At 36.4% G+C, this 144,179-nt stretch overlaps 2 long non-coding RNA genes across 5 annotated transcripts; both read left to right on the top strand.

Annotated features, from left to right (window-relative positions):
* The first annotated feature begins 4,271 nt into the window (after nt 1-4,271).
* On the top strand, nt 4,272-52,614 carry LOC122216971. Of its 2 annotated transcripts, none has more exons than XR_006201218.1 (3): nt 4,272-4,323; nt 23,455-23,556; nt 52,464-52,614. It is a non-coding gene; the product is annotated as an uncharacterized LOC122216971 (long non-coding RNA). The 2 variants fall into 2 exon arrangements; XR_006201219.1 differs by lacking the exon at nt 4,272-4,323 and adding an exon at nt 19,643-19,729.
* An 8,885-nt stretch (nt 52,615-61,499) lies between these two features.
* On the top strand, nt 61,500-137,333 carry LOC122216970. Of its 3 annotated transcripts, XR_006201215.1 has the most exons (7): nt 61,500-61,575; nt 66,585-66,752; nt 104,625-104,695; nt 112,762-112,882; nt 118,395-118,462; nt 118,936-119,038; nt 137,259-137,333. It is a non-coding gene; the product is annotated as an uncharacterized LOC122216970 (long non-coding RNA). The 3 variants fall into 3 exon arrangements; XR_006201216.1 differs by lacking the exons at nt 118,936-119,038; nt 137,259-137,333 and having other exon boundaries at nt 118,395-118,837; XR_006201217.1 differs by lacking the exons at nt 104,625-104,695; nt 112,762-112,882; nt 118,395-118,462; nt 118,936-119,038; nt 137,259-137,333 and adding an exon at nt 69,317-69,428.
* The last annotated feature ends 6,846 nt before the right edge of the window (nt 137,334-144,179 follow it).

Raw genomic sequence — 144,179 nt, 5'->3', positions numbered from 1 at the left:
AATTCAAAGAGCATAGCTTTGATCCTGACAACACTCTCAGTAAATTTGAACAATTACATTCTTTCTTCTTTAATTTACTCAACTTAGCTATAGGAACTAGGATTAGATAGTTTTGTATTTATTTCTTCCCCAAGCAGGAAAATAAATTCAGCATTTTTCAAAATTTCTTAGAACATAGGAAATAAAGTAGTAATAATAAAAATGAATTCATAAGGTGTTTCATTTTCAGATAATTAAGACATAAGATTATTGTTTGTAAATTGCATTGTATAGATAATTTGTGAGATGTAAAAGGTGAATTATTATAGTTAGAAGTGTTATTGCTAGACTAGTTAAAATCAACAACATAAGAAACAACAGGTGTTGGCAAAGATGTGGAAAAAAAAGGAACCCTCTTGCACTGTTGGTGGGAATGCAAACTGGTGCAGCCACTGTGGAAAACAGTATGGAGGTTCCTCAAAAAGTTAAAAATAGAACTACTCTAGGACCCAGAAATCCCACCACTGGATATTTACCCAAAGAATTCAAGAACACTAATTCAAAGGGATGCATGTACCCTGATATTTACAGCAAAATTATTTATAATAGCCAAGATATGGAAGCTGCCCATGTCTATTGATGAGTGGGTAAAGAAGATGTATATATATACAATGGAATGTTATTCAGCCATAAAAAAGAATAAAATCTTGCCATTTGCAATGACATGGATGGAGCTAGAGAGTGTAATGCTAAGTGAAATAAGTCAGTCAGTCAGAGAAAGATAAATATAGGATTTCACTCATGTGGAATTTAAGAAACAAAACAAGCAAGCAAAGGGGAAAAGGAGACAGAGAGACAAATCAAGAAACAGACTCTTAATCATAGAGAACAAACTGATGGCTACCAGAGGGGAGGTGGGTGCGAGACGGGTGAAATAGGTGATGAGGATTAAGGAGTGTACTTGTTGTGGGGTGTCTGAGTAGCTCAGTCAGTTAAGTGTCCTACTCTTGGTTTTAGTTCAGGTCATGATCTCACAGGTTCATGGGATTGAGCCCCACATTGGGTTCCATGCTGACAGTGCAGAACCTGCTTGGGATTCTCTCTCTCCCTCTCTCTCTCTGCCCCTCCTATGATTGCTTTCTCTCTCTCTCTCTTTAAAAATAAATAAACATTAAAACAAAAAGGTGTGTACTTGTGATGAGCACCGGGTAATGTATGGAATTGTTGAATCGCTATATTGCACACCTGAAACCAATATAACACTGTATGTTCACTATTTTGGAATTAAAATAAAAACTTAAAAAGGATGTTATTATTAGTCTATGTTTTCCAGAAGGTTTGACTTTTATTTAATGTGTTTGATTAAAATATCTGAATCTGAGATACATAGTTTTGAGTAATATCTTGAGTAATTTATTTCTACTTTATAGGAAAAGTATTTAACATATATGAAGATCTGCTTCAAGTTGACATTATGGAAATGGTTAGGGTTTTAGAAACACAAGGACAAGGGTAAAATAATTTTACAGTTTATAACGTACAGCTCTCTAATCTGATGCAACCATCCGGAGATCACACAACTTCAGAATTGGAAGAGACTTGGAGATTTCCATAAGACTTTATATTTTGACTAAGAGAAACCAAGTGATTTGCCCAATGGTATCCCATCCCACAACTGGTTCATGGCAGAGCTGGCACTAGAAACCAGGAGTGCGACTGCCAGAGCAGAACTTTTTACTTTCCAAAAGCAGAGTTTTGAGCTAAATTAGGCCATCTTGGAATCTTACATTCTACTTAAACTTGGCTGAGGAGAGCATTCTTATTACTGAGAAATAATTTCTACCAGGAAGCAATCTATATTCAAGAACTACCATGTTTCAAATACCACTAGTAGAAGCATTTAGTGGAGCTGATCGATTTGGATAACTCTAGAAGACAAAATAGAATCTACAGATAAGTTGGAGAAAAGAAAAAGGAACGAAAGAGGAAGGAAACAATATTCTGGATAAGACAGAGTCTGGGATATTCTGGAGGTAGAGAGAAAAAAGGCACTAAGCCGCTAAAGCATTCTGCTTCCTCTTGAAAGGAATGTGATTTGGGGTAAAAAATCATTGGAAAGAGGGCAAGTGAATTAGAGCCTATCAATCCAGGAGCACCTGGTTGATGACAAGTCCAGCAGTAATAGAGAGGAAAGATGGCAGTTTCATTGGAATCAAGTTAAACTTGGTTCCAGAATTTAGTGGACACTAACTACAAGGACATACCACAAAGAGGGAATTTCTTACATTCAGAATTCATCTGGAGGAGGGGAGATATGATATGGAGTATGAGGAAACATAGAAGTCTATTTAACCAGAACAGAGGAGCAAACATACATTAAAATCTCATGGGTCACCCCCAGGAGGGATGTAACTCCAGAGGTTCTGAGGGATGTAAACTGAGTTTGGTATGTTAGGTCTCAGTATTACATATGTTTATTATGCCATGTTATTTGTTAATACTCTATTATCTGTCCTTCCTGCTCTGTTACTCTTTCCCTCATTAGGTTCTACTAAATTATTTTGAGAGGAGAACTGTGCACTATTGTTCTATATCCTGCACTGCCCCTCCCATCTACTACCCAGTATTCCTAATCTCCCTACCCTGCCCTATTTTTATCCCCTTGTATTTACTATGTATTATATTTATAAGTTATTGTCATCTCCTGTTCAAAGAATGTAGGCTCCATGAGGGAAGAGATTGCTTTCTTTGTTTTTGTTTTCCAAATGTCTAGAAACATGCTGGGAGGTTAGGAAGTATTGAGTAACTAAGTGTTGCCTAAATTGTTAGGTCTCTGGTTAAATATCTTGGTTAGTTCCACGTATCTTATGGTTATGTTGTTCTTCCCTTGCAAGTAGATCCACAAAGCCAGATATTTAAGTCAGCATAGTCTCTATTTCTTTTTCTATGATCTGAGAGCAAACTGTTGGCCTGAAAGGAGAGAAAGAACATAAACTGACCTGGGACTGATCTGGGACCTGGAAAGACTGTGGCACCATGAAGAGGGCTTTCTGCTCTGGTCTTTGCTAATTCAAAGAGGCCCAGAATTTGCCTCAGTATCCTGAGCTTACAGGTGGGAGACCCTGGCTCTTGTTCTATTCTGTCACTAATTTACTATGTGACATCTAATGAATCACTGTCTCAGTTTCATTGTTTATAACATGAGTATAATAATGGTTTTAAAAGTTTAAGATGCTATGTATTTGTAAACATATTATTACTGCTTTTATTTTAAAAAAACATTTTCTTAAGACAGCATCTATTTATGTATAGGATAAGATTTTAAGGCATAATATATAATTTCTTTAGGTGACGTATTTGCTTAATATGCACTTTCATGAAATATTTCCTGGTTTAGAATATCAGTCGTTTTTGTAGAGTATGATTTTGGGAGATATCTTTTTCATTCAGATATGGACATCAGTTTTTACTCCATTGGAAATCAGAAAATGAAGTTCGGCTATTTGTGATCACTGCTTTTGGCTGAAAGAATACTGGATTTGAAGTGAGATGCTGCATAGAGGTTGCACGGAGGGCCTGTGGGAAAGGCTTAGGCAGGTAATGGGCACTGACGAGGAATGAGTTTGTCATGAACCAGCCCATCAGGTGCAAGGGCCATAAAATGAGGCCATGAGGGACACAGTGTTCCTGATGACAGTAGTAAATCTGTTTCAAGTAAAGTGAACTGTTTGCTTAAACTTTCCCATGTTCTGTCAGACCTTTGGCACTGAGAACCAACTCAATACAGAAATTAGCTCACCCAGAGACTGCAGGGCAGAAAGACTCAAGTACAGATTGTTGCATCAAAATTGTATTTAGTAAAGCAAAGCTCTCATGAAATATTTAGTATATTGTTTTTTTAAACTTTCTGGTTTGAATAGAATTTTCCTTTCTTATATTACTGTTCTTTTAGCATAAAATGTGAAACAAAGTTCTTGCCTGATAAAATATATATATATATATATATATATATATATATATATATATACATATTTCAGCTCTCTGACAAATCTATACTCTCTTAATTTTAATTTTTTATTAAAATTATACAAGGAAAATTATTTAGCATCCCAAAGGAAGCATTGATTGTACTTATCCTCATGGACATTTCTTGTTTTATTTTTATTTTTATGTGGACTTTTTTCTACTTCCTTTTCTCCAGTGAACATTGTTTCAAATAAAGCTGTCTTATATAGAACGACATGGTTGCTAGGGAGCCAGAGTCACAACGGCTGATGTTACTAGGGAGGATACAGAGGTGAGTCCCTGATTATAGAAGAGAACCATTTTTCATTCTCCTTGAAAGTAAGTCTTTATATACAGATGACAGGTTCACTAACTCGGTTAGGAATAAGACGTCAGAAAGAAATATGAAATTTTAATATGTTTCCTCAGAGTGATATAAATCTAAAGATATTTCTTCCAGATGAATGGATGGGGTTTATACCCACCTCTATCTTACTCTATGGTAAAAATGCTTTTGGAAAATACCACATAGTGCAAATTGGTTTATAAAACTGGGCAAACTCTCTAAGATCTTGAGCTCAAAACCTGTCATTAGATGAATCTCTGCCCAATATTCCTTTCATTTTCACATTTGATTAAGTATAGGTCAATAAACATCCACTGAGATCTACTATATGCTAGGCATTTTACTAGGGGATTTTCATGTGTTTTCTCATTTAATCTTATAATCCTCATGCAAAGTATTATTATTTTAACAAACACTAGTAAATATTCTAGTTAGTGGAGAAGGCAGAATTTGAATCCCATTCAGTGTCACTAACTCATTTCTCTTAAAACATCTCCTAATGATGAATAGAATAAATACATAAATACATCAGTTTCATATAAACTATACCAACAGTACTTTTTCTGTTAGTTTTACTAATGCTTCTGAAAAATCCATAAATGGTAAAGTTTAGTAAAATACTTTCAGGAGATTATCCTGGCATTTGAAAACAAAATGTGCTAAACATTTCTTAGTTTTACCATTAGATAATTTAATTTTGTTGTTTGGATTCCCTGTACGATGTTGTTAATGCCCACGGTTAAACTCAATTAAAACTTACTGAGTAGATACCTTGTATACAACATGGTGCTAGAATAGGTAGGACTGTCATTATGAAGCTTTCTATATAACATGGTGGAGATATTACCAGATGGCAAAAGGAAAGCATTTTGAGTGTGCTTTTTTTTAAAAATGTAATCTCTGTGTTCAACGTGGGGCTCAAACTCATGACCCTGAGATCAAAAGTCACCTACTCTATCAACACAGCCAGCTAGGAGCACCCTGAGTAGAAATCTTTAGTGCCTCTTCAACATTTGAAATTTGCAAACAATCATATCAGCAACATGTTCCTCTTCAACTTTAGATACCTACAATCTTCAGTACTCTAGAACACATTAGTGGAGTCCTAAGGTCAAAGCCAAAGACTATCTTTACACAACTTCTGAGATTATGGAGTTTTCATTGTCACCAGCATCCACTCACAGAATCTGAATAAGAGCATATGGAATAAACTAATACACTTTAAGAAAAGGTTGTGAATCTTGAGGTTTACATGAGATGAAGACATGAGCCACACTGAAGAATGGATTGGCACCCTATTAGCCTGAGAAACCACATCCCATAACCCAGAATATCTTTTAGAAAACAAAAGTGGATTAAAAAAGAGAGAGACATGTTCTTGGAGAGCAAGCTGTATGACTTGAGTGAGATTTATTGAGGCAGTTATTGTGTCTGGGTTTTCAAGAGTGCTGGAAAATTTTATGATCACCACTAGGCACTTGTAGCCTGGTCAGTGGAGATATAAGAGAAAGATTATTTAACGCTTCTGAATGTGGATTTATTGTCCGTGGGAATTAGGATTGAGAGTCTTTCCATGTATTGCTTTTTCCTATGCTAGATTATTTTTTTAAGATTTTTTTTTAAAGAAATTTTGGTCTTTTCCTCTGAAATACCTATTTGTTGATTACTGTGAGGGGCAGGACATGTGATTAGGTGTATTGGCTCAAGTGTAGCAAATGCCACCCTACCTTAATAGAGGTTGCTTAGAAAGGTAGAGTTGGGGATTACTACCTTAATGGTCACCCATGGATTTAGCACTGTCAATCCCTTATCTCACAGAGGGCATGGGCAAACCTTTAAATGACTCCAATTTTAGAGATGGTGACACTGTGCATTAGACATAAGCCTTTGCAGCAGACCTGAGCCTTGAACACAGACCGAAATAAGAGATTTATGGGAAAGACAAGCCTTGTTTTTCGAACCACTGGCTGTTCATAAAACATGACAATCAGATAAAACTGTATGAGTTTTAAGCATAGGAAGAAAGTGGAGATATTTCTCCACATACTTTGTGATTTTATCTGTAAGCCAACTTTCTAGGAAAAACCTTATAAACAGTTGCAGTAAGATGCAAGGTGTTAAGGGAAATGGCAATATTAAAATCAGCTGTAGGACTGCATTGTTTACAAATGAGCCAGTTCATTTAGAAGGATCTATTTAGAAGGATTTAGAAGGGAGTCAAAATAGCCAAACTATTCATATAAATTACCTATGTTTTTATTTTATTTAAAAAAATTTTTTTAATGTTTATTTCTGAGACAGAGAGAGAGCATGAATCAGGGCGGGGCGGAGAGAAAGGGAGACACAGAATCAGAAGCAGGCTCCAGGCTCTGAGCTGTCAGCACAGAGCCTGATGCGGGGCTCGAACTCACAGACTGCGAGATCATGACCTGAGCTGAAGTCGGACGCTCAACCGACTGAGCCACCCAGGCGCCCCATAAATTACCTGTGTTTTTAAAAATTACCTATGTTGAAATATTCTAGGGGTTATGTGTATATATACAATTCACAAAGCATCCAGAAGTTAGTAGGAAGTTTTGGACATGGTTTAATGTGCCCCCTCCCCTCTGCCTTAGTACTGAAAAGGAAACATTCAGTTCTCCCCAAGATATCTACTGAGACCTTATTTTATGTCAGGCATTGCAAATGTGCCTATGGGTTAGACATAGGGAAATACAATCCTACTATTAAATAAAAAAGAATATTTATTAAACACAACATTGCCCTTGAGACAGGTTGTACGAAACAAAATAGGATTATTTGACCTTGCGTGCTATGTCAGTCATCATTGCCTATTTTAGAAGATCTTCGTTCATCATAGCAAAGACCCAAGAGACTTGCATATTTTTAGGTTATAATCACAAGAAATTAAAAAACTGTTTCATAAATATTTAAAGTCTTCTTTTTCTTCAGATACATACAAATAATTGCTGCTATGGTTTTTTTCTTTTGTTTTTCTCTTTGAATAGGCAATGGCTACAATTGATTCAGTGCTACTTTACCAGAATAAGTAAAGGTCTATTTGCCTTGCATGATATTAAATTAAATCTGTCTGAGAGATAAACAACTTAAATTTTAATGCTTCATATTCAAGAGTGCATCTGTGCTAATATTTAAATAATACAATACATCTATCTTTCAGACTCTGATTTAAAGTTTCGGTCTTCTTTGGTTTTAGGCTTTTGTTGAAAGCTCTAAATTTATTTAATCCTTCTCTTTTCCAGAAAGGTGAAGGTATTAGTCTAAACCTTGCCTGACTAAAAAAAGAGTGCAAATCTTACTTCAGATTCATCCACTGAGTTATTTATTTTACTAGTTTACATCAAGGCTTAGTCATAAAGGCAAATAATATGAAGCAATGTTACCTGTAATATTCTTTAGTATATTTGATAGAAGTATAGAATGACCACATCATCAAATATATGCCTATAAAGAAATTTATTTTATGTCTTTCCTCACCAATTTGAATTACTCCATTCCCCAAATCACTGAAGGTAAAGCAATCTTTCTAGGATTTCTATATGAATATAGGTATTTCTTTTTCACCTTTCATATATAAGATGAACCAGTGGAGTGTAAATACATTTTCATTTTCAATTTTTTCCCCTCCTTTATATTGGTATATATTGTCGCCAAATTACCTCCTTCTTTATGGAGGGTTTGTAATACAGACACACTCACTTTGCCTCATGAGACAAGATAGTGTAAGGAAAAAAAAATTCAGGGCCCTAATACTATTCCTTCCCTTAACTCGGGTGCAGTTCTAAACCTTGAAGAACTTCAGTCTCTTTATTTGCAAAATGGAGTCAATCTATCTACCTTTTTTGGATTTTATGAGGATTAAATTAACATTCAAAACAAATAGATCCTGACAAATTGTGGGCAATAAAAAAGTGTCAGCCCTTTTCTCCTTATTGTTAACTGTGAATACATTAGTGGGACAAAGCCAATCATTCTTTCCTCTTCTTTCCACTAAGATCCAGGAGAAATGGCAAGACTTTATTTTACTTTTCATAATGTGTAGGTTGTCATTAAGAAGTTGTGGAAGTTAGTACTAGGAGATAGTCATGGTATTGTTTCATGTTTTTTTCTTAGAAGTAACTGAAGTATACTCATTTGAAATTTTATTAACCACAGAAACTATTGTATAGCTTGACAAATAAATCGAGTTGGCTTGAAATTTTATGTTTCTTGGAAAAGGTGTGTAGTGATCAAATACATCATTTTCACTTTGCGAATATTTAGTTCATAATTATGCCTGAAGGAGTTCTTAATGAGTTTCAATATGATTCCCAGACGAAACAGTTAACATCTAACCTTGTAAAAATTCCATAAGTCTTAGGCATTTGTGATGGATAAGAGTCTCACTGACGGCCATCACCAGTTTCTTCCTTCTCTAAACCTGTCCATTGTTCCTCATATCAAGAGTGGAATCTAATTTCCATCTCCTTGAATCTGGGCTGGCCTAACTAGCTAGTGTGACCAATAACACGGAGCAGGAGTGATGCTCTGTAGCTGCTAAGCCTAGGTTATAAGAAGTTTCACATCTTCTTTGTTGGTCTTTTGGGATGTTTCCTCTCAGAATCAATCTTCCTTGTGAGAACTCCCAGACACATGGAGAAGCCACGTGTAGGAGTTCCAATTGGCAGTGACAGCTGAGCCATAGTTGGTGGCCATTATCAGCAGCCAACCATGAGAATGAGCCGCCTTAGATGTCCAGCCCAGTCAAGGCTTCAAATGACTTTAGCCCCAGTAACTGTTGGAGTGCAACCACGTAAGAAGCCCCGAGTTAGAACCAGTCAACCTACAGAACCATGAGAGAAAAAATTAAAAACCTGTTGTTTTAACCCGCCAAGTTCTTGGTAGTTTGTCATGTAATTGAAATATGGGTAACAGGAATAGCATTATAAACAAACTACATGTTCATATAAAGATGTGGTGTCTGTTATGTTAAACCTCAACATATTAAACAATTTGTGTCCTTAATAGGACCAAATCCTGTTTTTTTATTTCAATGTGATCGAGTTCTAAAAAAACATAGTGAGTGTATGGTGTTAGATTTGAGGGGGAGAATCAAAATATAGAATTTTGGAACTCTGAGCCTCATATGCATCCATCCATTCATTTAAATATTGATTATGTACATATGCAAAGCAATATGCCAGGTGCTGTGGGGGATAAAGGGATGAGTCAGAAAGCTGTACCAATATTAGCATTTTGGAAGACCCTCCCTTTTCCCTCTGAAGACAATAAAACACAGTGTTCAAGTTTCCTGCTGGGTTTTCTTTTGGTGTTCTTTTCAGTTTTCTTTCTTCCATTCTTTTGCCTTTTTTTTCCCCTTCAGATTGTAGTTTCTTTTAGTGTTTGGGAAATGTAAAAAGAAAAAAAACCCTTAATTTGAAGGAAAAATAGTCACATACATAATTACATAGTTATAAAAAAAACACACAAACTAGTAATGTTAGTAAGCAATCTAAGTTTTGGTGAAGATTTTTATTTTTATTTTTTGACCCAGTTTATTTCTTTTTGACACTATAATATTGTTGTCTTTTGGTGAGATTTACGTTCATGATTTGATATAAATGACAAGAAAGATAATACTATTTTTCTGTAGCTCAGATGCTTCAAGTGTGATAAACCAACTATTAATTGCTTTCAAGTACTGTGACTTTAAGAATATGGACTTCAAAGGGACAGAAGCTGAACCATATTTGTGACTGATGTTTACTATATTTTTTAATGTAGGTAATTTTCAAAACACTCTAAGCCTAAGTTTTATTATTTAAAAAGTGAGCATAAAACTGGTACTGGGGCGCCTGGGTGGCTCAGTCGGTTAAGCATCTGACTCTAGATTTTGGCTCAGGTTATGATCTCACAGTTGTGGGATTGAGCCCTGCGACCGACTCCACGCTGTGGATCCTGCCTTGGTTTCTCTCTCTCTCTCTCTCTCTCTCTCCCCAAAATAAATAAATAAAAACTTTAAAAAAATGGGGGGGGGGTGCCTGGTTGCTCAGCTGGTGAAGCGTCTGACTTTTTATTTCAGTTAAGGTCATGATTTCGTGGTTTGTGGGATCGAGCCCCACATTGGGCTCTGTGCTGACAGTGTTGAGCCTACTTGGGATTCTCTCTCTCTTTCTTTCTTTCTCTGCCCCTCTCCCACTTGTTCATTCTCTCTCTTAAAATAAATAAACATTTTTTAAAAAAAACTTAAACAAATTATACTGATATCCAAAGGCTATTATGAGTATTGGACACAAATATGCATGTAGAGTACTTGCAAGAGCTCTAGCACATAGTAAGAGAACCAACATTTTTCTGAAATTATGGTCATGGGAGATTACATTTTTAAGGTATTAAAAAATGGTGATGCTGATAGTTTAAGGAAATGTGGGTTCCACAGTCAGTGGGGCATTTAAAAATTGTCTAGATCTGTTTACTTTTTACAAATGGTACCAAAATTTAAAAAGATCATTTAGGAGTGCGAGCTTTCTTTAAGTGTAATCCCATAAAAATGGGTCGTTTATCTAGTTGAAATGGGGGTAGGGATGAATCTCACTTTCTGCAATGGTTCATGTAGGATGAAAACCTAATGGAAAGTCCAGGTTAAGAATGGTCGCATTAGGCTAATCTTTCCATATTTGTGACTGTATTTCTTTTTAGTTCTGCTTGGCCATGTGTTGGAAGCCCTTGAAACTATATATTATCCTAAATGTCCTACATCATCTCTTGCCTCCCTGTGAGAGCAGAGTTCCTGCTCCTCATTCTGCCTGCAGAGTCCTAACCTGTGCTTTTGCTCTGGAGATCAGCTTCATTGCTCCAGCTTGGAGGGGAAAGGACACAAGTGGAATATGTTTTGAGGAAAAAAAAACCTTGGAATGTGTTAAATTTACTATTGCAAACATTTTATTCCAATTACAAAATGAAATCAAACATGTTTCACCTTAATTGCTCAAGCAGACTGAGCTACATTTTCATCTCATAGCTTTAAGTTTTATAATTTGGGATTTCTCCAAATACATTCTAGGGAAGTTGGTGAAGGCACTACCAGCTGGTGAGCACAGATGTTATTTCATTAACATACTTAGCCAAACCTTGATGACTCCTAATATATGTTTCCTTAATCCAGGATGTTTCTTTCCTTGAGTTCCTTTTCTCAAAGACTTCCAAAAATTTCCAGGGATGCCAGCACATATTCATGAGATTTTCCTGGTTGTAGGTCTTTCTTTGGTGAGTCCACTCCAAACTCCACAGACCTTAAAGCTGCTCCCCAATTCTTGTGCATCTCAAGTATTTGCCACTACTATCAGTGATGAGGTTGGCTGTGTTTCATATCTGGCACAGGGGGTCTCACAGCTTACTCTTGCACCTATAACGTGTAAATAAGAGCATCTCTTCTGCTCTCTGTTAGAGGGAAGGCTAAAAGTTTGCCTGAAAAAAATAAGTCCTAGAGTAGCTGGTGACAGCTTTTTTTAATTAAACAAGAATAAAAATTTAAGAATAAAATATGCTTATTTTAAAATTTGAAATAGTATAAATTCATGTAGGTAAAAGGGGGAAACCCCCACTTTTGTCCATTTTGTTCACATCTTCTATATATTTCTATTCTTTTGTTTCTCTATATGTGTATATACATATTTTAAATCGGAGCTCTTAGAAGGAAGAGAAAGAGAAGGAGGCAGAAGTAATATTTGGGAAGATAATGGATGAAAATGTACCAACTTTGCTTTGATTAGTGTTTCATGATATGTTTTTTACTCATGCTTTCATTTTCAGCTTTTCTATTTTTTCTATGTTGTATCCCTTATAATTAATATGCAACTTGTAATTTATAAGGTATAGCCTAAAATTTTTTTCCTTTAACTGGAACATATGGTACATTTAGATTTGATGTAATTACTAACATTTCAAATTGTCCTGTCTTTTCTCCTTTCTTGCTTTTTCAGGGTTATTTTTTTATTATTCTAGTATACCCTTCCACTACTTTGGAAGTTGTATATTATGTTTTTTTTCTTTTAGTGGTTTCCCTAGAAATTATAATGTGAATAATCAAAGTCTAATGCCATATAATACCTTTACCCTTCTCCTAGACAGTAGAAATCTTAAAGACTTTTAATGCCATTTACTCCCTTCTTGATTTATATTACTTTGCTAGATATTTTAATTCTATCTTTTCTATATTCCACAATATATTATTACCATTTTTTTTGTTTAATATAGTCAAAGTTCACTTAAATTTACTCAAATACTAATTTCTTTGCTCTATATTTTTTCTTATATCTCAGACTTTCCATTGGGGATCACTTTCTTCATACCTGAAGAATATCCCCTAGAATTTTATTAATGAAGATCTCTTAGTGGAAAACTTTCTCAGTTTTGCTTATAGGAAAAATGTCATTATTTATCCTCTTTAAAAATTATATCTTCTCTGGGTATAGAAGTCTTGATTGACAGTCATTTATTTCAGCCCATTGAAAGTGCTGTTCCACTGGCTTTTTATTTCATTGAGGCTATTGAAAAGTCAGATGTCAGTCTGTTGTTACATTGAAAAAAAATCTGATCTCTGGCTTCTTTTAACACCATCTCTTTGTCTCTGGTCGTGTGCTGCTTTACTGTAATGTGACATTTCTTCTGTGGGGGATGTATTAAGACTCTGCAATTTGTGAATTGATGTGTCTTTTATCATTTCTAGATACCTTCCCACTATCTTTCCAAATACTGTCCTTGCCTTGTTCTCTCTCTCCTGTCCATCTGGGGCTTTGATTGAAAATATGTGAGGCATGCTAACTCTATCCTCAATCTTCTTATCCCATTTCTTTATTTCTTCATACTGCATTGTAGACAGTTTCTTCTGATCAATATTCCAATTAGTTTTCTTTTTAGCTGTTTTTAATCTGTTCACGGTCACATCATTTGAGTTCCTAAATTTGAATAAATGTATTTTTTTTAATTTCTAGAGTATCTCTTTTATTCTTTCTCATATCTGCTGGGTCATTTTTTATAGTGTCCACAGATATATTAATTCTTCTCTTTAACAGGCATTTTATAATTTAGAGCTCATTAATTAAATACCTGAAATCTCAGTTTGTTTTGGCTCTTGTTGTTGCTGTTGTTCTAATAATGCCTTCGTTTGCTGTGTACATTGTAAGTTTTAATTCTTCGTTGCTTATTTTCTTTGGGAAATTATTTGTGGGAATTGTTGAGTCCTAGAATGAAGATGAATTCCTCTAAAAATCTGAAGAGTATTTTTGTTTTTTTCTGCCATGTACCTGAGGGAACTGTGTCTGTGACTATCTTAAAGTAAATTTATAGTCTGAGGTATTTTGGACCACACAAATGAAATGAATTTTAGCTACAAATATATTGAAAAGCTGGCTTACAACTTTTTATTGAAGATTTATCCTTTTTGTTTTCCTTTAGTACCAAGTCAGATTTCCTTGTAGCCTCCTGGAAGTGGGGAAAGAGGGATGGGCTTATTTCTGATTTACTCTCATTTAGTTTGGGGACACCTGGAGTCACAGATTATTGATTGGGAAGTGTCTTTTATCAACTTCCTAACTTGGGTTAACTTTGTGCTTTATTTTTAATCCCCATGATTCCATGAGGCTATGAAAATGAAATTCAAGTTTCTAGGTTTAGAAAATGCCCCCATGTTAACACTATATTAGTCCTATGCTAACTCTTTGGATTCATTTTTTTCCGTTTTTGATTGGAAATAAATTACTATTTTGTCATATCATAGCTGGTTTTAATATGACATTTTTATGATTAATCCAGTATTTTTAGTTGTTTTCAAAAGGATAATCAGTCCTTCCAAATTCCTAACTGCCATAATAACTGAAGCATAAATCCCCATTCTTGTCTATACTATTAGTATATTACTTAATCATATGGAGCTTTGTCACATCTCTTACTTTGTGATTAATAATTATTAGGCTGTGTAACATTTTATTATATGTGTCACCATTCTAATTGTATTATAAACACCTAAATCAACATTCATGTGACACCTGAGTGTCCCCAAGACACTCAATCTTGGGGACAAGATTAAATCCAGATATTTAAATATCTTGTGATCCCCAAGAGTGAGGATCACATTACTGGTGCCCAGAATATATTGGCTGATTGAAAGACTAGGGTTTAATTTTTCCATTTTAGGAATATTCTTTTTTTTTTAATCTATCAGTATAGCACCATGACACACTGACAGTAAGTTTATGCTCTTTACGTTGTTTTCTCCATAAACACTGATTAATTTGTACTGATCTATTTCTACTCTTTGGGCAAGGACATTTATCACCAGGGGCTTATATTCATGAGCTGGAGAAGATCAGGAAATGCAAGAGCAGACTACTTGTGAGTGTGTGTGAAATGGTGGAGGCAGAAATGGTGGAGGCAGGTTAGTTTTCTCTCAATATCTACTCTCCTTTTCTCTCATTACAAGAGGGTTTTTGGTTAGGTACATGTCTTCCTAGAATAATAAAATATACTGGCCAGCCTCCTTTGTAGTGATGTATGAAATATAGCAATATTCCGTGGGCTGTAAGTGGAAATACCCTGTGAGAGCTTCCAGGACCCTTTGATATGATACAACTGGCATGTACCTATTGAACCTTCACAACCACTTCCTCTAACCTGTTGCCTAGAATATTTGTGATGGCTATAATTCCATCTCAGGTCATGTGTGAAGACCATGCCCAAAAGATGGCACAGTGGAATGTTGGAAGGAGTCTGGATCCCTGAGGACATTGTGGAACAGGGCCGCCCTACTGTCTCACAGTAATATTTAGCTCTGAGCTCTTACCTGAGAGACAAATGAACTTTTAGCTTGTTTAAGCCACTGTTGTTTTATGTTTCTGCGATTCACATCTGAACATTATCCTAACTAATGAGTAAATAGTTAATTCCAGAAATTATGCTGTCAGAGGGTTTGCTTTTAAATATCTGGGATCCAGCACATAACATTTAGTCACACCTGATTAATGGTTTTTGTCACTCCGTAGGTGGGATTGGATGGTAAATAGCATAAGCTAATAATGTAACATCTGTTTTATATGCTTAAATTAAATGCAGAGTAAACTTTACAGTTTTCAGTGTATGTTTTGAGTTCCATTATTTTACAATTTGTTTTATTATCTTTTTAAAGTCTCCAGGTTAAATATCTTCCCTGTATCTTGTTGATATTGTATGGATTGGATAAAACCCCAGAAAAAAATGTTGTTAAGGTTGGGCTTCATGTCATAATGCACTGGGTGGCCTAGGAAACATGAGACATTTTTATAAACATTACATGGCTAGGTGTTTGTGCTTTATATCCATGTATATAAATCTCCCCACTGAAAACAAAATAAATTGATGAGAGCAATTTCTATGATGTTGATTTTTTTTTGTCACGCCACTGAAGTCTTAACACGATTCTTATTTTGGCAACTGATTAATTTTATGGAAATACGAAGGGAAATGTAAAGGTTTTACCAAACCTTTCAGGAACAGATAATTACTATGTAATATATCCATTCCAGGGCCTAGAATTGGTTAGTTTTTCAACTCATTTTATGGAATGGCAAAATCCTGCTGTTGATTCCAGAAAAGATAACCCAAAAATGATAACTAAAGGAAATTCCACTTATGGATATAGATGCAAAATCTTAAATAAAATAACAGCAAATTAAAACAGCAGTATACAAATCACCATACCTCATGACCAAATAAATATTTTTTAGGTTGGCAAGTGTGGGTCAACATTAGGACAGACGCAAGTGTGATTCATTTTACCACTAACTTAAAAGTGGAGGGAGGAGATCATTCAATTTTTCAACTGAAAAATTCCTATTTTTATCAGAGATCCTGATCACGTCTCTTAGAAAGATAGAAATAAAGAGAAAATCCCTTAACTAAATATAGTGTATTTATAAAAGACCTTAAGCACAGATCTTACATAATGGCAAAATATTAGAAATGTTCTCATTATAGGCAAGCACAAGACAAAAGTTTTCACTACAACTGGTAGTGCTGATATTCGATGAGAAATCCTGTTCAATTTAATAAATTAAAAAATTTTATATATATGTGTGTATATCATTTCTAAATTATATAAGGTTTATGCCTTATAATATTATTTATATTATACAATACATTATATAATTTATACATGATTATATAAATAATATACAAATCACTTTCTATATAGACTAACTGAAGTCAGTCTAGAACATCTGAGTAAATTACACAGACAGGTAACCGAGGCTCATTTGCCTGATCTATGTAGTACTAGTACCTTTCCTTCAATCCATGCCTATGGCACCACTGGGGACACGCTGACAGGGGGAAAAAGGATCTGGGCCTGGCTCACAAAAATGTTGGCATAATATGTTGGTGCTAGTCACAAAACAGTTGCTGCTGTATGAAAGTCCCACTCGATCTTGACCCTGAAGGAAAGTGATTAAGAGAAATCTTCCCCTTGGACACAATTAAGAGCAATACACTTGATTATCTGTTGCACATTGAAAAAGAAGTGGCATGAGTAAAGGATATATACTGACTCCTAAGGAGTGGGAAATAATATAATCAAATAGTCAGAAGGAACAAAACACAAAGACATGAGACAAAGATGTCTAGCAGAAACGTATGTACATAGACTACCAGAAAACAGCAATCTCATACAAAGCTCTTGGCAACCAAGTAGACAATGAATGTCAGTTAGCTTCTTACTGAGTCATCCCAGTGCTTGTACAATGGAGCAATGAAGCCATGATAGTAAGGATGGAATGTAAGCATAGATCAAAAACATATGATTCCTTTCACTAAGGCTTATCTTTTCATCCCACAATCTTAGTCTTTGCTAGATTAGAGATCCTAGCTTTTCCTCCATGGGATCCACCCAACAGGGGGGCTATAATTACCAACTTGCCACTTTGGGGTCTCTTTGCCAGTGAACAAAAACAAAAACAAATAAACACACAAAAAGCAGGCAGTAGACTGGAATAAAAAAGACGCATACGTGTATAGAAATTATCCTTTTAATAAAAAATATGTATATATGTGTGTGTAACAAAGAATATATAAAAATCATCTACAAGTCAGCAAGAAATGAATCACCCAATAGAGGGGAAAAGCATATGAAATATGAATAAATACATAAACTTTTGAAATGATAGTAACTCTGCTGTGAAAATCAGGGAAATTGAATGAAAGCAATTGTGATAAATACAGATATTCCCTCAAATTTAGAAAAAAAGTAAAAAGATTGATGATTGATAATATCCAGTTTTGGTAAATTTGTGAGGAAATGACAACTCTGAATATACTGTTTGTGGAAATACAAATTGGTTAAGTCTCTTTGGTGGGCCTTTGGAAATCTTTATCAAAAATTTTAAATGAGCTTAATGCTTGAACCAAATTTCAACTTCTATGTACATAGGTATCTAGTTATGTACCAAGATATTCACTGAAGCAGAGTTTATAATCAAGGATAACTGAGAGAAGCCTAAATATAAATCAATAATGAAATGGTTAAATATCAGCTTCATATAATAATATTCTGCTACAGTTTAAAAATAGGAAATACCTATAAGATATCTGGACATATTTTTAAGAAAGATTTTTTTAAAGTAATGTGTATGATATGATTTTATTTATGAAAATAAAAAAATATTTGTTATACACATATATACTTTGTGTAGAAATGCACACACTAAGCATCGACAAATTTTACATTGATCTTTCAGGAAGGTTCTATGGGAGAGACAGCAGGAGGAGGGCAGCAGGGAGCGTAAGGTGGTATTTACTTTGTAACCTACATACTTTTGTCTTATTTGCATGTATCAAAAAAAATTAAGCCTATGCAATTTTAAAGTGGTTACAAAGATCCAAGATTCTTTCTTTCTTGTTTGTGGCTATTCCTGCCCAAAATGTTCTTGCATCTATTCTTGTATCTTATATCATGAGTAAGTCATACAGCATTCAAGGCGTCCATTTTAAAGGAAAGCCTAATTGATCATTAGGAATTTAGTATACACGTGAAATCATTTTTCAGGACAAAAACAGTGTAAAATGGTAGCCATTGTTACAATAAATGTGTATTTATATTATGTGGACAGTGGTTTCACTCATTATAAATATACAGGTTCTCACAATGCCATTTGTTTAGGTGTAAATACAATTCTCTCAGACAGTAAGGCTAGAGAATAAGATGGTGAATTTCTATTTCATTTGAGATAATCTTAAAGAGCTTGAAAATTAGAGGAGAAAAAAATAGGTAAATGTGAGTACAGGAGTTTTTCTAGAATGTTTCATATTCTGCCAGTTCTAAAGAGCCTCCTGAAGGGACAGATGCTTTTCACTTATTGTCTATTATGTTTTCAGTGGATTAGGAATAAGAATCTTGCTCAAGGAATCCTGCAATGTACTTGTAGTCACTAGAGTTCCTATCATGTTTTTTATTCTTGGTGGAAGCAAATGTTGTCATATGACTAGGAATTATGGCTCTCATTTTTGAACACTATTAATGCCCCAGAAAGTCAAGGTTTTCACCTAAAAAAAAATGTAAACTTAAATTGGGGAATAATAATGTCCAGTAAAACTGTGTCTAAGTTACATTGAAAGAGAGGTTAAGGAATTTTAAAAAGGTAATATTATCCCCTGAAGGAAACTGTTTTAGGTTATTTGATATTACATGAAGGCAAAACATTTCTTCTTTTATGTTTGGAGAAAACAAACGAATGAAACGTGTACCAATTACATTTTTACTAGTTACTGCTGACAGATTCAACTTCATATTGATTCCATTTATGAAACCTGAACTGATACCCCCTTTTGTGACTCAATGAAGCTCTGCCAATCTGCAGTGGGTCTAACAATGTGCTGGGAGACAGATGCGTATATGGAATGTAGACAAGGACCAGAGGGAAAAAGTTACTGAAAACAGGAATACCTAAATTTTCAACCCATTGTTGGGAAATTACATCCAGGGAGGCAACACTGAATTTTACTGTAAAATTCTAAGAAAGAAGGAGGTCCACCAAAGAAGGGCCTCAATAAAATAAAATGGAGGCAATTGAAAGCTTGGCAAGCAGAAATGCATGTCTGGGTAATTCTATTAATATGGGATTTCAAGGGAGTAGTGTGTGAAAGAAGAGACTCAGATAAAGAAACTTAGAACTAGAGAGGCCAAACAGTTTAGCTCTTATTTCATTTCTAATACATCTAGGGCAACTTCTGGCTGTCAGTCTGTAGCTCTTTTACTACATTTGGTCCTTCTTTTCCTTTAAAGAGAAAGCCTTTTCTCAGAAGCAACACTGAAGCAAGTCAACAAGGGAATCTCTATGGACAGAAACATGGAGGGTGTTATAAATAAATATGGAGGTAAATAAATATGTTGATCAGCATAAGAGTGATAAAAGTAAATTTGGCGATAGAAGGTGGCTATCAAGCTTTTTTTTTTCTGGAACTGGGTGAACTACAATTTTAAAAGTCAAATCAGCCAATATAGGAATAAAAATGGGAGTATTAAATAAATTGAGATGCAAATATTTATGATACAGATTCTATGTTTGCAAAAATAATTTTTCTTATTGAGAATAATGGCTGTTTAAATAATTATCCATGCTTCTATATAGATAGTTTAATCATTGGGAAGCATCTAAAATACTCCTGGCCTGTGTTAAATGTACCGTTTGGGTTCAGATTATGTTTGGCACCTTTTTTTGACCATCTTTGTCGAAAGCACTTCTACTTTTAGTCCAGTGGACTTTAGTGGAACAATAAAATACCCCTTAGACAGAGCTTTTTAGATAAAATAGTATTCTGTGTATAAAATTAATACATAGTGAAAGATATAGGAAAAGCTAAGGATAGACAGGATAGATGAAAAATGGTATTTCTTATTCCTATCTCTTGGGGATAACCATTGTTATAGTTTTGACACATTGCTTTCTCAAATGAATATTTTGAGGTATGGAGATCTATCTGTCAATGCTTATGTATCTTTACCTGTCTTTCTATCTATTTGTCATCTATCCATCTATCTATTCCTCATACACATACATATGTGTACACATACACGCATCCATTTTGTTAAATAAATAAAATTAAAAGAATACAAAGAGAATTTTTAGCTAGACCATGTATTTATGTATACTTTTAATTATTATAATATATTTCTGTTTGAAAAAGAAGATTCATTTTCAGGTCCTAAAAGCCTAGTAATGTATACATAAAAACTTTAATTTCTCTTCCAAATCGAAGCGTCTTCCCTCTACTCAGCCTATTTCTGACACCCTCTGGCTCAAGGACTTGTAATGAGGAAGGTGAGAAACATATTATTATCAATCCTCATCCTGCTGTTGGACTCCCCAGTGTTCAAACAAGGGAAGGGGAATTAGAGGAAAAGAGACAAAGTTGTAGATGACTAGTACTATTTTAGTTCTCTATTGACTAATACTATTTGTTAGTCAGGTCCTCCATTTTGGAAAGTGTCCCAATATTTACACAGAATGGATGGATTTCTAGTTCTTTAGGGTCAGTTTGCACATGCAAGTGCGTGCGCGCGCGCACACACACGCACACAGAGTTCTGTGCTATGCTGTTTCCTCATACAGATATTTCTCTGACTCCTTAACATGTTTTTCAACTGCCTCGTAGTTTTCCTTTTGGGTCACATCCATCATACCACTTAGCTCTCACGAATCTTATGCATCCTTACCTTGCTATATGGCTGAAGTACAAGCTGCTCCTTATGACTATCTTTTGTCCTTATTTTGCTAACTCAGATGACTCCAGCCCATCACTTGCTTTCAGATCGAGAAGCAGTCTCTAGGGTCCTGAAATTCCAGGCGACACACATCAAGCTCTGTCAAGATTCTCACTTTATTTCAGTCTTTTTTGGAGCATTTGAGGGAGAGGTTGAAGGGAAGGGAAAATGTCACTGTATTCTCTGTGAGTTTGAACTATTCTTCTCTCTTAAGAGTGCTCTTGAATCCACTTTTGAACTTTAGACTTCATGTAAGTAGGTTATAGGTGGTGGTAGGAGTTGATAGTTGCTGGAACAGTTCTTTTCTCTTCATTGAATCCTCCATGGATGTGTCTAGCATCTCTCTTTAGAATGTGAAGTTATTTATAACTCATTGTTCTCGTTTTGGGGCTTCAGCCAAAATCCTAAGACAACAGGAAAGGTCCTATCCAAATTCTTGAAAAAAAAATATATATGTATATATATAAATATATATATATATATGCACACACACAGATACAGAGATGATTTCACATTGCTTATGTTGTGCTTTTTAACCTTCTTTTTACTGTCAATTATATCATGTTCATTTATCATGTAATTACATTTCTTTGGAAATGAAATACTAATAATTAATATTTCATCTTTATGAAAATGTCATAATTTATTTTCCCTTTTAATTGTTAAAATGTTAGTTTTTTTATTGGATCATACCAGTAATACATACTCATTAAACATTTTTGAAAAATACAGAAAAGTACAAGAAGACAATAACATCATTTGTAATTCCATGAATAAGGACTACCTGCCTTTTGGTATATTTCTTGCTAGATTTTCTCCCTCTGAATGGCTGTAGATAAGTATATGGATATAGAGATAGTTATATCTATGTATGTGTATATATGTATGCATATACAAACATATTTAATCTCTAACCCTTTTTATTATCATACATCTGTATTCAAAAATGAATGGGGTTCCTACTGTATATAGTTTTGTACCCTATTTTCACTTCCTATTATATTTTGATTTTCATATTTGAAGAAGTATTTTTGAAACCTATTTTTTTTATTACTAGCAAATATATGTTAATTATACAAAGGTTAGAACATATAGACTAGCAAAGAAGAAAGTCAAAATAATATTAACTTTTTGGTATTTATCCAGTCTGAAGGTCTACCAAACCGCCTCTAGATAGAAATGAATTCATAATAATACGAATATGTAAATCTCACTAGCTATAGAACACATCAGTCTTCTGCTGCAAAGTCTGTCTCCTATCCCTACCCTCTCCAGTTATTTATGGGCATTCCTCACATTAGAATGCTAATCATTCACTTCTGCTGCTCATTCATCTACTGGTGGCAGCTGTATTAGGATATAGGAGGCATTGGGAGGCCATATCCCTCTGGAGAACCTGGTTGGTGGATGCAGTGTAAGCCATGCTCTAGTACCCCAAACCACAACCTTTTGTCTCTGGGAGTTCAGTCCAGTTTGCTACTGAGCTCCTTTTTTTCGCTTAGGATTCTTTCCAGGGATCCCATAATTCCTACCTGAAATCTGTCCTTCCTACCATCCTCCCTCCACTTCCCATAGTCTCAGAATGATGTCTGTATATGTGTGCAACTAAACTATAGACACAATTACAAAAATACCCTTTGCCCTGGGGGGGGTGTTTCAGCCTTGTTGTAATTCATTAGAAGTTGTCAGGTGGGAAGTTGGCACAGGCAGTGCTTGCACGTGCACACACATACATACATGCACACATTTACATTTATGGGAAAGATTTTTATAATACACATATTTTATACCATAAAATACTTTTCTGGGTGTATTTATTATTAAATCTTTTAAATTTTTTTACTGTTTTTTGTTTATTTTTGAAGGAGAGAGAGACAGAGCATAAGTGGGGGAGGAGCAGAGAGAGAGGGAGACATAGAATTTGAAGCAGGCTCTAGATTCTAAGCTGTCAGCACAGAGCCCCATGCGGTGCTCAATCTCACGAACTGTGAGATCATGACCTGAGCCAAAGTCGGACACTTAACTGACTGAGCCACCCAGGTGCCCCTATTATGAATCTTTTATGTGTTTAAAGATTTGTATCTGTGTAAGCATGTGTACATGGTAGTTTTAAAGATGTGTCTATAGATCCTTTGGTACTCCTCCACTAAGGAGAAGCTTAATTACCCTCCCCTTGAATGTGGGCTGGACTTAGTGACTTGCTTCTAGTGGTAGAATATCACCTCTAATGTTAGATTTTAAAAGACTGTGCATCCATCTCAAGCTCCCTCCCTTCCTCCCTTCCTCTCTCTGTCTCCTTTCACCTCTCTTTTCCTCTTTCTCTCCCCACTCTCTATAGGGGAAGCAAGGTTGTGAACAGTCTTATGGAGATGATCACATGGGGAGGAAATCAAGCCTCTTGCAGTCCTCCTGAGCCTGGAAGAAGATCCTTTAGTCCCAGGTGAGTCTTCACAGATTGCAGTCCTGGCCAATAGCTTGGCTGCAACCTCATGAGAGATACTGAACTAGAACCACCCAGCTGAGCTACCCCCAGATCCCTGACTCAAAGAAACTTGAGAGAGAATAAAAACAATTATAATTTTATGCTGTTTAGTTTGGGGTAATTTGTTATACACTAATAGATAATGAACACAGGATAGATAGATAAATAGATGATAGATAGATAGATATAGATAATGTGAGTTATAAATTTATGAAAACCTATGACCCAGGACTCAAGCTTGCAACATTCCCTACTACTCAGTATACCATGAACACTTTTATATGCCATTAAACTTTAGCCAATAATATTTTTAAATGATTAACAGCATTCTATGGTATAAATGCAATTTGCTTGACTCCAATACCAAATTTTGGATATTAAACTAATTTTTAGTTATTCATAATTAATAATCCTCTGTTGAACTATAAAATGTATAGTCAGGATTCTTAATTGTAAGCCACAGAAAACTTTTCTTGATGATTTAAACAGAAAAGGGATTTTCTTAGGTAATAGACCTAAAATTACTTAAAAATAAAAAGTAAAAAGCTCTGAAAAATGAAACAAGGGGCAACTGGGTAGCTCAGTTGGTTGGTTAAGTGTCCTACTCTTGATTTCAGCTCAAGTCATGATCTCACAGTTCATGGGACTGAGCCCTGTGTCAGGCTCTGCACTGACAGTATGGAGCCTAATTGGGATTCTCTCTCTCCCTTTTTCTGTCCCTCCCCTGCTTGTCCCTCCTTGTGCACACACACACACTCCCTCTCTCTCAAAATAAATAAATAAACTTTAAAAAAAAAACAAAGGATATTAGGAAATGGAAAAACAACATACCATATAGCCCTTTGGAGTACAAAAAGCTGCAGAAAATATTCAAATAATATTATGAAAACTGTTTCAGGAGGAAAATGAAGCCACCTCAATATCTTTAATGCTGATCCTACACCTACGGCACTCACTGATCTCGGTGGCACTGCTGCCTCAAGTGCCCTGGGAAATCTTGTCTTGTGACTGCCAGGCAGGATTCTCTTAGTCTCTGCTTCTTTCTGATACTGCCTCCCAAGTTTGGGGTTGGTGGGTGTGACTGGTGGAGTCCTTTTCAAAGGCATCTGCCCTCCAAATGAGAAGGGAAAAATGAGAACTTGGCAATTTTAGTTTCTATCCTGGGAGGTAAGTTGGGTCTTCTACTGAGAACAAGATATAGATACTGAGAAGTGAAAAAGGGTGCCAGATGTCCACTGACATCCACATTAGCATGTGCAACATTAGCTTAAATTTTTCTTGCAGTAATAATAAAATAAAAAACCTTCTCCAACTTAATGTAACTAACCTTCCTGTGTCCAAACTGCATTCCCCTCCTTTCCAAAGGGGAACCACACAAAATGTCATTCACTGCTGCATCCTGAAAAATCCATTTTCCTTCTAGTTTATTTACAATCTGTTGTAATCCTAAGAGACAAACTGAAAGTTGTTTAGCATCAACATACCCTATACAAAATGGTGGAAGGAAAGATAAACAAGAAGGGAGAAGTGAAACATATAAGCCTGAGAAAGGAGGAAAACACAAAAAGTTGTTGTGATCCTTTCTTTGTAACTGGTCACGAGGTTCAAGTTGGTGATTATGACTTTTCTACTACTCATTTTGTGTATCTTTTTAAAAAATTTAGCCCACACCTCAAATGTCAAAGTGCTTAACGTGATGTAGTGTCCCATACTGACATTCTTGAGGAATCGAAGGCTTTGGTTATCTTCCCTACATAAATGTTGTGGCCTCCCAAAGAATTTTGTCAGTGAACATTCAGAACCAGGAGGCACCCCAGGATGTTCTTTGAGAGTCGTCAATATTTCTTACTTTCTTAATTGTGTAGCAGCAATTCTAACTCCTCTTGACAGAATCAATCTCAAAAGTCAACAGCATAATCCCCTTTATTTCCTGTTCACTTAGTGGCCTGAAGAGTCTGAATTGGCCAGGTGGTATTTTCAAGTTACCCATTAATTATTCCCTCGTTGTATCTTTTGATATAAGCAGTAGTGCTTTGGTTACTGAAACAACCAAATCAACAGCACCCAGAATTTCACGGGTGGAAAGTTATATTTTGAGAATGCCTGTATTTTGCATGGGGCCTTCTGAAATCTAGAATTCCCCATTCTACCCCCTTTCAGTCAACTGATCATTGGCAGCTTTGCATAATACCTTAGGCAAGAATAGAGGAAAGGATAAAATGGTAGCACTAAAACCATTTGTGCCTTCAGAACTTTATCAGGTCCCATCGTGTATATCCACTTCCATTTGATGATGGAGCATTTTGGAGTACACCTGACTTAATAGACAAGTGGGTTAAGATGTCAGATTCATAATGTGAAGTTTCAGGTCCCATGGTCACATGTTTAGTTGTCAATAGGTACCAGAGACAAACCAGGATCTATTATTCAAAATAGGAAAAGACACTTGAGGAAAGGGTAATGGCTTTGACCACGAGCCTGAAGAATTTCTTCTGTGATTCCCCTAGGGGCTGGCCACAAACTTAACCATTGGATTTCCTGGGTAAAATAGTGAAGCTACTTCCAGTACAGTTTGGTCAGCTGAAGAGCCTTCTTTGTCCTCTGAGACCTTACTTGAAATTCATACCTTTTGTATGTCACACCTATTATATTTCATAAATGCTCAGATGGCATATTCAAAAGTGGTTACATTTTCTCTCTTACAACTAAAATGGCTCAAGTGTAATGTCCTTTTGTAGTGGATACAAATTAATGCACCTTATCTTTCACTTTGTTTGAGACAGCCCATATTGCCCTGGAAACATCTTTTAGAGAAGTTAATATTAGGGTACTGTGTTTTTATATTTTTATCTCCCATTATCTGGAAAATGTATATTTTACCCAGGTATATTTTTACCTTTGGTTCCTAGTTTCCTACAAGCCAGAATAATGTTCTAGGAAGGTGAACCAATCCATTTATCTAAAGGGAATCCAGCTTATCTCTTACCAAAACTCATAAGATTGGTATTTTTCAGAGGTAGGAGTCTCAGGAGAATGACTAATGTCTACTATAATAATGAATGATTCCTGTTAGGTCTGAACTTGCAGTCAAGGAGGATTAACAATTCAACATACTTCTTTGAATGAGGCTGAGCAGTATGAGTACTTTTGACAACCAGGATCTTAAGAAAGACCATTAAGTGTATCATTCAAATACAAAAACCAGTGTACTTCCCCTAGCCACTTTTACCACACTTTGACCCTTGTGGACAAGACATGTTTCAAAACTTTTAGTTTGTGTTGTTTTCATGTGGAAAAATGTGAATGTTCTCTTCATGGATAGATTCAAACTTTCTGAACAACACTATGCTCCCATAGTCATTTGTCCTGGGGGAGATATAGACAAATGGATTTAGACTAGGGTGGGCCAGAGACACTTACTACACTGAACCTATCATGATTCTCTCTACTTCCTAATGACAGAGCAAAAAGAACAGGTCCAATGTGCAGAGGTAGGGGAATAGTACCCGATTTGTCACTTTGTCCATCCTTTATGAAAATTCCTCTGTTTACTTTTTCCTGTTTATTCAACAAATCCTCCATCTTTTTTTCTGGTTTGCCAAACCCAGTCCTTTGACGTTTCTTTGTCTCTCTTCATGTACATTTCCCTGAGGACTTTTTAAGGGTAATTACATAAACATAGCTTTTAGTGACTAAAAAAGTAACATGTAGGGAATGCTATATTTCAAGCATTTTTAACTCCAACCTAAGTGCAAAAATTTCTACAGGGCATAGGTATGTAAGGTTGAAAGGAATATCTGATGGGTGTTTGATCACTTTATGCTATGCATTTAAATACATAATCTTCACATGTCTATGATTATTCTAGTATTAATTCTTACAGTCAAATTTCTAGGTCAAAGGAGGTACATGTTCATAAAGGGCAAACTTGGCCCCAAGAAAAGATGAATTAATTTATAATTCTACCAATAGTGTACAAAAGCTTATTTCTTTACATCTTTCTTAAGATATTACAAATAAACACAATCTTTGACAATCTGCTATGTAAAAGGTATTATCTTCTTATTGATTTCTAATAACTTTTTATATATAAAGAATATTAAACATTTACTTGTCATTGGTATTTAAATATTTTCTCTAGGTTTTTTCCTCCAGTTAGAAGGAACATTTGCATTAAATATATATGTGATGAATATATCAATATTTTCCTTAATTTTTTTTTTTGCCTGGATGCATTGATAGCATGCCTAGAAAGTCTTTATCTGTGCTTAATTTGTGTAAATGTTCCCCTATAGTTTCTTATAAAACACTTTGTTTCATTATTCCAAAGTAAATCTTTATCCAATCTGTAATTCATTCTAGGGTATATCTTTGGGGGGAGTTGTTGCAGGGAGTATGGCCAGAGTCACAAAAGATGAGTCCACAAACAAAGTACAGTTAAGTGAAGGTCCTCATACTTGAGTCAGAATGAGGCCCCGACTCCAGAATGAAGCTTCTTTTTATTAGGATAATTACTAAAGACTACGTGCAGAAAATCAGCTAAGCAAGTGTGCTAATCAATCTAATGGTTTAGCTTTTCAAGGTTGAATTTCGAGTTAATTGGTTTCTATAACACTAGGAAGGGTCAGGTGTGAAGGAGGATTGGGTCCTGGACAATGTTAATGGCTCTAGGTGTTCCTTACAAGCAGAGCCACAGCCACTTTCAGCTATGTAAACATGTCCTAAGGCCTTGCACCTCTCCAGCCTTTCTCTTTTGAAGTCTTTTTCCTTTTTTTAAAATTTTATTTATAATCTTATTTATTTTTTTTTTTTGAAATTAACATCCAAATTAGTTAGTATATAGTGCAACAACGATTTCAGGAGTAGATTCTTTAGTGCCGCTTACCCATTTAGCCCATTCCCCCTCCCACAACCCTTCCAGCAACCCTCAGTTTGTTCTCCATATTTATGAGTCTCTTCTGTTTTGTCCCCCTCCCTGTTTTTATGTCATTTTTGTTTCCCTTCCCTTATGTTCATCTGTTTTGTCTCTTAAAGTCCTCATATGAGTGAAGTCATATGATTTTTGTTTTTCTCTGACTAATGTCATGTAGCATAATACCCTAGAGTTACATCTATGTAGTTGCAAATGGCAAGATTTCATTCTTCTTGATTGCCAAGTAATACTCCACCATGTATGTGTATATATATATATATATATATATACCACATCTTCTTTATCCATTCATCCATTGATGGACATTTGGGCTCTTTCCATACTTTGGCTATTGTTGATAGTGCTGCTATAAACATGGGGGTGCATGTGCCCCTTCAAAACAGCACAACTGTATCCCTTGGATAAATACCTAGTAGTGCAACTGCTGGGTTGTAGGGTAGTTCTATTTTTAATCTTTTGAGGAACCTCCATACTGTCTTCCAGAGTGGCTGCACCAGCTTGCATTCCCACCAGCAATGCAAGAGAGATCCTCTTTCTCTGCATCCTCGCCAACATCTGTTGTTGCCTGAGTTGTTAATGTTAGCCATTCTGACAGGTGTGAGGTGGTATCTCATTGTGGTTTTGATTTATATTTCCCTGATGATGAGTGATGTGGAGCATTTTTTCATGTGTCTGTTAGCCATCTGGATGTCTTCTTTGGAGAAGTGTCTATTCGTGTCTTTTGCCCATTTCTTCACTGGATTATTTGTTTTTTGGGTGTTGAGTTTGATAAGTTCTTTATACATTTTGGTTACTAACCCTTTATCTGATATGTCATTTGCAAATATCTTCTCCCATTCTGTCGATTGCCTTTTAGTTTTGCTGATTGTTTCCTTTGCTGTGCAGAAGCTTTTTATTTTGATGAGGTCCCAGTAGTCCATTTTTGCTTTTGTTTCCCTTGCCTCCAGAGATGTGTTGAGTAAGAAGTTGCTGCGGCCAAGATCAAAGAGGTTTTTGCCTGCTTTCTCCTTGAGGATTTTATTTTTAAATTTATTTTTTAATGTTTATTTATTTTTGAGACAGAGAGAGACAAAGCATGAATGGGGGAGGGTCAGAGAGAGAGGGAGACACAGACTCTGAAGCAGGCTCCAGGCTCTGAGCTGTCAGCACAGAGCCTGATGTGAGGCTTGAACCCACAGACCGTGAGATCATGACCTGAGCTGAAGTCGGAAGCTCAACTGACTAGCCACCCAGATGCCCCTCTCCTTGAGGATTTTGATGACTTCCTGTTTTACATTGAGGTCTTTCATCCATTTTGAGTTTATTTTTGTCTATGGTGTAAGAAAGTGGTCCAGGTTCATTCTTCTGCATGTTGCTGTCCAGTTTTCCCAGCACCACTTGCTGAAGAGACTGTCTTTATTCCATTGGGTATTCTTTCCTGCTTTGTCAAAGATTAGTTGGCCATACATTTGTGGGTCCATTTCTGGGTTCACTATTCTGTTCCATTGATCTGAGTGTCTGCTCTTGTACCAGTACCATCCTGTCTTGATGATTACAGCTTTGTAGTATAGCTTGAAGTCTGGGATTGTGATGCCTCCTGCTTTGGTTTTCTTTTTTAAGATCGCTTTGGCTATTCGGGGTCTTTTCTGGTTCCATACAAATTTTAGGATTATTTGTTCCAGCTCTGTGAAGAATGCTGGTGTTATTTTGATAGGGATTGCGCTGAATATGTAGATTGCTTTGAATAGTATTGACATTTTAATAATATTTGTTCTTCTTATCCAGGAGCACAGAATCTTTTTCCATGAAGTCTTTTCCTTTGATGCTTCTCTCCTGCATCTCCCACCGGGAATTATCTATTCCACCCCCCCCCCCCCAAATGATAAGTTCCCTGCTCTATTTTTAAATCGTTTGTCCCCTGATTTAAAGCACTATCATATCCCACACTGAATTCTTAGGTATGCTAGTACCTGACCTGTCTGGGCATACTTTTCTATTCCTTTTGGTTTGATTCTGTGCCTTGGTTTGATTATTGCAGAATTTTAAACATTTTATTATATTTAGGTCTTAATTTGTCTTTGGTTAGTAAGAACATATTATTTTCCAAGTGACTCAGTTTGTCGAAGCTTTAATCTAAAGTTTTATTCCTAGAATACTGCTATAAAGTTGTTTTGAATTGACATTATGTTCCTATTTTAAATACTTATGACATTTGTATTCACCTCATAGCTATATTAGCAACAGTTATTTGGTTTTAACAATGTTTAACTGGTTTCAAGAAACTGTCTTGCCCAGGTAAATAACATATTCTATATTCTAGAGGTCTTGTTTTGACTCTCTTCTTAGTGGATTCAAATTAATCTTGGAATAATACTTTGCTTTCCATGAGTCCATAAGTAATATTCTTTATTAGCTCATACACAGACACATACAGGAACATAAACACAAATACATAAATATCTAAAGCTCTCTTTCTGTTGTGTGGATACAACAGAAATTTTAGTTGGGGTTAGATCTTTAGGGAGATACAAATTTTTTCCTTAAAATTATCTGTAGATGTTAATTTTTAGTATCATTCTTAATTTTGATTTATTATTCAGACAGCTCTAGAATACTTTTTATTTTATCCTGGAGAACTGCATTTCAGAATTTGACCTATTGCATACCTTAGATTATCATTTTGTTATTCTCATGTAAAATGACTATTTTGATACATATGCAATTATTAGTTACTCCATTGTCTTTGACATTTTGTGTCCCTGAGTATAAATCTAAGACTTCCCTATTTTTTAAAAAAATTTTACATAGCATACTTTTTTTCTGTCTATATACTTGTTTTACATTTTAGTAATGCAAAATTTTCTTTAAGAGAGCTTAGGTAATTGGCACCTTTCTAGTAAAACTTCCTGAAGCAAGTAGAGCAACAGCAATCACACATATTCTGTTTGCACTGCTGTTTCAAAACGTTTTCTACACTTATATCCTTGATTGTTTCTTCTGTTTTAATGTTAATTTTTCTTGGAATTTTTGTTTTGAATTCACTGTATTGTGGGTCATCTTTTCAGGTCTGTACCCCTTATTACTGATTTGATTTCTGTACTCTGCTATACTCTATATTGATTTTAATATAGATTTTAATTCCATTGAAATGCTAATTTTGTCACATTATTCCCTTATTTCATACTCAAGACTTAGTCCTAGATTTCCTCTTTATTTTGCACTTCAATCATGCTTGGTTTTATTTCAATTTAATGTCATTATTTCATTTGTTTCTCTAATTAATTGAGTTCAAACTTTCAGGAGATTTCTGATAACATGAAGTGATGTTTTATAATTGTAAGTCTTCTGCACTTTGTTTTTTTTTAATATATGAAATTTATTGTCAAATTGGTTTCCATACAACACCCAGTGCTCATCCCAACAGGTGCCCTCCTCAATACCCATCACCCACCCTCCCTTCCCTCCAACCCCCCATCAACCCTCAGTTTGTTCTCAGTTTTCAAGAGTCTCTTATGCTTTGGCTGTCTCCCACTCTAACCTCTCTTTTTTTTTTTCCTTCCCCTCCCCCATGGGTTCCTGTTAAATTTCTCAGGATCCACATAAGAGTGAAAACATATGGTATCTGTCTTTCTCTGTATGGCTTATTTCACTTAGCATAACACTCTCCAGTTCCATCCACGTTGCTACAAAGGGCCATATTCATTCTTTCTCATTGCCACGTAGTACTCCATTGTGTATATAAACCACAATTTCTTTATCCATTCATCAGTTGATGGACATTTAGGCTCTTTCCATAATTTGGCTATTGTTGAGAGTGCTGCTATAAACATTGGGGTACAAGTGCCCCTATGCATCAGTACTCCTGTATCCCTTGGGTAAGTTCCTAGCAGTGCTATTGCTGGGTCATAGGGTAGGTCTATTTTTAATTTTCTGAGGAACCTCCACACTGTTTTCCAGAGTGGCTGTACCAGTTTGCATTCCCACCAACAGTGCAAGAGGGTTCCCGTTTCTCCACATCCTCTCCAGCATCTATAGTCTCCTGATTTGTTCATTTTGGCCACTCTGACTGGCGTGAGGTGATATCTGAGTGCGGTTTTGATTTGTATTTCCCTGATGAGGAGCGACGTTGAGCATCTTTTCATGTGCCTGTTGGCCATCCGGATGTCTTCTTTAGAGAAGTGTCTATTCATGTTTTCTGCCCATTTCTTCACTGGATTATTTGTTTTTCGGGTGTGGAGTTTGGTGAGCTCTTTATAGATTTTGGATACTAGCCCTTTGTCCGATATGTCATTTGCAAATATCTTTTCCCATTCCGTTGGTTGCTTTTTACTTCTGTTGGATGTTTCCTTTTCTGTGCGGAAGCTTTTTATCTTCATAAGGTCCCAGCAGTTCATTTTTGCTTTTAATTCCCTTGCCTTTGGGGATGTGTGAAGTAGGAAATTGCTACGGCTGAGGTCAGAGAGGTCTTTTCCTGCTTTCTCCTCTAGGGTTTTGATGGTTTCCTGTCTCACATTCAGGTCCTTTATCCATTTTGAGTTTATTTTTGTGAATGGTGTGAGAAAGTGGTCTAGTTTCAACCTTCTGCATGTTGCTGTCCAGTTCCCCCAGCACCATTTGTTAAAGAGACTGTCTTTTTTCTATTGGATGTTCTTTCCTGCTTTGTCAAAGATAAGTTGGCCATAGTTTGTGGGTCTAGTTCTGGGGTTTCTATTCTATTCCATTGGTCTATGTGTCTGTTTTTGTGCCAATACCATGCTGTCTTGATGATGACAGCTTTGTAGTAGAGGCTAAAGTCTGGGATTGTGATGCTTCCTGCTTTGGTCTTCTTCTTCAATATTACTTTGGCTATTTGGGGCCTTTTGTGGTTCCATGTGAATTTTAGGATTGCTTGTTCTAGTTTCGAGAAGAATGCTGGTGCAATTTTGATTGGGATTGCATCGAATGTGTAGATAGCTTTGGGTAGTATTGACATTTTGACAATATTTATTCTTCCAATCCATGAGCACAGAATGTTTTTCCATTTTTTTATATCTTCTTCAATTTCCTTCATAAGCTTTCTATAGTTTTCAGCATACAGATCTTTTACATCTTTGGTTAGATTTATTCCTAGGTATTTAATGCTTCTTGGTGCAATTGTGAATGGGATCAGTTCCTTTATTTGTCTTTCTGTTGCTTCATTATTAGTGTATAAGAATGCAACTGATTTCTGCACATTGATTTTGTATCCTGCAACTTTGGTAAGTTCATGTATCAGTTCCAGCAGACTTTTGGTGGAGTCTACCGGATTTTCCATGTATATTATCATGTCATCTGCAAAAAGTGAAAGCTTAACTTCATCTTTGCCAATTTTGATGCCTTTGATTTCCTTTTGTTGTCTGATTGCTGATGCTAGAACTTCCAACACTATGTTAAACAACAGCGGTGAGAGTGGACATCCCTGTCGTGTTCCTGATCTCAGGGAAAAAGCTCTCAGTTTTTCCCCGTTGAGGATGATATTAGCTGTGGGCTTTTCATAAATGGCTTTTATGATGTTTAAGTATGTTCCTTCTATCCCGACTTTCTTGAGGGTTTTTATTAAGAAAGGGTGCTGGATTTTGTCAAAGGCCTTTTCTGCATCGATTGACAGGATCATATGGTTTTTATCTTTTCTTTTATTAATGTGACGTATCACGTTGATTGATTTCTGAATATTGAACCAGCCCTGCATCCCAGGAATGAATCCCACTTGGTCATGGTGAATAGTTCTTTTTATATACTGTTGAATTCGATTTGCTAGTATCTTATTGAGAATTTTTGCATCCATATTCATCAGGGATATTGGCCTGTAGTTCTCTTTTTTTGCTGGGTCTCTGTCTGGTTTAGGAATCAAAGTAATACTGGCTTCATAGAATGAGTCTGGAAGTTTTCCTTCCCTTTCTATTTTTTGGAATAGCTTGAGAAGGATAGGTATTATCTCTGCTTTAAACGTCTGGTAGAACTCCCCTGGGAAGCCATCTGGTCCTGGACTCTTACTTCTTTGGGAGATTTTTGATGACTGATTCAATTTCTTTGCTGGTTATGCATCTGTTCAAGCTTTCTATTTCCTCCTGATTGAGTTTTGGAAGCGTGTGGGTGTTTAGGAATTTGTCCATTTCTTCCAGGTTGTCCAGTTTGTTGGCATATAATTGTTCATAGTATTCCCTGATAATTGCTTGTATCTCTGAGGGATTGGTTGTAATAATTCCATTTTCATTCATGATTTTATCTATTTGGGTCATCTCCCTTTTCTTTTTGAGAAGCCTGGCTAGAGGTTTATCAATTTTGTTTATTTTTTCAAAAAACCAACTCTTGGTTTCGTTGATCTGCTCTACAGTTGTTTTAGATTGTATATTGTTTATTTCTGCTCTGATCTTTATTATTTCTCTTCTTCTGCTGGGTTTAGGCTGTCTTTGCTGTTCTGCTTCTATTTCCTTTAGATGTGCTGTTAGATTTTGTATTTGAGATTTTTCTTGTTTCTTGAGATAGGCCTGGATTGCAATGTATTTTCCTCTCAGGACTGCCTTCACTGCGTCCCAAAGCATTTGGATTGTTGTATTTTCATTTTCGTTTGTTTCCATATATTTTTTAATTTCTTCTCTAATTGCCTGGTTGACCCACTCATTCGTTAGTAGGGTGTTCTTTAACCTCCATGCTTTTGGAGGTTTTCCAGACTTTTTTCTGTGGTTGATTTCAAGCTTCATAGCATTGTGGTCTGAAAGTATGCATGGTATGATCTCAATTCTTGTATACTTATGAAGGGCTGTTTTGTGACCCAGTATGTGATCTATCTTGGAGAATGTTCCATGTGCACTCGAGAAGAAAGTATATTCTGTTGCTTTGGGATGCAGAGTTCTAAATATATCTGTCAAGTCCATCTGATCCAATGTATCATTCAGGGCCCTTGTTTCTTTATTGACCATGTGTCTAGATGATCCATCCATTTCTGTAAGTGGAGTATTAAAGTCCCCTGCAATTACCACATTCTTATCAATAAGGTTGAGTATGTTTGTGAGTAATTGTTTTATATATTTGGGGGCTCCTGTATTCGGCACATAGACATTTATAATTGTTAGCTCTTCCTGATGGATAGACCCTGTGATTATTATATAATGCCCTTCTTCATCTCTTGTTACAGCCTTTAAAGTCTAGTTTGTCTGATGTAAGTATGGGTACTCCAGCTTTCTTCTGACTTCCAGCGGCATGATAAATAGTTCACCATCCCCTCACTCTCAATCTGAAGGTGTCCTCAGGTCTAAAATGAGTCTCTTGTAGACAGCAAATAGATGGGTCTTGTTTTTTTATCCATTCTGATATCCTGTGTCTTTTGGTTGGCGCATTTAGTCCATTTACATTCAGTGTTATTATAGAAAGATATGGGTTTAGAGTCATTGTGATGTCCATAGGTTTCATGCTTGTAGCGATGTCTCTGGTACTTTGTCTCACAGGATCCCCCTTAGGATCTCTTGTAGGGCTGGTTTAGTGGTGATGAATTCCTTCAGTTTTTGTTTGTTTGGGAAGACCTTTATCTCTCCTTCTATTCTAAATGACAGACTTGCTGGATAAAGGATTCTCGGCTGCATATTTTTTTTGTTCATCACATTGAAGATCTCGTGCCAATCCTTTCTGGCCTGCCAAGTTTCAGTAGAGAGATCGGTCATGAGTCTTATAGGTCTCCCTTTATATGTTAGAGCACGTTTATCTCCAGCTGTTTTCAGAATTTTCTCTTTATCCTTGTAATTTGCCAGTTTCACTATGATATGTCGTGCAGAAGATTGATTCAAGTTACGTCTGAAGGGAATTCTCTGTGCCTCTTGGATTTCATTGCCTTTTTCCTTCCCCAGATCAGGGAAATTCTCAGCTATTATTTCTTCAAGTACACCTTCAGTACCTTTCCCTCTCTCTTCCTCCTCTGGAATACCAATTATGCATAGATTATTTCTCTTTACTGCATCACTTAGTGCTCTAATTTTCCCCTCATACTCCTGGATTTTTTTTATCTCTCTTTTTCTCAGCTTCTTCTTTTTCCATAATTTTATCTTGTAGTTCACCTATTCTCTCCTCTGCCTCTTCAATCTGAGCCGTGGTTGTCTCCATTTTATTTTGCAGCTCATTAATATAATTTTTTAGCTCCTCCTGGCTGTTCCTTAGTCCCTTGGTCTCTGTAGCAATGGATTCTCTGCTGTCCTTTATACTGTTTTCAAGCCCAGCGATTAATTTTATGACTATTATTCTAAATTCGCTTTTGTTATATTGTTTAAATTGTTTTTGATCAGTTCGTTAGCTTTCGTTATTTCCTGGACGTTTTTTTGAGGGGAATTCTTCTGTTTCATCATTTTGGATAGTCCCTGGAGTGGTGCGGAACTGCAGGGCACTTCCTCTGTGCTGTCTTGAATACCTTGAGTTGGTGAGTGGGGCTGCAGTCAGACCTTATGTCTGCCCCCAGCCCACCGCTGAGGCCACAGTCAGACTGGTGTGTGCCTTCTCTTTCCCTCTCCTAGGGGTGGGATTCCCTGGGGGTGGTGTGGCCCGTCTGGGCTACTTGCACACTGCCGGGCTTGTGGTGCTGGGGATCTGGCGTATTAGCTGGGGTGGATTGGCAAGGTGCACAGGGGTGGGAGGGGTAGGCTCAGCTCGCTTTTCCTTTGGAGATCCGCTTTGGGAGGGGCTCCGTGGCACCGGGAGGGAGTCAGACCCACTGAAGTGATGGATCTGCAGAAGCACAGCGTTGGGTGTTTGTGCGGTGCAAGCAGGTTCCCTGGCAGGAACTGGCTCCCTTTGGGATTTTGGTTGGGGGATGGGCGAGGGAGATGGCGCTGGCGAGCGCCTTTGTTCCCCGCCAAGCTGAGCTCTGTTGTCCGGGGCTCAACAACTCTCCCTCCCGTTGTCTTCCAGTCTTCCCGTTCTCTGAGCAGAGCTGTTAACTTATAACCTTCCAGATGTTAAGGCCCACTCACTGTCGGAACACACTCCGTCTGGCCCCTCCGCTTTTGCCAGCCAGACGCGGGGGCTCTGCTTGGCCAGCGGGCCGCCCCTCCACCCCTGCTCCCTCCCGCCAGTCTGTGTAGCGTGCACCGCCTCTCTGCCCTTCCTACCCTCTTCCGTGGGCTCTTGTCTGCGCTTGGCTCCAGAGACTCCATTCTGCTAGTCTTCTGGCGGTTTTCTGCGTTATTTAGGCAAGTGTAGGTGGAATCTAAGTGATCAGCAGGACGTGGTGAGCCCAGCATCCTCCTATGCTGCCATCTTCCCCCAAGTCTTCTGTACTTTAAATCTATCTTTTCCTTCCAGCTTATGTAGAACCCCTGTAACTTTCTTATTAATTTAAATTTATAGATACCCATTCTGTAATAAAAGATTAATTCAAGCCAAATATTTGTCATTAAACCATATAGCTGGTTGTGTTTAGATGTCTCTTATTAGATCTTAAGCTAGTATTCAGATGATATGCACAACTATGAACTCAATTTTGGAGGATTGTGCTAATTCAGGTAGCATTAACTCTACTGGACATAGAATCTCCTACTCCTTTTTCTAAGCTTATGGAAGATTTTTTTTTCCTGAACAGCTTGAGGCATTATATGTTTCTTCCTCTGTTAGATACACCACATCTAAAACTTCAATCCCCTAACTGCCCTTAAAGTTTTACTTATCTCTCTCCCTTCTAGTTTGGCCTCATATCCCAGTGTGATATTGTCCATTCACTTTCAATCTGAAAAGTGTTACAAATTACTGAAATTGTTGTTCCTTAATAGGAGAAAAGCAGGAAGGACCAGTGTGAGAGAGAGGTGAACATAAGGGAGAATTCTCTCTTTTTTTTTCCCCCTTGAAATTTTTAAATGTTTATTCAGTTTTGGAAGACAGAGAGCATGAGTGGGGGAGGGTCAGAGAGAGAGGGGAAACACAGAATCTGAAGCAGACTCTAGGCATTGAGCTGTCAGAGTAGAGCCTGATATGGTGCTCAAACTCGCAAACTGTGAGATCATGACCTGAGCCAGTTGCCGCTTAACCGACTGAGCCACCCACGTGCCCCATGGGGGATTCTCTTAAATGCTAGTAAAAAAGAAACCAGTATGGGCATTGATTAATATTCAAACTACTACTGTTGCAACATCACATCTCTTCCTATGCTGAAGAGAGAGCATATGTGTAGGTCAATAGGCAGGAGAGCTTGTGGACTGTAATGGGTTGTATGAATGGACTGTGTGGTGAAAAAGGGTGGGAGGAGATGAGGCTGAGGGGATCAGAGTTACATAATTATGACATATATCTGCCTGTGGAATCTAACTTTATCCTGAAGGAGGTGCTGAAATGTTCAAAGCTGGCATGTAATGCAGTGGGACAGAAAGATCTCTTTGGTAATCATTTGATTGGAGCAGGAGGAGATTCCTGACAGGAAGGGCACATAGGATGCATGGAAATCACCCAGGCAAGATAAGGTAACATGCTGGGGGGAAATGAAAGACTTTGTGATTGGAATAGAGGGCAAAGGAACTGGAGGAATCCAGGGTGACTCTTAGGCATTTGGTTAATGTTACAGGGTCAAGGAGTGTGACATTCACTGGAATAAGCTGCCTTCTTGGGCTGCGGTATTAAGTGATGATGAGTTCAATTTTGGAACTTTATTAGTGATTTCATATATACAATTTTATACACAGGCAGTGATCACTTTAACTTTAGTGGAACAACAACAAAAAATGTTTCCAAGGATAATATAAGCTGACTGTTTTGTACGCATGTATTGCCTACTTAAACTATTTGGATTGTGGTATGTTGTTGCTAAGGCCAAGGAAAGTAGAGAAATTAACCAACAAGATCAGTATTTAAATCAGGGTTGCGTTGGCAGCACAAGAGAGTGAGAAAGAGCTTAGCTTTGGAAGGCAGGAAATTAATATCCTTGAACGGATTTTACTCATTAACAATAGGATTTGGGGCAAGGCAGTTAGTCACTTAGTCATATAGGCTCCTGAGTTCCCTATTTGTAAAAGATAGATAATATCATCTTTCAAGTTATTTCGGAGTCTTAAGATCTGAACCAGATAGCTGATATGAAATTGCTTCCATATGCTGGTTTCATATCTGGAATGACAAGAAACAACATATTAGATATTTGTTGGAAACTGCATTGGGGCAAAAATGTTCTGGTGGACTACCTTATGTAGTAAGGAAGTAAGGATGTAAGGAAGACTAGCCTTTTGTGCATTTTAATGCTACCTTTGATAAAAGAATATATTTAATTCAATTTTGGTAAACATAATAGTTTGGAGACTAGAACATTACAAATGTAAATTCTGACACATTACAAATAAAATAAAGCTAAATGGCAGTACTGCGTGCCAGAGAGATATTTTTTGCAATCAATTTTTTAATTAGCATTTTCCTTTATTAAAAATATAAGAAGAGAGAAAAGAAAATAGTTTTGCATTCAATATTAATATAATTTTCAACTCCTGGCTATGATTACATCATAAATATCACAGCCAAACTTCTTACAGAACTAAATACAGAGCATTTCATATTCTTTCAAACAAGTTCACATAATTAAGAAAGTGTTTTTCAAATGAAATAGAATTATCTCGTTTACTCTGCTGTATTTACATATGTCTTTCATGAAGAGCTATTTGGCAGTAAATCTAGCTGTTCTTTAAATAAGCGTACTAAAATACTTCTTCAGAGTCTAAAGTTCTACTAAGAGGAAAAAAAATCCACACCAATTTTGCCTCTGAAAAGATATTATCACTGCTCTTTTTGTTGGTCTAGAGACAAAATATTGGAGAAAATGGAATTTTACCAAAAGCAAATTATGAATTCTCTTTCACAGAATCTTATCCTACAGTTTTTTTATAAACCAATAAAAATTAATGGATTAGGGGGAAAACCCACTTATTTACCTCAACGTATTTTGGAATAAAGAAACTGATCATTATTCACCCAGTGGCAGTCCTAGGTAAGCTCCCCTCAGGCAGAAGTCCAAATGAAAGACTTAAACACTGCAAATTGTGTTTGTCACATGAAGCTCTACCCCTCAAAACAAGCCAGCCACACTTTTGATTGGTAAATATTTTAAGCTAGTGTCCAGTCAGCACCTTAGTTTGAATGGGTTTTATTACTAAGTTTAAATTTTGGGTATGTTAATATCTGACAGAAATTCTATTTTAACTCCGATGGTAAAACTAAAAAAAAAAATAAAATAAAAGAGGGGAAAAAAAGGAAGCTATTTTAACAGCTGAATGGGTTTGAGAACAATAACTTTTTAGTTTGTGCCTGAGTGTCAACTCATTCACCAGGGGATTGATTAGACTAGTGTTTCAGAGGCCATCTTTGCAGTCAGGCTGCTGGAGTTTGAATCCTGGCTTGCCTACTTAGGAATCATGTGGCTTGAAACACATTACCTTCCTTCTCTGTCCTCATTTTCCCTAATTATAAAATAGGGAAAGTAATAGTACCTGTCTCATAGTTGAGAGTATGAGTGAACATAGAAAATGTTTAGAACAGTTCCTGACACACTAAGTACTCAGCAGTTATAAGCTCTCCTTACTATTCTCAAAGAATAGTTAACACAACAAAAAGCTGATAAACAATGAGAAAGAATAGAGTAGGCTCTTTTAGACTAGTGCCCTGGAGGTTGCAGGGATTTGAGAGAAGGAATGCACCATTAATAGGGGCTCTACCAAAGGCTACCTCTCATTCTTACTACTTGGGATCGATCTTGAAAAACCAAGAGGAGGAGTATATCGCTATTTCCCTGAATGCTGGCGACCTAACCAGAACCTTCAGTTCTTTTCTTACTGGTAACATTCATTCCCAAATGAATCCCTCCTCTCCCCCTCCTACCCCCGCAAACTTGCAAAACCCACATGCCTCTCCTTGCTTGAGAAATACATGTGCCAAGTTTGAAATTTTAAAATTCAAACTCCTTTAATTTTTTGCATACACATAAATTCTGGCAAATTTCAATGCTGGTAAAAAACACGTTTTGCTTGTTGGAATGCTATTATCGCTCCAAACGAATGAACAGATTTCTTCAGCCTTTTTAAATGTAATTCATTTCTGAGAAGACAATAGGGATGAAGAATTTCTTCTTCAAGGGTCATGCTGAAGGAGGTGTAGAAAGTACTGAATTTGTGTATGCAACATACTGAATAAGTTTCCTCTCATCTATAACTGGTTATTTTATATACTTTTATTTGCAAAACTCCCAATGAGACAACATAGCCTTGACAAAATGAAGAAGAGTGTTAACCGGAACCTCATTTAACCCATTACGATGGATAGTTTCATGTGTCAAATTGGATAGGCTATGTTACCCGCCTTTTCAATCGCACGCTAATCTTGGCGCCGCTGCAAAGTTATTTTGTAGAAGTGGTTAACATCTGCAAACGGTCGACTTTTAGTAAAGAAGACTACCCTTGATAATGTGCATAGGCCTCATCCAATTGGTAGAAAGGTCTAAGGGCAAAACAGAGGTTTTGCCCTTTCATGTGGGGTCTTCAGTGCCAGCTTCTACCTGAGAATTCCAGCCTGTAGGCTTGATCTACAAGTTTTGAACTCAGACCAACCAAACCCCACAATCTCATAAGACAATATATATATATGTGTGTGTGTGTTACACACATATCTGTATATTATTCAGTTTTGAGGATGAATTTATCCTCAAAAGAGGTGTATTTATGTGTATATATAATATACATTGGTTTTGTTTCTTTCTCTAGTAGAGCCCTGATAGACTCTTCACCTTAATTGTGATATAAAATGCAAAGTACAAATTTCACTGGAATAAGACTTTTTACTTCAACTGCAACAACACTACTGATTTTCAGAATTTGGGCATCTGATATGGTTGGTTTTTAACTTTTTATTGAAATATTACACACACACACACACACACAGAAGAATAACACACATCAAATTTAACACACCTGTGTAACCAACACCCAGATTAAGAAACAACATAATCTGGATACCAGAAGTCACCTTGGTTCCCCTTGTTGTCATGTCTCCCCTTCTCCCAGAGTAACCAGTATGCTGACTTCTAAACACATAGATTAGTAACCAGACATAAAGATTTTCAGTATGGGCAAGTAAATGTGTTTGGAGGATAGATGTCATTATCTTCAGACTTAGAGTTTGGAGGATAGATGTCATTATCCTCAGACTTCTGAGGTCTCGAAGCAAAGAGACAGTCTTATTACTCAAGGTTAAGACTTACTAAAGTTCAGAGCAAATGATGAATTTTTCTTATTATTTTAAAGCCTTAGTCACTAGACGGGTTTTCTTAAGTGTATATTATAAAATCTACTCCAATCAGTAGTTACAGAAAGCTAAGTCCAGAGAGTAGGGAATTTAGGAGACAGTTTCTGCCCTTACATTATTTAATAATTAATTGCAAGAAATAATTCTGTAAAATGGAAGTTTGTTTCCTTTCAAACTTCAAGCCAGTGGTGCTGGAGTGGTCTTGAATACTCCAGCTTTTTCATAAAGATGTTAGATCAGCTTCTTTGAAGAGAAGAGACTTTCTATGAATATATGAAAATATTCATATTTTCAAATATGAAAATATCCCTACTATTGGCATTTACACGATTTGTTATTAATAGTACTTTACCGACTTTGTGAAGTTCCCTTAGTCTTCTGAAGCTATTTCCTGGTATCACATATGCAATCAATTGACATTTCCTTACCAGAAAGTTAACCCACAGCAATTTCCAACTTGATGTACATTTTAAAGTTAAATAAATATCAGAAGATTATTGGTGTAACTAGCACCGCTTCAGAACTTGAATTAGAAAAACTCTATTTCATGGTGGAAAATAGGACTTTTACATCCAGAAAGATCTATGGAAAGATGGATGCTTAGGAAATGAAGCCAGGAAAGGATTCCAAAGTTCCTGTGTATACTCTCTGGCCAGAAACCTCCCAGGCACCTGTTACAGCATCCCCTCTCTCTTGGTCACTGTGGGCATTCAATTCTATTTCTTCCTTGGGAGGGCATTACTCAGATCTAAATATACACAACTCCCAAATCCCTCAGGTTTTAAAAATTTCATGACATTTGATTTATGGAGGTGAAAAAAAAGGATCAGGGGAATGGAAAGCCCTGTTAAATGGCTTGGCCATTCTAACTTTCAGTGTGGTGATGAGAACAAAATCAGATTAATCTGGCCGTTGGGGATTTCCATGTTGATAACATTTCTGTATTTATATCATAGTCATATGGGTGCATGTCTTATCTTCACTAATACACCACAGACTTCTTAAGGAAAAGATATCTTCCCAATAAAGTTTTGTGTTCCTCCATAGTGTCTCAAAAATCAGTATTTGTCATATGGCTTTAAAAAATAACCATCATTTAGTTTTTAGTATTAACCCATTAAAATTAGAACAAATTATGCAGTTTTGGGGATGAACATTATTTATCCTCCAAAAGAGGTTTAGGTTTTCTGCCCATTGCTTAATTGTTTAAAGGAAGAATAAGCAGAACAAATCTAAATAAAGCCTTGATATGTCACCACTTGGGATGTTGCACATTATTCTAGTTGTTTCATCTTGAGAAACAGAAGATCAACAGAGTATTAGAAAAAGAATAAGAAGATCATGAAAGATCTTACATTATTGATCTCATTTCTTCCTTTAGTTACAACCTTTACAGCAAAACTCCTGGAAAAACATCTATTCTACTTGGATCTGATTTCTCTACTCCAATCTCCCTCAAATCTTCCCTGACCCACCTTTTGCCTGCACCAAATCCACTCTACCAAAACTGACCTTGGGGGCCACACATTTCAAGCCTTATATGACTTGACTTACCATTGGACAAAGTGACCACTCCCTCCTTTTTGAAGTTTTTGGCTTAGCTTCTAGGGCACACTCTTCAGGATGCCCCTCTGCCTGCTCCTTCTCAGGGGTTTGTGCCAATCCCCCCTCATCTATCAGTTACCTTCATGTTGGAGTGCTCAGGGCTCACTTGCCTCTTTGTCTACATTCACCCTGATGAACATGATGTCAGTCTCATTGCCCAAGTTGCCTTCTGAATGTTGATGACTCTCACATTTATAATCTTAGGCTCACCTCTTCTAAGACTCCCAGTTCCAGCTACCTATTCAGCACTCTTAATGGATATCTAATAGGATATCTAAAGCATCCAAACTGACTTCTATCTTCTCCCAAACTCCCCCTGATATTACTCTGCAAGCTTGTTTCTCATATATTCCTCCTAATTTCAGATTCAGGCCAAAATCTCATCTTAAACTCCTCCCTCTCACAGTCTACATTCAAGCCATCCAGCAAATCATAGCGGTTCTATCTTAAAAATGTTTTCAGGACTTCACCATATCTCACCAGTTCCACTGCTGCGTAATGTTTCACTTAGATTATTGCAACTATCTCCTGACAATGGCGTGTCTGCTTCACTCTTGCCTTCCTATAGTCTGTTCTCAATACGGCTGCCAGAGCGATTGTGTTAAAAAGTAAGTCAGATCACATTACTCCTCTGCTGAAAACCCTCTGTTGGCTCTCCAAGGTACTTAGAGCAAAATCCAAAGTTCTTATATTGGCCTGCAAGAGCCAACGTGATCTGGCAACCTCATTTCTTACTATTCTTTTTCCTCCCTCTAATCATACTGGTCTTGCTGCATGTTCATGGTTTCTGCACTTGCTATCTCCTCTGCCTGGAACACCTTTTCCCCAGTCACCACCCCCTTGCTTCCATCAAATGAGCTTCTCAGAGAGACGTTCCTCCTCTATTATATCTGAAACAGCAACCACCTCCACATTCCTTATCTTACTTTCCTGTTTAATTTTTCTCCAAAGTACCTATGAACACGTGGCATAATACATATTTTGCTTATTTAGACACAGAATGAAAGTTCCAAGAATGAAGGGAATGTTTTTTTTCTCTCTGCTAAATACTCCGTCACCTAGGATTTTAAGTACCCAATTATTTGTTGCATGATTGTGCCGCTTCCCTTCTCTCTCCCCTCCCCTCCTTTCCTCTCTTCTCTTCTTTTTCATTCCTTTCCCTTAGCTTGTTTTCTCTACCTACATTTATTCTTTTGATGATCTCCCCAGTGACATGGCTTTGGTTACTACAAGAAGTATAATCCAAAACTTGTTTAATAATTATTGCAATATAAAATATATTTAGAGGCATCTGTCCCCAATGAGAAAATGAGGTAGGCAACATAGAAATAAAATGTTGTTTTATAACATTTACGTCCATTTCCATATAGACGTATTTCTACTACCAACAACTTCACTCACTCTCTCATGATTTTTCCTTAAATTATTAGAATAACTTCTTAGTTGTTATTTGTAACTTATTTGTGAATATCTCCAATCTTTTCTTCACATAGTTGCCAACGTAATCATATCACACATATTTAAATATATTTCAATTACTTCCTACAAGTGAGGAGGATGATACAAATGAGGTGTAGAATCAAGTATTTTGAAACTGGAATGAGCCATGTTTTTTCCCCTCAAAGTCAAATATATGTTTCCAATATGAGTTAACCATATCAAGGAGACACTCTGAAGAATGCCTGCATTATACATGTATATAATATTTCCACTGCGTGAAAAATACTGCTTAGTTGAATTAAAGGCCTGTATTGCCATTACAACTTTTAAACATTTCATTCTTTTAAATAAAGTAGAAATAAAATTGAAATCCATCTTGAGGATCATGATGCATTTCTATAAATCTGTGGACTGTTGCTTGCCATTAGGTCTGAGTTTTGGTTTGGTCAGCATTTTCTTTGCTAAGAAGGTCATCCATGAAACCCATTTTAGATTGATTGGTTTCTTTGTTAAGTTACACGCTATTTTAGTGGTGCAGAACATGGATAAGTTTTCTTTCAGGAAACACAAAAGTAGAAGTGTTTTCCAAATCTTTCTATACTTGAGTGACATTCTTCACTGGCCCAAACTTCTTTGGCTAATTGATTCTCTAAACAAGACCTCAGCCAACCTTCAGAGCAGCTGTTTCTGGAATAACGGAGACTGGCAAGTGAGGGAATAACTGTGGCTTTAACAGGCATGCATTTGCTTTCCACCACATTCTAAATTGCCTTCTCTGAAAGGGTTGCTTTTGATGACCAAATGCATCTTGTTTTCTCTCGGTTAAAAAAAAAAGAAAGAAAGAAAATACAGTCCTATTTTTTAGACCATGATAACATAAAGCAGTCACTGGAAAAATTGGCAAGAGTGACTAGAGTTCCTAATAGGCTGGCCACTGTGACTTGGGATATTTTTCTGAGAAACCCAGTAATGCCTGTTTCATTTTGGAATAGATTCCTTTCCCCCAGTGGCACTCCAGAAGCCTAGCTGTCTGTTTCAATTATAAATCCCCAGTCTTCTCATCACAGACTCAGGGCTATAACTGACTTCTGGCAATTTATGATCAGACCTAAAGCATTTAGCTAGTGAATTGTACCATTTGTTGAGCATGTAAAAATTTCTGACACTCAGAGCCAAAATTAAAATGTCATTTAGTAAATGAGTGTGTTAAAAGCCAGGGAATCTTATAAGAGAGATAACCAGTGTCTTACTTAAAACCCCATAATTTTAGAGCTGGAAGGGAACTTAGTGATCACTTACTCTAACCCTTGATTTTACATATGAGGAAACTGAGGCCAAGGAAGATTAAGTACCTGGCTCAAAGTCACAACTGGCTTAAACAGATCAGTAGCCTAGTTCCCTCCAAGAGCCTGTTTCGTGTCCCATGATTCTCTTTTCACTCAAATGGGCTTTTGTGAAAGAGCAAAATCGGAAGACAGACAAAGATCTTAGGTGTTTATTTTCCATTATTGACAGTTCTCTTTTCCCCAGTGGGGTAGGCCAGGGTGGGCACAGGTGGAGGATGATTGTGCAAGCTGAGAAGCTCCTGAGATAATATTGCTTAACTTCTATGCATTTAGGACTGTTACTGTTGTAGGCTGAGTGAAACAGGAGGGGGATGAAATTATCTTTCCTGGAAACAACTACAATAGATAAGAACTTTTTGGAATCTGTTTAATAGTAGAAAGCATGAGGGCATTTTGGACAGCTGTTTTTAGTCAGTGTGTTTGGATAATTTGGTTCACTGTAAAGAGGTCCTGGGTGTATCATGGTATCCTGGATTTTCAGTTAGTTTGGGTTGTAGGACAACTTCTATCAAATAAAGCACAAATTTGAAAACAAACTTAGAAGACCCTTTGGAAAGACCATGGAGACTGAAATTTTGGAATTAAGAGCCATTTATCACTGGAGTTTTGCTGAAAAAATTGATAGGAAATGAGGAGAAGACTATTTTTGTAGTTTTATACCTTCAGGATTGTTAGAGGCAGAATCAGTCTATTAAAATGATGTTCCCTATACTGCTGCAGTATGCTATGGAGAGTCTTGGGATTCCTAGAAATGTATTAGGGTTTGAGTTTTCTTACAGTTGACAGTGAGGTTGGCTCTACACTAGGACTGTAGGTTGTCTTTCCAATAGACATTTTTTCCCCCTAACTAATCCTGAACATTCACATTGATGGTGCTATATCCACGTCTCAATTATTAGGATATCAGAGAACATCTGTTGCATTGTAGATACTTACATGTTTTTCAAGAAAATGTAAAAGGATTATGAATTTGGATTTAATTCAGAGAGGGACAGAGAGTGAGTGAAAGGTTTTAGTATTGGATGTGGCCATGTTCAGGGTTAGACAACCTCTTCCAGCCGCCTGGGTCCTATCACCCAAAAGTTTGTGGGGGTCATTTGTCCCTACATTTCCTCCTATCCAGTTTGGAACAGAAAGAACAGATAACCCATCGAGCTACAACATAATGGCCAATGATTTTCTGCGGTAGCATGAGACTAGCGTTTTGATGCATGTAAATTAAAGAATATCAAAAAAGGGAAAATTGTTAAGGTTCTCCAAATATCCAATTTCTAATAATTCATCTACTAGGTTAATAGATTCAGTTTTTCTCAGCAAGCATTTGTTGATGCTAGTTGTGAAATATTTGGCTTCCATAGAGATAGAAGATCCCAGATATTCCTTGTGAGAAAGTCCATTAAAATTAGCATGTCCATTAGCATGTCCAATTTAGCATGTCCATTAAATTTCATTTTAACCATAATATTTATTTGAAACAAGACAAGAGAATCTTACTTCTTGGTACTTTAACAAACTATATGTAAAATAGTAAATTGATTTCCCTTTTACTACATCTAGCAGTTCTTCTTGTTTTTTTTGAATTTCTAATGTTTATTTATTTTTGAGAGAGAGACACAGAGTGTGAGCAGGGGAGGGGCAGAGAGAGAAGGAGACACAGAATCGGAAGCATAGCAGTTCTTCTGATTGACTAATTATATTAATATGATTATTTGGAAATAACCTGGATGCAGTATGCTAGTTTTAGTGACTTTAAAGGATTTCATATACCTACATGTAAGTGTAGGAGACAATGATCATAATTGATGTCACATAATGTAAGTGAATTCAGCATTTGAAGTTGATTTGCTGGAACATCTGATCTCACTGAAAGGAAGTGCTGATAAAGGCAGAAAGGTTTTCAAGGGAGAGAGGTATCAAGTTCAGTAACACCTCATTAAGTGCAAGTGCTTTGTCTGCAGGGAAGAGAAATTACTGATATTTTCATATCTTGCAACATTTTTCTTTGTAATTTAGCAGCACAAAGCCTTGTTTCTATAGTAAAATTCTCTGGAAAACTATCTTTTTTTTCCTGGGCCATGGTCTTTGACCTTCTTATAGTGGGACTCATTTTAAAAGTTCAAAATTGGTAAGAGGTTACATTGAAAATTGTATCCATTATTTTTCTAGAAATAAACCAAGTTATAAAACTTCAGATAGAAGGGGTACAGAGAATACCAAATGGGATAGATGAGAAACAAAACAAAACAAAACAAACCTATATACTATAGTGAACTTTTATACCAGAAAATACAAAGAAAATTTCTAAAAGTTTCCAGAGAAACACAGAAGGTTACTTACTAAGTAATAAGAATCAATATCTGACTTCTCAGTAGGAATACTGGAACAGGTAAACGATTGAACAATATCTTGAGGGAAACCTTTTAAATATTAGACTTCTACAGCCAAATAAAATATTGTTTAAATATTAAGATGAAATAAACATATCCTCAGATATATAAGGTATCAGTGGTTCACCTCATAGGGACACTTTTTAAAAATAACTCTTAGAGAATGTACTCTAAAATGAAGAAAAATGAATCTGGAAGTGATGAGATATGGAAGGTAAGGCCAAGTTCATTGTTATAAAAAAGCAATTAAAAGTGAATAGCCATAATGTTCTAAAAATAAAATTCTAGAGAGCATCAATGATACCAGGGAAGTGAGTATAGTATAAAGGATAGATCACAGGGAGGTGTCAGCTTGTAGAAATTTTAGTCTTGTTCAGAGTGAAGACACAGATATTTATAAACTGTAGCAGAACTAGAGGGTATAAAAGTTCATGAGTTTTATGTAATGGCAGCCCACCACCAGAAGAATAAAAATAAGAAGTATAACTATTAAAGTAGCAGAAGAAAATTTTATTTAGCCAATAGAAAATAATAAAATAGAAAAAATAAAGTATAATTATTGTAAAATAAAATATAAACTAAGATGACATGGTTAAGATCTGATATAACAGTGATTACAATAAGTATACATGGGTTAAAATCACTGCAAAAATGAAAGAAGCAAGAGCTGAGGGAAGAAATCAATATAATTAAAAACAGCAAAAACAATAACAGAAAAGGTATGAAAAGGAAAAATGAATCGTTAAAAAGATTGATCAAATATGTTGTGAAAGCCCGTCAAGAGAAATGGAGATAAGTTTTAAATTTTAACGGTGGAAAATAACTAGTAGAAACATAAATAAAAATTGAGAAATAGTGTTCAGAAAAACTAGATGTTAATAATTCAACAAGCCTAGATAAGATAGGTGAAATATATGATTTTGTTATGATTTCCAAGGTGAAAGTTTTCTTTGGCATGTCTAATAAATGCAAAATTTCTCTAAATTGAAAAAATGCATTAAAAGCATTAAATGCATTAAAAAGCTTAAATTATGATTTAAAAGTTTGCATTGGTTGGACATGCCAAAGAAATCTTTCACTTTGATTCAAGACCATGGTAATTTGCCAAGCCTGTTTTGGGGAGCCTTATAGTCATATCACTAATCTCTTAGGGTTTATAGGAGAAGACAGATGGCTTTAGTATGTTATAACAGTTCCCAGTAAAATATTGTCTCCAGAGGATACTAACCCATGCTAGTAAATGAATCAAAAAGTGAATTATATAATTATGGAACAAAAGCCCCATTGTCCATGAGGGCCAAGGACTCACCATTAGACAGGTGATGCTGACTCAGAGTAACCCAATAAGATATGGCCATCTCATGCTTGGGGGGCTCTAGATGTTTTATTTATCACTAATTGTACAGTAGAAGATGACTAGGCATTGGAGCTTGAAAAGTGTTTACTGATTTTCTGTGGAACCCCATGAACCATGCTCCCCTGGATCCATCTTAGCTTTTGGTTATGCTGTTTATTCCATTGTTTCAAGCCCTTTAACCCTATACTCAGAAAGAGTTCTGAATGACTTTCTGCTGCTATCAGTAACTTGGATCAACTAGTAAGAAATTTAGTTTCTCTGTGAAGGCAGAAGAATGGATAATTTTCAGACTGCATACTTTATACTCCAGAGACCTGAGGGGAATGTCTTACCAGTAAAGTGGTAACATTTCTGTAAAAGACTGTATAGGTATAATACTTAAAATAATTGAGACCTGTAGGCAGAATTCCTAAGGGAGGAAAAAGGTATTTGTTCTGTTCAAAAGCATATGTGAGAATATCTATCTTTGGCTTAATCGGGTGTTTGCCAGGGTTGTGCCATTATTTTACATTTAGATAATGTAGCCAATCAAATAAATTTCTGGCACACTTATAAAGCTAACCACCAAATCAAAACAAAATAGGACCATTTGTATTTGAATACTCAGAAGTAGCTAGAGATGACAAAATAAGCTCTAATGATAACTGGCCTTGTTAGCTGACTGGTACTGGTTTCAAAATAGCATGTTATTCCCAAGAAGGAGATTCTTTTGATTCTGATCTGGTTGTCTTCTGGGTTGATTCTAGTCTGGATTCAGCATTTCTAGAGAGCAGTTATGAATATCATGCTTATTTGGCTTCATGTTTGAGTGCATGCTCATTAGACAAAAACTGAATGATAAATCAGGTCAGTGTTTGAGTGGTCAGTTATGTCTAACTCATAACTATGTTTGTTGAATCCTGATTTATGGGCAAGGACTGAAGTAGAGTCCATTTCATGTTATATGCAGAACTTCATCTTCCATAACATATGCCTTGGAATTTGAAACCTAAAGGATTTGATAATTTTCTTCGAAAACCTGCTACCTTATGTAGTGCTCCTCTACTTCATATTTTACTATCATGGGACATCTGGGAAGAGTCACTTTGTTTTAGATTAATGGGCTTGGCTGTTAGATTGATGGAAATATGGAGTACTTTTCTGTTAGATGAAGACATTTGTTTCTCACCTCCCATGCAGGGAATGAATATTGTCTTTTTATAGTTCAGGAAAGCAATTAGATAACAATTTTTTTTTAAAGGAGGGTTGGTGTGTGTGTGGGGAGATATCTAGAAACTATTAAGGCTTAAAAAGCTCCATCCAAAACAGCAATAGCTTACACATACAGTGTTTTAAAGTTTACAATGATTCCCATATATTATCTCATTCATTTGTTCATTTGCTCACTCCAACCATATAGACAACACTGGGCTGCCTTTTAGTCTTTCAAACAATTCTGTGACCTGGGTGCTATCCAAATTTGAAAGATACAGTGTATGTTACTCTATGAATCTCATGCATTGTTTTGTGATAGGGTTGATCATATTGATATTTCTGTTTATATGTTCTTTCAGGGCTTCTATGAATTATGGTGCTCATGAGGCCAAAAGCTTTAAACCATGTAATACCTTTCAAGGGCAACTGCACATTCTCCAGCTACCCACTATGTACAAGGTAATCAATGTTTCATTGGATTTAGCAGATGTAAAGTTTGGCCCCAAAATGTGCAGCAGACAACTGTGAATGCCATGTACACTAGTACTTCCATGAGGAAATAAAAGAGATAACTAGAAAAGGTCACTTTAACATATTTACGTCCTAATAGACTTTCCTCTGTGCTCTATTTAAAATTAAATGTCTATGCTGGACACTTCAATATAACCTCTAGTTGTAAGCAAATATCATTGAATTGTTACTTAGCTTTCTATCACAGCAAAAGTCTCACTCACTCGTAATTGCTAGTTTATTTTACCATTTCTTCCTCTAAACTGAGATCCTTAGAGCCTTTGTGTTTTTCCATGTACTCCTTTCCATCATTAAGCACAGAACTTGACACCTAATAAACATTCAGTGTAAGGTTTTTGGTTTTTTTTTTCCTGATGAGTGGCTAAATCATAGATTCATAAATCTAAATTTCCAAATATTATTTATGCCTGTGGGCAATGCCATTAAGAAGTCATTTTCTAGGGACACTTGGGTAGCTCAGTTGGTTAAGTTTCGAACTTCAGCTCAGATCATGATCTCACAGTTCATGAGTTGAAGACCTATGTCAGGCTCTGTGCTGGAGCCCGCTTCGGATTCTGTGTCTCCCTCTCTCTCTGCCCCTGCCACATTTGCTTGCTCTCTCTCTCTCTCAAAAATAAATAAACATTAAAAAAATTACAAAAAAGAGGTCATTATCTAATAAGGTGCCTTTTGATACATACACTGAGAAAAACAAATTCTATTCACATAATTGAACTTTAGTGGAAACTATGGATCAACTCCTTTCAGTATTTACATTGTATTGAAATAAGACAAATTCTACTTTGACCAATAAATTATTTATTACAAAAATTTAGTAAAGAATATTCAACTCCAAACAAAAGAAAGCTATACTAAGTGCGTCATTTGACTTCCAGGCAGGTGCTTGCCATCTCCATCTCCTTTTTTTTTTTTTTTTCATGAGAACATTTAAGATCTAGTCTCTTAGCTAATTTTAATTATATAACTATATTTCAAATTTAAAATATATGACATAATTATACAGCATAATATATAATTATAGCTCTATTCTTATGTAACTTTTGGAAATGTATCCTAATGACCAAATCTGGACAGCCTATCACATTTCATCTTGAAAGTTTGCTACAAAAAAAACATTTTTTGGTTTGACTGACAGGAATAAGAACAGAATGGCCAGATAAAGACTTCTTTAAGAGTACCATTCTTCCTCACTCCCCCAAAAGCTCAATGTCATAGATGCATAAGCATAAGATTATCTCACCTTGATAGAATACAATGGAAGTATCATGGTCAACTTTCATAAGATCGAGCCAAGAAAAGGTCTAAAGTGATGTACAAATAGTACAAATAATAACATTATACAAATGTACAAATAATATTCTCTCTTCTATTCAGTCAGATCAGTGCAACTGCAGGGGCAAGAAAGGGTATTTTCTACTACTAAATGCAATATGCTTCTATAAAAATGTTTCAAATCTGATATTACTTATAAACTTTTTTTGATGCCTGGGTTGAGGTTGAAGACTTGTAATATAAAGAGTGGGTCAGTTGTGAATCTTGTCAACATTGTGCTGGTGACAGACTTTGTTACATGTAAAAAGAAAAATCAGCTTCAGAACATTTCAAATGTGTTGGCTGAACAGATATAAACAAAAAAAGATTGGCATCCTTGTAACTATATTTTATGTATTCAAAAGCCCCTTTCCATTCATGGGGAAAAAAACCCAGAGTTCATTATGTATTTATGAAAAACAAAATTACCTATTCATAAAAATCAAAAGCAATATGTTTTGCTTATATCAACGGGTAAAATTAATACAACTTTTCCTATAATAGCTCATTTGCTCTGACATGATTTTGAATATCAGAACAAAATGTCAAGAAGAGTTATAAATTAGAATAAGAGATAAAATTCTTCAAGTAAATTGTTTTCTCTATAGAGTCATAGGAATCAATTATTTATTATTCATGGAAATGTTAGCACTTCTAATTTGTACAAGGGCTTTCATTTTTACTTATTGATTCACCTACAGGGCATGCCCCTACTGTAAACATCAAGGTACATTATTATTGTTGCTGGCACTACCTATTAATAACTTGATATTAGAGCTGTGCTTCCAGTGCCATGTTTAATCTGCTTTTGATTAAACCAAGCATTCAATTATTCTTGGATAATATTCCCTTGAATCATACTTTTAAATATTAAGAGCAACAACCTGACTCTTCTTTCTCTCATATACTGTTATATTTGTCCCTGTCTTGTAAAAACGACTGGAGATGTAATGAAATTTCATGGAGGCCTGTCTTCCAGACATCAGTGCTCCCTTGCTAGAACAGGTAGGGATGGGAAATGCAACTTCCTACCAATGAGACAGCACTTGGTAGGATTATTCAATTTCTGAACTTGCTTCTGCTACCAAGGCTGTTAATTAGCACCAACTATGACAGCTTGTGGCATGATTGGACTCTTGTTCAACACAAATAATCATTAGCTGCTAATGATTTTAAATCACTGTGAACAAGACAGAGTCTGCCCTTCTGACCTAAATGTTCCGGGGGATGCTTAGAAGTTACAAGGTCTCCTGTAATGGATGAGGCTGGGTGTCTGGATTGAGAGCTGGGATTTTTTCTTAGCCACAGGAATAATGTCTTTCAACAAATAAGACATTGGGGTCTCAATTTACTTAATTTAAAAAATAAATATTTTATCTGATATAGTATATTTTGTGTATAGAATTGGTGCCATACAAAAAAGCCACATAGAGGAAACGCATGAAGTACTTCTGTTGGATTTTGTGTGCACCTTTGCAAGTTGTTGGAAATGTCACTTTTGTTTTTCTTTCCACAGTGATTAGCGTAGTTAGTTTTTTTCCCATTATCTCTAGGTAACTAGTCACTTAAGACTGGCTCAGCTGAAAGTGGAATGAATCAACGGAAAATGAAAAATGGCTCCTCCAAAGCATTGTGGAAAAAATTTTTAACATAATGAGTTAGTGATGTAGTTCTTTATATATTTTACATGTATTTAATATTTTGTATAACAGTTACTGAATTTATACATACAACTATAGCTAGAGACAGACCTATGAACTTAAAACACATCAGAATGAAATAGAACAGAGATCTGATTTATCAAGACAAAAGTTCCTAATGTAAGGAATAAAAAAATAAGAATGTAAGAAATATAAAAATATAATAAGATATTTGAGGCCTCTCAAGGGCATTGCTAAATAAACTTATTATAGCATTACCAGATGCTTTAACTATTAAACAAACTGTTAGAGTATATGAATCAGCATAGGCCAGGAGTAAGAGTCTTAGGTTCCATTTTTATTGTATTTGTCACTCCCTCATTGCATAATAGCATCCCGAACAGTTGCTGCCCAGAACCTCTCAAAGGTGGGTGATTATTGCATTCTATCAATGGTTATACCAGAGACACAGGGTTATCACTGCACCTATTAGCAGCCAATAATGAATGATATATACAAACAGTAAATAATACACACATATTTTCCAAAATGGAATTCTATTTTCAGGCAAGCATAATTGCTACTTTCCTTTGCAAGATTCCCTATAAATTTGTACTTACTGAGAAATTAGTCAAATATGGGATTGGTTTAACAATTATTAGTCTCAACTAGAAGATAACATGGGACAAATAAAAACAGAATGACTTGGAGATTTGTCTGGCTTCTTTGGGGACTGATAGCTTAGGAAAAGTTAGAGATGGGAAATAGGAATTCTTAGGTTTTTCAGAATTGGATTCAATGATTTTGATATATTTTTTTTTAACGTTTATTTATTTTTGAGACAGAGAGAGACAGAGCATGAACGGGGGAGGGGCAGAGAGAGAGGGAGACAGAATCGGAAGCAGGCTCCAGTCTCTGAGCCATCAGCCCAGAGCCCGACGCGGGGCTCGAACTCACAGACCGCGAGATCGTGACCCGGCTGAAGTTGGACGCTTAACTGACTGAGCCACCCAGGCACCCTGATTTTGATATTTTTAATGCTGGTGAGGTTTAGGATTTTGGTAACATTGCATGTTATCAGTTTCAAGTGTTTTATTCTAATTGGCTCAAATGAGCTGTAACTTTTCTTTACTGAGTAAATTCTGCTTATGACCAGAAGATGCTTAATGTAGTAGTAAAAACTTGTATTTATGGGATGTCTGCCATGTCCCAAGAATTTGGCTAGGTGCTTTCACATATATTATCTTACTTTCACAAAAACACAGTCCAAATTGATGGAGAAATTAAAAGCCAAGTGTCTATGTGTCTCAACTTTTGTGAAGCATGGCACTGGTTTTGGCTTAATTGTCACTGTTTATCTTTAGTCTTTCCAGCCTCTTTTCCACTTCCTTTCCTAAATCCTTGCCCCATGAATACCTGCTCAAAAGAAAGTATTGGAAATTTGCATGTTATGACTATTTAAATAATATCAAAAACAAAAATTCAAGAAGTTTTAATTCTAATATAAAAATTAGAGCAGTAGCTTATCTTAGCATAAAGCCCTAGGTACTCCCTAATGCACGCAAATCTGGAATTTTCTGAGATACTTAGACAGAATCACTGGCACTGACAAAAACTGAAGTTAGTACTGGACGTGGGGGAAAAAACCCCCAAATATCCTTGGTTACGGGTAAAATGTTGGAATCATGATCCCAGAAATGTTCTATAGAGTACTTCATTATTGTTACAAGCCCCAGGACCAAACAATATAAAAGTAAAAGTCTAAATTAGCGGCAAAGCAAAAAGCAAAAACACTGTATTTTTGCTTCTTTCATGAAGAAACCCTAAATATGTGTGTTCTTGTGTGTGTGTATGTGTCCCCATGTCTGTATTCCCATGCCTGTGAGCTTATATCTGTGCATTGGTGCACATGTGCATGAGTTAGAAAGGAAAAGTACAAATAATGTAGGAGACCATGATAGTTGTCTCTGAGTGATAATACCCCAACAAAACAGAAATTTTATTAAGCTTTAACCCATCTGTGGATAGATAAATCCACATCAGGTTAGATTCATACAAGAAAAACCAAACAAAGCACTCAAATGAAGTTATAGGTGTGAAAGGGAAGGAAAATGAAAAAAAAATCAACCCGAAATTGTCAGTTTCAAGCCAGGGAAATGTGATCAGAGCCATAAAAAAGTCTAAGATGTAACAAAGCCACAAGGCTAATGTGATAACTGGATGCTTGATAAATCTAGCTGGAACTTGTTTCTATCTGTGAATTGAGGATAATCTTTGAAGAGAAACATGCGCCTCTTGACTGCTTAGATTCTTCTTCTAGGATCGGCACTATAATCCAGGTCAATTAAAGGAAATTGGCAGAGGTTCCCTGGTGAAAACAAAAGCAGGTTTTCATGCAACATGTGCTGTAGGTTAAGTAATGGACTCTTGGCTTCTTGGGACAGGATGTACTACTGGATATGTGCTAGGATCATTACAGAGAGAGCTTCAAGCATCCACCAGGGTTACAGGCAACAGTTATTAAATCCATTTCCTACTCAGGTTCTCGGAGGTTCATCACCGGCCTCCTTCCTGAAGTGACCTGATTCTTCTGCCCTGAATGTATGGTGTGACTTGCAAAGCTTCTCTCAGCATAACAGTACACTCTTTTCATTATTGTCTTTTTCTCTGGGGCTGGGCATTTTTCCCAGCTGGCTCTTATTTGGCTCTTGAGAAATCAAATCCTGTCCTGGCTTTGTGTATATCACCCTACTGCTTTAGTGTTTTATTATTATTATTTAATATTTATGGATGTGACATCATAATCATCGTGTGCCCATTGCCAATTTCCTTAACCTAATTTTGACAGTCTCTACCCACAGGGCTACAGATGCTCTGTGAAAAAAAGGTGCAACTTTCAGAGAGCGCTTCAGTAAGATATCATTAGTGAGTTGCTAATTAGCATGTTTTCTCTGCATCATTTTGGATGGTCTCAGCCTTGTTTTCAGTTTTTTTGAAGCATGCATTATTTTTGCCTCTCTTAAAACATACCATTAAATTTCACTTCATGTAACTACATCTGGAAAGAAAATATCAATCATTTCTCAGTAATTAAATGTGGCTACTTCATTGCTGATTTACTATCTGGTAAAATCTCAGAATTTCCTTGAGCATTATTTTAGAATCTAGCCCGTGAGAAGTGTTATCAGAGATATTCAGTTTTGTGGTAAATCTAATAAGATCTCATGATAATTTTGGTGATACCTTATTAAAACTCCCTGTAGTATATAATTAAGCCCCACCATCCTGCATTTAACTGAGGGGAGGAAATTCTGAACTGTAACGTCAACAGCTGCAACCACTTTATGAAAATGTTAAGACAGTTAGCAAAGCCAAAACAGTTACAGATTACTATTATGTAAATTATAAATTTACATACACCCCCACATACACACATATACACAGACATACACACATCTGCAGCAGAGTTTATTTTAAAATGGAGATATGGGTAGGTGAAATTTATATCTACCTTACCATCAAGTCTTACGTGTAAATCAACACCTTTTCCTGTCCCATGTCCTCTGTTATACAGGTCCATGGAAAGCCATCCCACACCCACCCAGGAGTCTCACCTCACATTGGCTTTTTCCTCCAGCTACCGTTTTCTTTCACATTGAAGTCTTCCCAGTCCTCACTACAACTTCTACAATGGCCTTTCCCTAAGTTTGAGGTCACAAGGGTATAAAACCCGCTACAGGGTGTTAGGGGTAGCAGTAACCCCACCTCCCCTTAAGTTCAAACCACTAGGCATGGAACCAGCTTGTGAAAGCTAATTTGCTCTCTATCCTTGAACAAGAAATATATGTTCCACAACAGCTATTATTGTGTCCTATCTAGGATTCACTGGGTCTCCAGTGGATACCAATGAATTGTGTATAGAGTTTTTCATCTCTCTATATATCATATATAGATGTATGTGTATACACACACACACACACACATATATATATATATATATATATATATATATATATACATATACATCTCAGAGATATATCCATATCTCTGGATATAATTTTTAACTTAAATTTTTATGAAGGTAAATTATAAATACAATTGTAAGAGATAATATAGAGAGATCTCTTGTATACTTTGCCTAGCTTCCCCCAGGGCTAACATTTTGTAAAATTACAGTCTAATATCACAGTCAGGATTTTAATATTGATACAATCCACTCAATCTCATTCAGATTTCCTCAGTTTTATTTGCACTTTTGTGTGTGTGTGTGTGTGTATGTGTGTGTTCTATACAATTTTATCACCTGTGTATGTTTGTGTAGCTACCAGCACAGTCAAGATATTGATTCTTGCTGCCTTTTATTACCATGCCCACCTCCCACCTTCCTCCTTATGTCCCATCCATAACTCCTGGCAACCATTAATATATCTTCAACTTTTAAATTCTATTATTTCCAAAATCTTATATAAATGAAATAGGACCCTTTGGAACTGTTTTTTTCTTTTTTCCACTCAGTATAATTCCCTGGAGATTCATCTCAATATATCATATATCATGAATTCATTCTTTTTTCTTTCTGAGTAGATTCCATGATATGTTATGTTCAAAAGTTAGTTTAGTAATTCATTGATTGAAGAACATCTGGGCTGACTCTAGTTTTGGCTATTAACAAATAGAGCTGCTATGACCACTTATATACAGGACTTTCATAAACATAAGTTTACATTTTCTCTTAGGAAGTAATGCATTGAGTTGAGAGCTGAAGGATGGAATAAAAACCCAGTAGTTCATCCCAGTATGTTCAGTTTTTATAGAAACTACCAAACTGTTGTCCAGAGTGGCCATACCATTTTTAAATTCCCATCAGCCATGTATGAGTGATACCATTTCTCCAGGTTCTCTGTATCTTTGCCATCACTTAGCTTTGTCAGTTTTTTATTTTAGATATTTTCATAGGTGTATGGTGAAATCTTGTGACATTAACTTGCATTTCCCTAGTGGCTAATGATAGCAAACAATTTTACTTTTGCTTATTTGCCATCTGTAAACATTTCCAAGAAAATGTCTGTTCATGTCTTTTGCCCATTTTCTGGATTTTTTTTTTACTGTTGCGTTCTGAGACTATTTTATATATTCTACACATAGTCCTTTGTCAGCTAGGTTATCTGTAAGTATTTTCTCCCAGTGTGTAGCTTGTTATTTCATCCTCTTCACATGCACTTTCTCAAAGCAACAGTGTTTAATTTCTGGATGTCACTTAACAATGTCATGAGTGAGACCAGAAGGAAGAAATTGGTGTTTATTATTTAACTGCCATCATCAAGATATGGGTTAAAATGCAAGGTCTACAGAAACCATAGTCCCACATCTAGTTCAGTATACAGATAATAACAGCTGGTGGCAAAATAAGGTATGTGATGGTAAGTTGCAATAAATGGTTATCTATAAATTCATATATTCATTCAATGAATAATTATTGAGTGACACTTATGTGTTAGGCCCTATACTGGTGGTGCAATGGTGATTTAAATCACAAGAATGTATAATTAAAACTGAGATAAGAACTCTGATGTAATGGAATATTGTACAATAAGAACATTTAACAGAGGAACAGGAAATAATGCCTGAGTTGAGAGCTGAAGGATGCATAAGGGAGGAGGAAGAAGATATGAGTGAGGGTGGCAGATGGGGAGATGTGCTGTGCTCAAAGGGAGTGCAGAGACCCTGCAGTGGGAGGGAGCATGAGTAGCTGGGAAACAAAAGGAAGGGCGGCTGTAGGGTGTGTAGGTGACAGGACAGTGATGCAAGAATGAGATGGAATTTGGTCTTTATTCTGAGAGCTATTCCAAGACTTGGTAAGTTTTACAAGGGAGAAGTGAATGAGTGATCAAACTTACATTCTAGAAAACATACTCTACCTTCTGTATGGAATGAGGAATGGAAGCAGTAGGGAAAGGCTGTGGGCTCACAGGCTTCTGTGGTTGTGCAGGTGAATATTGGTGGTGGTTTGAACTGAGATGCTTATGATATGTTCTTGATAAGGTTTTCAAAGGATTAATAGCCAACCTCAGACAATGAAATTAAAGACAGAATTTGGGCTGCATTTTGTAGAATTGGGTGTTCATAGAATTGGGTGGATCCCCTTTTAGACACATACATAGTAGAAAGACTACTACAGGGGTTGTTTCTTCTCTGGGAAGGGATAAGGACAACTATTTACCTGCCTTTAGGGTTGAATTTAGAAGCCTCAGTGCTTTGTCTTGCCACTAAGAGCTGAGGTGATATTCTATTCCAATCAGTTTTATGAAGTTTCCCTCCTCCCTCCTACCTAAACCCCTAGATCTAGGACCCAAAACCCAAATGGCCTGGGTAGCTCTTCTAAGACCTAGGTCATAAGAAAGGAAGTATGTTAAAAAAATACAAGAAAAGACAAAAGTTTAGAAAATCCAGGGAGTAAGAGTAAAAGAAAGGAGTGAGCGAAATATAAATAGAGTTTGTGACAAATAGGAATGAAGAGAAAAAGTTGCATCTGTCAGGGAGTGCCATTCATTATCAGTTGGCGTTTCCTCACCAACAGAAGCCCCCAGGTGGGCATAGCTCCCTTTCTCTAGCCATGATTGATGGTAGGGATGCCATTTTTGTGGATGAAGAGCATAGCAACCCAAAGAAAAAAATTGGAGCCATCTATGGGGTAGTCTTGGGAGCTGAAAAGGGTCTATGACAAAAAGCAGAAATTATGTCACAGAAGCCATTGGAAGGATGGGGCAGGAGTGGATGAAAGAATACCTTTAACATGAGCCAAGGATGAAATTTTACTCTAAATTCACAGAGTCATATTTCCAAGTACACTTGAAACATTTGGTGTCTGTGCTTGTTTATAGTTGGGATATCATAATTTCCTTTGTATGTATGTTTTAATAAAGAACTTGAAGAGAAAAGAAACACCTCTAAAGCCTTTTTTGATGACAAATAGATTTTATGAAACATTCTTTAATAATCTAAGTATAAAGGATCTAATAGCACATAGATCAAATCTCTCAAAATATCAAGTGAAATAAAAAGAAAAACAAATATGTAATAAAAAGAAATACATCGTTCTTCCAAATATTTCAAAATTTCTCTCAATATGCAGAAAGTCCCCAGCCCCAGTTACGGTTACCTGTCTCAAGGTTACAAGGAATGAAAGGACTTCTCCATGATCTGAGAGACAAATAAAATCTAATTTACTGTGGATATACATTAATAAATATGTATCCAAGAGGTCATTTCAGCTCTAGTGGCTTGGGCTGCTAAGTGCAGTCACTTTGCTCACAGAGAAACTATCTAGTGTAGTCAGCAAGTTCAGTAGGACTCATTTTTGATATTGTTGCCATTTAGAAAACTGACCTTTTTTTTTTTCCTTTTGGTCACCATTTTCACATTCTAATTCTAGCATACGAAAAAGATTGGCAGTGCTTTGGGGCAATAGGGGCAGCTGGCATTGAGATAAAAAAATGCTGAAATGCTCAGGTTGGCATTTAAGGAGTAATTGCAATTGTGAATGGCTCTCTCAGGCAGTGTCAATGCAGATTGGCCTCTATGAATATGACCACTTGTTTTATGCTTGGAAAATTCAGTATAATGTCTTTTTTTAAATCTCAGATAACCACATTTTGCATGATTCCTTTTTATATTCTATGAGGAAGATTCTTTTGGAAATTGTGTCCTAAAAGGTATCCACAGACTGGTGTTGACCAAGTGGTTATACACATTAGCTATTCCCTCTGCAAACTGTTATAGGACCAGATTATCTCACTTGTCCTATTAAATGAAAGAAAGAGAAAAATACCTGAAAACAGGAAAATCACAGAAAGAAAAGTATAAACCAATTGTATTTTTCTCCTTCATCTCACCCATCTCCTTAAGATAGTATTAGATTTGTAAATGAATGCTTTGTGCACAATACTGTTTTACCTTGAAATTTCTAATTTTATAAACAGTCATCTAATTTTGGGGAATTTTCTGATAGCACAGTTTCCTGTTTCTTGGTTGCTCCCCAATTTTCTAAAATGTAATCATAGTTTGTTGTCCAAAGACAGGTGAAAAGTTGCCCAAGGAAGAATTTATCAATCTGGGAAACTCCCAAGATAAAGGACACTGAGAGTTGATGCTATCATATAGTTGGAAATCACTATTAAGAGCTTGAGGAAAATGATGGTTCACATTAAGTGAAGTGGAATGCTAAACACCGTGTGACAGACAGTGAAGAAGGGATCAAAAGTCTCACAAAGTAGATGTACTACCATGTAAGCCTGGAAAACTCACCTGATGACTACATTGTAAAGGACATCCCAGACTTTAAAAATGGGAGGAGGCTGACTGCCTGGTTCAGTTGGTGAAGTGTGTGACTCTTGATCTTGGGGTTGTGAGTTGGAGCCCTGCACTGGGTGTAGAAATTACTTAAAAAGAAAATCGTTAAATAAAAAGAAATAAAAGAAATCCCAGGGGACACTCCTTTATTAAAGCAGCTTTGGCAAGGGGCATGAACACCATAGAAAAGCTTCATGGTGGCTGTGCTTCACAGACCATAGTTGATGGTAGGAGTTGCCTTAATAGACAGCAATGGGGATTGATAGGATCCCAAACTAAGGGAGGCTAATTGTTAAATGTCAAAAGCCAGTTGGGCATATTTACTGTAACAAGCAGCAAGGCTATAGTGGTAGCTGGGACACCTGAGATCAGAGGGCTCTGGAGATGGTTAACAGAACATGGCATCTCTAGGGACAAGATAGATGGGAAGTCAGCAAAGGTGTTGCTCAATCTACACCATTAAAATAAATCAAGATTGTCAATATGCTAGGCAACTTCCCAATAAAATGTCAAAATCTCTTACCCCTTTTCTGGATTTGAGCCAGTTTATCGATCCATAATTTATTTACTGTAGAAGAGACAATATTCTCAGAAGGAAGGACACAACAAGATCATGACAAGTGTATATGACAATAATTCCCTTAGTACTTCTGCAAAGGAATCTCTGGGCACTTACTTAACAACTATATACTGAGAAAGGGACCCAAACATTTTGAGGAACATTGGACAAAGAGGCTGTGGGGAATAGATAATAAAGACCTGGCTCAGGTTTGACTCAAGGAGTCCAGAGACCCACTCACTGATTATTTCCCCAATCACCCAATATATAATTGAATGTAGCAAAAAGAAACTCCATATTGAGATCTAAGCCTACGCCTGTATGTAAAAGCAATCATAATGAGGAATGCCAAATAAAAGTCTCAGAAATAGCCTCCTTCCCATCTTGCCTTCCTGGGACTGAATTTCTGATCCTCCAGTTTCTAGAAGTATGGAAGTATAAAGCTGGGAATATGTGAGCTTTAACTTATAAAGCTAAGTTCCCATTTCCTCAATAATTGAGTCACTCCTCTTTCCCAGGGGAGCTTCAATCTAATGGTTAATGAGAAGGATATAAAGGTTGGCTCCTTTGCCAATTTCCTACAATTCAGCTGTGCACATCCCTAGCTTCAGAGCTCCCCATGAGATTGGCTGAGGATGTTGTGGGGCTTACCATCTCTCTGCCCATTGGTACTTCTTTTAGCATCCTATAGGTGGTAATGTCAAGGATACTCTCCAATAAACTTTGTGCATGCAAACCTCAGTCCTCTCAGAATCTGCTTACCAGGGACCTGACCCGCAACATCATCCTTTCTCTTTTCAAAATAGAAGAATTGTGGGACTTGCCCAGCAAATAAACTCATCAGCTTATTTTAGCCAATTCTTCCAAAGTGTTAGGTATTCTAAATGATCGTTTGTCTGTGGCCTTTTTGATATGAAAATTACCTTGATCTGATGAATGATTACTTGGGAAATAAATTAATGAGTTGATTGTTTCATTTGGGCTCAGCCTAGCATTTTTATCAGAATATCCCATTAAAGATTCAAGGAGATGGTTCTTTCTTTGGAGAGACCATTCCATTCCTTCCAAGATTACCTTCCATTTTGGGGGAATTCTGAAATGTCCTGAGCTATGCAACTGAGTAAAAAGGAGCCTCTTTATTCTCTCTGGTCATAATATGCAAAATGGTGTGATCTTTTATTGAAATCTTCCAAACCTGAAATGCTTTTTTTTTTCCTTTGTCTATACTCATTCAAGTAAATTATTGTTTTTATAATAGTAAACCAGAGACAATTTCTCCTCCCATTTTTATATTTTGAAATTGATTTTTATTTTAAATCTTGGGTATAGACTGGCTTTTATCCATTGCTTTTAGAAGGCTTTACAACCTTTACAACCTAAAAGGTGTAAAACCCAGATTTACTGAGTATCTACTATGTGTCTGCCATTATGCTTCGCTTATTCATATGCATTATATCATTTAATCTTCACAATCATCATGTATTATAATTATTATTCCCATTATATTATTCCCATTGTATTTCCCAACTCCTAAAGAGTTGAGAGGTAAAATAAATTGACTAAAGTCAGACAGCTCATAAACTGAAATCAAGGTTAGAACCCAGATCCTAGTCCCAGAATCCATGTTCAAAGCTTTTTCCACAGCTAATTTGACTGTGTGCTTTGTATCTAAAAACCATATCTCCTTTATGGAAGATTTTTAACGTCTTAAAAATTGTGTCTTATCTGAAATACTATGATTTTACAGATAATTAGACTCTATTGAAATTTTATTTCGTTTTCCAAAAATCACAGAGAAATTTGTGGAATAAGAAATCTTTTTTCTTTTTTTGCCTCTTAAAGAAGTGGACTATAGTATCCCCTTTTGAATTCTTTGCTTTGAACTCAGAAAATATTTTTACTTGAACAGAATGAGAATTTAGTATTTAAAATATAATTGTGGCTAGTGTGTATATGTATGTGAGTTTGTGTTTGTGTATATTTAATTTATAAGACATATTATTGTGTAGTAGAAGCGAATTAATAGATCATTGGAATGGTTCAGAAATATTTAATGTATTTAGGAAATAATTCTCTACCTACCTCACCAGATGGTTTTACCATCACCAGGGTGATGGGGCAAAGCAATGATTTCCTTAAATGGATCTGAAACAAATGACAATGACTCTCCCAGACAATGACTATACAGGAGGAAGAGCAGCACACTTATTCTTTGACCCTATCTCTGACTGAGTGGTAACCAAAGGAACAACTAGCAAGTAAGTCTTTCTGTATCACCATTTTAGTTACAAGAAACTCTCTTGAGAGAGCCAGTAGAGTATAATAACGTAGCATAGCCTAGATAGGGGCACTCCTCTTAGTAAAATAAATATCTGGGAGGAGATAAATAAGTGACTGTAGAAAGTATTAAGAAGTAATTGCTTGTGTATCCTAAGTCAAAAGTATAATTTTGTGATCAACACACATCTATTCTGTAGAAGAAAACCAGGGAGCGCAACATATCATTTATGTCAGTACATCCACAGCAACCCTTATTAGTTCCAGGTTTGGAGTGGGGACTCAAGGGCACTTTGGACTATTTACCAGATAGCGTTTTCTGCTTGTTGTTACTAATGCTTCATTTTAGTATCTCGGGATCAGTGTGTTTCCATATGGGGAAACTTTAGTCTACCCAAGAAAGTCTATTTTGACACTGACATAAGAGGGTTATACGAGAATCTGATTCAGTGCTTTAACAAATGGTTAATCTTATGTAACAATGCAGTTCTGTAAATGCAAAACCTTTGGTTTAGTTACTAAAACAAACACTGCATATTATATCTAATGAAAGCTCTGATGTCCTACAGTTGGAGTGATAAGAATTCATTCTTGTATGTTTACTTTATAATTTCCAAAGTGTTCTGTTTCATTCAATGTCTTGAATGTTTAATATGACTAATCTCTTCTTGCTCTGGAAATGAGCATGTTCTTTGATAAATTGTTCGAGTGTTTAGGCATATAAATGGAAAAGATTTAGATTCTTGACACTGTATAGCATACAAGTTGATGAAGGGAACCTCACTATCACATGCCAAACAGGTTCTTCAACATTATGTATGTACAGAGAGATTAATGAAAAATAGCATAGGCTTTGGAAAGTTAACCTCTTCTCATTCCTAGATTTTATTTTGTTTCTTAGTTTGTTTTTTTAAGCTAGAAACAACTGAGCCATCATTGAACAGGTGAGAAAATCATACAGGTTTACTTTATGTACACACACACATATACACACAGCTATTAAGTAATAAGTATTTTCTGAAGCATTTGTGAAGGCTAAGTGAAGACACTGAAATAACTATAGATGATGGGGGGTGGATAAGGCAACAGTGCCACCAATTACTTTTATCAGCCATATCACCCCATTATGTAAATCATAGAGATATGCAGATATATCTTTATAGATTGGCTTTGGCTTATCTATAGGGACAGATGTTATCATTTGAGTTGAACCCAGTACATCATACATTCATAAAAGCCAGATGGATGACACTGCTTATAGGAAGTTTAATACCTGCCCATAAAGGCCAGATGGGTGCCGCTTCACAAAAAGGTTTATATTGGCCAGCTGTGACTGCACTCCAGAGAGTAATGAAATATTCTCAATTCTCCAAAGAATTTCTTTACTCTTTGTTTTCCATTGTAATTGTCTACAGAACCTTTCAGAACAGAAACACACCATTGACATAATCATATACAACCTATATCTAAAGACTGTTGCTCTAGGGTAATACATAAAAAATATAAGACACTCAGCAACCATTTCAGTCAAAGAAAATAAACCAGTCAGATTGTGAGATGATTTTATGCTGGCTATTTCCTTCAATTAAAAATGGTTTTGAGTCCCATAAGTGTAGCTTAAAATATGTCAAAGTGAACAAGAGATTTCTTTGATGGAAAACACTCAAAATCTATTCTCTTCACCTGTATTAACACACAAGATTCCAAAACATTGTGGTGAGTGAAAATCAAGCCAATGTTGAATGAAGACTAAATTGATATTCCATCTCTATGTCGTTTCCTCATAAAACATTTATTTTTGTGACTTGTTCTCTTTGCTGACTTGGTGACTGAATTGGTTATGCTTGGTTTCTTAAATTTTCAGTCTCATAAATAGTTTGCTTGTAATTTAATATTATGATTACTTAAAATCCTAAATTTACCACAGACTTTAAATTCATGGGAGAGCAATCTCAAGGCTTTGTAAATATTAAAATTTATGAATATCACAATAGCAAATTATTTTCCCCATGAAACTTTTTATATTCTAAGACCCATAACTTTCTTATAGGGTTTCATATTCTGTTTCATTCCTGCCTCTAGCAGTAGCAATTCCCACTTGTTTAAGGACTATTTATTTCATAAGCCAAGATTTGTATCACCTCATGAGTTTTACTGTGTGCATGGAAAAATAGAGAATAATTGATCTTAGTTAGCTGTAGATGATGAGGTTAGTAAGATTCTAACATGTTCAACTAAAATTCTTTAAGGTTAGTCAGTGTTGGTGAAACCATGAATGTTAAGTCTGTGAATATTAAAAGTTTACCATGTTGTCTAATCTAATACACCTATGGTGATAAATCTCTTAAGGCTTTTTAGGGTGTTAATGTGGCTAAACAAAGAAAAGAAGTATTTTAATTAAGAAGAGGGAGAGCATGAATCGCTCCCTCTCACTGAAGTCTTTATTTTCTTCGAATTTCTTCAGATATTCAATATAGTTTCCCTCTACACAAAGTATGAGAAACTCTGAGCTAAAAAACCAATGGGAAATTACTTCAAATTTCAGGTGTACAGGTCAAGAGTTCAGACTGGACACCACTTCAACTATTTGGTGAGAAAGTTCACCAAAAGAAAGAAGAAGAATGGAAGCAATATACACTCAATCCACATTTCTTATGGGCCAGCAAGCCAAAAGTATGTTTAGTCAAATATACCAACCAAACTTGGCTCTTCTAACTTTCAATGTAGAAGAGCTCCTTCACAGATTGAAACACAAATATGATGTTATTGAAGAGTGAACATGGCTCCATTGTTATCCCCCAACCAGGAAGTAGAGTCTATGGCCCAAGCAGAAACACTTCAGTAGTTTTGGCCTACTGAAATAGGGTTTAAAGAGTGAAGGACTTGAGCCCCAGCATTACCATATTGACAAGACATAGCTAATTTTAGTGCACAGGGCAAAATAATAGAGTGGGCCAGATCTCTGAGGTTCTAGGAATATGATCTCCTTAAAGATCTCTCAGAGTTAGAAATAAAGCATTGTAAAATATTAGAAATTTCCACAGATGGCAGAATAGAGAGATCGTGAGCTTACCTTCCCCCACAGAGAACCTATACCCACATCTCTGAGAACAAACTAGCAAAACTAGCAAAACAGATCATATACAACTAACAATACAAAGAAAAATCCATATTGAGATGAGGAGGAAAGGCAAAGATGTGGTTTGATCAGGAATTATTGCAGGTGGAATATTACAACCATAGAGGCCCTCTCTGAGGAATGAAGTCCTAGGCCCCAGATTGGGCTCTACAGCCTGGGGGAACTGCACTGGAAAGAGGAGCCCCCAGTGTTTGGCTTTAAAAACTGATAGGCCTTATGTCTGGGAGAACAGAAAGGCAGTAGGAAACCAAGACTCTGCTCTTAAAAAGTGTATACAATCTCACTCGCTCAGAATCAAAGTGCAGAGGCAACAGTTTGAAAAGCACTTGGGTTACATTTGAAGGAGATCCATTGACCAATTTACTCAATATATGCCAGATGGGCAGGGATATATTGGAACATTCTTCAGGGACAAAAGCACTGGTGGGCACCATGTTTTTATTACTTCCCTTCTACCTAGCTGGCCTGGTGCTGGTGGGTTCCATTTCTGAAACTCTCCATCTATTGTCCTAGCATCACTTGCTCCACCCTGGCTTTCTCCTGTGGTCCTGCCCTATTAAACCCATCTGCCTACCAGGAGCCCCTCATAAGCTGAATGCTACCCTAAACTTCCCAGCAGTATTCATTGGCCAGCCCCAGAGCCCTTCCCAAGTAGCTTCCCCAGCTCTTCCACTTTCAGTGGGAACACTTGGCTGGCACTGAAACCACTCCCAAGTGGCCCTACTCTGGGGCCAGCCCCACACACTAAAATGCCTATAATAGTGATAGCTGGACTACCACTAAGCCTATCAGTAAGCCCACAGCTATTGCAGCCAGACCCTGCAGCCAGTTGCACTGGGGGACAGCCTGCATACCATAGTGCCTGCAATAGTCATTTCCAGGCCACAGATTCAGACAGGCCATGGGCCAGCCCTGATCACCAGCATGCCCATAAAATTCATGGCCAGACTTGACAGACAGCCTCCTTAGCAGGAGGCTGTCACATCAGCAAGTCTACAAAAATCATGATCCAGACATAACAGGATGATGAATGCAGTCCACACAGGGGTCACTCCTAGGGCAAGTGGCTCAGGTGGCCAGGGAAAGTTTGCAGTACAAAGTCCCACAGGGAACCCTCTTCATAAAGACACTACTCTGAGACCAGGGAACATAACTCATCTATCTACCTGATACATAGAAAAAAAACCCAGAGAATTAGATAAAATGAAGATACAGAGAAATATGTTCTAAATGAAAGACCAAGACAAAACTTCAGAAAAAGAGCTAAATGAAATGGATATAGGCAATCTACCAGATAAAGAGTTGAAAATAATGGTCATAAAGATGCTCATCAAATTCAGACGAATGGATGAACAGAGTGGTATTTTCAACAAAGAGATAGGATATACAAAAATAAAAATAAAACCAATTAGAGCTGTAAAAAAAAAAAAGAAAAAAAACACTAGGAGGAATCAAATGGATTAAAGGAAGCAAAAGAACAGATCAGCAATCTGGAGGACAGAGTAGTAGAAATCATCCAAATGAACACACACAAAAAATAATAAAAAATAAAGATATGTTAAGCAATCTATGGGACAACATCAAGCATATTAAAAATCATGGTGTTCCTGGGTGGCACAGTCAGTTAAATGTCCAGCTTCAGCTCAGGTCACAATCTCATTACTCATGAGTTCAAGCCCCATGTTGGGCTCTGTACTGACAGCTCGGAGCCTGGAGCCTTCTTCAGATTCTGTGCCTCTGTCTCTCTGTGCCCCTCCCCTACTTATGTGCTCTCTCTCTCAAAAATAAATAAACATTAAAAAAATCATATTAAAGGAGTCTGAGAGAGAGAGAGAGAGAGAGAGAGAGAGAGAAAAGGGTAGAAACATTATTTGAGTAAGTAATACCTAGAAACTTCCCTTACCTGGAGAAAAAAAGGACACCCAGGTCCAGGAAGCATAAATAACACCAGACAACATGAACTCAAAGACACATAATAATTAAAATATCAAATGTTAAAGATAAAGAGGCAATCTAAAAGCACCAAGAGAAATACAAATTGTTATGCAATTTATGCAATAAAAACTGCCTAAGGCTATCAGCAGATTCTACACCAGAAACTTTGCAGAGCAGAAGGGAGTGGCAGGATATATGTAAAGTGCCAAAAGGAAAAAAACAAGAATATTTTACCTGGCAAGGTTATCATTCAGACTTCAAGGACAGATAAAGAGTTTCCCAGACAAACAAAAGTTAAAGGAGTTCATCACCATTAAACCAGCCTTACAATAAATGTTAAAGGGACTTCTTTAAGCAGAAAAGACTATAACTATAAATAAGAAAATTATGAAAAAAATCTCACCAGTAGCAAACATATAGTAAAGGTAGTTAATCAACTACATATAAAGCTAGTATGAAGGTTAAAAGACAAAAGTAGTAAGGCAAATATATCTAAAATAATTAGTTAAGGGGTACACAAAATAAAAGTTGCAAATGTGACATTAAATGTGGAGGAGGGAAGAGTAAAAATGTAGTGCTTTAGAATGTGTTCAAACTTATGTGACCATTAACTTAAAATTGACTGCTATGTACATAGAGTATTATATATCAACATTATAGTCATCATAAACCAAAAAACGTCTATTTTGTTAACTGATACACACAAAATAAACAGAAAGGAATATAAACAACACTAAAGAAAGTAACCAAATCACAAGGGAAGAGAGCAAGAGAGAAGAAAGGAACAGAGAACAACTACAAAAACAATGAGAAAACAATCATTAAAATGACAATAAATGCATATCTATCAATAATTGCTTTAAATGTAAATGGACTAAATGTTCTAATCAGAAGACATAGGGTGACTGAATATATTAAAAAAAATAAGACTCACACATGTGCTGCCTACAAGAGACTGATATCAGATCTAAAGACACATACAAATGGAATGTTAAAGGATGGAAAAAGTAATTCCATGAAAATATAAACAAAAAGAAAACTGGGGTGGTAATACTTATATCACATAAATTAGCCTTAAAAAAAAGCTGTAACAAGAAAAAAAAAAGAAGTGATTTACATAATGATAAAGGGATCAATCCAACAATAGGATATAACACTTGTAAATATCTATGCACACAACATAGGGGCACTTAAATACATAAAGCAAATATTAACAGACATAAGAGGAGAAAATGGCAATATCACAACAATAGTAGGGGACGTTAACACCCCACTTACATCAATGTATAGGTCATCTGGACAGAAAATCAATAAATAAACATTAACCTTAATGATACCTTAAACCAGATATAACCTTAATAGTTATATACAGAGCATTTCATCAAAAAGAAGCATAATATACATTGGTTTCAGGTCCACATAGAATAGTCTTTAGGATAGACCACATATTAGACCACATAACAAGGCTCAATTAATTTAAGAAAAATGAAATCACATCAAATATCTTTTTCAACCACAAAAGTATGATACTGGAAATCAATTACAAGAAAAAAACCCCTAAAAATACCACAAATACAAGGAGGCTAAGAACCTGCTACTAAATAACCATAGGGTCAATGAAGATACCAAAGAAGAAATTAAAATATACCTTTAGACAAATGAAAATAGAAACACAATGTCCCCAAATCTATGAGATGCAGAAAAAGCAGTTCTAAGAGGAAAGTTTATAACAATACAGGCCTACCTCAAGAAATAAGAAAAAATCTCAAATAAATAATCTAACCTTATACCTAAGGGAATGAGAAAATGAACAAAGCCCAAAGTTAGTAGAAGGAAGGAAGTAATAAAGATCAGCGTGGAAATAAATTGAATAGAAATTCAAACAAACAAAAAATACCTAGAAAACATCAATGAAACTAAAGTTTCTTTCATAAAATAAACAAAATTGATAAACTTTTAGCCAGAATCATCAATAAAAAGAGAAAAAGAGCGCCCAAGTAAATAAAATCAGAAATGAAAGAGGAGAACTTACAATGGATACCACAGAAATACAAAGAATCATAAGAGACTAAAACAACTGGGATGACGTGGAAGAAATAGATACATTCTGGGGCGCCTGGGTGGCTCAGTTGGTTGAGCAACCATCTTTGGCTCAGGTCATGATCTCACAGCTCATGGGCTCAAGCCCCGTGTCAGGCTCTGTGCTGACAGCTCAGAGCCTGGAGCCTGCTTGGGATTCTGTGTCTCCCTCTCTCTTTTCCCCTAACCCACTCGCATTCTGTCTCTGTCTCTCTCAAAAATAAATAAACATTAAAAAAATTAAAAAAAAAAAAGAAATAGATACGTTCTTAGAAACACAACCTTCCAAGAAGAATCAGGAAAAAGTAGAAAATTTGAATACACCAATTACTAGTAATGAAGTTGAATCATAAGTTTAAAAACCCCAGCAAACAAATGTTCAGGACCAGACAGCTTCACTGGTGAATTCCAACAAACATTTAAATAGGAGTTTATACTATCTTTCTCAAAAAATTCCAAAAAGTTGAACATGAAAGAATGCTTCCAAACTCATTCTATGATGCCATAATTACATAACACCAAAACCAGGCAAAGACACTACACACACACACACAATAATTACAGGGTGATATCCCTGATAAACTATGATGTAAAAATCTTCAACAAAATTTTAGCAAGCCAAATTCTCCAATAAATTAAAAAGAACATACACCATGATAAAGTGGGATTTAATCCAGAGATATGGGAATGGTAGAATATCCATGAATCAATCACTATGATATACCATTGAAGAGCATCTCAATAGATGCAGAAAAAGCATTGATACAATTCAACAACCATTCATGATAAAAACACTTGATGAAGTAGAAAAAAGAGGGAAAATACCTCAACATAATAAAGGCCATATTTGAAAAACCCACATCTAACATCATACTCAATGGTGAAAAGCTGAAAGCTTTTTCCTTTAAGATCAGGAACAAGACAAGGATGCCCACTTTCACCACTTTTATTCAACATAGTATTGGACATCCTAGCCACAGCAATCAGACAAGAAAAATAAATAAATTTATTCATATTAGAAAAGAAGTAAAATTGTCACTATTTGCAGATGACATGATACTACATATAGAAAACCCTAGACTCCATCAAAAAACTACTAGAAGTAATCATGAATTCAATGAAGTTGCAGGATACATAAATCTACTGCATTTTTTTAACTATTTTTTTTGAGAGACAGAGAGAGACAGAGCATGATAGGGGAGGAGCAGAGAGAAAGGAGACACAGAATCTGAAGCAGGCTCCAGGCTCTGAGCTGTCAGCAGAGAGCCAGACGTGGGGCTCAAACTCATGAACCGTGAGATCATGACCTGAGCTGAAGTCAGACGCTCAACTGACTAAGCCACCCAGGTGCTCCCCCCCCCCCATTTTTTAAACTTTTTAATGCATTTATATACACTAATAATTAACTATCAGAGAGAGAAATTGAGAAAACAATCCCATTCACAACTGCATCAAAAAATAAAATTCCTAGGAATAAATTTAACCAAGGAGGTGAAAGATCTATTCTCTGAAAACTATATAACATTAATGAAAAAAACTGAAGACTACACAAATACCTGGAAAGATATACTGTACTCCCGGATTTGAAGAATATTGTTAACATGTCCATACTCCTCAAAGAAATCTACAGATTCAAAGGAATCATTATTCAAAATACCAATAGCACTTTTCACAGAAGTGGAAGAATCCTAAAATTTGTATGGAATTACAAGCCCCCAAAAAGCCAAAGCAATCTTGAGAATGAAGAAAAACGTGGGAGGTACAGTGCTCTCTGACTTCAGATTATACTACAAAGCTATAATAATCCAAACAATATTGTACTGCCACAAAAATAGACACATAGATCAATGAAACAGAATAGAGAATTCAGAAATAAACTCATACAGTCAGTTAATCTTCAACAAAGGAGGAAAGAACATATAACAGGGCAAAATCATTCTCTTTTGTAAATGGTATTGGGAAAACTGGGCAACTACATGCAAAAAAATGAGACTGGACCACTTTTTTTTTTTTTTTTTACAACGTATACAAAAAAAATTCAAAATGTTTTGAAGACTAAATGTAGACAGGTGCCTGGGTGGCTCAGTCGTTTAAATGTCCGACTTGGGCTCAGGTCATGATCTCACAGTATGTGGATCTGAGCCCCAAATCAGGCTCTGTGATGACAGCTCAGAGCCTGGAGCCTGCTTCCTCTTTCTCTGCTTCTCCCCCGCTTGTGCTCTGTCTCTCAAAAATAAATAAACATTAAAAATTATTAAAAAGTAAATGTAGACAGGAAACCATAAAACTCCTATAATATAACAGGTAGTAAGCTCTTGGGCATTGGTCTCAGCAATATTGTTTTTGATCTGAGGCAAGAGCAACACAAGTAAAAATGAATAAATGGGACTAAATTAGACTAAAAAGTTTTTGTACAGTGAATAACAGGATCAACAAAAGGAAAAGGCAACCTACTGAATGGAAGAAGATTTTTGCAAATGATATAACCAGTAAGAGGCTAATATCCAAAATATATAAAGAACTGAAACAACTCAAGATTTAAAACAGCCCAATAATCCAATTAAAAATGGGCAGAGGATCTGGATAGACATTTCTCCAGGGAAGACATGCAGATGACCAACAGGCAGACACATGAAAAGATGCTCAATATCACTAATCATCAGGGATATGCAAATTAAAACTACAATGAGATATCAACTTACATCAGTCAGAATTGGTGTTACCAAATAACAGGTACTAGTGAGGATGTAAGAAAAGGGAGAAAAGGGAACCCTTGTGCACTGTTAAGAATGTAAACTGGTGCAGCCATTATGGAAAACAATGTGGAGACTCCTCAAAAAACAATTAAAAACAGAACTGAAACTAATACAATGTTGCATGTCAACTACACTTCAATTAACAAAAAAAGTAGTTGCTATGGCCCATTTGGCTCCATCTGGAGCCTGCTTCAGATTCTGTCTCCCTCTTTCTCTGCCCCTCCCCTGCTCACGCTCTGTCTCTCTCTTTCTCTCAAAAATAAATAAACATCAAAAAAATTAAAAAAAAAAGAAAATTTTGTCTATAATAGTCTGAATACTTAATGTCCTGAAGTGGACCTCTAAAAGATGATTCTAAAGTTGAAGAACCATAAAGGTAGGTAATTTTTGTAATAGCAAAGTTAAAATAGGCATTTGATTTTTCTTTCTCGGTCTATATGGGTTTTTATTTCTCTGGACTGTACATAAATATAAGGAAAGCCAATCATAAATATTATATATATGAATATTTTGAAAAATCTTATTTGAGCTTTACTGGATTTTAATCACACAGAAGTTAAAGGGTTTGCATTTGGTTCCAAATGCATTATACATTTACAGACTTTTTCTAGTTTTTTTTAATTAAAAAATTTTTTTTAATGTTTATCCATCTTTAAGAGACAGAGCATGAGCTGGGAAGGGGCAGAGAGAGGGAGACACAGAATCTGAAGCAGGCTCCAGGCTGCGAGCTGTCAGCACAGAGCCTAACACGGGGCTCGAACTCACGAACTGTGATATCATGAGCTGAGCCGAAGTCGGATGCTCAACCGACTGAGCCACCCAGGCACCCCTCTAATGTTTTAAATAATTATTGCTAGTTTGCTTTTGTAACTGAAACAGATGTATATCATTGATAGCAACACCAAAGGAATGTTTTAATTTATTAATTAAAATGTTATGGCTTCTTCAAGGCCGGTACCTAAATGCAAGCAAAGGCAGTGATCTGTGAATTAATTTCTTTTCTCAAATTTCTTTTCTCAATCATTTTCTCAATGGATATATAAATAGCATTTAACTGAAAGAGAAAGTTCTGTGGCTAAATCAAAGCATTAAAATATTTTAGTGAAATTTCGATTTCAGTTCATTTTCCAAACTCACGAATGATTTTCCCTAAGCATGAAAGGCAGAAGTTGAGGAGGCTGGGAAGAATGTGGTCACTGTAAAGGGAAGCACAGTCCCTGGTTTCTGTGATTGCCACCATTCCATTTCAATGTTGATTTCCAAAGTCTGGTCATGATTCTTTCTGTGGTCATATGTAACTAAAAATGTCAAACTGGTAACAAAATGGCATAGCTGTTGAGTTGGCCTCCCAGCAGTTGGATGGCAGATCACTGTTTTGGCTTAAGAGCTTGGAGGAGAACCTGAAGATGGAACCAAGGCAATTCCTTTTCCACAATTATGTTCCAAGAGGTTCTCTCAAGATTGAACTTCATTGAGAAAGTTCCAGACAACATTGGCACTATGCAAGGGAGACTCAGCAAATAGTTTTTGATAGAGTCAGTCACTAATTCTCTGACCAGATCTGTTCTAGATCATCATAACCAGAGATGCAGAGAGGGCATGACAGAAGATTAGGCTAAATCTCTAATATACCCACAGCAACTATCTCTTTCATCTTTGGTTTTCGGTAGACTGACAGCTCTGATCAAATTCAAGTTGATGTTACTTTTAATACTATTCTTTCCTCAAAGGACACTCCTTAGTAAGAAGGGTGTGGGGAAAGACAGTGCCAGCTACAACATGCATTTTTGAAGGCTTCCTGGCCATACACCTTCTTTCTATAACATGTATTCCATTTCTTATCAGACTCAGTATCAAATGCTTTTCTTTAGGCTTAAAATGAGTGTTCTATTTGTGGTTTAATAGAACTTATAAGTTAAATCTTTACAATTTATAGAAAAAATATAGCAGGGAAAAATAGAGAACTTTTTGTGGTGGGTGAACTTAGTTATTGGGGAGTCGAATATAAAAGGGAAGAGAAGACATTGGGCCTTGATAGATACAGGTTGCTGTCCACAATACTTATTAAATATGACCTTGGAAAACACTAGAGATTCTTATTGTGTACTACCAAATAAAATGATCCTACAGTCAAGAGGAATCCTGGATTGCAAAATGACTTCTGAAAATATACAGTACAAGTAAAATCGGTCTGGAATTTCAGTATGGTCTCAGTATGGAAATTCAGTATGGAATTTCAGAGATCTTACAAGTATAATGACTTTATAAAACTACTTCAAATTAACATAGAAGAACTAGAAACTGATTATATTATCTTTAATGGGTTAATGAGATTTATGAGGGAATCAACACATGTAGGAAAAATAAAATTCATGAATTTCGGTCTTAGATCTATACCTCTTTTTACCCTTGGTTCTTTAGAAAATGGAGTCTGTGACAAAGCTTAATTTCTCAAGTTTTATTGGTAGTAGCAGCAGATCTGAGGCAAAAGATAAAGTGAGGCAGGGAAAGAGGGAATGAACATACAAAAGGATACATAGACAAGCTGGTTCTAGCTTCACAAGAAATATAACTGATTGCTTGATTTTGCACACTGTTTTCCAAACAGGTCCTGCCTCAGAGTTTCCACTTTAGGGCAGGGGTCCACAGAATTTATGTGTAAAAGGCCAAAGAGTAAATAGTTAGACTAAGCAGGGCATATAGTCTAGGCCACAATTACTCACTCTGTTGTAGAATGGAGTTGCCATAGACAATAAGTAAATAAATGAACATGTCTGTATTTCAACAAAACTGAAAAAATAAAAGGAAGGTCAGAATGACCCTTTGACTGCTTGACAAATCCCATCTTAGAGAGGAAGGGGAGAGGGATTTACTTGCCCTTTCTTTCGTGTCTCCTCTCTCTCATTGGTCAAAGTTCACCTCATGGGCCATTAATACTTCTGACTTTGTCAGCTACCCCTCCCGATAGTCACTGAGTAAACAGATTCCACATATCACAGTGTGGTGTATCATCTGAGCTTAGAAATGTTGAAGGAGTTGTAGCCTTCATAGGAGGTTGAACTTGATTCCAAGAACCACCATGATAGCAAATGACAGGGTACTAAGAGGAAGAAACAATGGTGGCAGTTTGAGCTGTCTACTTGAACAGGCAGCCATGGACTGAAGACTGGGACCCTGATGGGGCTGATTCAATCTTGGGAACTACCTAAACTGAATCTGATAATGTATCATATTCATATAAGGATTAAAACTTTCTGTGAAGAAAATATAAGTGAGAAGTGTTAATTGACACATATCTGACCTATGTTCTTTGCTTTAAAGTTTGTTAAATTACCACTACTGTAAAACCATTAAGAACATTCTCTGAGATGTTGCTGAGGCCTTAAATGGCTACAGAGCCTTAATGGCTACTGAGAAAATTGGGATAAAGTCAACATTTGAAAATAATATGCAAGAAGATGCAGTTGTCCTCTGAAGGGTCTCTGGAGCTGCTGTAATAGGCAGAATAGTTAGTTGATTAGATGGTCATCAGAGATCTTGCTCTATTTTTTACATAGCCAAACCCAGGCATTGGTGTCAGAGAGCTTGGGTTCAAAGCCTGGCTTTGGAATGGATCAGGCATACTCCTGACTCAGACCACCTCATTTGCTATTCCCCTACCTGGATATCCTCAAAACAAGTCCCTCATCTCCTTGGGGTCTTTGATGAAATGGCACCTGCATCCTGGGGCCCTGCTGGACCACTTGTTTAAAATCACAAATCCCTCCTTCTCCAGCCATCCATATTTATACCACCTCCTATTTAATTGTCTTCATAGCATGTATACCATCTAATACATGACACCTTTGATTTCTTTATTTTTATTAATGGCCTATCTTCTCTCCTGTAGAATAGAGAAAGCTTTTGTCTCTATTGGTCACTACTGGATCTTTCATGCCTTGAATAATCCTAGCACATTTTTGAATAAGTGAAAAATCAACATTTGAAAAATATAGAATTTTTATATATATATAAAAGCCTTATAGTATTTTAATTATATATAGAATTTATATATATATATATAATTTATAAATCTATAAAATTATACATATATGTACATAAATAAAATTTACATACATATATAATTTTATATGTATAAAATATACATATTTTATACACATGCACAATATAAATTTTACATATGTGTATAAATATACACTATATATGTGTATATATAAGTGTATATATGTGTGTGTGTGTGTATATATATATATATATATATATATATATATATATGGCTTATAGAAATAATCTAACTGGCTCTGGCCCAAGATAGTGACATAGGAAGACATTGAACTCACGTCCTCCATGAACACACCAAATTACACCTATTTATAGAGCAATTCCTCCTGAAGAACTGACGGTAGACTGAACAGCTTCTGAACAACAAAAGATAGAATGGCAGAAGAGAATGGCAAAAGAGACAGAGACAGGGTAACAAAAGGAACCCCTACCCTCAACACTGTGAACTGCAGTGGGGAGGGATAGTACTGAGGGACTAGAAACAGATTCATTTGTCCTGGAGCACAGAAAAAAGTCCCAGTTTAAAAGAGCAGCTAGTGTATAAAGATCCAGCCCTAGAACTTTGCCAAATGATAGGGGAGCTTCTGGAACTCTCTCTGGGTGGGATGGGCTGGTGGACATGGTCTATGCTCCCATCTACCTTGAAAGAACAGACTACTTAATGAAGGGTCTTGGTTCCAGAACATGCCCGCTGCTTCAGTAAGCCCCAGACCCCTGGCCCAAACTAGCCCCAGCCATCCCATCAAAAAGGCCACAGGGTGGTTCCAAAACCCCTGGTCAGCACTCATTACAGCTCCAGCATTTATACCAAGGTGACACAGGCACAAACACCCTAAAACACTCCAGGCCCATACCACCTCAGCTTTAGATAGCTTGCTAGGGTACCCCCTGGATGATACCTGCTTCAGATTCAGCTGCCCTGCCACGATGCCCCCTACATGGAGCATTCTGGGAACCCCTGGCCCATGCCAGTGTCAGTTATAGCCACTTTGCCAGGGCATGCCCTGTGCAGAGCACCCTGGAACACCCCCACCCAGGCTGACCTCAGCTCCCAGTGCCCAGCTAGTGTGCCCTCTGTGCTGAGCACCCTGAAATTGTCCCAGCTTGACCCTCCTTCAGCTTCATATATCCTTCCAGGGCACACTTTGTGCAGATAGCCCAGGCACCACACCAGCCCCTACTTCAGCTTTAGCTGTCCTCCAAGGGAGTCCCCTGTGTGGAAGACCTTAGGGCCTCCTGGCTTGTACCCTACTTTGGCTCCAGGCACTCTTCCAGGCCACCCTCTGTATAGAGAATTCTAAAATACTCCAATTTACACCCACTTCAATCTCAGCTATTCTTCCAGGGTGCCTTTTGTACAGAGAATACAAGAACCTCCTGTAATGCACACTGCCTCAGCTCTAGTTGTCTTGCCAGGACACCCCCTGCATGGAGTGCCTTGAGACATCCCAGCTTGCACCCACTTCAGCTTCAGCTGTCCTGAAATGAGCATTTGCTACACAGAGCCCTGGCATTTCCTGGCCTACATCCTGCCTCAGCTCCATTCTCCCTCCCAGGGCACCTTCTGAGAGTCCTGGAATACCCCAACTTACATCCCTTTTGGCTTCAGCTATCCTCCTTGGTGCCCTTGGTGTGTAGAGCCCTAGGACCACTTGGCTTTCACCCATTTCAGATTCAGCTGTCCTGCTAGGGCACCCTCTGAACAGAGAACCTTAGAACCACCATAGCCCACACCCACTTCAGCTCCAGCCATCCCACCAGGGAAGCTCTAGCACAGAGTGCCCCACAACCTCCAGCCCATGCAAGCCACAACTCCAGTAAGCCATTAAAAATCACCAAGCACACACAACCTACATAGGGGCAGATACACAGGACCATTCCTTCAAGTTTAGGAGCAGTAACTATGTGCCTAATTCATAGAAACAAACATAGAAATTCAAGCAAAATAGGGAGACAGAGGAAAATGCTCCAAAATAAAGAATAAAACAAAAACTTCAGAAAAAGAAGTAAATGAAATAGAGATAATAAATATGCCCGATAAAGAGGGTTAAAATGATCATAAAGATGTGTACCAAGCTGGAGTGAAGAGTGAAAGAACTCAGTAAGACTTTCATTAAAGAGAAAGAGAATATGAAAAGAACTAGCCAGACATGAAGAATTCAATAAGTGAAATGAAAAATACACTAGAAGAAATCAACAGATTAGCATATTAGCAATCTGGAAGCAGTGTAGTGGAAAGCACCTAAGCTGAACAGCAAAAGAGAAAAAAATAAAAACAAATGAGGATAGGCTAAACAATCTCTTGAATGACATCAAAAGAATACACATTTATATTTTAGGGTCCTAGATAAAGAAGAAAAGAAAAGAACAAAAATCTTATTTGAAGAAATAATAGCTGAAAAGTTTCCTAACCTAGGGAAGGAAATAGACATCCAGGTTCAAGAAGCAGAGTATTTTAACAGGATAAACACAAGGACATCTATATCACGATACATAATAATTAAAAATATAGAATTTTAAAAGCATCAAGAGAGAAGCATAAAGTTATGTACAAGGAAAACACTATAAGGATATCAGCTGATTTTTCAACAGAAACTGTAGTCCAAAAGAAAGCAGGATGAAATAGTCAAAGTGCATAAAGGAAAAAACTGAAACCAACAATACTCTACTCAACAAGTTTATCATTTAGAAATTAAGGAGAGATGAATTTCCTAGACAAACAAAAGCTATAAGTATTTATCATCACTAAACCAGCCTTATGAGAAAGGTTAAAGAGACTTTGTTAATTGGGAAAAAAAGGCCATAATTAGACATAAGAAAATTATGAATAAAAAATGTGAAATATGACAATATATATATAAAAAAGATGGAGGATGGAGTTAAAAATAGTGTTTTAAGAATGTGTTTGAAAATAAATGACCATCAACTTAATACAGACTGCTATAAACTTAGGATGTTATATATGAACCTCATGGCTCATAATCCAAATCCAAAACCTATAATAGATACATAAAAATTAAAACAAAGAAAGCCAAACATAACACTACAGAAACTAATTAATCACAAAGAAAGAGAGCAAGAGAAGAAGGAACAGAGAACAACTACAAAAGCAACCAGAAACAATTAACAAAGTGACAACGAGTTCATATCTATCAATAATTACTTTAGGGGTGCCTAGGTGGCTCAGTAGGTTAAGCATCCCACACTTGATTTTGGCTCAGGTCATGATCTCATGATTTGTGGATTTGAGCCCCGTGTCAGGCTCTGTGCTGAGCATGGAGGCTGCTTGGAATTCTCTCTCTGCTTTTTTTCCTGACCTTTCCCTACCCACACTCTTACTCTCTCTCTCTTCAAATAAATAAATTAATTAAAAGTTCATAATCTCATGGTTTGTGAGTTTGAGGCATATGTCACACTCTGTGCTGACAAAGCAGAGCCTGCTTAGATTTCTCTCTCTCCTCTATCTCTGCCCCTCTCCTACTGTTTTCTCTCTCTCTCAAAATAAATAAATTAAAAAATAATAATAATTGATCTAAATGTAAATAGACTGAATACTATCATCAAAAGGTAGGGTGACTGAATGAATAAAGAAATAAGACCCATCTATATGCTGCTTATAAGAGATTTACTTGAGATCTAAAGATGTCTATAGTCTGAAAGTAAAGGTATAGAAAAACATTCACCATACAAATGGAAATGAAAAAATAGCCAGGGTAGCAAGATTTACATCAGACAAAATAGATTTTAAAACAAAGACTAACAAGAGACAAAGAAAGGCATTATATAATGTTAAAGGGATCAATCCGACAAGAGTATATAACAATATAAATACCTAGGCACCCAACATTGGAACACCTAAATACATAAAATGCATATTAAAGGACATAACGGGAGAAATTTATAGTAATGGAATAATAGTTGGGGACTTTAACACTCTACTTACAACAATGGATAGATCATCCAGATAGAACAACAACAAGGAAACAGTGTTTTTGAATGACACATTAGACTAGGTGGATATAATGGATATATACAGAATCAAAAACCAACAGAGTACATATTTTTTCCAAGTACACTTTGAACATTCTACAGAATATGTCATGTATTAGACCCAAAACAAGTTTCAATAAATTTGAGAATTTTGAAATTATATCATGCACATTTCTGACCAAAATGGTATGAAATTAGAAATTAATCGAAAGAAAAAAAACTGGTAAAAACACAAATATGTAGATGCTAAATAACATGATATTAAACAACCAATGGGTCAATGAAGATATCAAAGAAGAACTAAAACATGCATGGAGATAATTGAAAATGAAAACACAAGGGTCTAAAATCTTTGAGACACAGCAAAAGCAGTTCTAAGAGGGAAATATATACAAGTACAGACTTAGCTCAAAAGTCATGAAAAAGTTCAAATAAACAATCTAATCTTACAGCTAAAGGAACTAGAAAAAGAACAAAGCTCAAGATAAGTGGAAGGAAGGAAATAAGAACCAGAGCAGAAATAAATGACATAGAGACTAAAAAAACAATGGAAGAGATAAATGAAACCAAGAGATGATTCTTTGAAAAAATAAAACCTTAGCCAGACTCATCAAGAAAAAAAGAGAGGGCCCATATGAGTGAAATCAGGTATGAGAGAGAAGTAACAACTAACACCACAGAAATACAAAGGATTATAAGAGAATACAACAAAAAATTTTATGCCAACAAACTGAACAACTTAGAAGAAACAGATAAATTCCTAGAAACAAAATCTTCCAAAACTGAATCAGGAAAAATAGAAAGTCTGAAGAGACCAAACACTAGAAATAAATATGAATCGGTAATAAAAAAAGTTACCAAAAAATAAAAGTCCAGGAACAGAGGGATTCATGGGTGAATTCTGTAAAACACTTAAAGAACTATTAATACATATTCTCCTCAAACTATTCCAAAAAAATAGAAGAGGAAAGAAAGCCTCCAAATATATTCTATAATATAGCATTACCCTGTGGTCAAAACCAAATAAAGACACCACAAAAAAAGAAAACTGCAGGCCAATATCCTTGATGAACATAGATGAAAAAAGTCTTCAACAAAATACTAGCAAACCACAATTAACAATATATTAAAGTGATCATTCACCCCAATCAAGTGGGATTTATTTTGGGGATGCAAGGATGGTTCAGTATTTGGGGATGCAAGGATGGTTCAATATTTTGGGGATGCAAGGATGGTTCAATAATTAGCAAATTAATCAATGTGATACATATCAACAAAACAAAGGATAAAAACCATATGATAATCTCAATAGATGCAGAAAAAATATTTGACAAAATTCAACATCCTTTCATGATTAGAATGCTCAAGAAGTGGGTTTAGAGGGAACACACCTCAACATAATAAAGGCCATATATGAAAAACCCACAGCTAGCATCATCCTCAGTGGTGAAAAACTGATGACTTTTCCCTACGATCAAGAACAAGACAAAGATGCCTACTCTCACTACTTTTATTCAACACAGTACTGCAAGTCCCAGCCACAGCAATCAGATAGCAAAAAGAAATAAGAGGAATCCACATTGGTAAAGAAGTTAAAGTCATTATTTGCAGATGACATGATACTATATATAGAAAACTCTAAAGACTCCACCAAAACACTACTGAAAGTAATAGTGAATTTAATAAAGTTTCAGGGTAAAAAATTAATGCCCAGAAATATCTAGCATTTCTATATACTAAATAAAGTAGCAGAAAGGTAAATTAGGAAACATTCCATTTATTATTGCACCAGAAAGAATAAAACACCTAGGAATACACTTAATCAAGGATGTGAAAGACTTACTACAAAAATTATGAAACATTGATGAAAGAAATTGAAGATGACACAAACAAATGGAAAGATATTCCATGTCATGGATTAAAAGAATTGATATAATTAAAATGTGTTTATTACCCAAAGCAATTTACAGATTCAATGCAATCCCTATCAAAACACCAATAGCTTTTTTTCAGTACTATAATAAAGAATCTTAAAACGTATATGGAACCACAAAAGACCTCAAATAGTCAAAGCAATCCTGAGAAAGAAGAATAAAACGAGATAACACAATTTCAGATTTTAAGATATACTACAAAGCTATAGTAATCAGAACAGTATGGTACAAATATAGATATATAGATCAATGGAACGGAATAGAGAGCCCAAAAATGAACCCACAGTCATATGGTCAATTAATCTATGACAAGGTATACAATAACACACAATGAGGGAAAAACAGTCTCTTCAACAAATGGTGTTGGGAGAAACTGGACAACTACATGCAAAAGAATGAAACAGGACCACTTTCTAACACCATACACCAAAATAAACTCAAAATGGATTAAAGACCTAAATGTGAAATCTGAACCCATAAAAATCCTAGGACAGAAGAAGGAAGTAATTTCTTTGACATTGGCCATAGCGATATTTTTCTAGTTACGTCTCCTAAGGCAAAGGAACAAAAGCAAAAATAAATTATTGGGATTACATCAAAATAAAAACCTTTTGCACAATGAAGGGAACCATCAACAACAACAAAAAAGGCAATCTACTGAAATGGAGACGATATTTGCAAATGATATATCTGATAAGGAGTTAATACCCAAAATATATAAAGAATTTATATACAATTATACAATTTGTATATTATATTTGTATATTATACAAATATATTTGTATATTATACAATATACAATTTGTATATTATACATATATACAATTTATATACAATTATATACAACAACAATTACAAAAAAGGCAATCTACTGAAATGGAGACGATATTTGCAAATGACATATCTGATAAGGAGTTAATACCCAAAATATATAAAGAATTTATATAATTCAACATCAAAAAATCAAACAATCTGATTAAAAAATGGGCAGAGGACTTGAAAAGATATTTCTTCAAATAAGACATACAGATTTTCAACACACAAACACAAAAAAAGATGCTCAACATCACTAATCATCAGGGAAATGCAAATTGAAACCACAATGATGTATCACCTTATATCTATCAAAATGGCTAGAACAAAAAGATAAATAACGAGTGTCGGCAAGGATGTGGAAAGAAGGAACTCTCATGCTCTGTTGGTAGGAATGTAAATTGGTACAGTCACAGTGGAGAACATTATGGAGGTTCCTTAAAGAATTAAACATAGAAATACCATATGATCCAAAAATTCTACTATTGAGTTATGATCCAAAAGAAAAATGAAAACACTAATTTGGAAAGATACATGTGCCCCTATGTTTACTATAGCATTATTAACAATAGCCAAGATATGGAAGCAACCTAAGGGTCCATCAATAGATATATGGATAAAGAAGATGTGGTTTACGTATATGTTTGATTATAAATATTATAGACATAAAAAAGGATGAAATTGTGGCCATTTGTGACAACATGGATGGGCCTAGAGGGTATTATGGTAAGTGATATAAGTCAGTGAGAAAGAGAATGATATGAAAGTATATGATTTCATTCATATGTGGAATCTAAAAAATAAAAAAAACAAAAACAAAGAAAAAGCAGAATCAGACCTATAAATACAGAGAACAAACTGATGGTTGCCAGAGTTTGAAGAGGTACAGGGATGGGAAAAATGGGTAAAGGACAGTGGGAGATATAGGCTTCCAGTTATAGAATGAATAAGTCACAGGAATAAAAGGCACAGCATAGGGAATATAGTCAACTTATTTCCTTGCTGTATCCTAGCCTCACACTGGGTTTTTAACTTTTAATTTTGTACATTTTAATATTTTTAAACTATAATTTTTATATTCTCTGATAATACAGCAGACAGGGGGAAGAGAACTGAAAAGTTTAACCCCTAAAATATGCAGTAAAATTGCAGATTCAGTTTTTTTTTTTTTTTTAATTTTTTTTTTTCAACGTTTTTTATTTATTTTTTTGGGACAGAGAGAGACAGAGCATGAACAGGGGAGGGGCAGAGAGAGAGGGAGACACAGAATCGGAAACAGGCTCCAGGCTCCGAGCCATCAGCCCAGAGCCCGACGCGGGGCTCGAACTCACGGACCGCGAGATCGTGACCCGGCTGAAGTCGGACGCTTAACCGACTGCGCCACCCAGGCGCCCCCAGATTCAGTTTTTAACACAACAAGCTGAGGAATTGCACAGAAAATAACACAGGCTTGTGTCTTTTTACCATTGCTTTTGTCCAGCACAGCTCGTTGAGCTTTGCGGGTATATTCAAGTGGCTTCACACAACTAGCACTCAGTTTTACAGGTGGAGTGACCCGTATCGCAGCAGTAATTCTGTGTGATAAGCATCTACCACTCATCTCTTCCCTGGAAGGAGTTCTGTTCGAAGTGGGCATACCCAAATTTCTTTGCTGTTACTGACAGGACCCAGAAACCTATTTCTGGTTTGGACTGGCAGGAAAATACGAGAGGATAGCAGGGTAAGACTTGTCTTTCTGTGTCCAGGAGGATCCACTGCTGGCATTCTGAAGGGGATAATCAATTAAAATATCTTTATGCTACTCTGAAACTTGTGAAAAGAAGAGGTTTTTAATTCAGTAGGAACACTTCAATTGCATTACTTGGTGTCTTGCCTTCCCCCCAGCTTCTGGTACCTGCTGTTGAACATGTACCTACCTGGCCAAACCATTCGGGTAAAGGGAGAGGTGAGATATAATCTCTCCACCGACTTCTAGGTTGGGTGGCATCAAAATCATCCTGAATTCATTGAATTGTGCAGTCTCAGATCCTTCCCTTCTCTATGCCCAGAGAAGAGAGGGTCGTGGCATCCACTTTCCAGTGTTCACTAGAATACTATTCAAAACCTTGGGATAGAATAACCTCAGCCTTTCTCTTCTCCTCTGTCATGAAACCAGGTCCTCAATTTCAAGGAAAGCTGTGATCTGAGTTTTACCTGCTCCTTTGAGCAACAGCGGAAGTGAAAACAAATTAGTTCCTCCTTATTTTCACATGCAAAACAAATGTGATAATATATTATTTTCCTCAGGAGAGCCAAACACTGGTCAGTGTTATACACTGCCCAATTTTGTATATTTCTTCAATTAGTCTTATTACAGTCATAACAAGTTAGCCAATATTGCCTTTGTTCTTATGCATTTCTCCTGAGTACATAGGATTTCTATTTGTTAAAATTCCTTAAATATAAAGAACTACGACTGGAGGATGGTATCTGATTTTAATACACTAAGCAATGTTATTTCTTTCCTACAGAAATTTTCTTCTGAGTTTGGTCTTATCACCATCATCGTCACCATTATCATTATGACAGATAACACTTACGTGGAACTTACGATATACTAGGCATTGAGAGGATTTTACATTTATTAAGTCACTTAAACTATAAAGCTTCTCTGTAACACAGATACTATTTACCCACTTTCCAGATGAGAAAGGTGAAGCTCAGAGACATTGAGTAGTCCAAAGTCACACAAGTAGGACAAGTGCTAGAGCTAGGATTTTAACCAGGCAGAGTAACATGCTCTTATCCTCTGAGCTATCCTTTTTGTCACCAACTAAAACAAACACTGCTATTCAACTGCTATTTTCCATTAAATTACTTGTTTTCTTTCTTGAGTCCCCTTTAGGTATATTAGTTCTATGATTAAGTGGTAATTAAGGAAGTGTTCAGATGCACAAATGGACTTGTATTTTTGATAAAACTCTGGTATTTATGTTGTCTCAGGGTTTTCCTCCTGTTTCTTAATTTTTTTGTGTCTTATGAAAAATAATTCTGTCTCTTACTTGCTGAGAGTTATCATGACCATATAAATGAAAAATATAGTAATTTTAAAGAGAACCATAGAAGATTTATTCAGGTGGGCTTTAGCATTTGAAAATAGTCAAATAATTGAATTGGTAAGATGTGAACTGAAGGCAACAGCTTTACATGTCGCAGGAAGGAATTTTATAGGCAGCAATGGGCATGCAAGCCTTGTGTGACACAGGAATATGTTTGCTTAATGACTTACCAGATCTAGTGCCAGTCCTAGTTTATGAGAATGGCCCTGTGTGTTGCTATGTAGGTGATGAATTGTAATAAATGTGTTCAAGGACATTACACTACATCAGCAAAGACATTTGGAGAATATATACTATATGCTGTAAAAGAAAGTTGCAAACATTTCTGATTAATAAAAAGATATTTTTTGTGGAGGTATTACTTCATTCTTCTGTCTTTTAATCTTTATTTGAAAATTATGCAATCAGCTCTTTTGTTATTAAATTAGTTTCAAATCTACTACTATATATCTCAGTATATAAGTGACTGCAATTAGATGACAGCCATGTTTGATTTCACTGCATAGCCTTCACTTTCTTTAAATTCATGTTCACAAGCAGCATATTAAATGAATTTATTTTACAAAACAGTAGTTGCTGAGTGATGTTAGGTGTGTGTGTGTGTATGTGTGTGTGTGCCCGCAGCAACAGCACGTCTAGGAACAAACTTGTGTCTCAGGGTGGAAATTTGGCCCCCTAAGTTTCAGCCAGAATTATTTTTTATGACTTAGTTATAAACCCACAAAAACATGGCTTTATAATGTAAATGCTGACATAACCTTTATATATACCCAGCAATAAATCCAGGAGCTATAAAATACAACATTTAAGAAGTCAAGCTAGGTAAAAATACTGAGTTAATGTGTATTGAGAGAAAGAGAGAAGTTAAACACTTCCAGTTTCAGTTTTGAATGAAATATAGACCCTTTTGTGTATTTTCCATAACAAAATAAAATTCAGAATGACCATCATGTAGAAGTGAAATTAATGTCCAAAAATACTCTTTATGGGAAATAAAAGATACTTCAATTAGGGGATTACTGTATCCCAATCCAAAAGCAAACCTATGAAGGCCATTAAGAGTTCCTTCCCTAAAGAATTAAATTTCAGTCACCTATGTTCTGCTGGAGATAGAAAAGGTACTCAGTTCTCAGGGAGTGCTGTGACAGGGTAAAGAGTTTGTGGAGTCCAGTGGAATATCATGCCAGCAGAATTCTCATTGAACACTTGATGTCATGCATCATCTGACACTGGCTTTTCCATCAGGTCATTTCAGGATAAGGTACTACTGAAAAAGCATAACTGACTGGTGAACTGCTGACAAGTTTTAGGGGTTTGGCTGGCATTCCAAAGTTTATTTGAGTTAATCTCCATTCTCATTGGCCTGCAATGCTCGGTGAAAACTTGGTTTTCAGGGAACACTTTCATTACTACCTGATTGTACTGGTATCACAAACACCACAAGAAAAGTACTTGAGAGACAGGTTTTTATAGGAATAATTTTCTTCAGGTAAGAAAGAACTTCCTGTTACAAGGTACAAGGAGTATCCGGTTTTTGTTTATTTGTAACACATGGCAACTGCAGACAGCCGTATTTACCAAAGCCAGTGTCATTGGTGTGTTGGTGACTTGTTCCTGGAAATTATCTGGAATTTATACTTTCTACAGTAGGTTCCAAAGAATTCTCATTGATTGGTTAAGTAGGTAGAAGGTAGCAACAGATAAAATCAATTCAGCAACTGCACTGTGAAACTGCAGAAATTATAGTTGTAATTTTAAATTTAATAGATGATGATTGATCTGAGAGGGTGTTAGACTGAATAGAAAATACCGCATTTTACTGAATCTCAGAGCCTTAGGGCTCAAGGACCTTATAAACTATACAACGATTCTCAGATTTCCATATATTCCATCACCATTTACAATGAAAAGGTCTGTACCATCTTCTGAGGATAATGTGTATATGCTTAAATGATTTTTCTTCTGCTCTAGTAATGGTTATGGAAAACCTGTGTTCTGCTTAGACAAGTCTGTACCTGTGAGTTTGGTTGGGATTTTTTTGGGGGTGGAGTTTGATAGTACATATAAAAATAATAGCTAAGTGGGAAAAGAAGCACTGGTTTGGTCAATGGCTGAGCAAACAGAAACATCACTATTACTGGATTTTGTTAAAAGATTTGAGAACACAGTTTAATTTTGGAAGCTTAGATGAGGCCTCTAGCTGCCTCTTCAGGAGATCTTAAGTTCTGAGGCTCTCATCCCCACCGCATGAGAAAGGCCAATCCACTGCACCTACCTGTGCCAGAAGAAAAGAGAAAGGTAGCAAGAGAGTCTCCTTCCCACTGATGGATCATTTCAAGCTGGCCTAAGCTGTTTATACACTGCTAGGCCTGACTTCCTGTGTGTCAAGAGAAGAAGGAGAGCAAGGCCCTGGCCCTCTGACAGGTGAAACAAAAATTTATAGAGAGAGTGGAAAAGACCTGTTTTAAATGGATACAGGAAGTGAAAGAAGAAAGCAGGACATGACCATTTCTTCTTAAGACACAGTAACAGTACTCTCCGTTAAATGTGGTGCCAAAGATGTCAACTTTTGTCTGATCAAGTTGGAATGTACCCCTCCCACAGGGCAGTGGGAAGGACTGAAGCCCAGGCAGACATTCCCTTCTTTATGAGCAGAGATGGGAATGTGGCGAGAAGAGGGAGAAATGTTTATCTTCTACACTTCCCTTCTGACAGTGGAATCCTTTCCATAATTTGCTCCCCAAATGACAATCCTGAACTTTCTTGAATACCTCCAGAAGCTGGAAATTACTCCTGGCAGTTCAGTGTGATTTGGGATACTTGTAGGAAGTTCTTATATGGAACCCAACTTACCCCATGACTTCTACAATGTATGTGGGTGTTGTCTTTGCAACAGTAAAGAGCTGGTCCAGCTATGTAACTCATTTCTAGATATTTGAGACCGTTATCTCTCTCCACACACCCCTCCTGACCTTCAAACACCATGCCTCTCCATGAAATCTAAGAAGTAGGAAGAATTTTTATAAATATAAGGACACTTAAATCAGTTTCCTCTTGAGAGCACTTTCTGTTATATCACCTCCTGGAGGGGAAGTTCAGGTTAGAGTGCAGGAGAAGCAGCACTGATTGGCAGGACCCACAGTGGCACAGCAGGGAATGTGTAATGCCTCTTCTTTCCTCTCACTAAACAGCAGTGAAGGCTCTTGTCCCTCTCTGTGTGCCTTCTTTTGCCTCTGCTCTTAAAAGTGAAATTCTGCATAGTTGAGAGGACTGGTGCAGAGTTAAGACTCGTAGAGCCAAGAAAATAAAGAGTCAGATGTCCCAGCAGCTTTCAGTGCGTCCTGATTCTCACCACCCCCAGAGCAACCATGAAAGTAGGAGGGACCAGATGAAGACATTTAAAAATTGGTTCTGCTCCATAGTGATCCAGAGCAAGCTGGGGCTCGGCTGCTTTGAGGTGGTTTGAGAAGCTTCTCTCTGGGGTTGGGACATTAACGTGGCAGCCCTGCTTCCCTTTGAAATCACCCGGACTCACCCCCCAAAATAAAAGTGTTCCTTTTTTAAAAAAATCTATTTATCTTAACATACAATCTAATGAAACCAGATTCCATGGAAATCCAACAGAAGTATGTATTCAGCATAGCCATGGCCAACTTCTGGTCTTTAGCACGGATCTGTAATGCGGGAAGTGTGTGGGTGTTTGTGTCGGATCCGTGCCATTCATTGGGTCTAGAGTGAGATCTGTGTGAGTTAAGAATTCCATTTATCCCATACGTTACAAGGGGAGAAAGGAAGTGCACTTATGTGCAGTGTTAAGAAACAAACAAAACAAAACAAACCCCCCTACAATGTAAAGGCCTACATCTTTAAAACTGTACCAGCTGCTGGAGAGTAGATGATATACATTTGGGATCTCACATGACATGTACAATGCTTCATGGTCACTTATGTAACAACCATTTGGGTGGGGAATTACCTACTGAGGGCTTTGTATGACTATTAAAGAAATATTCATAGAAAATACCTAAGTATGATATGAAATGTAGATAAAGTAAACGTTAGCCACCTGCATATGACTTGGCAAAGCATGAGCCTTTGTAATTACCTGGTAGGAATCTAACATCTTCCAAGTTCTTTAGTAACCTTGGGAATTCATCAAGATTGTCAGGGCCTGTCACGAGGTAAGCACTGAGTGGATAAGGTTGAAAGAGCAGTAGATTGAACTTCCTTTATTTCTTTCTCATTACATCACACAAATGTCTGTGTTCCTGGCCAAATACATTAAGAAAAAAAATAAAAAGGAAATTCTAAATAATGATTGATAAAATGCCAAGCAACTTCAGAACTTTGTTGACATTTGCTCTCTTGAATTGTATCCTAATGCCTATATAAGATACAACTCTAAAGTAAGTAACTTAAAATACCAGTAAAAATATGCATTATTTTCACTGGCGCAGTCATTATGGAATGATAGCATTTAACCCAATAATTCCAAAATTATTCAAAACCATTACCATATTCTCTGCAAGTATCTACAGTTCCATGCACATTGCTTTGAATGTCAGTGTCACTGGGCCTTACTGTTTGGCACATGCATGTCCTCTAGCATCCTCATTATAGAGAAACTTGATCTATAAAGTTCAAGTGATTTGTCCAAAGTCACAGAAAGCTGGGACCAGAATCAAGATCTGTTTTCCAGGATAATATTTTTGCCACAACATCCTTCTGCCTTTTTCCTTCGTGGGTGGACTTAATTTTTGGCAAAAAAAAAAAAGCGCATAAGTTATTCAAAGCCAAGTCTAGTGAATAAGATGGATGATCAGCTCAGTTCAATGCGGCAAACATTCATTGGGCACCGACTATATACAAGGCATTCTGACAAGTGCTGCATGGCATACAAGAGATTTTACGGTATTGAGCATGACCTTAAATTAACTGTAATAGATATTGGGAAAATGAACTGTGATTACAGTATAATTGAGAGCAGTTTCCTTGAGTTCCTGATTCTGTATAATATCCCTTCAATCAATAGGTTTGGATTTTATAAAACCAACAGAGAAAGCACCTACTTTAGTTAAGTACCTATTTGTTGTGCCCTTCTTTCAAATTCACCATGACAGGATTAGAATGAACAAAATTATTAGCCTATGAAAAGCATTATGAGTCTTTAAAATGAAAATGGGACCCAGCATTTTAGGTAAGAATACAATTATTATTTTCTGTAAAACCTGTTAGAATTTTTAGAATATTTATGTACTGCCAAGTTGCTACGTGGATACCTTTGGGGAAACGAAATCAACACATCCAATCTGTGGTGACAGACCTTTAATCAATCCTGTGCTTTCCTAGAGTCTTTCAAATATGGCCAGCTCTTAAACCTACTGCTTTTTAAAATCCCAAAACAAAGATAATACTTTGTGAATCTACTCTGTTTCAATTAATTTATATTATGATGACATAACGGCCTAGAAACAAAGTACATTGCCTACACCTTTTCCTGTGGTTTATGTAACAGAATAAATGTCTTTTCACAAGAATATATAACTACTGACCTATCATCAATAGAGATTTGAGTTAGTTTTCCAGTAATAATGTCATTTGGGAGATTAACAGTTATTAAACATACATTCGATGTCTGGTGCATTTTATAAATATTAATTGCATCATTTACACATTTAATCCTCATAATAACTTCCTCAAGTAAGTGTTAGTAAGGAATCTGAGGCTCAGAGAGGCTAAATAAATTACCTAACTTCACAGAGTAAGAAAGTAGCTATACTGAGATTCAAGTTCAGATTTGTGGGTTGCTAAGCTGTCTTCTTCTTGCTGCATTATCTGTCCATGCTTCTTGAAATCAGAGTGCTACGTCACGTTTCCCTTTTATAATCAACGGTATAAACTGCAAGGTGTCTGGCCTTGGGGGAAGAGAAAGTTGAGAATAAATGGCGGAGAAAGAAACGGTAACTAGCGTTCTAGGAACTTCCAAATCCAGTCCTTGGCCTCCCACACTTCCCTGAAAGAACCCTGAAGGATAGGTATTCATAGAAAAACATGTCTGGCAAACATTAGCACTTTATTAATATCTGTGTCTTTGACCACACAGTTTGGTGCATTTTCTTTGGGATCTAAGCTGGGTCTTATGAGGAACCTCTATAGACTCTTGCTTAGGCCAGAAGCCATCCAAGTTGTCTCCTTTTTCCTCTGCCTCTTTCTGTTTTCCACTTGGTTTCTGAGGGGAAATGAAGTGGAGAAGAGGCCACTTATTCTTCAATTAGGACAGGGCCTGATTCTACTTTACCATGTAGGGATGAAGCAAATATAAAGAGATAAGTGTTTGTGTTCTTTCTGACAGAACAAGTCTTAGAGCCCTGTACTCCCCAGTCTTCAACTTCTGGCACACTCAGATTGTGATTCTATCCAATCTGGTGAAAATTATTAACCCAGAGACCAAAAAATGTTCTTTCTTGTCTTTCAATACATCCATAGTGAGTGGATTAAGGATAGTAGAAATGGGAATGGGCTAGGACAGGGTCTATAGGCTTCTCTTAGCTATTGGGGAGAATTATGCATTGATTTGAAAAACATCCAGCTCACAATGCTGTCTTAATTCACACACTACCCTAATCTTCTGAGTTAACCAGCCTATATCTACCTTAAAGTTAGGTGAAATCATTTCAGAGGAGACATGGATAAAATACATGCACAAGAATCACATTTGACCATATCCTTTATACACTGTGGTAGAAATGACTTGACATGTAACCTGAGATTAAATATCTTTAAAGAAGAGGATAACTCACAAAACACCTGAAACAAATATTTTCTAAATTTGTGGCTACAGAATAAAATAATTATAATGGTTTTCTTTTTTTCCCAAACTTATCACTAAGTTTGTGCCAAAATTCCAAACACATATCAAATCAAACTGATGAGCCCATAATGTTAGTTTCCGATCTATATTGTGTAAACAGGGCTTTATATGCATGTGGTTCTATGAAGTGAGGCCCATCTTTTCCATGTATGAGGATGGAGCTTTATCTATCGTCCCAGTCAGAATAAACAAATAAGAGTTTTAAGGATGTCTTTATTTGAGATAATTCTGGGATAAAACACCTATTTGAGCCCCAACAAATAAATATAACTATTTTATCACCACATATGTAGTTTTCCTGCTCCTTATATTTTATTTCCTATTGGTGTAATATTCAAGACTGTGTTTAATATTTTTATTTTGTAAAATCTAAGTGTGGCAAATGCTATTACTTTACTGTCCAAAAGCTATAGTCTTTTCTTGGCTAACAAAATCCCAATTTTTTAGGTAGGCTAAGTACCAGCTTTAGGAAATGAATTATAATTAGACAAATTTGGATGATTCTTTCTACTTTATCAGATACTTGCTTTTCTAGCCTTTATTCTGGTGAGGGATGCCATATGACAAGTTCTAGCCAATGAGGCCCAAAGGGAGTTCTGTTATTTTTTTTCCCCTTTCTCCAATTAAAACGAATAGTAGCCTCCTTCTACCTGCTGCCTTCTTCCTCCCTACTTGAGACACTGAAATAAAGATGTGATTCATCATTCCTCGAAGTACAGTAATTATTTTGCAGTCATAGGGTACTAAGCCTAAGCTTGAAGGTCCATTCACCATAGCAGTGCAGAAACACAGGAGATGTGCTGCACCCAAAATGAAGCCACAAGTTTCCAGAATAAGAATTTGTACTATTAGTCAGATTGAAGATGTGGACAATAACAATACACTTATGTATGTCATATAGAGGAAGCTTAAGGAGCTAGGATAGAATGAATAAGGATTCCAAAATATGGTATAGGCAGATCCAGAGTTATCCAGACCAAGGTAGGCAGAAAAATTCTGTAAGGAAAGTAATCTAAGCTGAGATACCAGTGGGTGCAAAGGCAGGTTGATGAGCAAGAATATGACCTGATTGCTGAATATCTGTTATGTAGTTTAAGAGTGTCAAATGCCAAAGGGTCAATGGTGAGAGATGAGGTTAGAGAGGGATTAGTATCCTGATCCTAAAAGGACTTTTATGCCAGACTGAGGACTTTGCACTTTATTCTGATGATAGAGTGTTATTGAGGGAAGATAATATATTATATTACTACCTATTATACATTATATATTATATTCTAGAAGTTCCAGAACTTGGAGACAAAGAGATATGTTAGGATAAGGGAGAACATGAAGAATATAATGGATTTTTAATCCTTTCACAAAATGTGCAGATTTTATTGACTATGCCTTATTCAGAGCTAGTGATGTCCTAGGAAAATGTCCTTCTGCTATCAATGGGAAGCTTTTATACATAAAGACTAGGGGATCACATGTCTGGGTATGAAACCCAAAAGACAGATTCTTAAGCTACAGCATCCACATAAGTTGGTAGCAGAGCTTTTCTAAGGAATGGCACTTCCCTCTAAATGTAGGCAAGTTTCCAGGCATCTAACAAGGAGACTTTTCTGGGTCCATTTTGGCACTGACTCTGTGTTCTCAGGGGCCACTGATAAGCAGGAATAGTGTAACCACAAGAATGCTCTCCGATAACAGTAAAGTAGGCTGCTGCATTCCTGTGCCAAAGCTATGTGCCCCCATCTACTGCCAGGCTGAAGAAAGAGACAAATTGGTCAAATCTGGTCTTACCTATTTGGGCTGGCAGCTATCAGGAAATGAGTAGCAGTATATGTGTATGTGTGAACGAGCAAGAGAGAGAGAGAGAGAGAGGGTGCACATGAGAGCTTAGGCATAAATCCTGGCCATGTATGTGGTGCTACAGTGCCTTGCTTCTCTGCTCTCAGGGGAATACCACTTGACTGGTTGATGACTCCTGCATCAGAGGTGGACCTGCCAGAAGCTTGCCTTTGCCTTGACTCTAGCAACCTGAAAGAGCAACGGCCAAGCTGCTTACAGTGCCTCTGCCCACTGCATCTTCCTTCCTACCACATCTCTAAAACCAAACTACTCATGATGAACACAGACTTGCTTTGTACATGCTGTCCACTTTTCCTGGGATCTCTATCCTTCTTTATCTGCTTGGGAGAATTCCATTTATCCTTCAAAACAGTTCGTGAGTCACTTTGTCTAGGAAGAAGATTCTCTTTTCTCCCAATACCACATCTGAATGATCACTGTGTCCCCCTTAGGTTCCTTTTATCCCTTAAACAGTGTCCTTTAATCCCTATATATACATATACACATACATGTATATATAGGGATTGTGGTAAAGAATAAATAACATAATTGTGATAAAGAATACATAACATAAAATTTACCATCTTGAACATTTATAGTATACAACTTAGTAGTGTTAAGTACATTCACATTGTTGAACAACAAATCTTCAGAAATTTTCATCTTGCAAATCTGATATTTTACACCCATTAATCACCTTTCATTTCTCCCTCCTCCCAGCCCTCACAACCACCATTCTACTGTTTGTTTCTATGAATTTGACTACTTTGATGGATCATATTAAGTGGAATCATACAGTATTTTTTGTGTTACTAGCTTGTTACTTAACATAATGTCTTCAAGGCTCATTGATGATATAGCATATGAAAGGATTTCCTTCCTTTTCAAGGCCAAATAATATACCATTGTATGTATACATCACATTTAATTTATCCATTCATTCATTGATAGACATCTGGGTTGCTTCTATCCCTTGACTATTGTGAGTAATGCTACTATGAACATGGGTATACAAATATCTTTTTGAGACCCTGCTTTCAATTCTTTTGGACATTAACCCAGAAATGAATTTGCTCAATCATATGGTAATTACATTTTTAAGTTTGTGATGAACCATCATATTGTTTTCCATAGAAGTTGCACCTTTTTACATTCCTACAAACAGTGAACAAGTGTTCCAACTTTTACACATCCTCACCAACACTTGTTATTTTCTGTTTTTCTTTTTAATTTTAGCCATCCTAATGAGGGTAATATCTTTGTTTTGCTTGCATTTCTCCGATAGTTATATTGAGCATCTTTTCATAGCTTGTTGGCCATTTTTATATCATCGTTGGAGAAATGTCTATTCAAGTCTCTTGCCCATTTTTAAATTGAGTTTTTGTTGTTGTTGTTGCTGATGATTCGTAAAAGTTCTTTATATAATCTGGATAACAACTCATCAGATTTACAATTTGCAAATATTTTCTCACATTTCATAGATTGCCTACTTCTATTGTTGTTTGTGTTCTTTGATGCATAGAAGTTTAAATTTTGATGTAGACCCATTTGTCTATTTTTTTATTTTGTTGTCTGTGCTTTTGGTAACACATCTAAGAGATCACTGCTAAATTCAATGTCATGAAGCTTTTCCTCTGTTTTCTTCTAGGAGTAGTTTTTATAGTTTTAGATCCTATGTTTAGGTCATTAACTCATTTGGAGTTATTTTCTGTATACAGAGTAAAGTAAGGGTCCAATTTCATTCTTTGCCATGTGGATATCCAGTTTTCCTAACAAGAAAATTTATTTGTTGAATATATTGTCCTTTCCCATTGAGTAGTCTTTGAAAAGATCATTTGACCATATATATGAGGGTTTATTTCTGAGATTTCTATTCTATTCCATTGGTCTATATGTCTATGTTTATGCCAGTACCACACAGTTTTGATTATTGTAGTTTTGTAATATGCTTTGAAATCAGGAAGTGAGAAATCTCAAATTTTGTTCTTTTTTTTTTTTTTTAACATCGTTTGGCTATTTGGGGACCTTTGAGATTACATAGGAATTTTAAGATGGATTTTTCTATTTCTGCAAGAAATGTCAGGGGGTATAGTTAAGGATTGCATTGAATATGTAATTGCTTTGGGTAGTGTAACGGACTGAATTGTGCCTCCCCAAAATTCATACATTGAAGTCCTACTACATTTGGAGTAAGGGCTTAAAAGAGATAATTAAGGTTAAATGAGGTCATAAGTATGGAGCCCAAATCCCATAGGACTAGTGTCCTTATAAGAATAGGAAAAGAGAATAGGGATGCATGTGTACAGAAGAAATGTAATTTGAGGACAGACACAGCAAATAGACGACCATCTGCAAGCCAAGGAGAGAGGCCTCAGCAGAAACCAAACCTGCCCACATCTTGATCTTGAGGTTCTAGTCTCCAGAACTGTGACAAAATTAATTTTTTGTTGCTTAAGTCACCCAGTCTGTGGTATTTTATAATGGTAGCCTACTAGACGAAGACAGGTAGTATTGAAATATTGACAATATTGGGGGGCCTGGGTGGCTCAGTCGGTTAAGCGTCCGGCTTCAGCTCAGGTCACGATCTCGCGGTCAGTGAGTTTGAGCCCCGCGTCGGGCTCTGGGCTGATGGCTCAGAGCCTGGAGCCTGCTTCCGATTCTGTGTCTCCCTCTCTCTCTCTGCCCCTCCCCCATTCATGCTCTGTCTCTCTCTGTCTCAAAAATAAATAAACGTTAAAAAAAAAAAGAAATATTGACAATATTAAGTCTTCTAATCTATGAACAAGGTATAGCTTTCCATTTATGTGTGTCTTCTTTAATTTCTTTCAACAATGCTTTGTAGTTTTCAGTGTAAAAGTTTTTGACTCCTTGGTTAAGTTTAATCCAAAGTATTTCATTTTTTTATGCTGTTGTAAAGGAATTATTTTATTAATTTCCTATTAGGATTGTTCATTGTTAGCATAAAGAATACAACTGAATTTTGAGTGTTCATTTTGTATCCTGCAACTTTGTTAAATTTATTTATTATTTCTAAGGGTTTTTTTTTCTGGTAGAATCTTTATGGTTTTTAAGATCATGTCATCTGTGAACACAGCTAATTTCACTTCTTCCTTTCAATATGGATTATTTTATTTATTTATTTTTTCTAATTGCTCTGGCAAAGACTTCCTATATGTGTAGGATAGAAGTGGTGAGAGCAGGCATTATTTATGGCTTTGTAAGTCTCTCTCTTGCACTAGACTAGACCGAAAAGTCTTGAAAGTAGGGATGAGTCTTATTTATGCCTATATCTTCAGTGCCTGGCATTGACTAATATATATTTAATTTATTTCCTTAGAGAAAATAAAAGATAAATAAATTTTTGCAGAAAATAAAAAGTTATTTTGGGATTGCCTGATAAATATCTTTGGAGTAATATTAGGAATATAATTATAATAACTGGTAAACATTTCTGTTAAAAATATACAGTTCATTGTAGCTCACTCAGATTTAACATCAACAGTGACAGCATCCTGATAGAATGTACCCTAGATATAATGTGGTGAGAATGATTCTTTACCTCTCTGGTCTTCCTCCCCAAATCCCAGCCTAGTCATGAGAAAAACCCAGATAAATTCCAATTGAGGGGTCATGCTACAAAATACCTGACCATTGCTCCCCTCAAAAATGTCAAGATCATCAAAATCAAAAAAGGTCTGAGAAACTATTACAGCTAAGAAGAGTCTAAAGAGACATGACAACAAACTATAATGAGATCCTAGAATAGAAAAAGAACATTAAGAAAAACCTGACGAAATCAGAATGAAGTATGGATTTTATGTATTAATATTGATCCATTAATTGTAATAAATATGCCATATGAATATACGATGTTGATAATAAGGGAAACGGGGTGTACGATATATGAGAAATCTACCACCTTCACAAATTTTCTGTAAATCCTAAACTATTCTAAAAAAGAATCTGTTGAGAGGGTACTTCTCATGCTGTGGTCTTACCTCAATAAAAATTTTAAAAGGGGGGTTTTAAGTATTGGCATGAGCTACTGGGACACAAGATTAGAAGAAAATGAATATAGAAGATTCTAAACAAAGATTTTGGAAAAATGGATTTCAACCATTATTCTCACAGGCTCATTTCCATACTTTTTCTCTCTCCTCTTTATCCTCCCACTCCTCCTCTTCTTCCCTTCCTCCCTCCCTCCCTCCCTTCCTCACATACACAGATATACACACACGCCCAAACCCTCAAAACTGAGTATCCATATTTATCTATACGAAAGTGTGTGGAAGGAGAGAACATCATTGACATGCAAGGACAAAACACACACACACACACACACACACACACACACACACACACACACATGTGCACACACACAAAACCCTCAAAAACAAACAAAAAATAATTGAGAAAGAGAGTAAAGAACAGGGAGGGGTGAGGTCAGCTAAATAGATTGTGAAGATGCCAATTAATCTTTCCTGAAGCAGGAATGAACAGAGATATTTAGGTTAGGATATTAGCCTGATTCAAGCTACTTTTTGGAAATTCAAAAAGTACACATTTATATTTGTATAAGATCTTTCAGAGCGGCACAGGGCAAAAGACATTTCCTTTGGCCTGGTGATTCCACTGTAATATAAGCATGATGAAATAAGACATCGTTCTTGTCTACTGTTGTAAACCCATTACTTGAAACAATCCTGACATATAGTCAGCACTCAAAAAATGTTTACTCACCAATGAACTTCTGTGTGACACTGTGCAGATGGCAAGGAGCTCCATGTACATTATCATATTCATCCCTCTTGAGAACTGTATTGAAGATTCTCAAAGTCATAGAGCTAGTAATGGGCGGAACCAGAGCTTGAACCCAGCTCTGAATGTAAATTTCATGTTCTTTCAGGGCTGACCTCTTTTGTGCCCTAGTGCTTTATAAGTAATAGGTATTCTACAAGTATTTGTTAAAATTAATACCTTCCTTGCACAAATGTTATTTCTGACCATTAACTAGATAATTTGTTCTAGTCTTTGTCTGTCAATCCAGGGCAGCAAGTGTTTGTAGCTCCAATATTTATAAGCATTTGCTCCTAACTGTAGATGTAGGTTTCAGTGAAAGGCAACAATGAGCCTAATTAACAATTTTTGCCATGGGTATATTTTCATCTGAAGCTATTTATTTTTTAAAACTACCATACTGAGCCACTGCTTTGTTATATATAGGACTTAATATACATAATATGTACAACATAATATGTTGCCTATATATAATATATATGCCTAATACATATATGAATGTGTGTATATATTTCTGTATCTAGTCTTCTGTGTCTGACTTTGCAGGACTGGTGGGCTGGGATCCCTTCAGGAGATACTGTAACAATGCAGGCCTGCTTCAGTCTCCATGGACAGAAGTGAGTAGGGGACGCTTGCCAATGGCTCTGGTGATCCAAAGACTGTAGCTCTGGAAACCATGCATGTCCTTGGCATGAACCTTGCAGTTTCCATAGAGAGCATCAGGAACAGCCTGTGTCAAGGTGCCTGAAAGAGGGAGTTGGAATACCTGAATAGGAGCAGACATATTCCTGGATACTCAGGAGAAACCATCATGAAATGCCTAGAAATAACTGGAAGATACGTTTAGTAAGGACTGCAGTCTGACAATCATGAAGATGGGGGTAATAGCTGCTGTAGTTTGAACAGAAATGTTACTAAGACTTCACATAAGAAGGAGGCCTGGAAGTAGTCAGCTTACAAGGATAGCTATTAAACAGTGGTTAGTGTATACAAACTTGGACATTAAAATAATTACCACCAGGAAATGCCTCATAGAACAATCAGGCTTCTTTGACCCAAGGAAAATCACTTGTGGATTAACAAGTGAGTAACAGTCCTATTTGGTTTGGGTTTACTGAAAGTTAAAGGGATTGGTTTGAATGTCATCACTTACTTTTCTTAATAAATAGTTGATAACCAGTATTAACAAGAAAGTTTTGCAATAGCAAATTTCAGCTCTCAGAAATAGCAGCCATCCTCTACATACTGTTATTTAAAAATAGTGATGGTTTCTCATGGTTAGGAGTACAACAAATCTTAGCTGGCTCTAACTGTTACTCTAAAATATAGATCTTCTTTTCAGGTGGTCATGGGGTAAAATTATCTTGAATTTGTTTTCTTCCAAGAACTTACAAACCAGGCAACTGGGATTGGCTGGTGGTCAGTTACAGCCTGGGACAAGAAATTTGAGAAAAGAAGTTTTAGTGGGAGGCAGAGAACCAAAAGTTAATTAAAAACAAAAACAAAAACATACATTCAATACATTTAAGAAATTATTTCTGATCATTTTCAAATCCTCTCTGAACTAAGAGCATGATGGATGAGTTGAGCTTTAGGGAAATGAAGTAGTCTTCAAATTATAGCTTTATAAAGATTTCAGATTCTGCAATGAAATTTTAGACAATTTAAATCAAAGAGATTCAATTACCACTAAGCTAGAAGTAACAATTTTTATAATTTTCTGAATAAATGGGTTTTTTCCAAAGTCTTTGTTTTGATAAAATATTTCCTTCATGGTTCTCATTGACTTCTCCTTCTAGGCTGAGTGTTTTTAAATTAAGATCTTTGTGTCATCTTTACAGTTTCTCATGGCTTTACAGGTAGTAGGAACTTGGGGTACCATCTGCCAGTCTTTCTGTCTCATGTTGTTTGCACATGGTAGGAGCTCCATTACTAACCAAAGGCTGAGAAAGGGGCAATGTTTGCCTTGTAGATGACGAAATGCTGCTGTTATCCCCTCTCTTCTTCTCCATGTTTGATATCTATGTAACTTTGAAATACAGCAATTGAGTTTTATCTATGGGAATACCAGGATACAATGAATAAATTTCAGAATTGCTGAAGTTTAGTTTAGTTAATGAGTCATAAATCATAGCCTTAAAAATAAAGAACACTTTTGGTGTCACTCTACTTCTAAAATAGGTAATAAAGCTGCCTCCATAAGATTTATTATTATTATTCCAGGGATGTAAATTGGATAAAATAGGGAGAAGAAGCAACAAATATGAGGCACATCCATTATTACTTAACCAAGGGAAGTTGGACACTGCCCTGAAAAAACCAGCATCAAAAGCGTAAAACAAAAGCATGCACTGACATTGCTTTATGGTCCTTGGATGGTTATCTCGGCTCTCCTGCATGCAGTGTATTGCTGACAATATGTTTTTCCAAATTTTTATTTCACTCTAAAGATAGTCCCGGAAATAAGTTAATCATTTCTTCTGGAAGAAATTGAAATTAATGTTACTCTTGAGGATCGGGAGAGAGCAGGTGAAACCCGGAAAACATAATGTGCTTCATATGGTCGGGAATCCAATACCAAACCAATCATGTTTTGGCATCTGAAATTAAATCTTATTGTTCCTATTTGTAATAGTGTTTCCTCTCCTATACTGCCTCTGTGCCTTGAATAAATGAGGGCGCTCACAGTTGAACTGATTGCTATGGTTACAGGCAATCTGTGTTACATCTCAAGGAAGTGAAAAAAAGGGTAGTTTAAGGTAAACATTACCTCTCTCTTAGAGAGGACAATTCTCTCACAACTGTACTCCTGACTCAGGCTTCTGTTGAAAATATATAAAGAATGCATTAAGGCTCAGGTTCTTGCCAACCCTCCTGCCCCACTCATAAAGGCGTACCCTTGATGCCCAATCCTATTTTCACCTCTAGAGGACCAGCTACCTTGGTTTCTGGAGTTTGGAGGCTAGGAGCAGGTTTAGAGTTGCAGACACAAAGAAATGTGTGAGACCTGTAAAGTTATATTTATTATTATAACGTATTTGGTAAGAACTGGTATTGTTATTGGCACCGACCAACTGAGCCCTAATACTTCCGTTGTTGCAATAGCTAACACTAACAGCATTGGTACTTACAGTGGTGCATGCCTTTTCACAGCCATGCCTCTGTCCCCAGTGCTGGATGGGGAGTTGGGCCTTTCTGCTCCGTGGGTAAAGGGCTGGTCTCCAGGCAGTCTGTTTAGTTGGGTTCACCTCTCAAGCATGTATTGAGAGACTACTCCTGGCCAGGTGCTCTCCTGGGCTCTAGAAATGCGAAAATGAATAGGTCTTTTTCCTCTTGGAGAGTTGTCAGATAATCAGTATCTTTCCAAAGATGAAGAGTGGGCTATGAAAGACTTCTTTAGAGGAGTTTTGTTTTGTTTTGTTTTGGTTTGTTTGTTTAGGTTTTCCAAAGGACTTGACTGGCTGACAGCAGTTTTTCTGTTAAGAGAAAGGTTGCAGGTGTAAGACACCATAATTGGCTCTAGATGTTTTAATGATCCTACAGGCTCAAGCTAGAATCCTATTTCTTACTCGATACATTTTTCTACGTATTTTAGCCCATATTTCATGTTTCCATGTGTCTCTCCTTTTAGTTTATTTTTTCCTTTGTTCTCTTTTTGCCTTCTTTAAGATATATTTATAGATGATTTTAACCCCATTTTCTCTCTTAGTTTAGATAATTCCTTGATAATTATAGCTCTGTTGAAATTGGAATTGAAATAGGGAAATTAATGTTGTAATTCATTACTAATGAGTTCATACTTTTCTTTGCATAAGAAAGATATTAATGGCATGAACTAAGCTGACTGGCTTTGCTCTCTGGAAGGAAGAGGTTTTATTTCTTGGTTACAAATCCAGCTTTGGGCAAATGTTTCTGTTTTGCACAAAGCATATTTTAAGCCTGATTCTGTTGTGCAGGAGGTGATCCAAGGAAAGCTCAGTGTTTGAAGTAAATTGGTCAGTCCCAGATCTTGATTGAGCTTTATTCATTCTTCTTCTGTTGGTTTACAGTGGTCTGGTCTGTTCGCTAGCAAAATATCAGTATTTAAACGAATATGGACAGAGAATCTTGCTGTTCTGACAGTGAACGACAAGAAGCCATCAAGAACTGGACACATATTCCAGAAATTTAGCTTCCATTTCAGAAGTCAGAGATTTTTTTTAAAGTTTATTTATTTAATTTGAAGGTGCGGGCAGAGAGAGAGAGAGAGAGAGAGAGAGAGAGAGAGAGAGAGAATACCAAGCAGGCTCTGCACTGTCAGTGCAGAGCCCAATGAGGGGCTTGACTTATGAAACAGATCTTGACCTGAGCCAAAATCGAGTTGGATGCTTAACTGACTGAGCCATCTAGGAGCCCCAGAATTTAAAGATTTTTAAAGAGCTACCTAGGAGAATTTTAATATTGATGTAAGAATTTTCAGCACATTTAACATTCATGCCAGTTACCTTTCTTTGCCAAAGTGGAATACTTTCTCTTTCTTTCTTTCTTTCTTTCTTTCTTTCTTTCTTTCTTTCTTTCTTTCTTTCTTTCTTTCTCTCTCTCTCTCTCACACACACACACATACACACAAATACTATCAAGCATCTTATAAAGCAACCCAATGTGAAATTTACTCCTGGCTAGTCTACATGAACGGAAAGTAGTTGGCAGGGATTCACTTCCAAGGAAGCTTTATAGAGATGTTTGGCTTTATGGGACAAAATTTTCAGGGAGGTTTGCGGAAATGATCGAAGATTGGGCATAATGGCTTGGTGGGTATTGAAGCAACTATGAGGAGACATTTAATATAATATGAATAATAATGTAGCATTTAACAGTCCCCAAACATCAACACAGGAGAAATCTATATTAAGCGCCTGAAGTTATATATTACAGTTTCCCAAAATGAGCTCTTGAGCTGTGCCCTAGCTGTTTTAAAATTAAAACGGAAATAGTGCGTCCCTTCTTCATTATTTCATTGCTTAAGCCGGGAGGACTTAGATGCCTTCCTTGAATATGGAATTCTTTCCAACACTCCAACAAATTGAAGGAGATTATGGGTTTGGTGTGCATGCTGGTCAACCAGCCGTATCCTCTACAGGTTCTTTTAAATATTTTGTTTTTCTCCAGAGATTTTATTTCTGACTCTCAATTTGTAATGTGGACATTGGCTAGGTATCCCCAAATTGAGAGTAGGTAGCTGAAATATTCTAAAACAGGCAAACAAAAAAAGAAGCCTGAGCTGTTTTGTTTGTTGGTTTGAAAGGGGGATTGTTTTATGTTTTCCACCAAACACTCCCCATTTTCCTCATCCCCTGAGTAGCCATAAAGGGTGACTTTCTCTTTATAAATTAGATGCGTGTCTTAAAACTTAATTAAATACCCATGCAAACTAGGCTTTTTCTTTTTAAAAAAATTTTTTTAATGTTTACTTATTTCTGAGGCAGAGAGAGACAGAGCATGAGTGGGGGAGGGTCAGAGAGAGAGGGAGACACAGAATCAGAAGCAGGCTCCAGGCTCTGAGCCGTCAGCACAGAGCCCAACGCAGGGCTCAAACTCACAAACCGTGAGATCATGACCTGAGCCGAAGTCGGTCGCTCAACCGACTGAGCCACCCAGGTGCCCCACAAACTAGGCTTTTTCTTCCTGGTTTTATGTATGTACTATTTCTTTAATCTTTCCTTTTTTGGTTTCACTTGCCTCTGCAATCATGTATAAAACCAGAATTCCAATCAATTTTTAATGGTGTCATTTTGACGAAAGGACAGAATCCTACTTTTCATATAGCTGTTCTTTTTCTTTAAGTTTTATTCATTTATTTTGAGAGAGACAGAGGTAGCATGAGTAGGGGAGGGACAGAGAGAGAGAGAGAGAGAGAGAGAGAGAGAGAATCCCAAGCAGGTTCCATGCTGTCAGCACAGAGCTCAAACTCACAAACTGTGAGATCATGACCTGAGCGTAAACAGTCCGCCGCTTAGCCCACTGAGTCACCCAGACACCCCTCATGTAGCTATTCCTAACACCTAAGTCTTTGAGTAACACATTCATAGAAGAGACAGTTCTGTTAAAAAGGTACTTAGAGACCAGACAATAGATTAAAATTCTAGAACTGAAACTTCCATTAGATGTCTGACAAGGTGGTAAACTTTTCCAGGTCTCTGTTTTCTCATTCTGACAAATGAGAATGTTGTGCGAGATGTTTTTGCATTTTTAAACCCTATTCTATGGTCTGGAGATTTATAATCCCCAGATAGTGATTAAAATAATTAAAATTCTCTATTCTTAATCAAAGCACTATCACTATATTAACTAAGATGTTAGAAGGATACCTTTATGAAAGGAATATTCTTAATTCAGTCAATCTAAGGCTTTCAAGAATTTCACATTAATATTTCAAATTGAAGAGCCATTCACTTCAAACTAAAAGAAAACATTTCTAAAAGGGCTGTGGTGAGTAGTATTTGGAATTTGTGGACATCTGGGATGAATCCTCTTCCACCTTTTCATTGCTCTTCTTCCCACCCCAGGAATCCCAAAGCCAGCATGCTCTTGAACTTTGTATTTCTGGCCTGTAAATACATAGGTAATGGAGTCAGAGTATTCACTCTGAAACTCCCATGATCATAAGATTTTTGAAGTATTTTTTATAACAACAACAAGGACCCATCTCTATTAAAAATAATATTTTAAAAGAGCACTATAGAATTTTTAAAAGAGATATCTTAAATCAGTAATTATTGTTAAAGGAAATCTTAAAAGCTGATAGTAAAATACGTGGCCTCTATTTGCTAGAACAGAATTCCTTGCATTATAATATTTGGAAAAAAAGAAAATCTGGTTTAGTTTACACTCATATTCAAAAAGTGTTCATTTGTAACCTTCCATGTGCCAGGTGCCCTGGCAGTGGCTTGCTTGATTTTCATCTAGTTTAATCCTAACAGTGATACTATAGACAAAAACCAAAAAGTATTATATATGTTTTTTTTCAGATTATGAAAGTGAGCATCAGTAAATTTACTTGCCCAAGGATTTAAATTGAGTCCTTTGGCTCTAACTATCAAAAACAACCATCATCTGAATAGCTTTTTCCTCAAGAAATTAAATTGTTCAAGTTCTCATCATTACTAATTGTATGCTAACTAAGTATTATCTAAGGGAAACTTTACACTAAAAAAGACAAATAATTCAGAATATCAAACAGCCAGATGATCTCTTGCAATTATAGAAGTTGTATGTAAATGGATTCATTTGTGTGGGCACTCTCCTTATGGGTTTGCCCAAGCCATAGTAATTTGCTTAGCTGCCCTTTTTTTTGATAATGTAAAGATAAACATCAACCCATATCTCAGCAATTACTGGATTAAATAAATCCATATCAATTTGGATTTATCTTTAGACCACTATGGAAAATACTACAATTATTATACAGTTGATCGTTGAACAATGTGTAGACTCCCCCATACAGTCAAAAATCTGCATATAACTTTTGACTCCCCCCATAAATGAATCCTATGACTGGAAGCTTTACTGATAACATAAATGGTTGATTAACACATATTTTGCATGTGATAATGTATTATAGATTCTTATAATAAAATAAGCTACAGAAAATATCATTAATAATATCATAAGGAGGCAAAAATACATTTATATTACTGTACTGTATTTATTAAAATTTTTAAATGTTTATTTTTGATAGAGGGAGAGTGCATGTGGGGGAAGGCAGAGATAGAGGGAGACACAGAATCTGAGGAAGGCACCAGGCTCTGAGCTGTCAGCTCAGAGCCCAATGTGGTGCTCAAACTCACGAACCATGAGATCATGACCTGAGCTAAAGTTGGAGGCCTAACCAACTGAGCCACCCAGGTGCCCCTAGTACTATACTGTATTTGTTGAAAAATGTCTGTGTTTAAGTGGACCAGTACAGTTAATGTCCTTGGTGTTCAAGGGTCAACTGTAGTTTTATATTTTAAGAGATCAGCTCATCTTGGATATTGAAAGTTGTATGATATTAAATCTATGTCTTGGAACATGGTAAAGTTGTTATAGAAGATGTGTTTGTCTACTTTTCAAAGTTCAAAATAAGGAAATATTTTTTTCTGATTTACATGAAAAAGTTAATAAAGCTTTACAATTTTAAAATCTCTTTTAACAAAGAACTCAGAAATCAGTGCCAAAGTTCCTCCTTTAACATCCAAAAATGTCCAAAAGAGTGGGCTCTAGATTGATTTGCTTCTCTTTAAGCCTGTCTGATTGATTAATGAGACATTTTCAAAGGGAGAAATGTCTTGCTGTGTGGTTTTTCCGGGCCCTGCCTGGAGGAAGTAAACCTTGGAGGGAGCGGTTTATCAGAAAGAAGAATGAAGGTTTTCACCAGCCTTGTGTCTACTATTCAGCACCTTCTTGATCACTGGAACCAAAGTGCTGGGAAAACCTGGATACTCTGATGTGGACACGCAGGGCCATATGCTCACTGTCTAGTCAGAAGGGAATAATCCTTTTCCTTGTATCCTCATGCAGAGGCATGGACCACCAGTGTGATGGGAAGAAAACAAGTTACAACTTAAAAAACAAAACAGAAACAGATACCTTAATTAAATGTGATTTAATAGAAAGAAATTCATATTCATTAGCATACCATAATTGTAGCTTATTTCCCTGCCAGCAAGAAAACTGATCTCAAGCAAAGTTTACCCATTCAAGAAGACTGAATGTACTCTTATCCTTGACTGATTGCAACTTGGATTGAGATGAAGCTTATTCATCAAAAAACCTCAGCTAAGACGGTAATCTTTCCATCTTTTCAAATACCTGCCTGATGCTTCATAGGGTGACCTCATAAAAGTTTGATCCTCTACATACATATTTCTGTATCCCAAAGGACTGTGGGAAACAAGAATAAACCAAGATATCTCTTACTTTCATTGAAACCTGAACAGGAAAGATTTGAAGGAATACCACTCTTTCTGGGTCTTTTCAGGGAATCAAAGAAAGAAAACAAAACAAAAACAAAAACACATACCTCTAGGTTCAGTCATCCTCCTGTTTAAATCTCTGAGAATGGCCTCACTGATCTCCCCTATTCCCCAGGAAACACCTGCCCCTCCAGTTGGCTCTTTGTTGGTTAATAACAGTGTGTCAAGGGGAAATAGCATTTCCTCTGTGTTAGATGTTTCTTTGTTAGAGCTGTATCACGTTTAGGCATTTTTCTTTCATTTCTTTTTTTTTTTTTTTTTGATGGAGGAAAAATGCAGGATGATGAGAAAGCACTGATTGACATCACCAGATTACCTTTGAATTATAAAGCCATTCCAGTCGGATCACTAAGGCTTGAATATGCCTTAGGCTCAGAGACTTAATTGGAGTTTTCTCTTGCAGTTCCATTTTCTTCTTGAAGGGTTACAGAATTAGAGCTAATAGATAGAGAAAGGGTATTCCAGAACATTACATTTAATTTGGTGAGATTGTCCATTTTGTAATATTCATGTCTTTCAGCCCCTTCACGTGCACTTCTGTTGATGCTTCAGTTGTTTTTTTTTTTTTGGGGGGGGGGGTGTGATGCACATAATTCCATTATCAAATTTACTTTCTTTCCCCTACAATGTCTTTTCCATTTTGGAGTTGTAGGAGATTATGCTCATTTTTGTTTTTAAACTACATAATCATTGGTTTGGGGGTAATAATGCTTACAAGTATACTTTTTTAATATAGCAAAACTTTGGTATGATGGTATTTACCAAAAACTTCTTGGGGACTGTAAGAATGAAGATTTACACCAAGTAGGTTCCCTTTCATCCCTTTGTTTCCAGTGACATTTGAAGCCCCCAGCTTATAGTTATTAATCACATTGCTGATGGCTTTGTCTTTCAACTACTCTCCCTCTACTATAGATTCTGTGGTCATCTTTATTCCATACAGAGGAATGAGGAATTTTTGTGATGCAGTAACTTGAAGTTCCAAGTGATTGAAAAACACAAAGAAGAATTAATGAATCTAGGTTAACGTAACACAATAAATAGTTTCTTTTTTTTTAAGTTTCTTTTTTTTAAGTTTATTTATTTATTTTGAGAGAGAGAGGGAGAGAGAGAGAGAGATCCCAAGCAGACTCCATGTTGTCAGCACAGAGCTTGATGTGGTACTCAAACTCACAAACCATGAGATCATGACCTGAGCCAAAATCAAGAGTTAGATACTTAACTGACTGAGCCACCCAGGTGCCCCTCTTTTTTTTTTTTAATGAGGCAAAAATAACTAATTTTCCTCCAAAATAAATTGGGTCAAAATGACAAAAGGATCAAAATACAGAATTCATGAGTTGGCCTGGAAAATACAAAGACAGACCAATAAAAATGAAGACCTGATCCCTGTCCTCATGGAACTTATGGTGTAAGGGGGGAACATACATTATTCAGATAATTACAAAAAACAATTATCTATAAACACAATAAGTGCTACAAAGGAAATCACGAATTAAGAAGGATTTTTATATTTTAAAATGACTGAGAAAATCAAAAGAAGAAGAATGTTCTGTGACATGTAAAAATTATATAATATTTCAAATTTCACTGTCCATAACTATGGTTTAATCTGAATGCAGTCATCCTCATTTGCTGATGTACCATGTATGGCTCCTTTTGCATTTTAGTGGCAGAGTCGAGAAGTTGTCACAAAGACAAAATGGTTCACAAAGCCTAAGACATTTACTATCTGGCCTTTTACAGAGAAAGTTTATAGACCCCTGTTCTAAGGGAATGAATTAAAAGTTGGTTTTGTTCCCGTGGTCAAGGAAAACCTTGGTTGCAATACTCATAAAAATAGAGTCCCTAGAGGTTGTAGACCTTACTTCTATAGAAATTGCAAATACTACAAGAACTGAATAAATGGAAATAGAAGAAAATTAAGGGAATTTTTCAGGAAATCCGGTTTGATCAAGGAAGAAACCAAGGCTATATATTTGTGTTATTTTAATAAATTTGCACTTTTTTTCTCCTAAACCTTTTTATCTACCTATCTGAATGTGTGTGTGTCTGTGTGTGTGTGTGTGTGTGTGCATATATATATATATATATATATGTACATTTACATATATGTATAATGGAGTCTAATTTTGACTTTTTATTTCTCACTTATAAGGTTCAACCTCTAATAAGTGAAATTGGTTAGCAACTGTTAGATATTACCAGTCTCACTGAATCATTATTTAAATATGCTTATGGTTATGCCATTTGTTGGTTTTAACTTAATGAAAGGAAAGTATGAGAAGTTAGAGAAATGATATAAATATCGATTTTGGAGTCATGGGTCTAAATAACCTTCAACAAGTTATCCTCTTTTAGCTTTTATTTTTTTTTTACTCTGAAATCAGTATATCATTACCTCATATTGTTATGAAGATTAGATAACGCATCTAAAATGTTTGGCACCGTGCCTAGTACCTAGACATGCACCTTAAATGCGTTATTTTTATTGTCATTATCATCACCTTTACACTAAGCTTCTTGAAGTCGGGAACATGTCTCATTTGTCTTTAAATTCCCATTGTCTATTACATAGTAGGGGCTCAAATTTGTTAAGTGAATAAGCTATATTTATCACTTATATTTCAAAACTTCTGTAAAACAATTTTTCTTTATTTAAAAATAATAGTATCTGAATTCTAAAGAACAAAAGCAATATTTGGCTTTTGGCAACACTTGCAGAGAAATAACATATTAAACAGGTCATTAGAATATAAGAAGTTAGGGGTTCCTGGCAGGCTCAGTCAGTGGAGCATGAGGCTCTTGATCACAGTGTCATGTGTTCAAGTCCCACATTGTATGTTTACTTAAAAACAAAATAAAATCTTATAAAAAAAAAAAAAAAGAATAGGGGTTCCTGGATTGCTTAGTTGGGATAAACATCCCATTCAGTTTTGGCTCAGGTTTGTGGGATCAAGACCCATGCTGGGATCCTCAATGACTGCTTGGGATTCTCTCTCACTCTCTATTCCCCTCCTCCACTCATGTATTTGTGTACATGCTTTCTCTCTCAAAATAAATAAACTTAAAAAAGAAAAAGAACATAATAACTGAATTAAAATCTGCACTAGAGCTTTGTAAATGCAGAATTGATGCTGAAAAAAATCAAATCAGTGGGGTGAAGAGGAAATTGTGAGAAGTTCACCAATGCATATTTTTATGCAAAGAAATGAAAGTGATGAGATCAAGACACAATAAATAAGAAAGTCAAACTTCAGCTACTGATAATACCTGAAGGAGACAACAAAACAACTGGGAATGAAACAGTTATCAAAGATATACTGGATGAAAAATGTTTCGAGCTAAAGAAGTATCCATTGAGCTTGCTTATTTCTATTTTTTAGTTCTTCCTGTAACCCTCAGATCTTTCTACCTTGCTTATCTTACTTGTACAAACACATAAAAGTTTCTGAGACTTGGTTATGCAATAGGAGTATAGCTTTCATAATTTTGGAATAGCTGGGATGCTTTTAAATTTTATTTGTATACTGAGAACAAACTGAGGGTTGATGAAGGGTGGGAGGGAGGGGAGGGTGGGTGATGGGTATTGAGGAGGGCACTTTTGGGATGAGCACTGGGTGTTGTATGGAAACCAATTTGACAATAAACTTCATATATTGAAAAAATAAATAAATAAATTTTATTTGTATAAAAGCCAATCCAAGTTTAAACACAGATAACTAAATTCTTACCTAGGTTGATTTAAAAATTTGAGTTAAGTTTGAATTAAATTTTAACTAAAGCATTAGATAAAGCATTGCTTAAAGATGGATAGTAGTGGTAAAATGTGTGTCCCATTTAGGCATCTAAAATATTAACCATGAAAGTCATTAATGAAGCTTGATAATACATATGAGCTTAATAAAATATCTGTTTAACAACACTTCCTAGCTTGGGAAAAGGTAGGCTATAAAGGTGAATAACACAAAATTCTTGCCATCAGAGAAACTGATAACATGGTTGGAAAGAAAAATGTGTGCAAGAATAAATAAATGAACAAAGAAAGGATCATTAGAAGTATAAAACATGGTTTGAATATGTAATCAAGAAGATTCAAAATTTCAGAATAGACTATTAGTTATATGAAAGGGGCCATTTTAAAGCATCAGTCAGGGTTACAATTGATTTAAAAAAATTCTTTAGGTTCTGGAGACCTGAAATGACTTTGATAAAAAGAGCTGATTTAAACCTTGTCACAGTGGGACTGTTGTTTTTGGATCATTGTTATCTATCTTGGAATGGAGCCATTTGATCTGTTTCTCCTCTGATTCTACCTCTTCTGGGCTCTCCCTTCCTCTTCATCATCATAATAATATCTGTCATTTATTAGATTGTTTTAAAGTAGTGGCTAATATTTGCATATTCACTATTCTGTGCTGGGTACTATCTCAAGTGTATAATTTAATAATCCACATGCTTTACTCAACAATCCTCGTAACAGCCTGAGGAAGTAGATACTATCTGTATTACCATTTTTCAGATATGGAAACTGAAGCAAAGAGAATTCAAATAACTTGTCCAAGGTTGCAACTTAAAAATGGTAAGGCTTGGATTTGAACCCAGGCAGCCTATCTCTAGACTTTGCGATCTTAATTGTTATGCTGCACTATGACCAAGCCCTGCAATTGGTATTATGGTAATCTTCATAAGAACCTGCCAAGATAGAGATTATTATTTTTATTTTCACAGGTTAAAACTGAATACTCATTGAATCTCTTAAAGTCATAGCGTTAGTAAGTGACAAAGCGGGACACAAACCCAAACCCAGGTTTGGATAAATCCAGTGCCTATTTTCATTATCTAGTATTATCTTTTATTAGATTTTAGATAAGACACCCTCTAAGCAAGAATTTCAACCTAAACAAACAATTCATATAGTATGAATATGTAATATAGATAGGTTATTTTAGAGAGATGATTTTCTTATAGGAGATCTATTTTTAAACAGATTTTCAAAAGCAGATATTTATGGGTAGAAATACATTTAATACTTGATAACAAAGACTTTTGCTTATAAATGCAGGATTGAAAAAGGCACATGTTTCTTAGCTTGCTCTTAAAGAGGACGATTAAGAACAACAACAACAAAATTCATCTTAATATGTTATACCACACTCAACTTCAGCTACAGTAATTTTAGAGCAAATGAACTGTTAGACTTTTTACTATATTCTGTTATCTGATATTAGAAAACTCCCTTGTATAAGTGACATATACAAATAAAGGGAATTAGCATTTAAATCACCAGATCAAGTCTAACAAAGCTTGTATATATTCATAGGAGTGGTTTCCATGAAGAATAGAGTGTTGCATCAAGAAGATAATTGGACCAGTGTTCTTGAATCTTGTGTAGGTGATTTTGACAAGAAACCTTCATGTAGATTTGAAACCAATGACCTAGGAAGATGTGTGCTTTGAGTTTTTCCAGAGACAATGAAGTATGTAAGCTGTCATCATTTTCGCTTGGAGGCTACTCGTGTCATGGACTACCCATTTGTATGACAGCTAGCTGACATTAAGTTATCTGTGGTGAACTGGATGAAACCAACTGGTCTGCCATACAGAATGATCCTTTAGTTTCACATTTTGGTCATCATTTTTCTAACTGACGGATCTGTTTAATTAATCTCCCAATTTGGTTTATTCACCTTGGCTATTTTATGTGATTATGAATAAGTTTTTCAATCTCAACCCTTTTTTATGGATAAAAAAAGCAACATACTACTTTTGCTTTTATTTTGTGTCTTTGAATAGCAATTTGAATTACCACTTTTTTTGAAGTGTCAGGTAAAAGTGTTACAAAAGGATTTTTTTTTTTTAAGAAACCACAGTTTGCCTGTTCAAGTTTGAGCCAACTCAAGTTCTTTGGGTAAAAGCCAACTCAAAATAGATCTCCAGTTCCTGACATGAAAACAGCATATAAAGGTAAGAAATTTAAGACCACCTAGTGATTTTTAATATCACAGGGAAAAGTTTAGTTGATTTTTGCTATCTTTTTCCCTTTAGAAAAAGATTTAAAATGCTAATAAAACCCAGTCCAGTCTTCCTTTGAGAATGAAAAAGGAAATGGGGGCACGGTACTCATTTAATGATGGATATATGAAAATGACAGCATCTTAGGGAACAAGAGAAATGATGTAAATCTTTTAAAATGAGGATATTAAAGACTTTTTCTTGACATGCTAAAGGCAATGTGTACCGGGAATAATTATAATGCCTACAAGAAGGTAAAAAGCTAACTTGGTTTGCTGGAATAAGTATTATTGGGATGTACCTTTTTTTTCTGATGGGCTCAAATAAATGACTAAATATATGCTAAATATTGATTTTTTAAAAATACACATTTTTATTTACTAGATGGTTCTTTTTTGAAAAGATTATATGTGCCTTCCCTTCTTGGAACATTTTGTTTATTCTATTTTTTTCCTTCCTAGTTTCACAATGCCATTGGTTTACTCCCACTCTTCCTCCATCTCACGTGTTCCCAATACACAGAGTTTTGTGATGCCCCTCATTAAACACAACACACGGTTATGTAGATTGGAGGTTCAGTTGTTCTAAGTACCGTTTTTGTAGCATTACGGATATTGCTAGTCTTTTGTGTGGGGTCTCTGAGATCTGTGCTTGTCTGAGCTTTTGCGCAATCTGTCATGATCTTAAAGATGGTAAAACAGGAAGAGAAAAAATTTGAACTAAATTTCAGCTATTTAAAAGCAAGTGCTTTTCATGTCCTTAACTTCTATCTGAAAAATTTCCTATTAAAAGCTTGCCCTTGGGGCGCCTGGGTGGCTCAGTCGGTTAAGCGTCCGACTTCAGCTCAGGTCACGATCTCGCAGTCCTTGAGTTCGAGCCCCGCGTCAGGCTCTGGGCTGATTGATGGCTCAGAGCCTGGAGCCTGCTTCGGATTCTGTGTCTCCCTCTCTCTCTGCCCCTCCCCCGTTCATGCTCTGCCTCTGTCTCAAAAACAAATAAAACGTTAAAAAAAAAATTAAAGCTTGCCCTTGATTTCACTCTACCTAAAAATTCCCTTAAGACCAACTCGTAGTTGTAAAGTTAAAAAAAATAACAAACATGATGATGACATAGTTACTCTTAAAAAAAGGAGCAGAGGTTATTGAATACAAAATATTTAGTGTACTCTCTATGCAAAATTGTAGTCTTACTTTGTCCTACAATATGTGCCACATTTTTCTGTGAGTTGGCATATTCAGTTTTAGGTGGTGCCTAAAACATGAACAGGTAATGTTGATAAATAAGCTTGAAATCACACTCCAAAATTAGATGAAGAGCTCATGTAACCCATTTATGCTGGAGGAACCAGGGAATGAGAAGAAGGTACATACAAGGAACAGTGCTCACTACTATTCCTGTGCGCATTCAGGATTTGCAATTGGTGGAGTGGCCAGATCAGGGGAGGGCTGACAACTGCTCTCCCATCCCTCCTACTTCACAGCAGATTTTGTAGGTTTAAGTTTGCATTGTATCAGAGCTTCGCTAATTGTTATTTCTAGCTGAATAGCACTCAGCTTGACCCAGGTGTGAGTACATTAGAAGGGAACAGAGGCAGGGTGTAAACAGAAGAGCATCATTATTCTCTCAATTTGCATATGTGTAATAATTACACACTTTGGGAGGAGAATTGGAAGGAACATTATTATATTCCTTTGTGAGTGCTTCTCAATTTTCTTACTTCTAATAGGTATACTCTTTCACCTTTGGAAAATTCTTGATGCCATAACTCTTTATCCTTTGCTTTCCTTTGGGATATAATTATTGGCAGTTGACAAAACTTTCACATTGGATTTCAAGTTGAAGAAAGTCATTTAAGTAAGCTTAACCAATGTACTCACTTTCACTAAATATTTTTTAATTAGTTATTTCAATAAAAAGGCCCATGTTTAAAATATTATCAATGAACTGTCATACATTAGCCAGAGAGATTCTCCCTGGCATGAGTCCAGGCTTGTCTTTACAAGTGAAAAGAGAACATTTTGTATTCTACCTGCCAGGTGAGAATCTGAGTCATACCTCCCAAACTGGTGTTTTTGGAGGCAGAGAGCCAAAGAGAAATTTAAAATGTAGCAGTTTTTCCTTCTTAATATAATGCATAAAATATTGACAGAATGTGTAATATGGATGGTTTTTAATTTCAAGTTCTGGTTATAAAGTTCTAATAAACGATCGAGAAGAACACTAGCTAATTTAGAACATAATTCTTGGAGGAGTGTGTTATGCCCCAGGGCTTTGGCTTTGGAGAGACCTTTGACAATATTTAGCATTTCTTCATTGAAACTATTGAATAGCACAATCTCAGTAGCTTTGTGTTAGGATATTTCATTTTGTAAAACCATTCCTTCTCTTATTAGCATTCCCAAGCTTTTATAGTGGTTATAGGATGTGATTGGATTAATAAAAGGTTTTCTAGAAGACTACTCAATTCATTAATAGAATTTTTGTCATAAAAATTAGCATTTAAAAAATTGTATTTTGAAACAATTGAACATAATGAATGAGTTAAATAGAGTATGTATTTTTAAACTAACATTTTGTTATGGTTTTGAAATTCAAAACTTCACTTTTTTGAAGTAATAATGCATTTGGTGAGTCTGTTGCTTAAATTATTTACTATTCTTATCCATGCTATAATCAAACTTCAACAGTTAAAAATATTCGTACTGCTATTCACTATTATTATGGGAGTCTCAGATTCCCATATAAACTGTATAAGCACCTAATTCTTCCTGTTTTCATTGTGATACTACTAATCTAATTCCAGTTGCAGTATGTGCTTTTTTCCAACACTACCAAGCAATTAACTAAATTCTGATACTAACCACCTGGAGATGGCATTAGATCCCACAGGTTAAGAGCTCAGTCTCCTAAGATGCTCCTTCCCCCTACCTTCAGACACAATTACAAGTCCTGGTTGTCACCTGTGCTCCTGACTAACTGGCTACAGGTCAGAAGTCTCAACAGCTCCCTCCTTGGGTTTGGCTAGTTTGCTAGAGGGTCTCACAGAACTCAAAGAAATATCTTAGTTATTAGATTGTGATTACTGGTTTATGATAGAAGGATGTAACTCGGGAATATCCAGGTGGAAGAGATGCATAGGAAGAGGTGTGGGGGAAAGGATGGAGCATCCATGCTCTCCCAGCACACCTCTCTCTCAACACCTCTGTAAGTTTACTAATGTGGAAGCCCTCCCAACACTGTACGTTTGGGTTTTTATGGAGGCTGCATTACATAGGCACAATGGATTAAATCATTGGCCATTGGTGATTGGACCTCTCTTCTGGGGGAGGGGTTTAGGCAGAGTTGAAAGTTCCAACCCTATAATCATAAAGGTTGGTTACAAGGGCAAGCAGTCACCATCCTTGGGTGCTTCCTAAAGGTCACCTCACTAATACAACCAAATACACCTTTATCATTCTCATCACAGGAAATTCCAAGAGTTTTAGGAGCTGTGTGCCAGAAACTGGACAATGACAAAATATATATTTATCATAAATTACACCATCACAGGTACTTCGGCCCACACTTATTTATTCTTCTTTAGAAATCTTATTTCAACTCAAACATCACAGCCCAGTAAGGAATCAAGTTTGTTTTCCATTGTCTGCATCAATGACAGATCATTCTTCTCAGGTTCTGTAATTCTTGCCCTGGTTAAATTGTAGGCTCCCTATCGCCTATAGCTTTAGACCAAGAATTGGCCTGCCCTTCAAAGTCTTCTATTACATGACCCCACTCTACTCGTCCAAACTTGACTCTTGTGACTCTTCTACAGGAAACACAGACCTTCAATAAAGCAAGCTATTCACTGCCCTTAGAGTATCATATATACATCTGTACATGCATACTTCTGTTCTACATTTTCCCCAGCCTTCATCGTGCTTCCTCTCCCTTTACATATTCTTATCACCTTATTAAATTCAATTCAAAAACCACTTTTTTCTCTATGTATCTTCACATGAATTCTGCTCCTAGCTCTCCCTCTCCTCACTTTGGATTTCAGTAGCATTCACTGTTGACCCAATAACATTCACCAGGCAAAACATGAAACTTTAAATGTATCTTTTCTTTTCTTGGAGTCTAATAAGCTTCTTAAGGGCAAGAACTCTGTCTTACAGTCTTATTCATATACTGCACACAATATCTGCTCCAGAAAAGGCACTCATGGTTTGCTTAAATGAATAAATAAATAAATAAATAAATAAATAAGAGTAGAGGAAGGAAAGAAAGGGGGGAAGGGTGCGAGGGAGGGGAAAAACGGAAAGAAAAAGAGGGTGATTGACTGATCTCTTGTGTCATCAGCAGAAAAATAAATTTTTGAAAGATGAGGGCTATACCTTTGTGTCAAAGAAACCATAAATATACATCACAGAATTGTAAATGCTAAAATATTCATTCATTCAATAATTATCCAGTAAGTTACTCCTCTTCTGTCCTCCATGAGGGAATTTTTCCCTCTGTAATCATAGAAAGTACATCCCTGCTTTTCGCCTTATCACCTCAACATTTTGGAAAATAACATAGTTCCTCACTAGTTTTTGGAAGTCCATGTTAGTTATGTTGTCCATGTCTGTACCTGCATAAAAATGTTTTCCCTCAGCTAATATTCTCAGCATTAAATAATTTTAATTAAGACCTCAAATTAGAATTTCTGAATCATCTTCTAAAGTATACATCACACATAGTTAGATAGATTATGATTATGGATGAGTCATAGTTACCATAAGCATACAGATAAGGAGAGCCTCAAAATATCCCTAATCTCTCTGTGATGATAAATACCTCCCCTTCCAGTTCCAGACAACAGCAATCTAGGCCTATACTGAAGCATATTTACAAAGGATGTATATTCTTATCTTAGTGGGCTGGTTGTATGTTTTCATTCTATATATAAAATTCTACCTGTAAAAAAATGGTCAGAGATCAGGTAGATTGCTCTGAAATCTTTCCTACCAAACCTGTATACCATATCATAACAGTTAGAATACACTCAACAGAATGTAATAGAAAACTCGAACACAAGTAAGTGGTTGAAACATTATAGTGGCCATGTTGATTAGCTTCGCAGCTCAGTGATGGCTCTCTCCATGTTTCTGCATTGCTGTCCTAGCTGGGTTGGGTAGCTCCTCTCTGCATTGCTAAAGCTCTAAGCATCACATCCTATTGATCAATGTCAGAGAAAAAGAAAGAACAATTTCTTCCCCTGGCATTAAAAAATATATTAAAAGTGAAGAATATTTTCCCACAAACATTTTCTATTAATTTTTTTCTTCTCCAATTAAAATCTGGGACCCATGTGAGCAGAGACGTTTCTGCTTTGCTCACTGCTGTTTCTCCCAGACCTAGTGTCTGCCATGTAGTGGGTATATATTTGTGGAATGAATGGATGAATGTATCTAGGTCTTATTGGCCCTGGATTGCATGCCCTTGCCCCAAACCAATCATAGACAAGGAAGATGAAACTCTATAACTCACTATGACCCTTCACAGTTTATCTGAATTAAATGGGGAAGGATAGACCCCAGAGCAAATTGTGGGCCTAACAGCAAGAAAAGGGGGCAAATGGCTATTAGGTTGACCCGCACATGGTCTTGGTAAATATCATAGCTAGCAATTTGCGGGGGGAAAGGGTATAAAAGTCAGTATTTGCAATATGTTTTCAACAAAGTAGGTTAATGAAGAAAGAAGGAAGTAGGAGATAAAAAGTATAGAATATTTTTCCAGCCTAGGAAAGGAATGAAATATTGGATGCAGTAAGGTCACGGAGTCATGCAGCTTGAGATTGTCCAATTATTCTGTATCTTTATGTATTATCTATTTAAAGCTTTATATATGCCCAATGTAGTGTTGTTTATTTAATTAAACTTCATGGTAGAACTTTGTTTCGTTTGTCCTGTTTTTCAGATATTATCACAAATGCTCAATCATGTCATTAGGAGGTATTATCCAAAGTTACCTGGAGAAATAAACTGTTTCAAATATTTTACTTTTATTTATCTTCATCAGATTTTTTCTTTCTAGATTTAGGCCTGGACATCCTGCTTAAACTGTTTAAATCCTGAATCTGCTGCCCACTGTATTTGCTACAAGTTATTATTAGAGACTTTAGTTTTGGACATTGGACAATTAGCCAGCAATCTTAGGTTTAATGGTTGAAATGATCAGTCTTTTAGCAAACTGCATTATCATTGACCTTGTAGGTTTTTTTAGCTCTTGTATACCTCCATCATGAAAGCTTTTACTAAAGACTTTTCTGCAAAATGGTAATCAGAGACTTCAGCAACATCCAGGTAAATTGATCCATCACAAACAGATAAAACAAACAGTATTTCCCCCTTTTAAATCTGTGGATGTGTCTAGAGAGTTTTGTTTTCATATAAGAAATGTTTTTGATAATCAGTCCTGAAATTCTGCAGTTTGCTAAATACACCTTGATAGAAATTTTAAAATCCATAGTCTCTTTGAATATCAGATCTTTGTCTGTTTTCTATTATGTATTTATTTCATTCTTTATGACTCCTCAAAGATTTCAAATTTGATTCAACAGTCATATTTGGTATTCTTTTAGAACTTTTGGAAAGATTTCAAACACATTTTGAAGGGCTCATTCTTCTCTTTTCTTTGGACTTTAAGGCCTCTTCACCAATACTTTGCTTCTGACAATCTGAGAATTAGTTTCCCTAATAACTAAGACAAAAGCCAATGGAAATAAAATAGTTCTCCCCTCATTGCCATGTATTAACAGGGTTCTGTCACTCCAATCTGAGGATTTCTTCCTTGAACATTCAGAATAAAATAGATGATATCCTGTAGTGATTAGACACATGGGCTTTAGAGCATGTCCACCTGGATTTAAGCCCTGGTTCTGCCACTTATTAGCACTGATCTCCTTGAGTCTGGATAATGAGGATAATAACTGTTGATTTCATAGTACTGTTATGAGCATTAAATGAGATAATGTCCAAAGGATTCTTAGCATAATACTAGACACATTGCAATTGCTTAAAGATTGTAGCAGAACTGTCATGTTAAAGAAGATCTGGCATTGGAGAGGAGGAACAAAGTTTGGGGGAGGTTTCCAACATACGACAGAAATGCAGCAGTGCTAGGAGATCGAGTATTCTGCCAGTAATCAAAGTGTTGCTTGCACGGGACATTGCACATTGCTACTTTTGTATATGGCACTTGCTATTAGAATCTACTGCAGTAGTTTAAAACTCATGAAAAGGGATGACTACATCACTTTTGAGGGTGTGTAATCCCTAAGGAGTCAGTAAACTTATATGAGCTTTGACCTTTTTTTCCTGTAAGTGCTTGGGAAGTGTCAGAGTTTGTTTTCTGTTTTTTTTTTTTTTTCTTTCCACCACCCCGCTCCCCTTGAGTTACCTCAGATGCCCTTTGGTGTGTTTGATATTTCAGGCACTACGCTTTGAGATATTCATTTTTTCTCCTCCCATTTATTCCCTCCCTTTATAAACATGAACTGTGGATCCCAGCCTGTATCTAAATGGGCTCTTTCCTTGTTGAGAGCATAGTAAGATCCATTGATCTCCAGGGTCTTCAAGTCCTCTGTGGCCAGTGTATTAAGGTGCACGCTGTGTGTTTTGTTCCCCTATAGGACCCTGCCCAACTGGGTACTCTGCAGCTTAATTAACCTTGGAGATAGACAGTGAAGCATTTGTTTAGTTTGACATTGTGGGTTTGTCAGATTTTTTTAGGGGGAATGGTAAAAATAAACATGTTATAATAATTTATGTACAAGGATGTTTATTGCAACATTATTTGTAATGGTGAAAAATTGAAAACAGACTAAATGTTTATCAACCACAGAACGGTTAAACAAATTATGGCACATCTATAAGATGGAATACTAGCTAGACTTTAAAATAAATGAGGCAGATTTGTATGTAGTTGTATAAAAATTTTTCAGTACTGTTGAGTGGATAAAAGCAAATTGAAGAATATTGTGTATAGTATGATCTTGTTTCTGTGTGCGTGTGTCTGTGTGTGTGTGTGTGTGTATAAAACCGAGAATGCCCAGAGTGTAGTAATTAAACTGTTAATAGTTGCTACTTTTGAGCAGTGGGGTCTGGAGGCATATAAGGAGTGAAACTTTTGCTTTTATTTAACACACTTCTATTATGTTTGAATGATTCATGGTAAGCATGAAATCCTATGATAATTTAAAAATAAAACTAATCAACTAAAAGCTGATTTTTTTTTTACTTTATCTGCATTAATTGTCAGTTGCTTATTGATTAAAAATTAAAGAGAAAATATTTTACATCTATCCTTTCTCCCATCCATAATCCTGGAATCTGATTATAAAAATTAATATAATGGCCCTGGAATCATAGATTCAATTTGATACTAACTAATACTTTATGATACAAGATTAAAATAGTAACCAAATAATTTAATAACTGATGTTATCAATTTGTATTAAAGAGAATATTTTTTAAAGGAAAATAAGGGGAAAATATTTTCTCATACTATTTCTATATTTAAGGTTTAAAGGGATATTTGTTTGAAGGGAAATAGGTCAGAAACCAATTGTACAAAACAAAGGACTCTGTGTATAAGAAGTAAATTAAATATTGGGATAGAGTATGGTAAAACCCAGTGCCTGGTTTATCACTACTAGGCTTACAAATTTTTCTGCCATTATTTTAATAAACTTGATGATGGATTGCATAAAGACAAGGACACACGACATTTTAACTCTATGTGTGTGTGTGAACGAGATAAGGGAAAGAGGAAGGAAAGGAAGACTCAGAGAAGGAGAAGGTGAGAGGGAGAGAGAGACTGAACTAGCAAAAGAGATCTTGAGAGAGAATCGTCCTTACCTCTCAGAATTTACCCTCTATTCTGCTGTAAGACTAGAGAAGGTGAGCTCTCAAGAAAACGTAGAACATGAAAAATGATAATAATTATCAAAAATTAAAAACCCAAGACTTCCAGTTTCTGGTACAGCATGTGAAAAGCTTGGCAGTTGCCACTCTGTCCTAACAGCAAAAAGCTAAACAAACTGAAAATCAACAATCCATCCTAGATCCATAAGAGAGGTGAGGTCACAAGGCAAACTGCTGCCCCCCAAAGTTGGCATGCCCGATAGAAAAATACAAAGAATTACAACTTACCAGAGCAGAAACTCGTGAGCTGAAACCTCCTCAGAACGAGGGTAGAGAGACCTGAACTTCAGTTGACAAATGGCTTGAGGTTCCATGTGAACAACTCTCAATGCTAAAAACCCTGGGGTGACATGGTCATGGTAGAAGGGAGAAGACCTGCACACTCCTAGGTTCCACCTCCCAGATATATCTACCAGGTTCTTAGAGTGAATACTGGAGAAAAATCCCTTTGTGCTTCTGGCAGGGAGCAGAGAAAGGAACCATTCTGAAATATGGTAGAGAATTATGCTCTTCTTAATAAGGTCTGCCCCCAGGAGAAACTAGTTAATGAGAACCTAACCTGATGGAGTTTTATCAGAGCCTAATTAACCTGAGGGGAAGGGAAATATTCAACTCCAGCTGACTCTAGTTTCCATGTGAAGGAAAGAAAATACCTAACTAGAGCCCACTCTAGACCGCCATGTAGAAGAAGGAAAATATCCAGGTCCACCCAACCTAGTCATCCTTTCCCATCTAAGGGTAATGAGAAGATGGGGGGAACTAAGAAGCACATGTGAACTTCACAGTCCAGAAGCACTGGTTCACTAAAAGACTGACAACTAGTTATAAGAGTAGAAAACACTTCTTCCCTTCCACCTACACCTTACCACTATATTCCTAAAGAACTTTTAGGAATGTGTCTTTTACCTGACACATCATGCCCAGCTATTGAGAAAAAATTACAAGATATACTAAAAGGCAACAAACACAAAAAAATTGGAAGAGAAAGGGCAAACATCAGAACTAGGCTCAGGTACAGCAAAGATGTTGGAATTATCAAACCATGAATTTAAAATATTTATAATTAATAAGCCAAGGGTTCTAATGGATAAAGTAGACAACATTTAAGAACAGAAGGACAATATAAGCAGAGAGATGTAACATCTCTTTCATTTCTGATTTTATTTGAGTTCCCTCTCTATATTTCTTGTTAAGTCTAGTGAAAGTCTTGTCAATTTTATTTACCTTTTCAAAGAACCTGCTCTTAGTTTTATTGATCTCTATTGTCTTCTTAGTTTCTAATTTATTTTTGCTGTAATCTTTGTTATTTTCTTTCTTCTACTAATTTTTGTGGGCTTTGTTCTTCTTTTTCACGTCCTTAAGGTGTAAGGTCAGGTTGTTTGAGACTTTTCTCATTTCTTGAGGTGGACACATTGCTATGAACCTCCCTCTGAAAACTGCTTTTGCTGCGTTCCACAAATTTTCATATGCTATATTTCCATTTTCATTTATTTTTTTTAATGTTTTTTATTTATTTTTGAGAGAGAGAGAGAGAGAGAGAGAGAGACAGTGTGAGCAGGGGAGGGGCAGAGAGAGAGGGAGACACAGAACATGAAGCAGGCTCTAGGCTCTGAGCTCTAGGCACAGAGCCTGATGTGGGGCTCAAACCCATGAACCATGAGATCATGACTTGAGCCGAAGTTGGACGCCCAACCAACGGGAGCCACCCAGGTGCCCCAATTTTCATTTATTTTTAATTGAAGAGAAGATAATGGAAACGCATTCTTAATTATATAGCCTTAAAGAATGGAAGAGATAGAAGGAAGCTTTCAGGTCTTCAAATCCAAACTTCCTTCCCTTAAAAAATGCTTCTGTAATCTTTTTAATCATCACATCTCTATTTAAGCATTTCCTGCAGCAGGGAATTCATTCCTTTATTTTTATTTTTTATTCCTGTATTTTCAGATAGACTATTCCAGAACATGGACTTGTCTTAGAGAAGAAATCGTGTCTACTTCAATCTCTGACATCAACTAGCAGAACGAATTCTAGCAAGTCATTTAAACTCTCCAGGCCTTATTTTTTTTCATCCATAGGATGAGATAGTTAGACTCAGAGGGTATTAAAGTCCTATATAGCTTTAAAGTGCTATTTGAACTTCTATGATTTTCATTTGGAGTAGAAATGTAATGTAACAGAATTAGCATGGGCTTTGGAATGAGGGAAACTGGGTATGAATATTAACTAACATTTTCTGGGTGGGTGACCTTGAGAAGATCATCTGATGTCTTAGTCTGACTTCCGTATCTTTAAATTAGAATTCACAAAGCCCATTTTGGATAGTTGTTCTGTGTGTTGATTGAAATAATGCTTTTAAAGCACTCAGCTCAGCATCATACTAAGCACGTGATAGGTGTCCAACAAATGTTAATTAACTCTTCCTTTCTCTCCATTTAAAATAGGAAATCTATGGATTAAAATGAAGCAAAAGTGAATACTTATTAGATAAAGAATATATTTTTTAAAAATAGAGTTAATGACTGGTATTAATTGGGTAAAATTTGTTCAGTGTTGTTTGGATTATTCTACTTGGATCCAGAAAGACTAGATTATGTTGGAAATTTATTTCTCCTCTCTAATTTACCATTATTACAACACAGAATGTTAAAAAATAGCATAATGATACACAAACATATTTAACACTGTTGAAATAACTTTCTATGCCCAAGATGGAGCCATTCCTGCCTGTGGGTATCACATCAGCAAACTGAAACTTAGATAACTTTCCTGTCCCTGGAAATGTTCCTCTTGATCAGAACTGCAGTAAGCCATCAGCCAGTCCCCAAACACTAAGCCAACCCTGGGCCTTCTCACCCCCAACAAGGTTGACCATGTGGCCCCAGCCTATCAGATATTTTCTATTTTTCTCTTTCTTCTTCTTTATTCTTTTTCCTGTAAAAGCTTCTTGCCTTCCACCCCATTTTGCAGTTCTCTGAATGGAGACTGTTTTATGAAGTATTAAATAAAGTTTGTTTGTGTTACCTACACTGTCTTCTTTAGTCAATTTTAACAACAGTTACTAGTAAAGAATTAGATACTTGTGGGGTGTCCAGGTGGCTCAGTCAGTTAAGCATCTGACTCTTGATTTAGGCTCAGATCGCGATCTCAACTGTTTATGAGTTTGAGCCCCACATGGGGCTCCACGCCGACAGTGTAGAGCCTACTTGGGATTCTCTCTCTCTCTCTCTCTCTCTCTCTCTCTCTCTCCCCCGCCCCTGCTTGTGCTATCTCTGTCTCTCAAAATAAATAAATAAAAACTTAAAAAAATAGTTAGATACTTGTAAACACTTTGCCATGGTTTATTGAAACTATTCTTCTATCTAAGTCTGTCTTTCAAAACAGTCCTTGAGGAAGGAATCCCAATCCATCTTTCTGCCCCCACCACACAGCATGGTGACAGGCATATGTTAGGGATCATTAAATATTTATTATTCTAAGCTAGTAAGTATTCAATACAAATTACACCTTCAAATACTTTAGGAGAAATAACTACTCCATAATGAGCCAATTGACAGCACATATAATTTATTATCTCAGATTAAGAATCTGAGGTCCCAAAAGATTATCAGACTTGTCAAAGTTCAAAAAATGCCTTCCTAACAAAAAGAAGTTTGGTGACACAGCAACCAACTGGACCACTCAGCTCTTCCTCTCCCTTCAAGGCCCTTGTAATTCAACAGAGGGTACTAAAACCAATGCAAAGAAAATAAAGGAATTCAAATGTAGGCCACACAGGGAAATAATATAGCTCTAGGTGTACTATTAATAAAGAGACATGGGGTGACTGGGTGGCTCAATGGGTTGGGCTTCCAACTTTGGTTCAGGCCATGATCTCATGGTTTGTGATTTCAGGCCCCACCTTGGGCTCTGCACTGACAGTGAGAAGCATTGGAATTCTCTGTCTCCCTCTCTGCCCCTCCCCTGCTTGCACTCTCTCTCTTAAAAATAAATAAATTAAAAAAAAAATAAAGCAGCAAAACAGGCAAAACAAAAATGCTCAGGTATAGCAAGAGAGGAATGGAAGAAAGTACTTGTGATCAGTTAGTTAAAATTTTGCCAACTAAACTTAAAAAAAAAATAGAGTCGAGTAAAAGAATAAAGAACCAACACTTGAGAACACATAAAAAGTTGTAGCAAAAAGAACATAGAAAAAAGTGAGAGAAAGAGACTCCTATTGCTTTCTATGAAGCAAAAAAAGTATTACAGAGCAAAACGTCAAAGCTAGATTCATGCCGCATGTAACTCCCTGGAAATTCTCCTCCAGAGTTATGCAGCACTGTAGTGCGGATGGCATTCACCCAGAGATTCCAAGCCTCTGAGATATGCTTTTGTACCCATGTCACATTTGTACATTGCTTGTCAAAATTCTTCCATGGGATAGTGATGAATGAGAATGTGGAGCTAAATATAAACAACCGTATAATTCTACTCATTAAATTAAAAAGTCACTTCAGCTCAACATTCAAAAACAAAGGAAGCTAAAAAAAAAAAAAAAAAAAAAAAAAAAAGAACATCTGTAAAATTAGGAACTTTGGCTGCCTTGAAGAAAAATAGCAAAAAGTATCTTTCTGTGAATTTTCATGGGATGAGGCCCTGTGTCCTTTGTGGACACCTCGCAAAATTAATTCCTTCATAACCAATCTTTAAATCCTCACTGAGAAAGAAAGACATTTCTAATCATTAGAAAAGAGGAAATAAACATGGGAAGTAGTAAGTTTGGGGGTAATTACCACTCTTTCATATTAAAAGATTTCAAGATTATCCAGATGTTTGTACAGTTCCCCAGAGAAAATTGGAGACCATTTCCTGCCAGGATGGAATGAATTATATAGTGTATGTGCAACATTTATTCTGTCATAAAAAAAAAAAAAAATCCCACAAGTTTATTCCATAACAATGAAACTTTGTTAATTCTTGGAAGATAGGAAAAGCCACCTGGGGCCTTTTATAGTTAATTTATTTCACACAGAAGACTCCATTCACACTTTACCTGATTCTCTGTAATGCCCTCTTGTGCCCCTCAGGGCAACTTTATCTTGATGGGACTTCAGTTTACCTAATCCAACCAGTCTGCATGGATAAACTGAGTGGAGGGTTGGATTCAGATGCGAATTGGAGCCTGACATTTGAACACTGTGGTAAAATCAGGAAGAAAATATAATGACATACAAGGTATGAAACTCAAATATCACTCCAAGAAGCCCTGTGCTTTAAAGAAGTTTAGAGGGTGATGGGTATTGAGGAGGGCACCTGTTGGGATGAGCACTGGGTGTTGTATGGAAACCAATTTGGCAATAAATTTCATATATTAAAAATAAAATAAAATAAAACACATGACTGTTTAAAAAAATAAATAAGTTTAGAAAATAGTTATTTTGCAAGCTTGTCTTCATATTGGTTTTAAAATGCTGCTTCCAACAATGTATATTGAATAGATTTAAAAGCCAACATGTGACCATTTTTTTCCTCCTCACCTCATTAGACTTTAATGAGGTGATAAAAGGAGAGAAAGATTGTCCCACACTTCAGGGCAGAGTCAGTTCTTCAAGAGCCCTGTACAGAGTAAGAATTGAAATTTGAAGAGAAGGGTGACATTAAGGAAGCATGAGCTGCATATTCCTATGGAAAGTGTGAAATTCTCCCCGATTTATCACAATTGAGATTCTTTTTCACATTTATACCAAACATTTCATAGCTTACTCATTATAGTTTTCAAAATCTATTCTCATAATTTAAGTAGTCTGATTTATGTAATAATGCAATAAAATAATCAGAAAAGGTAATGTTAGAACAAAGATAGCATTAACATCCATGTAAATTTGTGGAGTCTGTCTCAGGCAAGTGAAGTGGCTTGCTTATGCTCAGCTAGCACATGGTCTGAGGCCTGGCAGAGGTGGGTTTACTCTCCACTATTTAGAGAAAGGTTCTATACATAGCTGCGTTTCCTGAAATTCTCTAAGTGATGCCTTGTACATCGTAGTATTTGACCCAATGTATGCTGAAAGAGCGATGCGACTGAGAGATCTGGCCCACGTAAGGGGAGAGAACTTCCACGAGAGAGAGAGCAGGTGGCTCAGGTGGGGTGAGGGGTCGGGTAAGGGTGCAAGTGGGAATAACAGCTACAAACCAGTTAACAACTGCACCGTTTGTTAAGTTCTTATTGTGAGTGTGGACTGGGTTTGTTTGTGTCTTTCTGTCTTGCTGCTTAAGTAGTTATGATACTTAGTGCGTTTAGTGCTTGTAAGAGTGCTATGAAATAAACATATTACTACCTTCGTGTTAAAGATGAGGGAAACAGGTAAATGGGTGGCTCTGAGTCTCTTGGGCAGTCTCTCCAGTGTGAAAACCTAGGCTCTTCGTCCTGAGTCCTGGGGTTTCCCTCAAAGAGATTTGCTGAACTGGAGTGAAAGATAGGAAATGGGAGACTAGAGAGAGAAAATTATAGACATGCCTACAAGCAAGCCCATTATATCCACTCTCCATTAGCATCATTTCTGCCCTCATACTATTAGCATGTTTCCCGCCTGTATTCCACCTTGAAATCTAATGGGAATGCAGAAAGTGTAAGAAAGATATGAATAGAAGTGTGTCCAATTCACAAATGGGAATTGGAGAGAAAAGGAAGAAAGCTGGAAATGACTGAAGACTTTTCCCATGTTAGTGATGAAGTAGAAAGGATTAAAATAAAGATTTCTGATCTCTTGGCTGCCATTAGCTCACTTGACAGCAGTGAATGCTTAACGTCAGTTTCTGTCACCTTTAAAACAAATGGAAACAATATCCTTTACATCCCCAAATAATATAAATAAGCTTTGACATTAGACAAATTATATTAATGACATTTCGTAAATACTATCTCATAATTACACAAAATAAGCTCAGTGCCTTCAATACGTAAACATCCACATGTGAAGTGGGAAAAAAAAGGAGTAAGTGGTGTGTAGAGCCAACTGAAATCATGAAAGTATGAAAAGTTTTAATCTATATTTGTGTTGTTCCTGGAAAACAAAAAAGTAAACCAAAACATTCAGGGGTTTGCCAGATGTGGACCCACTTCACGAAACGGTAGCTTCTAAATACAGTGCATTGAAGTTAAACATTTTCAGATTGGGTAAAATGATAGAATGCTTCCACCAGCATTTAGCCCCATGAATCTTAATTTCCCATGGAGTTTGCTTTCAAAACCTTCCAATCCCTCTTATTCTACCTCTGGATGCTCCCAGCCCCTCCTCTGATTCAGGAGGAATCATATCATCGGGCAGTGGAGGCAAATTGGGACCAAAATTCAGGGAATCCAACCCGACATGAATAAAGTATGATGCTATCATGTCAGCACAAATCCAGTTACAATATTATTGAAATATGAAGATACTTTTTGCATATTTATGGAATCAAGAAATACACAGCATCATGCTAGTTTTATTTTTATTACTTCTTATTTTGGAATTCCAAGATCTGAAACCATCAATGCAAATATTAATTTATATGCTAACTTTAAAACAGACCTCTAGAATATATTTATAGATTAAAAAATGGTTTTCTAAGAAACCATCAGTCATAGGAAAAGGTAATAATATTTTGTTCATTATTTCAGTGCTCTTTCTCCTAGAAATGCATGGTAGATTTGGTACTCTTTGTTTGCTGTGTAGATTACAAGGCTAAATAACATTTTTAACCAAATATAGCTTTGGGATAACTATGTAGTACTATATGATCATATATTTACATCAGTGAATTTTAGTTATTTATTCTATTGGTTCCCTAAAATCCAAAAGATATGTATGACTGATTAAAGGTATATAAAAATATTATATCTTTAATTTAATTTTAAGTTATTTATTTATTTTTATTTATTTATTAAAAATTTTTTAAATATTTACTTATTTTTGGGAGACAGAGAAACAGAGTGCAAGCAGGGGAGGAACACAGAGAGAGAGACACACACAGAATCCGAAGTGGGCTCCAGGCTCCGAGCTGTCAGCACAGAGCCTGACGTGGAGCTCGAACCCACAAAGCATGGGATCATGACCTGGGCTGAAGTCGGACACTTAACTGACTGAGCCACCCAGGCACCCCTAATTTTAAGTTATTTAAAAAGAAATACACCATAGGACATAAATCAATATTGTCACTGTACTAGTTGATATATAAAACTACGTATTCACCGTCTATGATGCCATAAAATCCCTGAGATATTACTCATGTTACTCATTGGAAGTTGGTTTCATGTGACCGAATACTTTACAGGATGGAAATTCATACATAGTTTCCTTGGTAGCCATTCTCACAGATTTAATCATGGTGACTCATTTTGGCACTGTGTGGCTATAATAAGTAATTCCATGGGAATCCTAATGTAATTCAGGAATAATTAAAGTTCACTAAGCAGAAAAAGATTCTGGCAACATCACAATGCAGAAGTTAGTTGTCCATCATGGTTTTAAAAAAATATATGATGTAAAAATGCGGAGAAAGCATGTGTGGAAGGCCTTGGAATGAGAAGGACAAAGGGAACAGGTTTGCCTTACATCTCTTTTCAGAAGTTTTATTAGTGATTTCCACACTGAGAGTAATAGTGGTAACAGCTACCATTTATTGACCACTTATATGTCTAGGTGTTTTACATAATTGTCTTACTGAATTTTGGGAGCAACCGTGAGACAAAAGTATTATAGTGTTCATTTTACAAAGATAGAGAAATAGTGCTCAGAGAAGTTAATCAATTTGCCCATGATCCCACTCAGTGAGAAGTTGACATTCAAAACCAGGTTTTCTGAATCCAAAATCTTCCTCTGTCCCAAGGAGCTGCACTTCCACTGATTACCAAACTTCCTAGTGTACATCTCATCCTCATTCAGAAAACTCCACACTTCTAATACTTTTGGGATATTTCTTCATGAATGTTGAACAGTTGGTGGTGGGAAACCTCTGATTGCTCTTATTCAGAAATGGTTACAAGGATATTGACCATTTACCCTGAAAATCAAATCTGTCTTGATCGACCAGATCAAGAGCCTGACTAGGGTATGATTTCAGAAGAACCAAAAGACTCTTCTGTCAAAAGAAACATGCTCACAGACTTGCCCACCAAAGCTGAACCATTATCCTACTTCATTTCTTCACTTCTTACTAAAAATACATTTTTAAAAATTTTTTATTTTATTTTATTTATTTTTTTGCAGTGTTTCATGGGTAGAGGAAAATAGGAGAGAAACGTAGGCTGGAGGCTGAGGATTGGAGCTGTGGAGATTTGAGAGGTAGGATCAGTTCTCCAGGCCTGATTTATTAATTGTAAATCATTAGAGGGTAGAAACCATGTCTTAGTCTGTCTCTCCAGCTTCTAACCCAGTGCCTGGCACATTGCTTTGGTCCCATTACTATCCACTAGGTTGGTTAAGAGGGATATTCAGGTCTTTTTTGAATCAGAAAAGAGAAAGAAAGAAGAGAGAGAAAGAGAATCTGAAAATCCTGAACACTTGGGTTAGGGGTAAGAATCAGCTAGTAGGATTTTCAGGATTGGGGGAGAATAAAAGAGATTTGATTAATGAATGAGAGTAAAGTCATTAATATCCTACCTAAGACATATAGAAAGCACTCACAAATAATGACTATTTTTAAAATCTTAATCCTCATCTCATCTCCGTGATGTAGGTATTATTATTTCCACTAAACACATTAACTAATGGAGAATGATTAACTTTCCCAAGGTCACATAACCCGTACATAATCATGTTTGTTTGTTTTTGTTTTTTTTTCCCTGGGACCTTCACTAGCATACTACTATATTGATTATTTGAAAAAGACAAACTTCAAAGACCTCACAATAGGGAAAGGCCTGGTTTTGTAGTCCCCTGAGCTCTGGGTTATCAGACCCATTCATTCACGTAGGTTTATTTATGGTAGAAGTTACTGACAATAAATTTCAAATTTAGAAATAAACTTGATTTTGCATGTTACTATCACATGGCTGTAAATTCTCCTTACATTTCCCTACCACATGCCAGGCAGAAACAGACTTAGACATTTGCAGGAAGCTGTGTCATTACCAGTCCCATGTTATATGAATTTTTCTTCTTGCTCACCAATGTATCGGCTGCTCCTTTGCTTTCTTTGAGGCAGTTCAGTTTAATTTTTCATTATGACAGGTTTTTGTCTCCAATTCTTTATTTAGAGCATGGTTCTCAAAACTTTTTCATTCTGTAATCCTTTTGAGGGTTTCCACAACCCTCAAACATACCTTGAACCACTTTGCTATCAAAATAAAAGTTTGGAAGAATAATTCAGCTGTTGGGAGGGGAAGCTGGTAACTGTCTCTACTTTGCTTGACACTGTGTGAGAGAGGAAAGTGCTGGGGAGAAGGTGGGCAGTGCGCAGAATGCAGGCTGGGCAGGATATAGGGCCTTATGGTTCCAGTAAAAGAGAAGAAAGGGGTTGAGGCAGAAGATATTTTGTTGCAAATCTAAAACTGCCCTTGCTTAACAGATGTTAGAGAGGTTGCAACTCTGATTCATGATTCCCTTGGAATAGCCCTGAGGAAAGGACATCCTCTTTGTGAAGTATTGATTTGAAAACAAGCAGCTTTTTCTCCTTTTGTCCCCATCCACTGCCCTCCTTCTCAAAACCCCTCCCTTTCCCTGTTTTCCCTTCTCCCCTTCTAACTCTGGCCTCTTTTCCTCCTCCTCAGTCACCTCCTCCTATTTAGAGAAATCCAGTGATTTGATTTATTTTCCTTGGGTTTTTCAAGGGGTCTCACTCATGACCCCACCAACTCCTAGGGCGAACTTTGCCCTCTGACCCAGAAAGCCTCAATCCCCAATTCAGCTTTTGTCTTTCCTACCAAATATAGATGAGTGATACTGGGTATTCTCTCTCTCTCTCTCTCTCTCTTGCTTTCTTTTTGGTGTGCAAAATTTAGCTCGCAGCAAATCTGAGCTGGCTCTCTTTTTCACTGGCTCTCTTTATTCGTACCTGCTTTTCTTGAATTGATCAAGTTGCAGCTGTTTTTCTCTCTAACTTCCCCTTCAGTTTCAGCGAAAATAAACTACTTCCTGACTTCAGCGCCTGGCCATCTAGTGATGTTATCCTGACTGAGTAGCTTGACTACAGAGTTAGAGGAAGTGAACTTTCAGCATTGTTTGCCTATTGAGTAACATTTGTTTTTTCCTTTGGTACAAAGACCTTGTTCGGCTTTTGAGGGCATGAAGCTTATGTTTTGTCCCCATGTAAAGATCATGTGTGGTCACTGAAGGTTCAACTGCCACCAAGACTACACATGTTTGCAGCTGGCCCTTTGCCACTCGTTCATTCCAGCATCCTCCGTGATGTCTGGTTCTCATCTGGTCCTTCCTAAGGCCATTTGCTTTGTGATAAATCACTGTGATCCCTGTCATCGCTTACTCTACGATTCCCTATTCTAGCTGCAGCTACAATCTCATGCTCAGTGACAAATCAACATTACATCAGCTTGACTGTCTTTTTGTGTCTTTATACAGTTTGAAACTTCTTCCTGCTTTTTTCAAAACTCCATGGACTTCCCACTCTCTAGGCTTCTATCTATTTAGATTGACTTCTTAAATATTCTCATTTTCTGGAGGCGTTTGGGCGGCTCAGTTTGTTGAGCGTCCGTCTTCGACTCAGGTCATGATCTCACGGTCCGTGGGTTTGAGCCCCATGTCAGAGCTCAGAGCCTGGAGCCTGCTTTGGATTCTCTGTCTCCGTCTCTCTCTGCTCCTCCCCTGCTTGCGCGTTCTCTCTCTCTCTCTCTCAAAAATAAACGATTTAAAAAAATAAAATGAAATATTCTCATTTTCTGTACCATCTTTTTCCCCTCTCCTTGTGCAGCTCAAGCTTACTATGTCTCTTGGTTGTCCATGGAGGCAGTCTATCCTCCTTTTCCCTCTTGAGAACAAGACTCAAGTTGTTTCCTCTTCCCAACACTTACCTTTGATCTTTCCTGGATAAAGAGAATGTGTAATGTGAGAAACTTCTTATTCCTTGCTCCACAAGTCATGTTTTTCCTTCCTCTTCCTTTCTCTCTCATGTCTCATTTTCTCCCTTCTTCCTTCAAAATAATTCTGTCTAGTTTTCTGTCCTTAGTTTTCTGTCCTTAGATGTGCACATTAATCTTAAAATATAATCTAACACCCAAATGTAGTTCATCTTATGTCACATTCAATTTTAAAATCTAAATTTTTAGCAACAAGTATCAAGTGTCTAAATACAAAACTCTAAATCAGCCTTAAAAAGTAAGGATACATTTTACCATCTTACAAATTATTTCCACTCATTTTCCACTCACTGAGTTATCCTTAAAAATGATCAATATGCCAAGATTCTAGCTGACTTGTTTGGCATAAACCATTATCTGGGTGGATGGATGATATTTTCTCTCAACTATCAAACCAATACATTATCAAGTGAACCTGAATGTTCTTTATCAGATTGGTTTAGATATAGAATGTACAAATCACTCATTTCCCTTTTTATTCCTGGGATGGTGCAGATTCTTGTTTCTGCTCTTAGAATATTACACCGAATGTGATGTTTACTATGTCACCACAGAGGCTTTTCCTGCCAAGGGTAGTTTATAGGGACTTACTGATGTCCCTACAACATTTGAAGAGATAGCAGAAACAGTGGAGGTTGAATATGCTAATAAACATTTTTGGATCAAAACTGTTTGCATTTCCCCAGGATAGCTGGCTTTAAAATACACAAAAGAATAAGCTCTAAATTACTGCAGGGTTTGTCAACCTCCCTAACAGGTTTTTTCTCTTTTGTTCTGAATTCACTTTAATGTGGACTTAACCATTTCTCAAAGCAATAATCACCATTAGGAAAGAAGCGTGGAAAAGTGGAAAAGAGCTGAGGTTTGAAGTCAAGTTGAAGAGATCATTCCTTATCTGTATCTGCAGGAATGACATCGCCTCTCTGTCATCATTTTCTCATAGGTAAAATGGGGATAGTGATTCTTAACTTTCCATCAGGGTTATGGGATCGAAGATACCATGTGAAAACACCTAACATTGTCTGGGAAGTAAAAGGTGTGAATCAAATATTGCATTATTGTATTGACTTGTACTATTTGTTTTATTCATGAACTGATACCTACATCAAATTTACAGGTTTAGGCACAAGTAGATGGAGTACCACATCCTCGATATGATTTCTGGAATACTGGAAAGCTCCAGAAAATACTCAGAAGCCACTTCCTGACATTCTGACCTGTTGTCTCTATCTCCTCCCCTCAATGTGTTCTTTCTTTACCTTAAAGTTTGGTTCACTATTGAAATATAAACACCACTAAGAAGATTAATCCTTCGTCTTATCAATGGTTACCTTTCAATGTGAGTAGAGTTATCAGAGACATTTTCAGTGGAATTTGATTAGGACTAAAGTAAAGACAAAAAGCAGTTTAAGACACTGGGATTCTTGGGCCTGAGGGTTTAGAAAAGAGTATATGGAGAGGGATTAAACAGCAGCCTTGAAGGATATATAGGTAAAAGAATGCTCTGAGGTGCCTCCTACAATCTAGCCACTGAGCTAGGGTGCCAACCCCAGTTGCCTATCAGAATCACCCTAAAGCTTTTAAAACTACCAATGCCCAGGCCCAGCACCTTGGAGATGAGGATTTAATCATTTGGGAAAGGCATCTTGGTGTTTAAGAACTCCTCAGATAATTCAAATGCTTACTTGAATTGAAAACCACAGAATTGGAACAAATAGGGGCACTGGAAACATTTTTGTCTAGTCCTTCCTAACCTAGCCACAGGTTTTGATTGAATTAACTGCTTAAAACCCAACCTCCTTAAAAAGGATTTGTTTGTTATTGGTTTAATTATTTTTAAGGCCACGCTTAAAAAAAAAAATGTGAGGCCGTAGTATTTATTGACTCAATCTCGTCATTTTGTTAAAGAGCATACAGTTTGAATAACTAAGAGATTCTAGGATCAGTTCAGCAATCATCCATGCTAGGTAAAGAATTTTGCATTGCTTTTATCCTTAGAGTTTTTGAATTTAATAAGCAAGGTTCTCGTTCTTCTCAAATGAAGAGAATTATGATAGAATCTTTAAGAAATTCCTAAAATAACTAATTCAATTAACTAACTTGTTTGTTGCTTTATAATGTATAATGCAACTTTATATATCATAATGATTAGGTATGTATTATTAATTATTATTATTATCATCATCATCATCATCATTTTTATCACTTGCAGAAGAGTAAACAAAGGGTTAGAGATTCTGACTTGCCCAGTTATGTGAAGATTTAAATGCAGAGGTAGAACTTCACTCAGGTGTTGATGTTAAAATTTGCATCCATTCCACAAGTTTATTATTTTGAAGTTCATTTTGTGTTTCTAGATCTTTAGCAGTACCTTGGTAATTTTTTTGACTTCACTGATTTTCTCTGTAATAGCTAGGGATATCAAGGATTATGTGGCATAGAAATCCCAAAACGGTAGTGTTAGGTTTTTGTTTTTGTTTTTTCTTTTTTGTCTTTTTCATTTTAGAATATCAGAAATCAGAGTGCGTTAACAAAAGAGTGACCCTAAGTCCTGATTCAGTCTGGGACGGTCTTTGCTTATGCTTTTGTCCTGGATTAGTTAGCAATTGTGCCCCTTTCTCTCTCCAAAGGTTCTCAATTAGGATGATAAATTATATGATCACCCTACCTAATGAGCATGCATCAAGCTTCCTCTCTTTGTTTTGCAGAATTAAGTTATTTATTTGGTCGAGTTTTCTTTCAACGAGTAGTCAGTAGCTTTCATAGTTCCTTGATCCCCCCGTCATGTTTTACTTAGAGCTTCACTGAAATTTGAATATGTAGTGCATATAGAATCATGGTGATGATAATGATAATAGTAACTTGCATTACTAATCATTGATTTGTCTAAGCACCAAGTTACAGGCTTTACATCCATTATCTCATTTAACACTTATAAAACCTTGTGAAGTAGGAACTAGTGTTGTCTTCATTTAACACAGGAGCAAACTGAAGTTCAGAGATGCTAAGTTGCTCTAGGTTCAGGGCTGACTGACAATCAGGACTTTAACCCATGTGTGACTTCGAAGTCTGAATTCTAAATCCATACACTAAAATTCATGGCCCTCTTATCCATTCTACAAGAACCATCTTCTTATTCAGCTACAAAGCAAAAATTCTTATCCCTGATTATTTGCTAGATGTAATAGGGCATAAAGGAATGTAAGAAAAGTAAAGCGTTATATTCAACATGCTGTTGGAAACTTTAAATCTCCATATACAGTTGTGTCTATAGCGGCAGGAATACCTGTAAAGAATATAAATATTTTTGCTTAAAATCTCAATCTTTTGTCTAGTGTAGACTAAATATGAGGAAGATTGATGACTCTTCATCTGTATGTTTTGAGGTAGCCTACACCATTTAAAGTCAGTAACTTGGTCAGCAATGTTATAACTTACAATGTTGTGAGTTAATTGAAGCTAGACCTAACTTTGACTATTCACATGCACTTGCTATAAGAAAGGGACCAAAGGACTAGTCTAAACAAATTGTGCTCAGCATGGTTAGCCAAATATTTGTCACGAGGTTTAATCATTGTAAGTTCACACATATACAGCAGAGAGATGAAATTTTCTCCAAACTAGTTTCTATTGAGGAGAAATGCTAGGAAATGGTAGAAGTTCAAACAATGGAAATGGGGTGGTGGCGGAATTTCTGAAATTCTATCTTAGTAGTACCTGCACATGAAGAAGAAAATCAAAATAGTGTGACCAAGTCAATATTGTAAATCCAAGTAGAGTTATTCAGGGCCCAGGCTGATGGACCCTTATTGGATATTAGGAATTTAGGAATTACTGAATGTGAACCTTGCCCGTAGAGAGGCCAGAGTAGTAGTGAATAGGAAAGACAAATTCAAATAAATGTGTTATTGACTATTTTGAAAAGTCTGAGGTAATATTTGGAGGGTAGGGAGTTGAGAAAGCTTTCTGAATGTGTAAGACTAAACAACAATTACAAAGATGAAGGGCATTTTCTTTTCAGACTGAGGGAATATGGCCGTACTGGAGAGCAAAAAAGGGCTATTAATGTGTCAGTGGCCAAAAGAAGGTGGCTTTT

Source organism: Panthera leo, chromosome B1 (assembly GCF_018350215.1).
Source record: "Panthera leo isolate Ple1 chromosome B1, P.leo_Ple1_pat1.1, whole genome shotgun sequence".
Classification (NCBI taxonomy): domain Eukaryota; kingdom Metazoa; phylum Chordata; class Mammalia; order Carnivora; family Felidae; genus Panthera; species Panthera leo.
The sequence above is the reverse complement of the archived record's forward strand: the minus strand, read 5'-3'. Positions and strand labels throughout refer to the sequence as shown.